Here is a 144,179-nt window from a genome sequence, read left to right as displayed (position 1 = left end):
TCATCGTGCCCCGAAGATGGTGATCAAAGGAGCAAGATGATATTGGCCATATCATGTAACTATATGATTGCATGTGATGTTTATCATGTTTTACATTTTATTGTTTTGAATGACGGTAGCATAGATAAGATGATCCCTCATTAAAATTTCGAAATTTATGTATTCCCCTAAGTGAGCACTATTGCGAATGTTCGTTGTTTCGAAGCACCACGTGTTGATTGGGTGTGGTAGATTCTAACGTTCGCATACAACGGTTGTAAGCGAATTTACACACGTAGAACACTTAGGTTGACTCGACGAGCCTAGCATGTATAGACATGGCCGCGAATACGGGAGACCACAAGGTCGAACATGAGTCGTATGGTTGATACGATCACCATAGAGATGCTCACCATTGATGATTAGTCCGTCTCTCGTGATGATCGGACACGGGCTAGTCGACGTTGATCATGTGTCACTTGGATGACTAGAGGGATGTCGATATAAGTGGGAGTTCATTAGTAATTTGATTAGATGAACTTAATTATCATGAACTTAGTCTGAAAGTGTCTTAACAAATATTGTAGATCCAATGTCCAACGCAAATGTCTCGTTCAACTTCAACGCGTTCCTAGAGAAAACCAAGCTGAAGGACGATGGGAGCAACTATGCAGATCGGGCTCGTAACTTAAAGCTCATCCTCAATGCTACCAAGAAGGCATACATCCTTACTGCACCGCTAGGTGATCCTCCCGTTCCTGCAGCAGAGCAGGACGCTAGGAATGCCTGGCAGTCGCAGAGTGATGACTACTCTCTCAATAAGTGCGGCATGCTTTACAGTTTAGAACCGGGGCTCCAAAGGCGTTTTGAGCAACACGGAGCATATGAGATGTTCGAGGAGCTGAAACTTGTTTTTCAAGCTCATGCCCAGGTCAAGATATATGAAGTCTCCGACAAGTTCTTTAGCTGTAAGATAGAGGGGAATAGTTCTGTTAGTGAGCACATACTCAGAATGTCTGGGTTGCACAACCGCTAGACTCAGCTGGGAGTTGAACTTCCGGATGATGCGGTCATTGACAGAATCCTCCAGTCGCTTCCACCTAGCTATAAAGTCTTTGTGATGAATTACAACATGCAAGGGATGGAAAAGACTATTCCTGAGTTGTGTTCAGTGATAAAATCTGTGGAGGTAGAAATCAAGAAATAGCATCAAGTGTTGATGGTCAATAAGACCACCAGTTTCAAGAAGGGCAAGGGTAAGAAAACCTTCAAGAAAGAGGCAAAGAAGTTGCCACGCCCGGTAAGCCAGTTGCTAGGAAGAAGCCAAAGAAAGGACCTAAGCCTGAGACTGAGTGCTATTACAACAAGGGAACCGATCACTTCAAGCGGAATTACCCCAAGTACTTAGCGGACAAGAAGGCCGGCAATGTCAAAGTTATATGTGATATAGTTGTTATTGATGTGTATCTTACTAGCGCTCGTAGTAGCTCCTGGGTATTTGATACCGGTGTTGTTGCTCACATTTGCAACTCTAAGCAGGAACTGTGGAACAAGCGTAGGTTGGCTAGGGATGAGGTCATGATGCCCATCGGGAATGGTTCCAAGGTCAATGTGATCGTCTTTGGCACGCTACCTCTAAATATACCTTCGTTATTAGTTACAAACCTTAATAATTGTTATTTTGTACTAGTTTTAAGCATGAAAATTGTATCGGGATCTCGCTTGATGCAAGATGGCTACTCATTTAAATCTGAGAATAATGGTTGTTCTATTTATATGACTGGTATGTTTTATGGCCATGCCCCGCTGGTAAATGGTTTATTCCTAATGAATCTAGATCATGATTATACACATATACATAGTGTGAGTGCTAAAAGATGCAAGGTTGATAATGATAGTCCCGCATACTTGTGGCACTGCCGCCTAGGTCATATCGGCGTAAAGCGCATGCGAGCCGTACTGATGGACTTTTGGAGTCTCTTGATTTATAATCATTTGACACATGCGAGCCGTGCCTCATGGTCAAGATGACCAAGACACCATTATCCGAAATAATGGAGCGAGCGACCAACTTATTGGAAATAATACATACCGATATATGTGGTCCAATGAGCGTCGAAGCTCGCAGAGGCTATCGTTATGTTCTCACCCTCACTGATGATTTGAGTATATATGGGTATGTCTAGTTAATGAAGCACAAGTCTGAAACCTTTGAAAAGTTCAAGAAATTTTAGAATATGGTGGAGAATCAACGTGACAAGAAAATATAGTTCTTACGATCCGATCATGGAGGAGAATATTTGAGTCACAAATTTGGCACGCACCTAAGAAAATGTGGAATTGTTTCACAACTCACGCCGCCTGGCACACCACAGCGTAACGGTTTGTCTGAACGTCGTTATCGCACTCTATTGGATATGGTACGATCTATGATGACTCTTACCGATTTACCACTATCATTTTGGGGCCATGCATTGGAAACTGCCGAATTCACTTTAAATATGGCACCGTCCAAATCCGTTGAGACGATGGTTTGGCAAGAAACCTAACCTGTCGTTTCTAAAAGTTTGGGGCTGCGATGCAGAAGTGAAGAAACTTCAAAAAGAGAAGCTCGAACCCAAAGCGAAAAAATGTGTCTTCGTAGGATACCCGAAGGAAACTATTGGGTACACCTTCTATCTTAGATCCAAAGGCAAGATCTTTGTTGCTAGGAACGGATCCTTTCTAGAGAAAGAGTTTCTCTCGAAAGAAGTAAGTGGGAGGAAAATAGAACTTGATGAGGTAATTGTACCTCCCCTCGAATCGGAGAGTGGCGCAGCGAAAGAAATTGTTTCTGAGGCGCCTGCACTGGTACGAGAAGAAGTTAATGATGATGATCAGGACACTTCGTGTCACGCCCAAGATGCGACCCTATCCTCAATTTGGCACGAGGGCCTCGTCAGGGATAGAAGCGCATCTCGTCGTGTCGCAAGAATGGATATCGTTACAAGTACATGTACTGAAAAGAAGAGATATATATATATAGAATTGGCTTACACTCGCCACAAGTTATATGAGAGTCACAACAGTACATTACATATTCATCAACAGTAAGAGCAGGGTCCGACTACGGACGAAAACAAAAGACAAAAGAAGAACGACGTCCATCCTTGCTATCCCAGGCTATCGGCCTGGAACCCATCCTAGATCGATGAAGAAGAAGAAGAAGAAGCAACTCCAAATGAACAATAAACGCGCTCGCGTCAAGTAATCTTTACCTATACCTGCAACTGGTGTTGTAGTAATCTGTGAACCACAGGGGACTCAGCAATCTCATTTCCAAAGGTATCAAGACTAGCAAAGCTTAATGGGTGAGGCAAGGTTAAGTGGTGAGGTTGCAGCAGCGACTAAGCATATATTTGGTGGCTAAACTTACGAGTACGAGAAACAAAGAGGGGGAAGATCTAAGCATAGCGGACGTGAACTATGGTTGATCAAATGAATGATCCTGAACACCTACCTATGTCAGACATAACCCCACCGTGTCCTCGATCGGAGAAGGAACTCACGAAGGAGACAGTCACGGTTACGCACACAGTTGGCATATTTTAATTAAGTTAACTTCAAGTTATCTAGAACCAGTGTTAAACAATGTTTCCACGTTGCCACATAACCGCGGGCACGGCTTTTCGAAAAGATTTAACCCTGCACGGGTGCTCCAACTAGTACATCACAAATTACCACAAGCCGCATAGAAATCCTCAATTACGAAGCTCGCGATCTCGTCGGATTCCCTAGTGGAAAACCTCAACTCTGAGATTACCCAAAGCATCACCGGAATCCCGATGCACAAGATATTCCATCAAAGGTAAAACTAATCCAGCAAGGCCACCCGTTGTGTCGACGATCCCGATAGGAGCCGCGTATCTCGTTCTCACGACATACCGTCTATGCAAAGTGGACGGGAACCAAACCTCGAGTTGCCCCGTGGTAGCACCGCCGACTACTAGGTGGGTGGACCAACACTCATGAGGAGCACTGGCCCGGGGGTTGATTAAATTATCCTCGGGTTAATTACTCCCTATGCAGTTCATTAGTTATTAGGGAAATGTAGTACCAAAGTTGGGCCTTGCCAGACCAGCTTTAATCTAAAACGAATTATCAAGGGGGTCCCCATAACAACCACGATCGTGTTAGGAGCGCTCATTTATGGAACATAACACCGGTAGCCGAAAACTAAGGGGGCAAAGGTGGAACAAAACACCACGCTAGAAAGGCCGAACCTTCCCCCTTTTACCAAGTATATAGGTGCATTAAATTAAATAGCATTAAATATGGTGATAAGACAAGGAACCCATGTTATCACATGGAAGCATGTGCACCTGCAACTAGCAACGCTAACAACATGGATAAGCCAGCGGTAACATAGCCAATCAGTGGTTTGCTAGGTCGAACAGGTTGAAGGTTATCATGGCATTGTTGAGAGGCTGATATGTAAACATGTGGTAGGCAACGAGACATAAACGATGGAAGCGGTAAAACTAGCATGGCAATGATAGTAATGGTAGCTGGGGAAATGGTCATCTTGCCTGAGATCCCGCTCGGAAGAAGAATAACTCCGTGAAGTAGTCAAACCGATGTAGTCGAATGGGTCCTCACATTCCGACACGCTTGCCGAACTCTATCGAGACGGAGCAAACCGGAAACAAACATCAACACAGATATTCACCACACGATGCACAACAAGATGCACAACCTAATATGATGCATGATCAGTTCAATGATGCAAGAGATGGCATGGCAATTCACCTCACGCAAACACTACACATTAAGTGAAGCTTGATATGCAACGAGTTGCATATCGACGAAACTCCACGTTTAATTATTTAATTCACTCCCGTTTATTTACACGCAATATTAAATTGTTGTTAATATGGCAAGGGGTGAAGCAAAGATCCTGTTGGGGAACGTCGCATGGGAAACAAAAATTTTCCTACGCGCACGAAGACCTATCATGGTGATGTCCATCTACGAGAGGGGATATTCGATCTACGTACCCTTGTAGATCTCACAGCAGAAGCGTTAAGTAACGCGGTTGATGTAGTGGAAAGTCCTCACGTCCCTCGATCCGCCCCGCGAACCGTCCCGCGATCCGTCCCACGATCTAGTGTCGAACGGACGGCACCTCCGCGTTCAACACACGTACAACTCGACGATGATCTCGGCCTTCTTGATACAGCAAGAGAGACGGAGAGGTAGATGAGTTCTCCGGCAGCGTGACGGCGCTCCGGAGGTTGGTGGTGATCTAATCTCAGCAGGGCTCCGCCCGAGCTCCGCAGAAACGCGATCTAGAGGTAAAACCGTGGAGATATGTGGTCGGGCTGCCGTGGCAAAGTCGTCGCAAATGAGCCCTAAAACCTCCGTATATGTAGGTGGGAGAGGGGGAGCCTTTCCTTGGGGCTCAAGGAGCCCCAAGGGGGTCGGCCGACCCAAGGGGGGGAGTCCTCCCCTTCCAAACCGAATCCAACTAGGTTTGGAAGGAGGAGTCCTTCCCCCTTTTCCCACCTCCTCTTTTTTTTTCTCTTTGATTTTCTTCCTATGGCGCATAGGGCCTTCTTGGGCTATCCCACCAGCCCACTAAGGGCTGGTGCGCCACCCCCAAGGCCTATGGGCTTCCCCGGGGTGGGTTGCCACCTCCCGGTGAACACCCGGAACCCATTCGTCATTCCCGGTACATTCCCGGTAACTCCGAAAACCTTCCGGTAATCAAATGAGGTCATCCTATATATCAATCTTCGTTTCAGGACCATTCCGGAAACCCTCGTGACGTCCGTGATCTCATCCGGGACTCCGAACAACATTCGGTAACCAACCATATAACTCAAATGCGCATAAAACAACGTCGAACCTTAAGTGTGCAGACCCTGCGGGTTCGAGAACTATGCAGACATGACCCGAGTGAGTCCTCGGTCAATATCCAATAGTGGGACCTGGATGCCCATATTGGATCCCACATATTCTACGAAGATCTTATCATTTGAACCTCAGTTCCAAGGATTCATATAATCCCGTATGTCATTCCCTTTGTCCTTCGGTATGTTACTTGCCCGAGATTCGATCGTCAGTATCCGCATACCTATTTCAATCTCGTTTACCGGCAAGTCTCTTTACTCGTTCCGTAATACAAGATCCCGCAACTTACACTAAGTCACATTGCTTGCAAGGCTTGTGTGTGATGTTGTATTACCGAGTGGGCCCCGAGATACCTCTCCGTCACACGGAGTGACAAATCCCAGTCTCGATCCATACTAACTCAACGAACACCTTCAGAGATACCTGTAGAGCATATTTATAGTGACCCAGTTACGTTGCGACATTTGATACACACAAAGCATTCCTCCGGTGTCAGTGAGTTATATGATCTCATGGTCATAGGAACAAATACTTGACACGCAGAAAACAGTAGCAACAAAATGACACGATCAACATGCTACGTCTATTAGTTTGGGTCTAGTCCATCACGTGATTTTCCTAATGACGTGATCCAGTTATCAAGCAACAATACCTTGTTCATAATCAGAAGACCCAGACTATCTTTGATCAACTGGCTAGCCAACTAGACGCTTGCTAGGGACAGTGTTTTGTCTATGTATCCACACATGTATATAAGTCTTCATTCAATACAATTATAGCATGATAATAAACGATTATCTTGATACATGAATTATAATAATAACTATATTTATTATTTCCTCTAGGGCATAATTCGAACAGTCTCCCACTTGCACTAGAGTCAATAATCTAGCCCTCACATCATCATGCGAATTACATTGTAATAAATCTAACACCCATACAGTTTTCGTGTTGATCATGCTTTGCCCGTGGAAGAGGTTTAGTCAGCGGGTCTGCTACATTCAGATCCATGTGCACTTTGCATATATTTACGTCCTCCCCTTCGACGTAGTCGCGGATGAGGTTGAAGCGTCGTTTGATGTGTCTCGTCTTCTTGTGAAATCGTGGTTCCTTTGCTAAGGCAATGGCACCCGTGTTGTCACAGAATAAGGTTATTGGATTGAGTGCGCTTGGCACTACTCCAAGATCCGTCATGAACTGCTTCATCCAGACACCCTCCTTAGCCGCCTCCGAGGCAGCCATGTACTCCGCTTCACATGTAGAATCTTAGAGTCGTCCGGATTTGTGTCAAAGCTTGCATCGACGTAACCCTTTACGGCGAGCTCTTCGTCACCTCCATACACGAGAAACATCTCCTTAGTCCTTTTCAGGTACTTCAGGATATTCTTGACCGCCGTCCAGTGATCCACTCCTGGATTACTCTAGAACTTGCCTGCCATACTTATGGCCAGGCTAACGTCCGGTCTAGTGCACAGCACTGCATACATGATAGAACCTATGGCTGAAGCATAGGGGACGGTGCTCATATGCTCTCTATCCTCATCAGTTGCTGGGCACTGAGTCTTACTCAATCTCGTACCTTGTAAAACTAGCAAGAACCCTTTCTTGGACTGTTCCATTTTGAACCTCTTCAAAACTTTATCAAGGTATGTGCTTTGTGAAAGTCCTATCAGGCGTTTTGATCTATCCCTGTAGATCTTAATGCCTAGAATGTAAGCAGCTTCTCCTAGGTCCTTCATAGAGAAACTTTTATTCAAGTAATCCTTTATGCTCTCCAAAAACTCTACGTTCTTTCCAATCAGCAATATGTCATCCACATATAATATTAGAAACGCCACAGAGCTGCCACTCACTTTCTTGTAAATACAAGATTCTCCAACCACTTGTATAAACCCAAATGCTTTGATCACCTCATCAAAGCATTTGTTCCAACTCCGAGATGCTTGCACCAGTCCATAAATGGATCGCTGGAGCTTGCACACCTTGTTAGCATTCTTAGGATCGACAAAACCTTCGGGTTGCATCATATACAACTCTTCCTTAAGGAAACCGTTAAGGAACGCCGTTTTGACATCCATCTGCCAGATTTCATAATCGAAAAATGCAGCTATTGCTAACATGATTCTGACGGACTTAAGCATCGCTACGGGTGAGAATGTCTCATCGTAGTCAACTCCTTGAACTTGTGAAAAACCCTTTGCCACAAGTCGAGCTTTATAAACGGTCACATTGCCGTTAGCGTCCGTCTTCTTCTTAAAGATCCATTTGTTCTGAATAGCCTTGCGGCCCTCAGGTAGTACTTCCAAAGTCCACACTTTGTTCTCATACATGGATCCTATCTCGGATTTCATGGCCTCTAGCCATTTGTTGGAATCTGGGCCCACCATTGGTTCTTCATAATTTGCAGTTTCATTGTTGTCTAACAACATGATTGACAAAAGGGGTTTACCGTACCACTCTGGAGCAGCACGTGGTCTCGTCGACCTACGTGGTTCGACAGGAACTTGAACCGGAGTTTCATGATCATCATCATTAACTTCCTCCTCAACCGGCGTCGCAACGACAGAGGTTTCCCCTTGCCCTGCGCCACCATCTAGAGGGATGAGAGGTTCGACAACCTCATCAAGTTCTATCTTCCTCCCACTCAATTCTCTCAAGAGAAACTCCTTCTCGAGAAAAGCTCCGTTTTTAGCAACAAACACTTTGTGCTCGGATTTGAGATAGAAGGTGTACCCAACTGTCTCTTTTGGGTAACCTATGAAGATGCACTTTCCCCTTTGGGTTCCAGCTTTTCAGGCTGAAGCTTTTTGACATAAGCATCACATCCCCAAACTTTAAGAAACGACAACTTTGGCCTTTTGCCATACCACAGTTCGTATGGTGTCGTCTCAATGGATTTTGATGGTGCCCTATTTAAAGTGAATGCAGCTGTGTCTAATGCATAACCCCAAAACGATAACGGCAAATCGGTAAGAGACATCATAGATCGCACCATCTCTAATAAAGTACGATTACGACGTTCGGACACACCATTACGCTATGGTGTTCCAGGCGGTGTCAACTGTGAAACAATTCCACATTGTCTTAAGTGAGCACCAAACTCGAAACTCAGATATTCACCCCCACGATCAGACCATAGGAACTTGATCTTCTTGTTACGATGATTTTCAACTTCACTCTGAAATTGCTTGAACTTTTCAAATGTTTCAGACTTGTGCTTCATTAAGTAGACATAACCATATCTACTCAAATCGTCCATGAAGGTGAGAAAATAACGATATCCGCCGCATGCCTCTACGCTCATCGGACCGCACACATCGGTATGTATGATTTCCAACAAGTCACTGGCACGCTCCATTGTTCCCGAGAACGGAGTTTTAGTCATCTTGCCCATGAGGCATGGTTCGCACGTGTCAAGCGAATCAAAGTCAAGTGACTCCAAAAGTCCATCAGCATGGAGTTTCTTCATTCGTTTTACACCAATATGACCTAAGCAGCAGTGCCACAAAAATATGGCACTATCATTGTTAACTCTAACTCTTTTGGTCTCAGTGTTATGTATATGTGTATCACTATCAAGATTCAATATGAACAATCCTCTCACATTGGGTGCATGACCATAAAAGATGTTACTCATAGAAATAGAACAACCATTATTCTCTGACTTAAAAGAGTAACCGTCTCGCAATAAACAAGATCCACAAATAATGTTCATGCTCAACGCAGGCACTAAATAACAATTATTCAAGTTCATAACTAATCCTGATGGTAACTGAAGTGAAACTGTGCCTACGGCGATTGCATCAACCTTGGAACCATTTCCTACGCGCATCGTCACTTCATCTTTCGCCAGCCTTCTTCTATTCTGCAGTTCCTGTTTCGAGTTGCAAATATTAGCAACAGAACCGGTATCGAATACCCTGGCACTACTACGAGAGCCGGTTAAGTATACATCAATAGCATGTATATCAAATATACCTGATTTTTCTTTGGCCGCCTTCTTATCAGCCAGATACTTGGGGCAGTTGCGCTTCCAGTGACCCATACCCTTGCAATAGTAGCACTCTATTTCAGGCTTAGGTCCAGCTTTGGGTTTCTTCGTTGGATTGGCAACAGGTTTGCCGCTCTTCTTTGAATTACCCTTCTTGCCTTTGCCGTTTCTCTTGAAACTAGTGGTCTTATTCACCATCAACACTTGATGCTCTTTACGGAGTTCAGACTCTGCGACTTTCAGCATCGCAAACAACTCGCCGGGTGACTTGTTCATCCCTTGCATGTTGTAGTTCAACACAAAGCCCTTATAGCTTGGCGGCAGTGATTGAAGGATTCTGTCAGTTTTTAGCCTCTTGCGGGAGTTCAATCCCCAGCTCAGCTAGACGGGTTGAGTACCTAGACATTTTGAGCACATGTTCACTGACAGACGAATTCTCCTCCATCTTGCAAGCATAGAATTTATCGGAGGTCTCATACCTCTCGATCCGGGCATTCTTCTGAAAGATAAACTTCAACTCCTAGAACATCTCATATGCTCCATGACGCTCAAAGCAACGTTGAAGTCCAAGTTCTAAGCCATACAAGACTGCACATTGAACTACTGAGTAGTCCTCCTTACGTGTTAACCAAGCGTTCTTAACATCCTGGTCAGCCGTAGCGGGTGGTTCATCTCCTAGCGCAGCATTAAGGACATAATCCTTCTTCCCAGCTTGTAAGATTAGCTTAAGATTACGAGCCCAGTCTACAAAGTTGCTTCCATCATCTTTCAACTTAGCTTTCTCTAGGAACGTATTAAAATTCAGGGTGACTGTCGCGTGAGCCATGACCTACAACACAAATATATTCAAAGTGGACTTAGACTATGTTCAAGATAATTAGAGTTTAACTTAATCAATTTACTTGCTAAACTCCCACTCAAAAAGTACATCTCTCTAGTCATTTGAGTGGTTCATAACCCACTTACACTAGCTCAAGTCCGATCATCACGTGAGTTGAGTATAGTTTCAGTGGTAAGCATCCCTATGCTAATCATATCATCTATATGATTCATGATCGACCTTTTGGTCTCATGTGTTCCGAGGCCATGTCTGCACATGCTAGGCTCGCCAAGCTTAACCTGAGTGTTCCGCATGTGCAACCGTTTTGCACCCGTTGTATGTGAACGTTGAGTCTATCACACCCGATCATCACGTGGTGTCTCGAAACGACGAACTGTAGCAACGGTGCACAGTCGGGGAGAACACAATTTCGTCTTGAAATTTTAGTGAGAGATCACCTCATAATGCTACCGTCGTTCTAAGCAAAATAAGGTGCATAAAAGGATTAACATCACATGCAATTCATAAGTGACATGATATGGCCATCATCACGTGCTCCTTGATCTCCATCACCAAAGCACCGGCATGATCTTCTTGTCACCGGCGCCACACCATGATCTCCATCAACGTGTCGCCATCGTGGTTGTCGTGCTACTCATGCTATTACTACTAAAGCTACATCCTAGCAAAATAGTAAACGCATCTGCAAGCACAAACGTTAGTTTAAAGACAACCCTATGGCTCCTGCCGGTTGCCGTACCATCGACGTGCAAGTCGATATTATCTATTACAACATGATCATCTCATACATCCAATATATCACATCACATCGTTGGCCATATCACACTACAAGCATACCCTGCAAAAACAAGTTAGACGTCCTCTAATTTTGTTGTTGCATGTTTTACGTGGTGACCATGGGTATCTAGTAGGACCGCATCTTACTTACGCAAACACCACAACGGAGATATATGAATTGCTATTTAACCTTATACAAGGACCTCCTCGATCAAATCCGATTCAACTAAAGTTGGAGAAACTGACACTTGCCAGTCATCTTTGAGCAATGGGGTTACTCGTAGCGATGAAACTAATCTCTCGTAAGCGTACGAGTAATGTCGGTCCAAGCCACTTCAATTCAACAATACCACGGAATCAAGAAAAGACTAAGGAGGGCAGCAAAATGCACATCACCGCCCACAAAAACTTTTGTGTTCTACTCGAGAAGACATCTACGCATGAACCTCGCTCTGATACCACTGTTGGGGAACGTCGCATGGGAAACAAAAATTTTCCTACGCGCACGAAGACCTATCATGGTGATGTCCATCTACGAGAGGGGATATTCGATCTACGTACCCTTGTAGATCGCACAGAAGAAGCGTTAAGAAACGCGGTTGATGTAGTGGAACATCCTCATGTCCCTCGATCCGTCCCACGATCTAGTGCCGAACGGACGACACCTCCGCGTTCAGCACACGTACAGCTCGACGATGATCTCGGGCTTCTTGATCCAGCAAGAGAGACGGAGAGGTAGATGAGTTCTCTGGCAGCGTGAGAGCGCTCCGGAGGTTGGTGGTGATCTAATCTCAGCAGGGCTCCGCCCGAGCTCCACAGAAACACGATCTAGAGGTAAAACCATGGAGATATGTGGTCGGTCTGCCGTGGGAAAGTTGTCGCAAATCAGCCCTAAAACCTCCGTATATATAGGTGGGAGAGGGGGGCCTTGCCTTGGGGCTCAAGGAGCCCCAAGGGGGTCGGCCGAGCCAAGGGGGGTGTCCTCCCCTTCCAAACCGAATCCAACTAGATTTGGAAGGAGGAGTCCTTCCCCTTTTTCCCACCTCCTCTTTTTTTTTCTTTTTCTCTTTGATTTTCTTCCTATGGCACATAGGGCCTTCTTGGGCTGTCCCACCAGCCCACTAAGGGCTGGTGCGCCACCCCCAAGGCCTATGGGCTTCCCCAGGGTGGGTTGCCCCCTCCTGGTGAACACCCGGAACCCATTCGTCATTCCCGGTACATTCCCGATAACTCTGAAAACCTTCCGGTAATCAAATGAGGTCATCCTATATATCAATCTTCATTTCCGGACCATTCCGGAAACCCTCATGACGTCCGCGATCTCATCCGGGACTCCGAACAACATTCGGTAACCAACCATATAACTCAAATGCGCAAAAAACAACGTCGAACCTTAAGTGTGCAGACCCTGCGGGTTCGAGAACTATGCAGACATGACCCGAGTGACTCCTCGGTCAATATCCAATAGTGGGACCTGGATGCCCATATTGGATCCCACATATTCTACGAAGATCTTATCGTTTGAACCTCAGTGCCAAGGATTCATATAATCTCGTATGTCATTCCCTTTGTCCTTCGGTATGTTACTTGCCCGAGATTCGATCGTCAGTATCCGCATACCTATTTCAATCTCGTTTACCGGCAAGTCTCTTTACTCGTTCCGTCATACAAGATCCCGCAACTTACACTAAGTCACATTGCTTGCAAGGCTTGTGTGTGATGTTGTATTACCGAGTGGGCCCCGAGATAGCTCTCAGTCACACGGAGTGACAAATCCCAGTCTCGATCCATACTAACTCAACGAACACCTTCGGAGATACCTGTAGAGCATCTTTATAGTCACCCAGTTACGTTGCGACGTTTGATACACACAACGCATTCCTCCGGTGTCAGTGAGTTATATGATCTCATGGTCATAGGAACAAATACTTGACACGCAAAAAACAGTAGCAACAAAATGACACGATCAACATGCTACGTCTATTAGTTTGGGTCTAGTCCATCACGTGATTTTCCTAATGACGTGATCCAGTTATCAAGCATCAACACCTTGTTCATAATCAGAAGACCCTGACTATCTTTGATCAACTGGCTAGCCAACTAGAGGCTTGCTAGGGACAGTGTGTTGTCTATGTATCCACACATGTATATAAGTCTTCATTCAATACAATTATAGCATGGATAATAAACACTTATCTTGATACAGGAATTATAATAATAACTATATTTATTATTGCCTCTAGGGCATATTTCCAACAGATCCTTGGCCGCAGCCGATGCCTGTTGCTGTGCCGCCATCGGTGCGTGCTCGCGAGGAGGACGACCCCTAGAGGACGCGCCACCAACTGCTCGGCTGGGTCCCGTGGGCTTCTGCAGCCGACCCACCAGCTTGGCCCCCCACGCGGCCCAGCACCGCGCGCCCCCACGTGGCCAGCGCCCAGGACTCCTTCCCCGTCCGGGCCGGCCCAAGGTGACCAGCCCCCCTAGCATCTCTGTTTTATGCCTAGGGCGTTTTCTAGTCATTGCGCCCCCTTGTTAGACCCATTAATTAATTTAGGTATTTTTTGGAATTAATAAATTCCAGAAAATAGCTATTTTAAAATGTCCGTATCTTTTTAACCGTTAGTCGGATCGCGATGTATTACATAGGTTTTTCATGTAGTTTTGCGCGTAGAATCCGTTTATAAAACTTGCATATATATTTGACGTTGTTGGACGTTTTGTATGCATAGGTTAGCGTGCTGTCTAGATAGGATAGACGCCGTATTTATTTTTCGCGCAAGACCGGATTACTCGTATGCCGTATTAGAAATGCCCATGTTTTAGGAACCATTTTTCCAAGTATTTTAGAGCGGTCATTGGTATTTTTGCGTGTAGGGATTGCTGCTAGTTTATTTTCCCGTGTATAGGTTATTTTCTCGCATTTATGTGTGGTATTATTTCTGTTGTGCAACCCCACATATTTTGTATGTTTCCGGGGTAGGAAAATCCATGGGATTTTTCTGTGCAATTAGTTTTAGCTTTTGAGCAAAATTAGTTCGCACGATATTTGGCCATGTTGCCCTTTTGTTTAATTCGTAGGATTTATTCCGTGCTTCATTTGAAGGAGTTGTCAACTAGGGAGTTGTTCTTGGGTGTTTAGACTAGCCCCTAGTATTTTTGGTTGCAATAGAAATGCATGTTTAGGTGTGGTTTGCTTGGTCTCAAGTTGCTAGAAATAGTGCTGATTTGGAGGTGCTGAAATATTTGTAAGTCTGGAATCTGTTATATTTTGTTGTTGTCTTGTCTTGCTTGTATCTTGTGATCTGTAGCACTTTTCAGGTTGGTGCAATGGAGTTAGTTGTAGCCCTTGTGTTTCTCTAGCATGCTGTGAATTTTCATGCCATTTGGAGTCCTGTAGCTATAGGTTTTGATGCTGTCAATATGGCTTCAGACCGAAAACTGCACTTTCATGAAGTGTAATTTTCACTAAGTCTGAAATAGTGTGTGAGATGCCATTTTGTGACTTATTTTCCTAGTGTTCCATGATGCCTTGCTAGTTGTTGTTAGTTGTTTGTTGTAGTGATTCTTGCCCTCTTTCATGTCATGTCTTGGTTGATTAAATTGGAGTTGTGTAGCTCGTAGTTGTGGGGTGTACAAAATGTTATGTGGCTGATTTTGGCAGATTGTAGTGATATCTTGTTTTGCGCGTAGTTTTTGATCCGCAGCTCCCATTTGATCGTGTCCTACATGAAACTTTCTTAGAATCTCGTGTAGTTTCATTTTCTCTTGTTGGTTGTATGTTTTGAAGTGCTCGTGCCGTCGTTGCACACATATTGCATTCATGCCATCATATGTTGCGGTGTCCGTATCTTTTGAACCGTAGCTCCGTTGGATATGATCTCTATGTGTAGATTGCTTGAAATGACGCGTAGAATCACGTGAACCTATTTTTTTTGCTGTTTAATAACTAATTCAATGTGTTAGCTCAGATCTGGACAGAATTGTAAATTAACATACGAGGTCGTCTTGGAGGTGCTATAAGTCATTTCCGACCTCATTTAAAATGCCTAGATAGGTAGTTTAATTATGCTTCACCCCTTACCATGTTAACAACGATTTAATAATGTCGTGTATCTAATCAGGATAGAACTAAATAATTAAACGTGGAGTTTCGTCAATATGCAACTCGTTGCATATTGAACTTCACTTAATGTGTAGTGTTTGATTGTGTGAATTGTCATGCCATGCCTTGCATGTTTGAACTGTTCATGCATCATACTAGGTTGTGCATCATGTTGTGCATTTGCCGTGGTGAATATCTGTGTTCATGCTTGTTTCCGGTTTCTTTCGTCTCGATACAGTTCCGCGAGCGTGTCGAAAAGTGAGGACCCGTTCGACTACGTCGGTTCGTCAGCTTCACGGAGGCTTTCTTCTTCCAAGCGGGATCTCAGGCAAGATGACCAATTCCCCAGATACCATTACTATCATTGCCATGCTAGTTTTATCGCTTCTATCGATTATGTCTCGTTGCCTACCACATGTTAAATATCAGCCTCTTAACAATGCCATGAAACCTTCAACCTGTTCAACCTAGCAAACCACTGATTCGCTATGTTACCGCTTGCTTAACCCTGTTGTTAGCGTTGCTAGTTGCAGGTGCAGATGCTTCCACGTGATAACATGGGTTCCTTGTTATATCACCATATTAAATGCTATTTAATTTAATGCACCTATATACTTGGTAAAAGGTGGAAGGATCGGCCTTTCTAGCCCGGTGTTTTGTTCCACCTTTGCCCCCTTAGTTTCGGCTACTGGTGTTATGTTCCATAATTGAGCGCTCCTAACACGATCGGGGTTGTTATGGGGACCCCCTTGATAATTCGTTTTAGATTAAAGCTGGGTCCGGCAAGGCCCAACATTGGTTTTACATTTGCCCAACATAATAATTTTGATAACACTGAAATGCATAGGGAGTTAGCGCTACCCAGGAGTAATTCTACATAATATAGGAGGGGCCAGTCCTGATGGTGTTGGTCCCAAACGGTCTTCCTGCGGGGACATCGCAAGGAAACTCGAGGTTTGGCAGCCGTAGCTAGTTCCATCCATCGTGACCTGAGAACGAGATACGCGGCTCCTATCGGGTACGTCGACACGTCGGGCGGCCTTGCTGGATTAGTTTTTCCTTTGACGAAATATCTTGTGCATCGGGATTCCGGTGACGCTTTGGGTAATCTCAGAGTTGAGGTTTTCCACTAGGGAATCCGATGAGATCACGAGCTTCGTGATTGAGGATTTCTATGCGGCCTGTGGTAATTTGTGATGGACTAGTTGGAGCACCCCTGCAGGGTTAAATCTTTCGGAAAGCCGTGCCCGTGGTTATGTGGCAACATGGAAACTTTGTTTAACACTGGTTCTATATAACTTGAAGTAACTTAATTAAAACATGCCAACTGTGTGCGTAACCATGACTGTCTCTTTCGTGAGTTCCTTCTCCGATCAAGGACACGGTGGGATTATGTCTGACGTACGTAGGTGTTCAGGATCATTCGTTTGATCATCAGTAGTCACGTCTGTTATGCGTAGATCTTCCCCCTCTTATTTCTTGTACTCGTAAGTTAGCCACTAAATATATGCTTAGCCGCTGCTGCAAGCTCACCACTTAACCATGTCTCACCCATTAAGCTTTGCTAGTCTTGATACCTTTGGAAATAAGATTGCCGAGTCCCCTATGGCTCATAGATTACTATAACACCAGTTGCTGGTACAGGTAAAGGTTACTTGACGGGAGCGCGTTGATTGTTCATTTGGAGTTGCTTCTTCTTTTTCTTCTTCATCGATCTAGGATGGGTTCCAGGCCGACAGCCTGGGATAGCAAGGATGGACATCGTTCTTTTTTTGTCATTTGTTTCGTCCGTAGTCGGACCCTGCTCTTACTGTTGATGAATATGTACTGTACTGCTGTGACTCTGATGTAGCGTGTGGCGAGTGTAAGCCAATTCTATATATATCTCATCTTTTGAGTACATGTATACGTAACGTTATCCATTCTTGCGACACGACGAGATGCGCTTCTATCCCTGACGAGGCCTTCGTGCCAAATTGAGGATAGGGTCGCATCTTGGGCGTGACAAGTTGGTATCAAAGCAGTACCGACCTAGGAGCCCCCTTGATTGATCGAACTTGGCCGAGTCGAGTCTAGTGAAAAACTATTTGAGTCTTAGTTATATATCGGGGAGTAGGATTCTTTTTTCTCCTCTTCTATGCTGTGGTGAGGAATCTTGACGTAATAATTTATTCTACTCCTGTTCTCACTCAAATTTTTTTTAGGATCACGCAGATATTTTTGGAATCTATATGATGCCGATGTGACGGAGTTCTGTCTTGGTGCCTCCTAGTTGCTTTGAGTTTCAGGGGAGTTGAGCTCCAAGGGATTATCGAGCACATCGTTATCATTCAGATTTCTTAGTATCTCAGAACGAAGGATGTTCGAAATTGCTTCAATACTGGTAGTGGCGAGATAACCCCGATGTCCCCAGTACTGGTGCAGATTGTTCGGGAGTACTGCCATACTTTGTATTGTTGTGATCACGAGGGTCTGTAGTGGATGAAGGTCCGAGATTCTGGTCGTGTGTTGACGGATGAGATACAAGTGACGGGTTAGTATAGGAGTTGTGTGATATTACTCCTTGTATCCGTGTACCAGATTGCATGACCAGATATTTCGGGAATTCATAGGTGGGAATTCAAGTAGTTGCTTATATGACAATCTTCCGACAAATGCATGATGCTAGGTTGGGGTTCGACATCTAGTGGATTCATGTCCATGAAAATATCGGAATAAATCCTTCTCATGAGTTTCTTCTGGCTAATTGTAAGCCGCATCCTTTGTTTTGTTGAATATGGTAATTCGTGTTGCTTCGATGTCAAGTGATGATTTTAGATCTTTTCTAAGTAGTGTTCTCATATTTTTATGACAGTATTAATTCTTTTGCTCTATCAATTGTCTTATCAATTCCTTTCAACCAGAGTCATCATATCAATTCCATTCAACCGGTGTGCTTCTCTTCAATTCAATCCTCTCTAATTTTGCAGATCATTCTCTCAATTCTTTCTGGAGTTATCTCATTTGTCTCAAGTCGTCTTTGTTTTTCCCCGCCCTCCCACCCTTTTCTTCAGTGATTCAATTTTTGTCCAAGAGTTTTCTTTTCATTGTTCTTCCGCTGTCTGTTCTTTTCTATCTTTTCCGCTGACTCATTGTTAAGATTCTCAGGAGCTTCGTGTTCATCTTTATTCATTCTTGTGGTATTTTCAGGTGAATTCAATGCAGTTATCCATGTCGTCATATCATTTTTATCCTTGTAATTCTTTCCTGTGTTGCAAATTCTTATCAGCCTATCTTGCTTTTCTTTCTGGAGTGTTGAAGACAGCCCACTAGTTTCTTGTTTTCAATTCTTTCAATTATTTCGAGGTGGTAACCTCATCTAGTTCTCTTCATACCGGTGCAATATCTCTCTTCTAAGCAATCTTTTCAACGGTGGTTTTTTTGAGTGGGCCCATAATCCACATGTTTTCCCAGGATCTTTCCTGGCTCTTTTAATCTTTTCCCGGAGTTCTCTAATTATTTCAACTATGATGTAAGTATGATTTCCATCAGTCATATTACTTCTTCAAGTTCTATTCGAATTAATTCTCATATCGGCTGAACATTTCATTCTTCTTTATTCCGGAGTGTCTCATTAATTCTTGGTGGTGTTCTTCTCATCATTATCTTCTTTCAAGACCGAAGGAGTGTTTCTCTCGGATCTTGGTCCATTCTCTTGGAGATTCATCATTTCAGCTTGGTGTCGTCATCTTATTTGTTTAAATCATGAGTATTCCCTTTCTGGCTATCCGGTGCATTTCTGAGTTGTTTTTATTCTCGATCCTCGGAAGGCCATCATGTTAGAAGATTCTTCGTTCTCAGCTTTCAGCTTTCATCCTCAATTCTTCTCCATTGTTGTCTCTTGTTCGTCTCTCGGATGTCCGGTGCCTTGTTCAAGTTTTCTCTCAGGTGGCTCATGATCTCTTCACTCTCATGTATCTCCATTAATTCGTGGTGTTCCCATTTATTTGTGAATTCTTGTCGGTGCGTCCTCCAATCATGCCTCAAGTGATGCTTGTCTCTCTCTTTAGATCATTTCAAGAAGAATAAGTGGTATGCTAAATCCGCTGCTTGTCATCAATTAAACTTGATGAAGGATAAGCATGACATAATTCTTATTCTTGTTCATAGTGATATCAATTCTTCTTTCAGAGCGGCTCAAGATATCAATTCTTTCTCAAGTGTTCTTCAAGATTCTTGTTGGAGAACCTCAAGTATTCTTTCTCTTGCATCTCTAGTGCATTGTTCTTCCTTCATCCTTTGAGGTGGTATTATAGCCTTCTTGTTAGTGTTGGAGCCTCGAAGATTTATTCCTTTCAAGAATGAGATATTTAAACCCACCAATTCTATGATCATGAGATATTTCAACCCATGATTTCTTCATTGAGCTATCTTGGTTTGGATTTCACCTAAGCTTCCGATGGATTGCCGCTATCATGGTGCTTGTCATTAATCCAAGTTCTCAATGTATCCTCTTGGTGTAAGAATTGTTCATATCTTGTTTCTCCCAAACAATCTTTGTTCTGTTAGTGGCTGGTAGTCACTTCGTTAGTTTGAAAAGATTTCCATAAGCCCACTTCTATCTTCTTCTTTTCGTTCTTGTTTGCCCAACAACTCCGTCCAATTCTTCTTGCAAGGATGCTTGCCAAGTTCATTTGAGATAGTAGTTGTCATTCTTTCTTCATTCTCTTCTTCCGTATGAGCTAGTTCATATTCTCTTCTTCTGGAAGCCTTGTGATATTGCTCTTTTGGGTCAATCATGTTGTTCTATCAAGATCATGGTGTTCCCTTGCTCTATTTAGTTGTTTGTTATGGATATTGTCTATTTCTTCTACCTTTCGAATTTTTTGTCCCATTTTCCTACCGAAGTGCTGCCAAATTTTTTCGTGAATTCTTGCTTCTTTCTCATTTCATTCCTCATCGCCTTGCAACCTTCAAGGATCGTTGGTTTCACTCGTTTGTCAAAGAAGCGACCAAGTTTTTACCTCTTGTTCTTTCTCATCCTCTTCCCCCTTTCATTCTTGGATCTCGGGGCGAGATCCTCTTGTAGTGTAGGAGAGTTGTGACAGCCCGATGCCGACGTTCCAGAAGATTCCCCTTCTATTCCGTTTTCGTCGTGTGACTATTTTCTTTTGTCACATCATGATCGCATCATTCGCATCATCTACATTGCATCGGCATCTCCGTTGCCGCCAGTTTTCAAAACTTGCATCTGTTGTTAGTTGCCGGTTTGCGTCGTTGTCCGTTCTGAGCCCGACCGCACACGCACGCGCCCACGGCATCGTCAAATCTTGTTTTCAAAAGTGTGCGCAAAACTTTCTCTGATCGAGGTGAAACTTGGCGTGCGGTCGTAAATAGTTACAGCTAAGCCACATGTCGAATTTCGTCGCGATCGGAGTTCGTCTGGTACCCGAACGGTCGACCGTAGCGGCACCGTATTTGGTCTACCGTCGGACGTTTGTCGGTGTTTTAAAATTCGTTGCCGCGCCGCCCGTTCTCCCTCTCGTCCCCGGATATCCCCTCTACACGGCCTCGTAACCGTTCCCGCGTTCGGAATTAGCCGAATCCGGCCGCGCGGTTGAAACCGGGGCGGCATTTCGCTAAACCTAGCCCCCCCCCCATTTATCTATAAATAGCCCCCGGGTAATGTTAGACAACAACCCTAGCTCGTGCCTCGATTTCCGCGCCGCCCACCTAACCCTAGCTCTCTCTCCTGCAGCCTCACTCTCCCCAGCTGCCGTGGGCTCACCGAGCCCATCGGAGGCCCGCCCGGGCCCGAGCCGCCGCCGCAAATGATCTCCCTCCCGGAGCTTTCGTTCATGCCCTCCCCTGGCCGAGACATACCCCCGCAGCCCTGTCGGCCCCGCCGCCTTGCGCGCTCCCCGCCGGCCGGAGCCTCGTCCGCCCCGCAGCCGCTGCCCCGCAGCAGCCGCCTCGCAGGTCGCCGGAGTCGCGCGCGCCCTCTGCCACAACTCCATGTGCCGCCGGCCGGCTCCGCGCCTTGGCCCCGTAACTCTGGTGCTCTGCTGTCCCTCTCGCCGGGAACGGATCCCCGAAATCTGGATAAGCCCTGCCCCGCCGGGATCCGGCCTTCCCCTTGCCCCGCCGCCGGGATCTGGCCTCCCCTTGGCCACAGCAGGTGCATGTTCCTGTGCCGCCATCGGTGCCTGCTCGCGAGGAGGACGACGCCCAGAGGACGCGCCACCAACCGCTCGGCTGGGTCCCGTGGGCTGCTGCAGCCGGCCCAGGCCAGGGCGCCCAGCGGCGCACCAGCTCGGCCTCCCCACGTGGCCCAGCACCATGCGCCCCCACGTGGCCAGCGCCCAGGACTCCTTCCCCGGCTGGGCCGGCCCAAGGTGACCAGCCCCCCCCCAGCATCTCTATTTTACGCCTAGGGCGTTTTCTAGTTATTGCGCCACCTTGTTAGACCCTTTAATTAATTTAGGTATTTTTTTGGAATTAATAAATTCTAGAAAATAACTATTTTAAAACGTCCGTATCTTTTTAACCGTTAGTCGGATCGCGATGTATTAGATAGGTTTTTCATGTAGTTTTGCGCGTAGAATCCGTTTATAAAACTTGCATATTTATTTGACGTTGTTTGACGTGTCGTATGCATAGGTTAGCGTGCTGTCTAGATAGGATAGACGCCGTATTTATTTTTCGCGCAAGACCGGATTGCTCGTATGCCGTATTAGAAATGTCCATGTTTTAGGAACCATTTTTCCATGTATTTTAGAGCGGTCATTGGTATTTTTGCGTGTAGGGATTGCCGCTAGTTTATTTTCCCGTGTATAGGTTATTTTCTCGCATTTACGTGTGGTATTATTTTTGTTGTGCAACCCCACATATTTTATATGTTTCCGGGGTAGAAAAATCCATGGGATTTTTCTGTGCAATTAGTTTTAGCTTTTGAGAAAATTAGTTCGCGCTATATTTGGCCATGTTGCGCTTTTGTTTAATTCGTAGGATTTATTCCATGCTTCGTTTGAAGGAGTTGTCAACTAGGGAGTTGTTCTTGGGTGTTTAGACTAGCCCCTGGTATTTTCGGTTGCAATAGAAATGCATGTTTAGGTGTGGTTTGCTTGCTCTCAAGTTGCTAGAAATAGTGCTGATTTGGAGGTGCTGAAATATTTCAAAGTCTGGATTCTGTTATATTTTGTTGCTGTCTTGTCTGGCTTGTATCTTGTGATATGTAGCTCTTTTGAGGTTGGTGCAATGGAGTTAGTTGTATCCCTTGTGTTTCTCTAGCATGCTGTGAATTTTCATGCCATTTGGAATCCTGTAGCTATAGGTTTTGCTGCTGTCAATATGGCTTCAGACCGAAAACTGCACTTTCATGAAGTGTAATTTCACTAAGTCTGAAATAGTGTGTGAGTTGCCATTTTGTGACTTCTTTTCGTAGTGTTCCATGATGCCTTGCTAGTTGTTGTTAGTTGTTTGTTGTATTGATTCTTTCCCTCTTTCGTGTCATGTCTTGGTTGATTAAATTGGAGTTGTGTAGCTCGTAGTTGTGGGGTGTAGAGAATGATATGTGGCTGATTTTGGCAGATTGTAGTGATATCTTGTTTTGCTCGTAGTTTTTGATCCGTAGCTCCGATTTGATTGTGTCCTACATGAAACTTGCTTAGAATCTCGTGTAGTTTCATTTTATCTTTTTGGTTGTATGTTTTGAAGTTGTCGTGCCTTCATTGCACACATATTGCATTCATGCCATCATATCTTGCGGTGTTCGTATCTTTTGAACCGTAGCTCCGTTGGAGATGATCTCTATGTGTAAATTGCGTGAAATGACGCGTAGAATCAAGTGAACCTATTTGTTTTGCTGTTTAACAACTAATTAAATATGTTAGTTCAGATCTGGACAGAATTTTAAATTAACATACGAGGTCGTCTCGGAGGTGCTATAAGTCATTTCCGACCTCATTTAAAATGCCTAGATAGGTAGTTTAATTACGCTTCACCCCTTTCCATGTTAACAATGATTTAATAATGTCGTGTATCTAATCGGGATAGAACTAAATAATTAAACGTGGAGTTTCGTCAGTATGCAACTCGTTGCATATTGAACTTCACTTAATGTGTAGTGTTTGATTGTGTGAATTATCATGCCATGCCTTGCATGTTTGAACTGTTCATCCATCATACTAGGTTGTGCATCATGTTGTGCTTTTGCCGTGGTGAATATCTGTGTTGATGCTTGTTTCCGGTTTCCTCCGTCTCGATAGAGTTCCGCAAGCGTGTCGGAAAGTGAGGACCTATTCGACTACGTCGGTTCGTCTGCTTTACGGTGGCTTTCTTCTTCCAAGCGGGATCTCACGCAAGATGACTATTTCCCCAGATACCATTACTATCATTGCCATGCTAGTTTTATCGCTTCTTTCGATTATGTCTTGTTGCCTACCACATGTTAAATATCAGCCTCTCAACAATGCCATGAAACCTTCAACCTGTTCAACCTAGCAAAACCACTGATTGGCTATGTTACTGCTTGCTTAACCCTGTTGTTAGCGTTGCTAGTTGCAGGTGCAGATGCTTCCATGTGCTAACATGGGTTCCTTGTTATATCACCATATTAAATGCTATTTAATTTAATGCACCTATATACTTGGTAAAAGGTGGTAGGCTCGGCCTTTCTAGCCTGGTGTTTTGTTCCACCTTTGCCCCCTTAGTTTCGGCTACCGGTGTTATGTTCCATAATTGAGCGCGCCTAACACGATCAGGGTTGTTATGGGGACCCCCTTGATAATTCGTTTTAGATTAAAGCTGGGTCCGGCAAGGCCCAACATTGGTTTTACATTTTCCCAACATAATAATTTTGATAACACTGCAATGCATAGGGAGTTAGCGCTACCCGAGGAGTAATTCTACATAATACAGGAGGGGCCAGTGCTGATGGTGTTGGTCCCAAACGATCTGCCTGCGGGGCCACCACGAGGAAACTCGAGGTTTGGCACTCGTAGCTAGTTCCATCCGTTGTGACCTGAGAACGAGATACGCGGCTCCTTTCGGGTACGTCGACACGTCGGGCGGCCTTGCTGGATTAGTTTTACCTTTGACGAGATATCTTGTGCATCGGGATTCCGGTGATGCTTTGGGTAATCTCAGAGTTGAGGTTTTCCACTAGGGAATCCGACGAGATCGCGAGCTTCGTGATTGAGGATTTCTATGCGGCTTGTGGTAATTTGTGATGGACTAGTTGGAGCACCCCTGCAGGGTTAAGTCTTTTGTAAAGCCGTGCCCGCGATTATGTGGCAACGTTGAAACTTTGTTTAACACTGGTTCTAGATAACTTGAAGTAACTTAATTAAAACATGCCAAATGTGTGCGTAACCGTGACTGTCTCTTTCGTGAGTTCCTTCTCCGATCGAGGACACGGTGGGGTTATGTCTGACGTACGTAGGTGTTCAGGATCATTCACTTGATCATAAGTAGTCACATCCATTATGCGTAGATCTTCCCCCTCTTATTTCTTGTACTCGTAAGTTATCCAATAAATATATGCTTAGCCGCTGCTGCAACCTCACCATTTAACCATGCCTCACCCATTAAGCTTTGCTAGTCTTGATACCTTCGGAAATGAGATTGCTGAGTCCCCTGTGGCTCACAGATTACTATAACACCAGTTGCAGGTACAGGTAAAGGTTACTTGACGCGAGCGCGTTGATTGTTCATTTGGAGTTGCTTCTTCTTCTTCTTCATCGATCTAGGATGGGTTCCAGGCCGACAGCCTGGGATAGCAAGGATGGACGTCGTTCTTTTTTTGTCGTTTGTTTCGTCCGTAGTCGGACCCTGCTCTTATTCTTGATGAATATGTATTGTACTGTTGTGACTCTGATGAAGCGTGTGGCGAGTGTAAGCCAATTCTATATATATCTCATCTTTTCAGTACATGTATATGTAACGATATCCATTCTTGCGACACGACGAGATGTGCTTCTATCCCTGACGAGGCCTGCGTGCCAAATTGAGGATAGGGTCGCATCTTGGGCGTGACAGCAGGCAAGCAGCAGTACTAGCAACAGCGCAGCATGCATGAGGCTCTGTCGGCGCTGTGGCACAGGGCAGCGGAAGGAGCGAGCACGACGGGGCGGTGCCGCGGAGGGACTCGGGAGGCACGCACAAGCTCAGGAGACGGCTAGGACGAGGGCAAGCGGCGGGGAGACGAGCGGTGGCGCGCAGGGCCAGGGCGACTTGAGGCGGCGCGGCGCGGGAGCGAGGCCGAGGCCATGGAGGCGACACCGAGGGGCGAGGCAGCCGGCGGCGACGGCCAAGAGGGGCGGGCACGACGGCGGCGAAGGCTCGAAGGGTACGCGGCCTGCAGACGACGCTGATGGGAGAAGGCTGCGCGAGGGGGGGCTCTGTGGGGGGAAGAGGGGAATCGGGAGGGAGAGAAGGGGATCGCAGGGGCGATGGGGGAACGAGACGGCGCTGCGAGCAGTAGGGGGATTGGGAACGAGGAGCGACCCTGTCGCTAGGGTTGGGGGTTGCTGGGCCTTGGCCCAACCTGGCCACACGTTGGGCCACCCCTCTCTCTTTACCTTTTATTTTATTTTATTTCTTTTACAGCAACTACCAAAGAAATAAAACAAAGCATATAGTTGGAATTCCAACAAGAGATATATTTTCCCGGAGCCAGAAAAATATGGAGGATTTAACAAAATTGGTTTGGGGATTTTTACCAAATATACAATCGGACAAGTTTTGAATTAAATCAAACCTGCCTAAATTCAATCCATAACCAAACCAACCCCAATTGGACTGAGATTTTTGATGGTGACCCTATACTATAGATATAATTTATGGGCTCAACAGAAACATATATTTAAGAATCTACATCTGCAGCTCAAATAAATGAAGGCAAAGGGAAATCAGAGAGGATCAAGGAGTGGCTAGGAGAAGAGGGAAAAACAAATGAACACAACACGGGAAGCAATCACACTAGAGAAGATGGAGATCATGCATGATGCGATGATGCAAACTAAATGATGATGCAACCAACAAAATAAAATAGCCACAGGACAAATACGGAATAATGGGGGGAATCTTCTGGAGCGTCAGTCTCGGGCTGTCACACTTCGGATCAAGTTGCTATTGAACCTCGAAGGTCGACAAGGGTACATTCCGCACGAGAGTGGTACGACAACCCTGTCATGGAAATCATGTTGTTCGACAACAGTGAACCTTCAAACTATTAAGAAGCGACGGCGGGCCCGAGATAGAATGCGGCCAGAAGGTTTTGTCGATCCTAGCAATGCTAACAAGGTATGCAAGCTCCAGTGCTCCATCTATGGGCTGGTGCAAGCATGTCCGAGTTGGAAAATTCGCTTTGATGAGGTGATCAAAGCGTTTTGGTTTATACAGACTTATGGAGAATCTTGTATTTACAAGAAAGTGAGTGGGATCTATGTAGGATTTGTTATATTATATGTGGATGACATATTGTTGATGAGAAATGATATAGAACAACTGGAAAGCATAAATGCCTATTTGAATAAGAGTTTTTCAATGAAGGACCTTGGAGAAGTTGCTTACATATAAGGCATCAAGATCTATACAGATAGATCGAGACGCCTCATAGGTCTTTCACAAAGCACATACCTTGACAAGATATTGAAGAAGTTCAATATGGAGAAGGCTAAGAAGGGGTTCTTGCCTGTATTACAAGGTGTGAGGTTGAGTGCGACTCAACGAACGACCACGACGAAAGATAGAGAAAATATGAGTACAGTCCCATATGCTTCAGCCATAGGCTCTATCATACATGCCATGCTGTGAACCAGACCTGATGTGAACCTTGCCATAAGTTTGGTAGGGAGGTACCAGAGTGATCCAGGAGTGGATCACTGGACAGTGGTCAAGAACATCATTAAGTACCTGAAAAGGACTAAAGATATGTTTCTCGGTTATGGAGGTGCGGAAGATCTCGTCCTAAAGGGTTACGTCGATGCTAGCTTCGACACAGATCCGGATGACTCCAAGTCACAAACCGGATACGTGTACATTTTGAATAATGGGGCAGTTAGCTGGTGAAGTTGCAATCAAAGAGTTGTGGCGGCATCTACATGTGAAGTGGAGTACATAGCTGCTTCGGAAGCAGCACGAGAAGGAGTCCGGATGAAGGAGTTCATTACCAACCTAGGAGTGATTCCAAGTGCGTCGGGACCGATGAATTTGTTCTGTGACAACACTAGAGCTATTGCCATTGCAAAGGAGCCCAGGTTTCACAAGAAGACCAAGCACATCAAGCGCCGCTTCAACTCCATACGTGGATACATCCAAGATGGAGATATACATATTTGTGAAGTACACACGGATCTGAATGTCGCAGACTCGTTGACTAAACCTCTTCCACGAGCAAAACATGATCAGCACCAGAACTCTATGGGTGTTCGATTCATCTCAATGTAACTAGATTATTGACTCTAGTGCAAGTGGGAGACTGTTGGAAATATGCCCTAGAGGCAATAATAAATTGGTTCTTATTATATTTCCTAGTTGTGATAATTGTCTATTATTCATGCTATAATTGTATTAACCGGAAACCGTAATACATGTATGAATATATATATCACAATGTGTCCCTAGTGAGCCTCTAGTTGGCTAGCTCGTTGATCAATAGATGATCATGGTTTCCTGATCATGGAAATTAGATGTCATTGATAACGGGATCACATCATTGGGGAATGATGTGATGGACAAGACCCAATCCTAAGCATAGCACTAGATCATGTTGTTCGTCTGCTAAAGCTTTTCTAATGTCAAGTATCATTTCCTTAGACCATGAGATTGTGCAACTCCCGGATACCATAGGAGTGCTTTGGGTGTATCAAATGTCACAACGTAACTGGGTGATTATAAAGGTGCACTACAGGTATCTCCGAAATTGTCTGTTGGGTTGTACGAATCAAGACCGGGATTTGTCACTCCGTGTGACGAAGAGGTATCTCTAGGCCCACTCGGTAATCCATCATCATATTGAGCTCAGTGTGACTAAAGAGTTAGCCACGGGATGATGTGTTATGGAACGAGTAAAGAAACTTGCGGGTAACGAGATTGAACAAGGTATGGGAATAGTGACGATCGAATCTCGGGCAAGTATCATACCGGTAGACAAAGGGAATTGCATATGGGGTTGATTGAATCCTTGACATCCTGGTTCACCCGATGAGATCATCGTTGAACATGTGGGAACCAACATGGATATCCAGACCCCCGCTGTTGATTATTGGCCAGAGAGATATCTCGGTCATGTCTGCATGTCTCCCGAACTTGTAGGGTCTACACCCTTAAGGTTCAATGATGCTAGGGTTATAGGAAAATAGTGTACGTGGTTACCGAAGTTGTTTGGAGTCCCGAATGAGATCCCGGACATCACGAGGAGCTCCGGAATGCTCCAGAGGTAAAGATTCATATATATGAAGTGAGGATTTGGACGCCGAAAGTGTTTCGGGCCTCACCGACAATGTACAGGGACCACCGGAAGGGTTCCGGGGGTCCACCGGCAAGGGCCACCAGCCCCAAAAGGTTGCATGGGAAAAAAGGTGGAAGTGAATCAGCCCAAAGTGGGCTGGTGCGCCTCCCTTTCTCAGCCCAAGGCGCACAAGGGTGGGGGAGGGCAAACCCTAGGCGTGGGAGGGTACCCTTGGGCCCAAAGGCCCAGCCTAGGGCGCCTCCACCCCTTGGTCGCCGCCCCTTGCCTTAGATGGGTTTGCCACACCCCTTAGGGTGGGAAAGCCTAAGGGTGGGCACCTCCTCCCTCTCCTCCTATATATAGTGGAGGGTTTTGGCCTTTTGGAGACACGCAATTGATCTCTCCATGGCGCAGCCATACTCCTCCTCCTCGTCCTCCGTAGTGCTTAGCGAAGCCCTGCCGGAGTACCACGTAGCTCCACCGTCACCACGCCATCGTGCTGCCGGAGCTCTCCCTCAACCTCTCCTCCGTCCTTGCTGGATCAAGGCGTTGGAGACGTCAACGGGCTGCACGTGTGTTGAACACGGAGGCGCCAATGTTTGGTGCATAGATCGGAATCCACCGCGACCTGAATCGCTGCGAGTACGACTCCATCAACCCCCTTCTAGCAACGCTTCCGCTTAGCGATCTTAAAAGGTATGAAGATGCTCTACAACCTCTCTCGTTGTTGGTTTCTCCATAGATAGATCCTTGCATGACGTAGGATTTTTTTTGAAATTACTACGATCCCCAAAAAATACGCCATTCCACCCAGCATCGGATTAAGTCAACCCCGGTCAAGCCATTGGCATTCAGAGCTCTCAGTTTTGCCCAAACGAAGGTGTGGGCAACTTGTTCCTCTAGAGTCAGTGCGCCGGGGAGCTGGAAATCCATCAGAAGACGCTCTTCTCTGGAACCCGGCAGAGGACTTTCTTGAGCTAGCACGGTATTTTTGCAATAACACCAGGTTTTTCCCTAGCCTTTGGGGTGAGTGGGTAGGGTGGCAGCAGGAAACCCGATCTCATGCCGCCTCTGGATTGTGACTCCACCAAGTTCGAAGCTGGGGCCGTCGGCCCATTCTGTCTGGCAGTTTAAGTAGAAGAACTCTCTAAACAAGGGAATGATAGGTTCTATCCCAAGGTATGCCACACAAAAGTCTTGAAACTGACATAGGTTACTAACTGAATTGGGACCTAGATCTTGGGGTGAAGGTTTTAAAAGTTGAGAGCATCCCAAAAGAATTTTGAGCCAGGAGGAGAAAAGCCTCGTTCTAAATGATCAGCGAAAACCACGACCTCTCCTTCGGCAGGTTGAGGTCGCACTTCTACACGAGCGGCTCTCCATCCAATTATCTCTTTGTGAGACAAGGTCCCCACCGACACAAATCGTTGTAAGGCGGCATCACTAATTTCAGAGGGTAACAAGTCGCATTTTGACGATCTCCACATGACTCACAGATTCAGGAAGGAGCGAGCTACATAAGTGTGATTCAGGAAGGAGAGAAATGAGGCGTTCAAGAAATAGGCAATAAAGAAGTCCATGATCCGTAAGTCGCCCAAATACAAGGTGGTTCACGAAGTTGGTGGGTTACAAAATGTCTAAACCGGCTTGTGAGAGAATATCACTGATTCACAAGGGAACTGCGATAGTGGATTCTGCAAAGTGTTGGATAAATTGTTTTCTACTGAAACTTATAGAAAGATGGATCTATCAACGGTATGAAAAAATAAAATTTAATGGCTCTACACAGCATTGAAATATGGGGGCAACACAGCTAATGTACCCGAGGTTCGTGCAAAAATACCTATGAAGTTTACGCGAGTTTAGATTTATCTCCATCCCGCAGCCTATCGATGGAGGATGTTGTTGCTAAGAAGGTCGGACAAATCTGTGCCATTAATGTTGGCGGGACGAACCCTAAGAAATTCGGTGATCTAGGGAAGGTAGCCTAAAGCATATCTATTGCGGGAAGTAAAACCTTACCTGATGGCATCGATGGAGGTGGAAGGAAGTCGTGACTCAAAGCCGAATATGTACGACGACGAAACCCTCATACCGGAATGCTCGTCGGTGGGAGGTACAGCAGCGGCGCGTCGCAGGCTGAAGGCTCGAGGTAGAAGACGAGGAGAGGCTAGGGTAAAAGTAAAAGGGGATCCCCCTCTCGGTATTTAAAGGTAGAGGGGGAAATGGAAACAGCAGGCGGGAATCTAGGAAATGCCGGAAATCTTGGAATTGATGGTGCCTTGATTGTCGGGCTAGACAGATAGGCCAAAGGAGCCGTTGGGATGACGTCATGAAGATTCCTAAAATTTCGAAATAGCTGACGTCATTAACTGCCAAAGTGGAAAATCAGGAGAAGTTTATAAGCCGGAAGTGTCTCCGTTGAAGACAAGCTGAGATTGTGTTTTGACCGCCAAGAATGTGAGAGGTTTATTTACGCGAACAAGTTCAAGCAAATCTGGGGCCTAATGTTGGGGATATTATCCCGCCGTGAGACCCACCCTAGGTGTCCGGGTCAAGACGATGGAGGCTCAACATTTCATACTCAACGGGCCCTAAGTTAGGAAGTAGAAGGCACAAGGCGTTTACAACAAGAGCCGGTTGTGGCCCAAAACAAGAAGAGGGCGACTCATGGCCCATGCAGGAGAAGGGTTGCCGGGAGTTTCCTTGCTTGAGGGGCAACGCGAGTTAGAAACACACCGAGTCACGAATCATAGTGCGACCCAGACTCTTGTAAAACCTAGAGCCTCGACCTGTATATGAAGGCGAGTCTCTAGGGCTGGTAGGACTAAGTTAACATCAATCGAGAGCTAGGTCAGGCGAGTCTCTAGGGCTGGTAGGACGTAGGATTTTACCTCAACCTGAGGGGCCGAACCTGGGTAAACTCGTCTCCCGTTATCGATCAACCCCTTTGAGTCGCCACATAGTTGCGATGGCTTCACCACTAAGTCCTTCCACAAGGACATCTGCCGTGAAAAAACCAAGACAGTAGTCGTGTTGCGTCACGTAGGACCAGGAGAAATGCACTAGTTTAAATAACATGTCAGGCATACGAGAGTATGACCTGAGTGATATGTATAATTATGCGCGAGGAAAGATGTACCGCAGTCTTTCTCCAAATGCGATGGTTATTTAATGAAAAAGATTTTCGCGGTGTTTCCTTGGATAGAATTTTATTTTTATGTTCCCTGAACTTGGATTTCTCATTTGGTTTTTACGGCATTAACCCAGCTTTGAGAAAATGAGCCGTCCCTGGACACGCTCCATGCCAAGAATGCAGGGAGAAAATCAGTCTGCTGAGACAGGAAATGACTTCAACCAACGACAACCAAGCCAACACGAGAATGACCCAGCATTTTTGAAAGTCTATCGTCTTTATGAGCAGAGCCAGCAACAGCACCACGAGATGATGAACCAGCTAATGAATATGTGAAGTCAGCATGGGCCACACCCACAACACTCCACGTTGGCCCAATTACACAATACTCGTCTGCCAACTTTTTCGCACACCGACAAACCTATGGAAGCAGACGATTGGCTACATGACATTGGAAGGAAGCTTAGTATTACGCAATGTCCCGACCATGAGAAGGTACTCTACGCACCTCACTATCTGACTAGAGCCGCAGCCTCGTGGTGGGAAAATATCCTCCGCGTACACCCTGACGAGAACAACATCACGTGGGCCGAAGTCAAGTAGAGTTTCCGTGGGGCGCACATCCAAACAGCGTCAAGAAAATCAGGAAGAGGGAATTTGAACACCTCAAACAAAGGAGTTCCACTGTAATGGAATACTTGGACCAGTATAAGCAATTATCTCGTTATGCGAGTGAAGACCATAAGACAGAAGAGAAGAGAATGGAGAAGTTACTGGATGGACTCGCTCCGGCATTAAAATGCCAGTTGGTCGTTCACGCCTTTCCAGACTTCAAAACACTTGTGGACAAGGCCAACATGCTTGAGGACGAACGTCGCAGTCTGGATGACATCCATAAGCGACGTCATAACAACTCGGCACCAACTCACAACGTCAAGCACAAGACTGAGGACGCAAAGAATCAAACTCCTCATGCCCCAACTTCAACCAATAGAGTCAACACCCACTTTTATGCGAGGAACAAGGATTTTACTCCCCGCCCCGGTGTCACATGTTTTGCCTGCGAAGAGGCTGGACAGTTTGCTCGACAGTGCCCAAAGGCCGGGAATGGTACGACTAAAACAAACCCTCCCAACTATGACTCAGCACCAAAGCGCAACAACTTTAATCCCAACAACAATCACAGGAAGGGTCACGTAAATCTTGTCGCCAAAGAAGATGTTATGAACGCACCAGAGATAGTACTCGGTAAGTTTCCTGTCAACGAAATTCCTGTCATGGTTTTGTTTTATTCTGGAGCTTCCCATTCGTTCATTTCATAAAAATTTGCCTTGAAACATAACTTTTCAACCCTTCCCTTGGAAAATTCGATGACCATCAAGTCCCCGGGAGTACAACATATTACACAAAAATATTGCAAGGGTGTTACCATTCAGATCAAAGGTTTGACGTTTTGGGAAAATCTCATTGTGATCGAAAGCAACAATTTGGATGTTATTCTAGGAATGGATTGGCTAAATACCAAGAAGGGATTTATTGACAGCTTCAACCGAACGGTCACACTCACCCACCATCAGGGTAAAAGAGTAAAAGTTGCAGCATTAGAAAGGAAGAAGTCAACTCAAGCTTGACTAAATAAAATGGAAGCTATTTGACTAAAGGACGTTCCAGTTATCTATGAATTTCTGGATGTATTTCATGACGAACTACCAGGTATGCCACCAGACAAAGAAATAGAATTCGTTGTTGAGCTTGCACCAGGTACAACCCCAATATACAAGAAACCATACCACATGGCACCTACTGAATTTATCAAACTCAAGAAATGAATAAAAGAGTTGTTGGACAAAGGATACATCAAACCCAGCTCTTCGCCTTGGGGATCCCCAAAAAGAGAGATGGGACACTAAGACTTTGTGTCGATTATCAAGCCCTCAACATGGCCACCATCAAGAACAAGTATCCACTACCCAGGATAAATGATTTGTTTGACCAATTAGCACAAGCAAAAGTATTCTCAAAAATTAATTTGTGGTCAGCATACCATCAACTTAAGATACGTTCAGAAGACATTCTGAAGATAGCATTTACGTCACGATACAGATTGTATGAGTTTACTGCAATGCCTTTCGGACTAAAAAATGTGCCAGCTTACTTCGTGCATTTAATCAATAAGGTATTCATGAAGTACATGGATAAGTTTGTCGTAGTCTTCATCATCGACATACTTGTCTACTCCAAGAACCCCTAAGTACATGCAGAACACCTAAGGATTGTGTTGGGAGAACTGCGTAAGCACCAGTTGTATGCCAATTTCAGCAAATGTGAGTTTTGGCTGAAACAAGTCGGATTTTTGGGACACGTAATGACCCAAGAAGGCATAGTCGTGGATCCTGAGAAGGTCAAGGTTGTAAGTGAATGGCCGCAACCAACTAGCGTGAGAGATATACGTATTTTTCTCGGAATGGCAGGATATTACCGAAGATTAATTGAAAGTTTTTCCACTATCGCCAAATCCATGACCCAGCTACTCAAAAAGAACTCAAGTTTGAATGGACTCAAGCCTGTGAGAATAGCTTCCAAGAACTCAAGACCATGACACCAGTACTAATTGTTCCAGACTTAAACAAAGATCTTGAGGTATATTGTGACGCCTCAAGGAAAGGCCTCGGATGCGTACTTATGCAGGAAGGGAAAGTCGTGCCTTACGCCTCAAGACAATTACGGTGACGCGAAGAAAATTACCCCACTCATGATTTGGAATTGGCCGCAGTGATACACACTCTCAAGGAATGGAGGCACTTCCTAGTTGGAAGTCGCTATGAGATATATATAGATCAGAAGAGTCTCAAGTATATTTTCACATAGCCTGATCTCAACCTACGACAATGCCATTGGTGGAATTAATCAAGGATTACGACGTGGGTATTCATTACCATCCTGGTAAGGCTAACGTGGTAGCCGATGCTCTTAGCAGGAACCCCACCTCAGACATAAACCAGGTACCAAAGCTAAGACCCGAAATTGCCAGAGAGTTCGCTCTGGTGAACCTGCTTCTCGTCCCAAGAGGCACTGTGGCACAACTAGAAGTACAACCCACTCTGGATGAGAATATCAAGAAGGCTCAGAAGGAGCACACCAGCATTGAAGGCATAAAGAGAAAGGTGGACCTTGGTAAGGCACCAGAATTTATTATTGATGAACAGGGAATATTATGGTACGGAGACCGACTATGCGTACCTAACCAAGAGGACCTCAAAGTTCAAATTTTGGAAGAAGCTCACGATGCGCCATACTCAATCCATCCTGGAGGTACAACAATGTTCAAGGATCTACATGCAAAATATTGGTGGCACGGTATGAAAAGGGATATTGCTTCTTTCATTGCCCGTTGTGGTTCATGCCAACGAATCAAGGCAGAACACCAGAAGCCAGCAGGATTGCTGCAGCCTCTGAAGGTACCCGAGTGGAAGTGGGATAAAGTAGGCACGGACTTTATTGTCGGACTATCCGACTCACGACACGGACACAAAGCTATATGGGTTATCACATATCGACTCGCCAAGGTGGCTCACTTCATTCCGGTAAAGACAACTTACTCCACTCAGAAGCTGGCCAAATTATACCTCGCCCGCATCGTATGCTTACATGGGATACCTAAAATTATTGTATCCGATAGACGCACCCAATTTACATCAAGGTTTTGGTATTATTTGCAACAAGCATTAGGAACCCGGTTAGTGTTCAACACAACCTATCACCCTCAAACTGGAGGACAGACTGAGTGTGTAAATCAGATTCTCGAAGACATGCTCAGGGCTTGTGTACTCACATATGGAAACAGTTGGGAGGATAGGTTGCCTTACGCCGAATTCTCGTACAACAACAGCTATCCTGCAAGCCTACAAATGTCACCTTTTGAAGCCTTATATGGAAGAAGATGTCGTACGCCTCTAAATTGGTCAGAAACCGGGGATAGTCGTATCTTCGGCCCACAACTGCTTCAAGAGGCCGAGGACAAGGTAAAGCTCATAAGGGACAGACTCAAGACAGCCTAAAGTCGTCAGAAGAGCTATTACGATCAAAACATCGTGACGTTGGTTTCAATCCAAATGATTATGTGTATCTCAAGGTATCACCAATGAGAGGATTACAAAGGTTCAAGGTCAAAGGCAAGCTTGCGCCTCGCTTCATCGAACCATTTCGGATAATTGCTCGAAGGGGTCAAGTTTCCTATCAACTCGAATTACCCGCGGAACTGTCAGATGTGCACAATGTATTCCATATTTCTCAACTAAGGAAGTGTGTAAGGAACCCCGATCAACAGGTAGCCCATGACAGTTTAGAATTGCAACCAGACCTATCCTATTGGGAACACCCCGTGAGAATATTAGTGGAGGCAGAAAGGAGGAAACGTCAGAAAGTCACCAAGCTATTCAGAGTATAGTGGAGCAATCATTTAGAGGATGAGGCCACTTGGAAAGAGAAGATTTTATACAGAAAGAACAACCATAGCTTCTTGAGGACTCGCTGAAATCTGAGGGACGAGATTTTTCTTAAGGGGGTAGGTGTTGTAACACCCACAATTTTTAAGTTGGAATTCTTTGACTTTGAGTTGATTTTAAAAGGGGTCTAAAAATGGGCTTGATGAAAACTCTTGAGTTTCCTTGAAAACCTTTTTAAGAAAATCTTTTGAGCTTTCTTTCCCCAACATGTCTGGTTTAAGAAGGACTTTTCTTTGCCTCTCTTCAAAATGAATTGGTTTGAAACTCCTTTGTTTTCTTTTGACAAAACTTTGGAATAAATTACCATAGGTCCCCTTGTCCCTCTTCTTCAATATTTCTCCTTCCTCCATTCCTTCTGAATTCTATCACATGACCCCTCTCCATAGTCTAGGTTTTCATCATAGGCGAGTTCTCAAAGTTTTAGAAGGGTTTAACCACCTTTCATATTTTATTTCAATTAAAAGGGTTTTCTGTAATCAGTTTTGACCCTAGCAAATTTTCAAAGCAACTCATAGTTTCCTTTGAGCTTTGAGACCCAAACTCCTATACTTCGAAGGCCTCAGTAGCTTAAACCCATTCCACCAAAAACCTTGTGCTCATAAGTTTGAAAATTTCAAATTTGATTTGACTCAAGTTTAACCAAAATATTTTGTTTTTCTAAAACCTATCTTAAACATTTTCAAAAAATCTGAAAATTTACACGCTATCTTTGCACCCAACAAGAGGCCATCTCATAAATTTTTCAACTCCAATAACCTTCTCCACGTGCCATTTTCAATTGATCAAGCACCTGGTGTGCATGGGCCACAATCTGTGAACCAGATTCAGTCAAAGTTTCAGAGATTCAGTGTTTGCCGCTTCAGTCTGTTGCCTCGTCAATCTCAACGGTATCAACAAGGATGGCTCTCCACTGTGCTTGAGCCTATCTACCCACCGCACGCTCGTTTGGACGCATGCTGGCGTCGGTGGTGAGCTGGCCTGAGCGAGCCAGCTCCGGCAACACCTCCATCAGCGACTGCCGCGGCCACCAGAGCCCCCCTGTTGCAGCCCATGTTATTTTGGCACCGTCCCTCTCCCATGTGATCTTCGCGTGTCCCTTTACTGCAGTGGGCACCGCGCTTGCCATCGCCACGCCCCGGGCACTGCAGAGCTCACCCTGTGTTGCCGCTGTGCACAGAGAGAACCACAACATTGAGCCGCGTCCTGCGCCAATGATTGTTCAAGCTTTGATTAGAAAAAATGGAGTACATGCACTGAGTAGGTACTGACCCAACCACCTAACCGGATGATTAAGCCCCTGGATCACCAGAATTGATCGCTGGAGTTAAGCCCCGCGACACCACCTCTCGAGCTTCTATAAATAGAGCCCCTTCATTGCTGGCGAACCCCTCGTCAGCTTCACTTCCTCCTCTCCTCACTCCGAAGCCTTGCCCAAGCCAGAGAAGGGCCTTGGAGAGGCCTTATTCTCTAACTCTAACCACTTCGATCCACTTCTATTCTCGATGGTGCTCGAGCAAGGTAAGCGGAGAGGTGATCCCCCGAGCCTCTCAGTGTTCCCTAGTGACCCCTCTTACTAAGCCGCTCTCCAATTTGGTGACAGACCATTCCTTCGGTGAGCTTCCTTGGTGACTGACGTCATCGTCCGCCGGAGCTAGGTCGCCATCGACAGGGAGCACCCTCTTCAGTCCAATCCACCTCTCATCGACTCGCAGGAACTCGGTGAGTGTGTAGGTGACCTTAGTTTGTATTTCCCCTCCTTTTATTGTTGCTGGCGACCACCGCACTCCTCTGGCGCTGGTGAGATTCGAACATGACAGGTTGGGACCCCCTTGTCAGAGTTCTATTCTTTTCTAAATTATTTTCGTCTAAGGCGCCTTCTCGAGAAGCTGTTTTTGCTGCGGGCTGGCGCATAACCCTTCCGGCGTTTTGAGTTTTCTCAAACTAGCCCCTCGACAGATTCTGTTTTATTATAGAATGGTCCCTCATCTTGTTTTGCTTATAACTATTAATCCATAACATCTTTTGAATTGATTCATTTTGGCTCTGAGGGTCTAGTTTATTTTCGGATTTATTTGAAAGTTATTTGGAGAGAGTAGCTAGGCCTCAACTCTTACAATGGTATGTGACTCTGATGAAGGAAACGCCGACGTTAACTTCACCGAGCTTGATCCCGATTACGTGGAACCACACAAGCATGTTTGAACTTTTGATGTGTTGTTTGCTCACTAACAAAAACTTAACATTCATCCATTTCATTAATAAAGCATATTGCATCTCTCGTAAACAAAGTTAAAAACATGACTATTGCAAGTGATGGTTGTGAGAGGTCGTGGATAACCTAGTCACACAGAACGTGATAGGTTATGGTCTGGTCAGGACAAGTGCATGATAGTGATGGAACAAAACTAATAACTCCAGTATCAACCTAGGTCGAGTCTTGTTAGTGTCTTACTTTCAATATCGTGCTGCCATAGTTTCCTGAATGAGAATGCGGTATAGTTGGCCGTAGGCCTATTATGAGTTACACACCAAGTAGAGGGGTCGGGATGAAGGTATCCATGGCCGTGGACTAAATCCAATCATCCGGTCAGAGCGCATGGGTGTTTCCCATGTGGGACCAAGAGGGAGGGCACTCCCTTGTAGCGCGCGGTATAAATTTGATCTCATGCTAGTCGAGGTTGGAGCCTCCCCGTCTTATGGTTTTTCCCTGGCAGCGTAGTTCGGGTGAAGCCGGGCTTCGCGGGGTAAAATGGGTGTGTGCTTATTTTGAGTGTCTGCTTCTAAAATACCGTACGCGGGATTAGTCATATGGGCTATTGGAACCTGTGAGCTATGGGTAAAGAGTACATCCTGTGCAGAGTCAAAACTATTCGAGTAGCCATGTCCACGGTTAAGGATGGTTGTTTGACAAGTCAAGTGTCGGTCTTAGAGTCAGTCCTTGGAGCACAAGTTGGTTGTATGATAATGGTTGTGGATATCTAACGGTATTGTGGAAAAAATATTATTAACATCTTGGTTCTAAAATTATCCTGAAGGTTGGTTGTACCACCCGAATAATTCTTATTTACTTTATAACCTTTCTATGGTGTCGCTAACACGCCCGACTGCGGTTTGTAATTTATTTTATGCCCTATTTGTGGTGTCGCTAAGATGCTCGACTGCGGCTTGTTATTTATTTTATACCCTTTCTGTGGTGTCGCTATGATGCTCTACTATGGCTTGTTATTTATTTTATGACCTGTAGGAGGTGTCGCTTAGACGCCCGATGGTGGTAAATTAATACATGTTAACCTTTCGAGACATCGCTCGAGACACCCGATCGGTGCATTTTTTTTGTTGGGATATCTCGGGAGTATTACCGCCTGATTTATCTACTAACTTAATTTATTTCTAACATCTCTATTTGATAAATTATGGTCTAAACCATGCATATTAACAATTAACTTCATGCATCTCATCTTTTGTGCAAATTGTTTGCGAGTACTTTTCAAAGTGCTCACTAGCTTGTTGATGTGGCCAGATATGGATGAAGGAAACCTCATGGATAAAGAGTTAGATAGTGAGTCTGATGTCTAGAGGAGTCCGAGACAGTCTTGTAATCCTGGAGTGTGCCGTTGTATTATTTCACCGCTTCCGCCCCCGCAAATAAATCATCAAGCCTCACTTTGATGCTTGACGCGTTGTAGTACTTGTCATGTCATATTACTCTGATGTGGTGTGCCCTCTTTATTATGAGCAGTAGAGGTATCCCATTACCACTGTAACATATACGTCTATGGGAGACATGGACATGTTGTAATAATTAGTAGAGCAACCTCTGCTCTACTCTATTTAATATCAAGTACTACTGGTTTTTGTATCAAGATGAGTCTATTAGTGGGTAATGTTTTTTCTACATTGGTGATGTGGCCAGAAATGACAGTTACTCAACTTTATACCTTGTAACACAGGCAAGAACCCTTCTTGGATTGTTCCATTTTGAACTTCTTCAAATCTTATCAAGGTATATGCTTTGTGAAAGTCCTGTCAGGCGCCTTGATCTATCTCTATAGATCTTAATGTCCGATATGTAAGCCGCTTCTCCCGAGTCCTTCATTGAAAAACTTTTATTCAAGTAATCCTTTACGCTTTCTAACAGTTCTACGTTGTTTCCAATCAGCAATATGTAATCCACATATAATATTAGAAACGATATATAGCTCGCACTAACTTTCCTATAAATACAAGCTTCTCCAAAAACTTGTACGAACCCGAACGCCTTGATCACCTCATCAAAGCGCTGATTCCAACTCCGAGATGCTTGCACCAGTCCATAAATGGATCGCTACATCTTGCACATTTTGTTAGCATTCTCTGGATATACAAAACCTTCCGGTTGTATCATATACAACTCTTCCTTAAGAAACTCGTTAAGCAACGCAGTTTTGACATCCATCTGCCAAATTTCGTAGTCGAAAAATGCAACTATTGCTAACATCATTCTGACAGACTTAAGCATCGCTACGGGTGAGAAAGTCTCATCGTAGTCAACTCCTTGAACTTGTGAAAAACCCTTTCACACAAGTCGAGCTTTATAGACGGTCACATTACCTTCGGCGTTCGTCTCCTTCTTAAAGATCCATTTTTTTTGAATGGCCTTTCGGCCTTCAGGTAATACTTCCAACGTCCATACTTTGTTTTCATACATAGATCCTATCTCAGACTTCATGGCCTTTGACCATTTGTCGGAATTCAGGCCCACCGTTGATTCTCCATAGCTCGTAGGCTCATTGTTGTCTAACAAAAAAATCGATAATACATGATTCCCGTACCACTCTGGAGTAGTATGTGCCCTTAACGACCTACGAGGTCTGATAGCAACTTGATCTGAAGTTTCATGATCATTATCATCAGCTTCCTCTTCAACCGGTGTAGCTTTGATAGAAACTTCTTTCTATCTTGCGCCACCATCTATTTGAAGCGAAGGTTCTACACGCTCATCAAGTTCTATCTTCCTCCCACTCAAACCTTTCGAGAGAAACTATTTCTCAAGAAAAACTCTGTTTTAGCGACAAACACATTGCCCTCGGATCGGAGATAGAAGGTATACCCAACTATCTCTTTTGGGTAACCTATGAAGACACACTTTTTCGCTTTGGGTTCCAACTTTTCACGTTGAAGATTTTTGACATAAGCATCACATCCCCAAACTTTAAGAAACGACAACTTTGGCTTCTTGCCATACCACAGTTCATATGGTGTCATCTCAATGGAATTTAATGGTGCCCTATTTGAAGTGAATGCATCTGTCTCCAATGCATAGCCCCAAATCGATAACGGCAAATCGGTAAGAGACATCATAGAAGCACCATATCTAATAAAGTATGATTACGACATTCTGACACACCATTGCGGTGTGATGTTCCAGGCGGTGTCAACTGTGAAACAATTCCACATTGTCTTAAGTGAGAACCAAACTTGTAACTCACATACTCACCTCCTCGATCAGATCGTAGGAATTTGATCTTCTTGTTACGATGATTTTGAACTTCACTCTAAAATTGCTTAAACTTTTCAAACGTTTCAGACTTGTGCTTCATTAAGTAAATATAACCATACCTACTCAAATCATCAGTGAAGGTGAGAAAATAATGATATCCACCACGCGCCTCTATGCTCATTGGTCCGCACACATCAGTATGTATGATCTCCAACAAGTCACTTGCACGCTCCATTGTTCCAGAGAACGGAGTCTTAGTCATTTTGCCCATGAGACATGGTTTGCATGTGTCAAGTGATTCAAAATCAAGTGACTCCAAAAGTCCATCAGCATGGAGTTTCTTCATGCGTTTTACACCAATGTGACCTAAGCGACAGTGCCACAAGAAAGTAGCGCTATCTTTATTAACTCTACATCTTTTGGTCTTAATGTTATGGACATGAGTGTCATCACTATCGGGATTCAATATGAAAAAACCCCTCATGTTGGGTGCATGACCATAAAAGATATTACTCATATAAATAGAACAAAAATTATTCTCTGATTTAAATGAGTAATTGTCTCGCAATAAACAAGATCCAAATATAATGTCAATGCTCAACACAGGCACTAAATAACAATTATCTAAGTTCATCACTAATCTCGATGGTAACTGAAGTGAGATCGTGCCAACAGCGATCGCATCAACCTTGGAACCATTTCCCACGCGCATCGTCACTTCATCCTTCACCAACCTTCGCTTATTCCGCAGTTCCTGTTTCGAGTTGAAAATGTGAGCAACAGAACCGGTATAAAATACCCACGCACTACTACGAGAGCTGGTGAGGGATACATCAATAACATGTATATCAAATATACCTTGTTTGGCGTTAGCCGCCTTCTTATCGGCCACATACTTGGGGCAGTTTCGCTTCCAGTTACCAGTTCCCTTGCAATAATAACACTAAGTTTTCGGCTTAGGTTCAGCCTTAGGTTTCTTCGTCGTAGGGGCAACATATTTTCCACTCTTCTTGGTGTTACCCTTCTTTCCTTTGCCGGTTTTCTTGAAATTGATGGTCTTATTGACCATCAACACTGGATGCTCTTTCTGTATTTTTGACTCTGTGACTTTCAGCATTGCAAACAGCTCGGCGAGTGACTTATTCATCCCTTGCGTGTTATAGTTCAACACGAAGCTCTTATAGATAGGTGGAAGTGACTGAAGAACTCTGTCAGTGATAGCCTCTTGAGGGAGATTAATCCCCAGATCAGCTAGACGGTTAGAATACCTAGACGTTCTGAGTATGTGTTCACTTACATACCCATTCTCCTCCATTTTGCAAGCATAGAACTTATCAAAGGTTTCATACCTCTCGATCCGGGCATTTTTCTCAAAGATAAACTTCAACTCCTAGAACATCTCATATGGTCCATGATGTTCAAAACGTCTTTGAAGTCCCGGTTCTAAGCCATACAAAACTACGCACTGAACTAATGAGTAGTCATCCTTACGTGACTGCCAAGAGTTCAAAACGTCTTGGGTCGTCGTATCGGGTGGTACATCACCTAGCGCTGCATCAAGGACATATTGCTTTTGGCCAGCCGTGAGTATAAACCTTAGATTACGAGCCCAGATAACAAAGTTGCTTCCATCATCTTTCAGCTTAGCTTTCTCTAGGAACGTACTAAAATTCAGGGTTGCTACTGCGCGAGCCATTGATCTACAACATAAAATTTTGCAAAGATTACTTAGACTATGTTCAAGATAATTGAGTTTAGCTAATCATATTACTAATGAACTCCCACTCAAATTGACATCCCTCTAGTCATTCGAGTGTCGCATGATCCAAATTCACTAACTAAAGTCGGATCATTACGTGAGTTGAGTATAGTTTCAATGGTGAACATCTCCATGATGATCATAACAACTATATAATTCATGCTCGACCTTTAGGTCTCTTGTGTTCCGAGGCCATGTATGTACATGCTAGGCTCGTCAAGTTTATCTTGAGTGTTCCGTGTGTGCAACTGTTTTCACCCGTTGTATGTGAACGTTGAGTCTATCACACCCGATCATCACGTGGTGTCTCAAAATGACAAACTCTCGCAACGGTGCATAGTCGGGGAGAACACAATTTTATCTTGAAATTTTAGGGAGAGAACACCTTATAATGCTACCATCATTCTAAGCAAAATAAGGTGCATAAAAGGATTAACATCACATGCAAATCATAAGTGACATGATATGGCCATGAACTTGTGCTTCTTGATCTCCATCACAAAAGCACCGCCATGATCTCCATCGTCACCGACGCCACACCATGATCTCCATCATCATGATCTCCATCATCGTGCTGCCATCAAGGTTGTCACGCTTACTATGATGTTACTACTAACGCTACTACTAGTGATAAAGCAAAGCATCACCAAGAGAAAAAATAATTAAAGACAGCCCTATGGCTCATGCCGGTTGTCGTAGCATCGACGTGCAAGTCAATATTTAACTATTACAACATCATCATCTCATACATCCAATATATCATATCATGTCTTTGGCCATATCAAGTTAGACGTCCTCTAATTTGTTGTTGCAAATTTTATGTGGCAACTATGGGTATCGAGTATGATCGTATCTTACTTTTGCATAGGCACAACGGTGATATGCAAATTACTATTTAACCTTCTCTAAGGAACGCTTCGGTCAAATCCGATTCAACTAAAGTTGAAGAAATAGACACCCGTCAGTCATGTTTATGCAACAAGTTGCATGTTAGTCGATCAAACCGGTCTCTTGTAAGCATACGAGTAATGTTCGTCCTAACCGCTTCAGTCCAACAATACCACTGAATCAAGAAAGGACTAAGGAGGGTAGAAAATTGAACATCAATGCCCACAAACTCTTTTGTGCTCTACTCAAGATATCATCCATGCCTGAACCTGGCTCTGATACCACTATTGGGGAACGTTGCATGGGAAACAAAAAAATTCCTACGCACATGAAAGACCTATCATGGTGATGATCATCTATGAGAGGAGAGTTCAGATCCACATACCCTTGTAGATCGCTAAGCTGGAAGCAATAAGAAACATGATTGATGCAGTCGAACATCTTCACGATCGAATCGCAAGTGTCCCACGAACTCCGTCCCGATCTAGCACCGAACGGACGACACCTCCACGTTCAGCACACGTACAGCTTGATGACAATCTCCACCTTCTTGAACCAGCAAGAGAGACGAAGAGGTAGCTGAATTCTCCGGTAGCACGATGGTGTGGTTGTGATGGTGGTGGAGCAACGCCGGCACGGCTTCACTTTGTCGTAACGAACTAGCTACGGGGTGTCACGAAGTGGTAGAGGGAGAGAGGGCTGCACAATGGCTTGGGGTGCAAAAAGCCTCTCAAACCTCCACTATATATAGGAGGAACAAGAGGGATGGTTGGCTTGGCTCCTACTCCAAGGAGGAGCTTCTGCCGAGCCCAAGAGGGAGGAATCCTCCTCCAATTCGGTTCGGTGGAGGATCCCTTCCCAACTTGTCCACCTCTTTCCTTTTTATCCTTTTCCTTTTATTTTTGCTTTTAGCCGATATAGGTTTATTGGGATGGCCTCACCAGCCCACTAAGGGCTGGTGCGCCACCCATTCGCCTATTAGGTCCTCTCCCGGGTGGGTGGCCCCTCCCGGTAAAACCCCGGAACCCATTCATGACTCTCGATACTTTACCAGTAATGCCCGAAATCTTTCCGAAAGCCAAATGCAACATTCCTATATATCAATCTTCATTTCTGGACCATTCCACCCTCGTGGCATGCGGGATCTCATCCGGGACTCCGAACAACATTTGGTTACCAACATCAATAATTCAACTATACCAAAATGTCACCGAACCTTAAGTGTGCAGACCCTGCGGGTTCAAGAACTATGTAGATATGACCGAGACACTCTTCGGTCAATATTCAATAGTGAGACCTGGATGCCCATATTGGATCCTACATATTCTACGAATATCTTATCGGTTGAACCTCTATGTCAAGGATTCAGTTAATCACGTATAATGTTCCCTTTGTCCTTCGGTATGTTACTTGCCCGAGATTCGATCGTCGGTATCTCTATACCTATTTCAATCTCGTTACCGGCAAGTCTCTTTACTCGTTCCGTAATACAAGATCCCGTGACTAACTCTTTAGCCACATTGCTTGCAAGGCTTGTTTGTGATGTTGTATTACCGAGTGGGCCTCGAGATACCTCTCCGTCATAAGGAGTGACAAATCCCAGTCTTGATCCATGCTAACTCAAAGGACACCATTCGAGATACTTGTAGAGCACCTTTATAGTCACCCAGTAACGTCACAATATTTGATACACACAAGGCATTCCTCCGGTGTCACTGAGTTACATGATCTCATGTTCATAGGAACGTATACTTGATATGCAGAAAACAATAGAAACAAAATGACACAATCACATGCTACGTTTAGAGTTTGGGTCTTGTCCATCACATCATTCCCCTAATGATTTGATACCTTATCAACTCACAACACTTGTCTATGGCTACTAAACGTTAACCATCTTTCATCAACGAGCTAGTCAACTAGAGGCTCAATATCCACACATGCATTTGTGTTTCCATTCAATACAATTATAGCATGGATAATAAGCGATTATATTGAAACAGGAAATATAATAATAACTATTTTATTATTGCATGTAGGGCATATTTCCAACATCCGGGTGGATCCATTACTTGAGCACTATATGCCTAGCTTAATGGCTTTAAAGAAAGCGCTGTCAGGGAGACAACCCAGAAGTTTTAGAGAGTTATTTATTAGTGTTGTGTGATTTTTGAAATATTTTTAAAAAAAGTGTGGAACCTAAAACTTTTTCAAAAGAAAAGTGAAAGTGAGAAGGACGAGCACCGTTGAAGTGGGGGCTAGCCTTGAACTTTGTTCATGCCCATGGAAACTTTGTGAATCTTGATTACAGAAAGTTTTCAACAAAAATAATTATACCCTTATGAAAATCCATTGTATTATAAAAATAATGTGCCAAGGTTTACCTTTAGGATGTTTGATATGTGTTGTGCGAAAACAAAAACTTTGGTTGTAGTGTTTGATTCTTCATATTTTACTGGAACGTCTAAAAACTCTAAAAAAAATATAGAGTACTTTTATACAAATAGTTTATCACGTCCTATAGTTTCATAATTTTAGGAGTTACAAAAGTATATGTTTAATCTACATCTTTCAAGATTGTCCTCTTTTTCATAGATTGTTGTTGTAGGTTCTTTGCGTGTTTATGTTTTGAATACTTGCTGAGCCCCATTGACTTGGGTACCATAGAATTGTGATAGCATATAGTGGGTATTGTTGGATTATAATTATGCAATAATGTTATGGCAGGACATGATGAGATTTGATGTTATATGAACTAACCTCTCTAGTAAAAGTTTTGTCAAGTTTTGTGTGGATGAAGTGTTCAAAAATCGAGGAGGTATTGATATGAGAAGAATAACGAGAGGCAAGAGCTCAAGATTGGGGATGCCCAAGGCTCCCCTAGTATTTATTCAAGGATACTCAAGCGTCTAAGCTTGCGGATGCCCTGGAAGGCATCCCATCTTTCTTCTTCAACAACTATCGGTATGTTTCAGTTTTTGTTTTGTTCACATGATATGCGTAAATTCTTGGAGTGTTGTGTGCCTTTTATTTTCCTTTTAGCAATGACCATGCTGATATGGGAAAGACCATTGTTGATTTATAGAATGCTCTTTGCACTTCACTTATATCTTTTGAGTATGGATTTATAGAATGCTTCATGTGCTTCTCTTATATCATTTGAAGTTTGATGCGTGTTTCTCTACATATAGAAAATTATTATTTGTAGAATGCTCTTTTGCTTCACTTGATTTTTTATAGCATGTCCAGGTATTTTGTAGAAAAAAAATTAACTCTCATGCTTCACTTATACCTATTTAGGGAGTCAACGGGAATTGGTCATTTACATGGTTAGTCATAAAATCCTACGTAAAACTTGTCGATCACTGAATATGATATATTTGATTCCCTGTAATAGTTTTACGACATTAAGATAGTAATATGTGAATGAACTAGTTGATGATTGTGGATTAGTAAGACTACTAATGTTAGGGTTTGTGATTCCCGAATCATGCACATATAGTCTCTAGTTATGCGATGAAGATTGGAGCATAATTTATCCTTGATTGAAATCCTCTGAGCTGTTATATCGGAGTTGCGTGATGGTTAACTCCTCCCAACCTTCTCCCTAGGAGCATGTGAGTAGTGCTTGGCTTCGAGAGAGATAATAAAACCTTGCAATAAGTATGTGAGATTTTTATGCCTAATGTTAAACCATGGATATACGCACTGTGACCACCTCAAATTTCTAGCCTCTTCGGTACCGTGCATTGCCCGTTCTCACTTCGAGAATCGATGCAACTTTATTTGATGCATCCAAACCCCGTGACATGAGATGCTCTGTTGCACATAAGCCACCTTATATCTTCCTCAAAACACCCACCATACCGACCTATCATAGCATTTCCATAGCCACTCCAAGATATATTACCATGCAACTTCCACCGTCACTTCATATGACTTGTACTTCCATTGTCATATTGCTTTGCATGATCGTAAGATAGCTAGCATGATATTTACATGTCTTGTCCATTTTTTGATATCTTTTGCTACGCTAGATCATTGCACATCCTAGTACACTGCCACACGCAACCATATAGAATCATATCTTCCTATCAGTTCTTCATACAGAGTTGTAACTAAATAAAAGTGTGATGATCATCATTATTAGAGCATTGTCCCAGTGATGAAATAAAAATGAGGGAGGCCAAATGATCCCACCATAATGAAAAAAATGAGGGAGGCGAAAAAACCACCATGAAAAAAATATAACAAATAAACAAATAAATGAGAGAAAAATAGAAAAGGGACTTTGCTACTATCCTTTACCACACTTGTGCCTCAAAGTGACACCATGTTCTTCATATAGAGAGTCTTTTGCTTTGTCACTTCCATATGCTAGTGGGGATTCTTCATTATAGAATTTGGCTTGTATATTCCGATAACGGGCGTCCTCAAATGCTCGAGGTTTTCATGAGCAAGCAAGTCAGATGCACACCCACTTAGCTTCAGTCGAGCTTTCATACACATATATCTCTAGTGCATCCGTTGCATGGCAATCCCTACTCCTCACATTAATATCTATTGATGGGCATCCCCATAGCCCGTTGATATGCTGAGTTGATGCAAGGCTTTCTTCTCCACTTTTACCCTTTTGAAACCTACCACCATATTCTATTCCAACTTTATGCTATATCCATGGTTCATGCTCATGTATTGCGTGAGTAATAAAAAGTTGAAGCACATTAAAAGGTACGATCCAATTGCTTGGTTTGACACCGGTGTGCTCATGATTTATATTTTATGCTAGAAAGACCAAGCATAACAGGCTATATGATTTTGTAGGGATAGCATTCTTCAAGTACTGTTATTTTGAAAGGACATGATTGTTTGCTAGTAAACCTGAGTATGGATGACTTTTTGTCAAATAATAAAATATGGCCTTGAATCACTTGTATCTTAATATTCATGCCACAATTAGACATTTAGGATAGGTAGCATTCCACATCCAAAATTATCTTTTTATCATTTACGTGCTCGAGGACGAGCAAGAATTAAGCTTGGGGATGCTAATATGTCTTCGTTGTATCTAGAATTTTTGATTGTCTCATGCCAATATTCTACAACTTTAATATACTTTTGGCACCATTTTATATTATTTTTGGTACTAACTTACTTATCATGTGCGCGGTGCAGTTCCTATTTTTTGTTGGTATTTTGTTTCGCAGAAATTCCATATCAAACTTACTCCAATCATGTTAAAAACTTACGGAGTTTTTTTTGGAATATATGTGAATTTTGGGAGTCGAAATCAAAGCAACAAGGTCCCCGAGGGAGGAACAAGCCATAAGTTTCTAATAAAAATCCGCTCAAAATTTCAGAATGATCGGAGTTACGAATCTCCGGATATTTAAGAAAAGGTGAAGGGCTAGAAAACAGGTCACAAAAAAGGATAGAAACACAGAGAGAGAGATCCAATCTAAGAGGGGCTGCCATGCTCCGGGAGCCATGGCGTCCATGGACCAGAGCAGAAACCCTCCTCGCACCTAGAGAGGAGTCCAAGGAAAAAAGAAATAGGAGGGGACTCTCTCCCCCTCTCTCCTGGTGGCACCGGAGCACCACCGGGGCAACCATCGTGACCACGATCTACACCAACAACTTCGCCGCCGTCACCACCAACTCTCTCCTCCTCTATGCAGCTATGTAAAACGTCTCTTCCCTGTTGTAATCTCTACATGAACATGGTGATTAATGCTATATCTTATTACCCAATGATGTGTGTCTATCATATGATGCTTGAGTAGATTTATTTTGTCCTACGGGTTAATTGTGATACGATGTTATTGATATGAGTTGTGTGTTGATATGGGTCTGTCCTAAGGTGCCTTTCGTGAGGCACACAAGTGAAGGATTCATGCTGGAAGGTTTGCGATATGTTCATGATTCGCTTATAGTGGGTAGCTAGAGTGGTTGGGTTTACCTTAATGATTTCTAGTAGTTGCGGATGCTTGCTAGAGTCCAATCATAAGTGCATATGATACAAGTACGGAAAGTGTGTTAGCATATACCTCCCTCATTGCATATGATAAGTATCTATCATGTTATATTCAATTGCCTATGGACAATCTATATCTTTGTTACACAAAAAAGTTTTCTACTAAAAAGCACCTAACTTTTATTTACTTGCTCCTTATTTTCTTGCAAACCTATCTATTACACCTACTACGTACTTCTAGTTTCTTTTCCGCAAAATAGTTTCGTACTTGTTCTAGGTAAAGCAAGCGTTAGCCTGCGTAGAGTTGTCTTGGTGGATGATAGAACTTGAGAGATTATTAATTCGACCTTTAGCTCCTCATTGGGTTCAACACTCTTACTTATCGAAAGAAGCTACAAACGATTTGCTACACTTGTGGCTTATCAGGGTCATCTTCAACGGTTGAACCAAATCTCCAGGGACTTCTATCTATGTTATCCTATGAACTCTCACAAACACATTAGTCCCTCAGCCACGTTTGTCTTCAATAGTCCAAAACCAACAAAGGGAGGCACTAGATGCACTCACAGTTTGTGCATTCACTAGGTTTCCTTGTGTTTGGTGGTCTGAACATTGTAGAATACATCATGGCAATATTTGTGCTACTTGGGCTGCTTTGAAAACTACTATGCATAATCATTTGATACCACCATATTATCAATGTAAATTGCTTCAAAGTTTGTAGCGTTTAAGACAAGGAAAAAATTTCTATGGACGAATATTATGAGGAATTACAATCTGGCATGATTAGATGTCGTATTGTTAAGGAGAATGAAGATATGCTTGCATGTTTTATGGGTGAATTAAATAGAGAGTTTCAGACTATTTTAGAGTATAAAGAGTATAACACTATCACTTGTTTATTCCATCTTGCTTGGAAAGTTGAACGTGAAGTGCAGGATCGACATCCATTGGTGAGAACTAACTTTTCTGCACGTTGATCTTCCTCATGGACATCACATACATCATCTACTTCCACAAGTCCTACTGCAGAATCGCCTACTTCAGCCGCCAACTCCAACATAGATACAAGAAAATTGGCAGCTCCACCACCGCCCACCACTAAGGGCACACCTTCAGGGCTTGCATAAAGCTCTTCTTTGTCCATGTAATCAAAAGGGCAAACATGTGATGTTATTTGCCGTCGTTTCAAGGGTGGAGGTCACTATGCGTGGGAAAGCCCATCCAAGCATGTGATGATTGTTACTGAGGATGGTGGATATGAGTCTGCTAGTGATTATGATGAGGATACTTTGGTTCTTATTGCAAGTGAAGAACAGGGTGTCGCGGATAAATAAGAGACACAATACATGGATGTTGAAGACGCTCACATCTATCAAAGTTGAGTTGCTCAACGTGTTTTGTGTGCAGGTGACACATGCTGGGCAAAATCTGAGGCACAACTCGTTCCATACAAAGGTAGTTGTGAATGAATGTTTTGTCTCTGTTATCATCAATGGAGGGAGTTGAACCAACTTGGCTGGCATGGAGATGGTGGAGAATTTTTCTCTCACCATCATACCACATCTTCATCCTTATTACATCCAATGGTTCAACAACAGTGGCAAGGTTAAGCAAAAACGTACTGTTCGTGTGCATTTTAACATTGATACATATTCTGATTATGCATGCAAGCATATTCCATTTTACTTTGTATACCATGGCAATTTGATAAAAAAATGTACACCATGGTAGGACAAATAAATATACTCTTGTTCATAAGGATAAAAATATAACCTTGCTTCCTATGACTCCTAAACATATTGTGAAAGATGACATTGCTAGAGCTAGTAAAGCAAAAGAGGAGCAAAGTAAGAGTAAAAATCAGATTGTGGCAAAGGAACTTGAGCAACACAATAAGCCTAATAAACCATCATCTAGTGTTGGATCTCAAATAAAAATGAAGAGTGGATGATTACTTTCAAATAAATCAGATATTACTAATCCGGATTTTACTACATTTGTTTGCTATTCCTTTGCATGCAAAGAGCTCTTACTTTCATTCATGGACGTGCCTCCCTCTTTGCCTCCCGTTGTCACAAACATTTTGTAGGAGTTCGCTGACGTCTTTCCGCATAACGTGCCAATGGGATTACCACCTATTAGAGGGATTGAGCATCAGATTAACTTAATTCCTGGTGCATCGCTACAAAATTGTGCGCCTTACCATACCAATTCAAAGGAGACGAAGGAGATTATGCATCAAGTACACCAGCTACTCGACAAAGATTATATATGTGAATCCCTTAGTCCTTGTGTCATTCCTATTATTCAAGTGTTGGAAAAGGATGGTACATCGCGTATGTGTGTTGGTTGTAGAGGCATTAATAATATTACTATTCTTTATCATCATCCTATTTCTAAGCTAGATGATATGCTCTCCAAAGTTGATTTGCATAGTGGATACCATCAGATTCGTATGAAATTAGGAGATGAATGGAAAACTGCATTTAAAACTAAGTTTGGATTATATGAGTGGTTAGTCATGATTTTTGGGTTAACTAATGCACCTAGCACATCCATGAGATTAGTGAATGAGGTTTTACGGGCTTTCATTGGACGATTTGTGGTAGTTTATTTTGATGATATACTGATTTATATTAGATCTTTGGAGGAACACTTGGAACATTTACACGCTATTTTTATTGATCTATGTGATGCACGTCTCTTTGGAAACCTTGGGAAGTGCACCTTTTGCACCGATCGAGTATCTTTTCTTGGCTATGTTGTTACTCCACAGGGAATTTAAGTTGATAAATCCAAGATTGAATCTATTGAGAGTTGGCCACAACCCAAAACGATCACACAAGTGATGAGTTTTCTTGGACTCGCTGGTTTCAATAGGCGTTTTGTGAGTGATTTCAGCACCATTGTTGCACCTCTCAATGAGCATACAAAGAAGGATGTTATTTTTTTTGGGGTGCCACATGTGAAGAAGCCTTCATAGTATTGAAAGATAAGTTAACAGATGCTTCCTTACTCCAACTTCCTAATTTTAATAAGACTTCGAGCTTCAGTGTGATACTAGTGCAATTGGATTGGGAGGTGTGTTATTACAAGATGGTAAACCTGTTGCATACTTTTCTGGAAAATTGAGTGGGCCTAGTCTGAATTATTCTATGATAAGGAATTATATGCTCTTGTTCAGACTTTGGAAATACGGCAATATTATTTATGGCCCAAATAATTTGTTATACATTTTAATCATGAATATTTGAAACATATTAAAAGTCAAGCAAAACTGAACCGTAGACATGTTAAATGGGTTGAATTCATTTATATTTTCCCTTATGTCATTAAACACAAGAAGGGTAAAGAAAATGTTATTGTTGATGCATCGTCTCGTCGTTATACTTTTTTCACAACTTGACTTTATAATATTTGGTTTGGAGACTATCAAAGACCAATATGTGCATGGTGCTGAACTTAAAGATGTGTTCGAGAATTGTAAAGAAGGGAGAACATGGAACAAGTTCATCATTAATGACGGATTTGTGTTCCGTGCTAACAAGTTATGCATTCTAGCTAGGCCCATTGTTTTTTGTTGTTGCCTGAGGCGTGTGGAGGAGGAATAATTGAACACTTTTGCGTGAAAAAGACAGAGGACATACTTGCTACACATTTCTTGTGGCCAAAGATGAGACGAGATGTTGAGCGTTTTGTTGCTCGCTGCACTACATGTCAAAAAAGCTAAGTCACGGCTCAATCCTCATGGTTTATATATGCCTTTCCCTATACCTAGTGTTCCATGGTAGGATATATTTATGGACTTTATTTTAGGTTTACCTCGAACAAATAAGGGGAAGGATAGCATATTTGTTGTCATGGATAAATTTTCGAAAATGGCACACTTTATACCATGTCATAAAAGTGATGATGTTGCTAATGTTGCTGATTTGTTATTTCATGAAATTATTCACTTGCATGGTGTGCCAAATACAATTGTTTCATATCATGATACTAAATTTCTAAGCCATTTTTGGAGATGTTTATGGGCTAAGTTCGGGACTAAACTGCTTTTCACTACTACTTGTCACCCCGAAACTGATGGACAACCCGAAGTAGTCAATAGAACATTGTCTAGTATGCTTAGGGTTGTTTTCAAGAATAACCAGAAAATGTGGGAAGAATGCTTGCCTCATATTGAATTTGTTTATAATCATTCAAGATATTCTACTACTAAGATGTGCCCTTTTGTAATGTGTATGGTTTCCTACCTCGTGCACCTATTGATTTGTTGCCTCTTACATATTCGAAGAAGGTTAATTTTGATGCTAAAAACATGTTGAATTGATCTTAAAAATGCATGAGTTAACTAAGGAAAACATTGAACGTATGTATGCTAAATATAAACTTGCTGGAAGGGTAGAAAACATGTAATCTTTGCACCTAGAGATCTTGTTTGGTTATATTTGCGTAAGGATAGGTTTTCTGATTTGCACAAATCAGAGCTAATGCCACTTGTTGATGGTCCTTTTATGGTGTTAGACAAAATAAATAATAGTGCATATAAACTTGAGCTGCCTGCAGATTTTGGGTTAGTCCCACTTTTAACATTACAGATCTGAAGCCTTATTTGGGCTAGGAAGATGATCTTTATTGAGGATGACTTGCTTTCAAGAAGGGGAGCATGATGAGGACATCAATACCAATGTTACACCAACAACCCTTGTCGATATACATGTTGGACCAATTACAAGAGCTTGCGCACGCAATTGAATTACTATGTACTTTTGTTTATTGGAAATCCTTCTAATGTTCATGAACATATGATGCTGCTAAGTTATATACTTTTGTTTTACTTATGAATGAAGGACCTAGCATAGACAAGAAGGATGGCCATGAGAGCGGGAACAAGCATGGACAAGAAGTTGCGCGCGAGCGAAATAACAATGGAGCTTCTAGTGGTGATTTTCGCACTTTGAAGCCACCATAATGAGAGCATGAAGGCTTGGACGAAATATATAAGATGTCACTTCATAAATTTCGTCCATAGGCTATTATAGGTGTTGCGTCACCTTATTATTGGTCCAGGCCCATGTAATTTCAAAATACCATGTTATAGGCTATTTTAGAGTCCGTGCGTGTGGGGAAAGGGAATTAGGGTTGGTTTCGGACCTCTCTTCCGGGGGGTCACGAGATCCCCCTCTATTCCCCCATATATACAACCCTTAGGGCGCCTTTTACACTTGGGTTTTCTTTAGATTAGAAGTTCACCATAGCTGCAACTTCACGTCCTTCGTTTGTGTTCCACGGCCAAACCAAGACGTCATAGAACCCCACTTTCATCAATAAATATTTCCTCTTATATTCACAATATTCAGATTGCAGTTTTAGTTTCTTGCTTCTTCGTTTGGGTGCAGGAAATAGACTCTCGTGGTGAGGTTGATCGTACTCCAGCATGATCAATAACCTCTTAGAGTTGGTTTGGCGATTCCTAAGGCGCGATGTCCACACATGATCCTAGTTGGATCGTCAAAGTCTACTCCACCAAAAATGATAGCCACCATCTCATGGAAAGACGGGAGACCTTTGCCTTCATCAACCATCGTCGTCCATCTCTTGGAAAGATGGGAGACCCTTGCCTCTATCAACCATCGTGATGGTGATCTACATCAACAACTTCGCAGCTGTTACCACCAACTCTCTCCCCCTCTATGCAGTGATGTAACCCTTCTTGTCCCGTTGTAATCTCTACTTAAACATGGTGCTTTATGCATCATATTATTATCCAATGATATGATGCCACCTAGGATGTTTGAGTAGATTCATTTTGTTCTATGGGTTGATTGATGATCGTGATTGGTTTTAGTTGTATGTTTTATGATGGTGCTATCTATCGTGCATTCTATGTCGCACACACGTGTGGGTTTACTGTTGTAGGGTGTTGCAATATGTTCATGATTCGCTTATAGTGGGTTGCGAGAGTGACAAAAACTTAAGCCCGGGTAAGGGAATTGTTGCATATGGGATAAATGAGACTTTATACTTAAAACTATGGTTGGGTTCTACCTTAATGAGCTTTAGTAATAGCGGATACTTGATAGAGTTCCAATCATAAGTTCATGTGATCCATGTACGAAAAGTGTGTTAGCTTATGTGTCGCCCTCATGTAAAACAAACTAACTTAATTGTTTTTATTTATTAAAACAACCCTAACTTATATTTGCGTGTTCTTTATTATCTTGCAAACCTATCCAATTACTCCTACAACCTAATTTTATTCTTTTTCTAGGTAAATTAAGCATTATCATGCATAGAGTTGTATCATTGGACGGTAGAACTTGAGACAATATTAATTCTACCTTAGCTCCCCATTGGGTTCCACACTATTATTTATCAAAAAGGCTACAAATGATCCCCTACACTTGGGGGTTATCAAAGGTGAACTCAGACTAGATACATATATGTCGTGGTTCTAGTGGGCTCGGATTGGGGTGGATGTGTACTCATATTGGATGCATATATTTGTTGGTGATGAACTAGGATTGGATTGACTGTATGATTATATATATGTGGTACCTAAATTTTATGGAGACAAAACACATGGTGGTTTAACGACATGGTAGATGATATGTGGTGGTTTCATGGTATGGTAGCGAAACATATGGTGTTTTTATGGCGTGAAGGTGGATACATGGTGGTTTGATGGTATCTCGATGGAATATGTAGTGGTGGGAATCGTGGGGTGGTATCATGGCGGCTATGAACAGAACTCAAAACTCTAAGGGACTAGACACCAAGATCACAAACTCAATGATGCAAAGCACTTCAAATAAGATTGCACATGCTCAGATTGGTTCAGATATAATGATCTAACCCTATATTTTTTTGGCCTTTTCTTGGACTCTAGGTATGAGGAAAAGATGTAGTCTAAACTATGAAAAACTGATAAAATCTCATCGTGTAACCAAGAAATTTGATATCATTTGTTGGAGGCAATGGTGTAACGGTCTTTCGACAAGGGGTAATTATCAATTTGGGTGGAGTTGACTCTGGTGATCCGACTATGACTGTATGAAGATGTTGTGCCTTAACAATCAATAAACATACTCACTAAGGTTAATGACCACATTGGAGCATGATCAACTAGATCACAAAGGCCTAATTCGTGCAAGCAATCTAAGAACAAACAATGACTAAGATTTCGAATCCGCATATTGCGAACAAAGATGATAGTTCATTGATGAAAGTGGGGTTCCAAAAAGCAATTTTGGCATAGTCGTTGCACAAAAATGATGTAAGAAAAGTTGCACCTATGGCTAAGTTTTAACTAAACAAATTACAAATTTAAACGATTCCCTAGGGTTATATTTATAGTGACCGGAGGAGGAAATACATCCACCCCTAGAAAGGTGTAACTAAAATCCATCCTAAGTTATTTGCCCTACAAATACAGACTAAAAACATACTATGATATGCTATTTAAATCAACATGGGCTTCGCCCAACAACAAGTTGTTGCACCACCTATACGAAGCTATGAACGAAATGTATGAAGTGACAATTTTTTTTATTCCGTGCAAGTCCTCTTATGTCACTATGGAAGCTTCAAAGTCTTGTAAGCTCCACTACAGGCTCGAGTCATATTCCCTATTCACACCTTCATCTCCATTTTGATCATACTCCAATGTTCATCCGTGTTGCTCATGTTAGGTTATTTGTTTCCAATCAATACAAAAGTATCTAATTTAGGAGAATCATGTCTTGATGAACATTAGGAGTAGTTCCAACAAATGAAAGTTCCTGATAGTTTAAGTGGCATGCACGAGCTCTAGTAATTTTGGTCCACCTTGTGTATCATTAGGCATTATGGGTGGAATTGTGGTACAGATTTCCTCATATTTGACAAATGTTATTGAAATCCTAAATGATTGTGTTTTGCATGCAATGATTGCGCTTTCGAACTTCTGCACATGAATGTTGTCTGGTTTTCTATCAGTCACACTTCTCAAATAGCAAACAAGTTCTGGTCTTTCAATTGAGGGATAAGTAGAACATGATAATTGTACATATCAATTTTCATAACATTTAAGCTTAATGATTAATTCAATGATGAAACACATGCCATGCATGCACTATATGCGTCGTTATACCATTTCTCGTTTTCTTGCAAGAGGAAGTCATAAGATTTACCCACCGCTTATCATACGCTACAATTATAGGTAGATTGTTATGCCTCCTTGGTACAACAACTACTTGATTATCAATATAGAAAATCTACATATATAATTTGAACTATTATTGAACCACCTCATTTTTAATACTAGTTGACATTGACATTATAACTTATTTGTAGAATAAAATGACATCCATATAAGTATATGTTAGGCCTATTTGACTCAATCTGTTGCCGTGGCTTGCTAACAGCATCAATAAGATAATCCATTGCATAGTCATACCAATTATATTCACCTATACATCAATCCTCCAAAGGTATCTTAATAATCAATGACAATCTAGTCATTTTATAAGAAGATATAATCAAATCTCTCACTATAAATATGCAATATGCTTTAAATGCATGCTTTCCCAGCTTCACTTGATACTTGTGTTATATGCATGGCTATTTTTCTGCTAGCTTCAAACTATGAGAATCATTCTCAATATTACTCTTCAAGAAATCGGTAGAAACAACAGTTGTGTGACCATCAAACCCACTAATGTCTCATGGTTGAGAAGGAATATCAAACTTTGTACATATCTCCACCATAGAATTTCAATTTCATTCACATATCTTGGTTCTTGCACTTACAAGAAATGCACTCCTTCCATTTTTCGTATACCAGGTCATTATAAAAAAATACATTTTGCAACTATACAAGGACACCGAAAGTAATGATACAAAAATTGATGACATTGTCTCGTACTTGCAACATCATGAATATTATATTGTAACATGTCTAGGATCTTGGCTATTGTACTTGTCAGGTACTTTGTTGATATATGACCCACCTCACTCTCTCACGACATGTATAAGAGCGTGTGCTACATCCGACTATTAATCAGTAGCACGCTTCTCTTCCCTCTCGTCCCTTCTCTCTCCTCCAACTCATCACAAATATAATATTTAAAGACTTTCAATGTAACACCCAAGATGCAATCCTATCCTTATTCTGGCACGAGGGCCTCGACAGGAATAGAAGCGCATCTCCTCGTTTCGCAAGAATGGATATCGTTACAAGTACTTGTAAAGAAAAGATGACTATATGGAGTTGGATTACACTCGCCACATGCGACCACATGAACATCTCAATACAACAATAGATTCAATCACCATATAGAAGAGCAGGGTCCGACTACAGACAAAATCAAATGATAAAACGACATGCATCCTTGCTATCCCAGGCTGCCGGCCTGGAACCCACCCTAGATCGATGAATAAGAAGACGGAACTCCAAATAAAAAAATCATCGCGCTCACGTCAAAATATCTCTTTACCTGTACCTGCAACTGTTGTTGTAGTAATTTGTGAGCCACAAGGACTCAACAATCTCATTTCCAAAGGTATCAAGACTAGAAAGCTTAATGGGTGAGTAATTGTTAAGTGGTGAGGCTGCAACAAGCACTAAGCATATATTTGAGTGCCTAACTTACGAGTACAAGAGTAAGAGGGGGTGATCTACGCATAAACGATCGGGAACTAGCAATGATCAAGAAGTGATCCTCAACACCTACTTACGAGTCAAACATAACCCTGCCATGTTCCATCTCAGATCAGAAGTCACGACTAGAGACAAACACGTTTACACACACAGTTGGTGTATTTTATTCGAGTTTACTTCAAGTTTGCCATGACCGGGTGTTCAACAAAGTTTCCAAGTTGCCACATAACTGCGGGCATGGCTCTCAGAAAATTTAACCTTGCATGGGTGCTCCAACTCATCCATCACAAACTAGCCATAACCAGCATGGAAAACTCGTAGTCTCCTTGGAATCCCGGTGGAACACCTCAACCTCGAAATAGCCCAAAGTAAACTCTGAATCCTGTTGCACAAGATATTTCCTAAAAGGTAAAACAAATCCATCAAGGCCACCCGATGAGTCAGCGAACCGATTGGAGCCGCATATCTTGTTCTTAGGACACAATCGGATAAGTTAGTTACAGTGGCCTGATAGAAATCACCTGAGTTACCCCGGGGTGGCCCCGCACAATGCTCTAGTTTGGATGAACACTCATGAGGAGCACTAGCCCTGGTTGTTGATTAATTAGCCACGGGGGTCGACGGGTCACTATGCAATTTTATTAGTTATTAGGCAAATGTACTACCAAATTTGGGTCTTGTCTTAAGATTTTTAATCTAAGATAAATTATCAAGGGTTCCCCTTAACAACCTCGAGCATGTAAGGAGCGCTCAGTATGGAGCATAACACCGGTACACAAGCAACTAGGGCCGCAAAGGTGGAACAAAATACCAAGCCAAAAGGCCAAGCCTTCCACATTTTACCAAGTATATATGTGCAGTAAAATAAATAGCAATAATATTATGATATCTCAAGAAAACCATGTTTTCACATGGAAGCACCTGCACCTGCAACTAGCAACGCTATAAGAAGGTTGAGCAAGCGGTAACATAGCCAATCAAAGATTTGCTCGGATGTGGAGGGGGTTAGGGGCATTTCACGACAATATTGGGAGGCTTGACATTCAGGTGGTAGGTACCGAGACATAACGATAGAAGCGAGATAACTAGCATAGCAATGATAGTAGTGGTATCGAGGGAAATAGTCATCTTGCCTCAGATCTCGCTTGGAAGAAGAACAAATCCATGAAGTAGACGAACCAACGTAGTCGAATGAATCCTCATACTTCAAGTTGGTTTTGGAACTCTATAAAGAAGAAACAATCCGGAAACAAGAATCAACACATGATAAACACCACAACATGTACATGGCATGATGCACACTCAAATATGATGCATGTCCATTTAATTATGCATGACATGGCAAAGCACGACAATCAACCTCTACACATTAAGTGAAGATCAATATGCAACGAGTTGCATACTGATGAAACTCCATATTTTAATTACTTATTTCACTCCCGTTTAGGTACACGACAATATTAAATGTTATTAAACATGGAAAGAGGTGAAACATAAATAAACTATCTGTCTAGGCATTTTAAATGAGGTCGGAAACAACATATAACATTTCCAAAATGACCCCATATGTTAATTTTTAAATTGGTCCAAATCTAAACTAATCATACTTTATATTTACTAATCCCAAAATGAAGTGCACCATGTGATTCTACATGTCATTCTAGTCGATTTACATATATGGATCATCTAAAACGGAGCTATGGTCTAAAAGATAAGACCAACACAAGATGAATATGCCATGTATGCAAAATGTATGCAATGACAACCACAAACATACCAAATCATGGATACGGCAAAAATATTATGAAACTACGGGAAATTCTAGTCAAGTTTCATATATTACATGTTCAAAACGGAGAAACGGTTCAACAATTACAACCAACACAAGTTATAGTCATAATCTATCTCAAACAACAACATAGCATTTTGCACACATCAAATCAACAAGCTACAAGAATCTAAATTGCACAAAGAAGACATGGGGCAATAGTTTACATGATGCACAACAATTCATCTCATAATAGAAAATTGAATAGAAGCATGGATCACTAGAAAATGAGCTCACGAGATTGCTACTTGAACACAGTTTTAGACTTAGTGAAAATAACAGCTTTTAACATAGCAGTTTTATTATGAAGGCGTATTGGCAGCAAGAAAAGACACATGCTACATGGCATACAATGGCAAGAAAATTTACAACATGGTAGTAGGCATGATGCACTTTATTTCATTCCATTGCACCAACCTCACAGGGGCGGGAGATCGATAGCAAAAGGCATGGAAACATAGCAACAAAATATGGCAGATTACAGACTTACAATTATTTTGACCTACAAACAGCAATATTTCATGGCATGTTGGCATCAAGAAGATAACATCTAAACATGCATTTTCATGGCAAACAAAAATACCAGGGGCTAGTACACATCACAAAGGGCACATCTCATGTTCAACAAAAAATCATATTATGCATGGATTAAATCACACAAAAATCACAAAACTAAATGCACAGATGGATTCTCTGAATTTTCCTACCCCAAAATCATATATAACATGTGGGTATTTGCTTTGGAAAAATTGACACAACAATTATGCAAGATTATGGCATTTACGCAAATTACATGAAAACAACAAGTTAAACATTTTTATCATGCATGAAAGTTATATATTATGAATCTACACAAAATTCTAGTCATTTTACATATTTATAACATCTTAATCCGATGCATGGTTATTTAATTATTAGCATTTTAAGAACATCTTTTTTCCCAATTATGCAAAACATTGGGTAATAGAAAAATTCATACGACGGGAAAAAACATACATGGGACGAATATACTACTATTGGTTCAACTGATGCAGGCGTTGCTTACCAAAACAACACACACGGGCGCGGGGATAGCACGCGACGCTCACCTTGCGTTGGGTTGGGCCAGGCCGAAACTGGGCTGGGGGTGGGGGTTGAAGGTGGATCGACGATCTTATGTGAATAGGTGCCGAGCGGCGGCAAGCGGACGGACGCCAACGAGTAGGGTGATCGGCGGCGGTCGAGCAAGGGCAGACCAGGGCGGAGCGATGGGGCTCGGGTTGGGGTCACGCGTGTAGAGGCGGCGGCATTGCGCGGAGGCTGGGCGGTGCACGCGGTGATGGGTAGAGGGGGTCATCGAGGCAGCGACACACGCCGGTGACGCAGAGGGGGCGACACGCAGCTCCGGTGGCTGGCGAGGGTGGTGGGGGCCGTAGTCGACGTCGGATCTCCAACGGTGGGTCACGCGGGGAAGATCGGGGCTGGAGCTCGGGGACGAATGCTCTGTGGTCACCAGGACATATCCGGGTTGCCCATAGAGAATGTCCGGCTTGGAGTTTCCTGCGATTTGGGACCCTTAGATCAAGATCTACAGGATAAATTTGGGCAGATGGCTAGGGTTACAGGATCTAGAGGGTTTGGGTGACTAGGGGGGAGGTTTTGGAGGGGGTGGCTGCAAATTTGGCAAGGGAACCCTAGACAGTGAGAGAACTCTCTCCATGGATGGTTTATATATATGGAATGGACTATGGTGGGTAGGATCTCGTCTGTCCCATCGTGATCCGATGGCCACGAACGGAGGGATAGGCTAGGTGGGTTAGTGGGTTGTGTAGGAGGGGTTAGTCCAAGAAGAGAGGGAGGTTGGTGGCCCGTGACAACGTTTTTATACCCGCAAAAACATCTGATAATGAAACCCACGACGATGTCGTTATAGTTGTTTGTTGGGGTATCAAACGATCTGCGAACGCAACGAAAATTGGTACACGATCTACCTACAATAAAACAAGATCGCATGCCAACTTTTGACCCATTTCGAGAAAGTTTTATACACACTTTTAAAAACAATATTTTAATGATGTCGTGGGCGCATCCGTGTGTGGTTGGTTCTGAAACGGTCGACGACAAGCGTGGGAAGAATAGACACTAATAACAGACGCAAGTTTTAGAAAAAATGTCAACAACAAAGTGTCGACGCAATGCAGATGATGTGAATGATGCGATGATGAATGCGACAACTAAATAATTCACACGGTGATAACAGAATAAAAAAGAAATCTTCTAAAGCGTTAGTTTTCGGACTGTCACATACAACCTGCATATGTCATTCTATTATACTTGCTCTTAGAGCATGTTCAACACCCGCGCTATATAAGTGCCGCACTACAAATGTTTTTTTGCACGCGCAACCGCTTCGAGCGCTCCAGCGGAAGCGCAAAAACCATACGCGTGGTATAAGTGGTTCAGCACGCGGGACAAAATGGCATCGCGCGCCTTTTATTTCGTGCACCCGCTCCTGCGTGCTGCACACTCGAGCACCCACGCTGCACCCTCTCCGACCGCTCCGCGCCCCCGCCAGTGGATTCGCCTGATGGACGGCCGTGTCGACATCCCCTTCACCCCTCCCTATGCCCGCGACCCCGCTGCCGCCTCCACCGGCGCAAACTCTAGCATGGGGAGCTCTAGCTTCGCCTCCACCGGAGCTCCTCCAACTACCAATCTCGCGCGCGGACTTTTCATGGCACCACAGACGACCTCGGCGGCGGGTGGCGGCGCGCCAATGGCCGCCATAAATCCACGGGCCCTTTTCTCGAAGCTCCCAGATGCGGTGGTGGCGAAGAAGGGCAAGGTGCCCTGGATGAAGAACAAGGTGGCGGATGGCTCCTATAGATGGTCGAAGAAGAGACTTGCAGGGCATGCGAAGGATGCGGAAGTGACTGAAGCGCTGGCGAGCTCGCTTTCTGCATCCGCGGCCAATGCGTACAAGGTGCTCGATGAAATTCCCCAAGGTAAAATTTTGCCCACTTTTTTCGTTATTGTTTTTTGCATGGATACATATGGATAGCTTATTTCTTTTTTGTATATACTTTGTAGTTTTAATGATGAGACATATATGTCAACTATGGGTGTTGGCTCCAACAATTCTCATTGGTCTCAAACCAATGAGGTGCATTTTGATGATTATGAGTTTCAGGTGGACGAGGATGGTGCGGGTATCGTCGGTGCATGATGACCCACGAGTATAGGGGATCTATCGTAGTCCTTTCGATAAGTAAGAGTGTCGAACCCAACGAGGAGCAGAAGGATCTGACAAGTGGTTTTCAGCAAGGTAATATCTGCAAGCACTGAAATTATCGGTAACAAGTAGTTGTGTGGTGAGATGATTCGTAGCAAGTAGCAAGGAAAAAAAGTAGCAACGGTGCAGCAAAGTGGCCCAATCCCTTTTGTAGCCTGGGACAATCCTGAACAAAGTCTTTTAGGAGGAAAAACGCTCTCGAGGACACACGGGAATTTTTGTCATGCTAGTTTTCATCATGTTCATATGATTCGCGTTCGTTACTTTGATAGTTTGATATGTTAGTGGACTGACGCTTGGGTACTGCCCTTACTTGGACAAGCATCCCACTTATTTTTAACCCCTCTCGCAAGCATCCGCAACTACGAAAGAGGAATTAAAACAAAGTCTAACCATAGCATTAAACTATTGGATCCAAATCAGCCCCTTACGAAGCAACGCATAAACTAGGGTTTAAGCTTCTGTCACTATAGCAACCCATCATCTACTTACTACTTCCTAATGCCTTCCTCTAGGCCCATATAATGGTGAAGTGTTATGTAGTCGATGTTCACATAACACCACTAGAGGAAAAACAACATACAACACATCAAATTACCGAACGAATACCAAATTCACATGACTACTATTAGCATGACTTATCCCATGTCCTCAGGAACAAAGGTAACTACTCACAAAGCATAATCATATTCATGACCAGAGAGGTAACGAGTAGCATCAAGGATCTAAACATAAACTCTTCCACCAAGTAATCCAACTAGCATCAACTACAAAGAGTAATTAACACTACTAGCAACCTTACAAGTACCAATCGGAGTTGCGAGACGGAGATTGGTTACAAGTGATGAATTAGGGTTTGGAGATGAGATGGTGTTGATGAAGATATTGATGGTGATGAGTCCCCGACGATGAGAGGACTGTTGGTGATGACGATGGCAACGATTTCCCCCTCCGGGAGGGAAGTTTCCCCGGCAGGATCGTCCTGCCGGAGCTCTAGATTGGTTCTGCTCAAGTTCTGCCTCGTGGCGGCGGCGAATCCTCCGAAAAGCCTCCTCCTGATTTTTTCGTAACGAAACCCTTCATATAGAAGAAGAGGGGTTAGTGGGCCAGCAGGGAGCCCACAAGCCCCCTAGGAGCGGCCAGGGGGTTGGCCGCGCCTACCAGGCTTGTGGCCCCCTAGTTGCGCTCCTCTAGCACTTCTTCGGCCCAGTATTTTTTTATATATTCCCAAAAAAAAATCCACGTTGATTTTCACGGCTTTTGGAGTTGCGCAGAATAGGCATCTCAAACTTGCTCCTTTTTCAGGCTAGAATTCCAGCTGCCGGCATTCTCCCTCTTCATGTAAACCTTGCAAAATAAGAGAGAAAAGGCATAAGTATTGTACCGTGAAGTGAAATAACATCCCAAGAAGCGATAAATAACAACATGAAAGCATGATGCAAAATGGACGTATCAACTCACCCAAGCTTAGATCTCGCTTGTCCTCAAGCAAAAGCCTAGCTCAATAAATATGTCCACATGTTTAGGCAGAGAGGTGTCGACAAAACAAGATACGAACATGCAGGCATCATGATCATGCTCAGAACAGCAATACCATCATATCATCTCTCATGCTAAAGTGATAATTCCTTCACAAAGTAAAGCATGGATCAAGAACCTTACCGAGAAGTAACAACCGATAGCCTATAGTCATTGAAGCAATTGCAATTTATCACAACATCATAAAGAGTCAAATAAGAGCTTGTAAAGCAAATCCACATACTCAATCATCTTTTCGTTCTCTACAATTGCTACAACTCACGTGGTACTCATGAGATCAAAGTTTCAGCTGGACACAGAGAAAGATAGGGGCTTATAGTTTCGCCTCCCAACTGCTTACCTCAAGGGTAATGTCACCAACAATAATTCATGAATACTTACTTCCAAGTTGACATATGAATATAGATCTCTCCCAAGCATATGACGTTAGCCAAGATAAAGGCGAAATAAAGAATTGGTGAAGATCACCATGACTCTTTCAAGGGAAAAAAGTAAAGGTACGAGATAGGCCCTTCGCAGAGGAAGCAGAGGTTGTCATGCGCTTTTGAGGTTTGGATGTGTGTCCTCTTAGTGCGGAGGAACGTCACTTTATATTGCCTCCTGTGATAAAGAACTTTATTATGCAGTCTGTCGCTTTTATGTCTTCCTCATCACAGGTTCGTACAAAGCTTATTTTCCACACACTAATAGATCATACATATTAGGGAGCAATTTATTGCTTGCACCGATGACAACTTACTTGAGGGATCTTATTCAATCCATAGGTAGGTATGGTGGACTCTCATGGCAAAACCGTGTTGAAGGTTTATGGATGCACAAGTAGTATCTCTACTTGGTGCGGGAGTTTTGGCTAATATGAGGTGGAAGCAATCATCACATGCTAAGGGATCTCTAATTATATAACATTGTTCGGAACCAAGCAAACACAATTCATTATGTTGTCTTCCTTGTCCAACATCTACTTCTAGGCATGCAATAGTTTAGTGAGTGTTCACAATCATAGATGGTGTCAAAGATGATATATTTGTATGTGAACTTCTCCTTCTTTATCACTTCCTATTAACTGCAACAATGACCAAGGTCTACGTTTGTCTACCCTCAACAAGTTTCAATCATCATTATTTTTATATGTGAAGCCATCACTTTCCATAAGATCATTACATGATCTTTCGTGCTTTTGTTCTTTCCCCAATCTTTTGATCATGGCATGAGGCAAAGCCCTTCAACTAAGACACTCTTTATTATATGGCTCACGAGCTCGAATACATCGGGGGTGACACAAGGCAAAACTCAAGACTAAAACACTAAGACTTTTATTCTACTAGATAATTTGAAAACTGAAAAGGAACAAACTAAAACAAAGGTAAAGGCAAAAGATGTGATGGTGATACGATACCGGGGAAACTCCGCCAAGCTTGGCACAAGACAAGGGGATTGCCCATACCCATGTTTAGTTGTCTTCCTTTGGTGGTGATGGTGGTGGAGATGTTGCAACGGTCTTGAGCTTGTTTAATTTCCACTTGAGCATAAAATCCTGCTCCCTCAAATCATCATTTTCCTCTTCAAGCTTCAACACCCTTTGGCATAATTCCTGCTTACTCTCCTACAAGAAACGAGAAGAGATAAACAAAGTTTTAGGCTTCTTCCTTGAGTCAGGGAGGCTCGACTTCTTGAACTGAGGTAGAGGAGCCTCCTCTTCATCGGAACTTGTTCCTTCCTTCCCCTTGGGATCATAATCTTCTTCCTCATCAGTTGTCCAACCATAACGATCCAAGTCCCCATAGACCTTGGGGTCAGCAAGGTAATCTGCCACATAGCTCTCCCCCTCTAAATCTTGAGAAGACATCTTGCCCTAAATCTGCGGCAGAAAACAGGCTCGAAATAAAAATAGAGGAAATCTGCGTGATACAAGGGTCAAACCTTTCGGAAGAATATATAATGATTTTTTTCCGACCAGAAGGAGTACTCTGCATGAAAATGGAGTCCGGGAGGCACACAAGGTGTCCACAAGCCCCCCAGGCATGACCAGGGGGTGGGCCCACGCCTGGCAGGCTTGTCCCCTCCTCGCGCGCTTTTCGGAGTACTTCCAATTTTTCTATTTTTTCAAATATTCCAAAACGGAGAAAAATTCCTAATGGAAAAGTTTTGGAGTTTGTTTTCTTACCAAAACACATACCTCTTCGTTTTCGGAGTTTGAAACAGGCTGATAAATATCCCTTAGGTATTCTTCTCGGAGTTATGGTATTGATAATATTGCTTTCAACATTTATGGGAGTACATGAGATATAATGCTTAATTCTCTGCCCATTTACCACTCTCGGACAATTACCTTCCGTGTTGTTGATCTTGATAGCACCGGAGCGATATACTTCCTCAACAATATAGGGACCTTCCCATTTAGAGAGAAGCTTGCCTGCAAAAAATCTTAAACGAGAATTATATAGCAAGACATAATCACCTACATTGAACTCATGCTTTTTTATCCTCTTATCATGCCACCTCTTAACCTTTTCTTTGAACAACTTGGCATTTTCATATGCCTGAGTTCTCCATTCATCAAGCGAGCTAATGTCAAATAACCTCTTCTCACCAGCAAGTTTGAAATCAAAGTTGAGCTCTTTGATTGCCCAATAAGTTGTATGCTCTAGCTCAAGAGGTAGATGACATGCTTTACCATACACCATTTTGTACGAAGACATGCCCATGGGGTTCTTATAGGCAGTTCTATAAGCCCACAGTGCATCATCGAGCTTCTTAGACCAATTCTTTCTAGACCTGTTGACAGTCTTTTGCAGAATCAGTTTAATCTCTCTATTGCTTAGCTCTACTTGACCACTGGACTGAGGGTGATAGGGAGACACAATTCTATGTTTGACATCGTACTTAGCAAGTGTTTTACGGAAAGCGCCATGAATGAAATGTGAACCACCGTCGGTCATTAGATATCTAGGGACTCCAAATCTAGGGAAAGTAACTTCTTTAAGCATCCTGATAGAGGTGTTGTGATCAACACTACTAGTGGGGATAGCTTCTACCCACTTAGTGACGTAATCAACAGCAACCAGGATATGAGTATACCCGTTGGATTTTGGAAAAGGTCCCATATAATCAAAGCCCCAGACATCAAATGGTTCAATGACAAGTGAATAGTTCATAGGCATTTCCTGACGTTTGCTAATATTACCTATTCTTTCACATTCATCACAGGACAAGACAAACTTATGGGCATCCTTGAAGAGAGTGGGCCAATAAAAACCTGATTGCAATACCTTGTGTGCAGTTCTATCTCCCGCATGGTGTCCTCCGTAGGCCTCGGAGTGACACTTCTATAGAATCTGTCCCTGTTCATGTTTAGGTACACAACATCTAATAACACCATCTACTCCTTCCTTATAAAGGTTAGGGTCATACCAAAAGTAATGTCTCAAGTCAAAGAATAATTTCTTCTTTTGCTGGTATGTGAAACTAGGTGGTATATATTTGGCAACAATATAGTTTGCATAATCAGCATACCACGGTGCACTACGTGAAGCGTTGATGACATCCAATTGCTCATCAGGAAATCTATCATCAATAGGTTGTGGGTCATCAAGAACGTTCTCCAACCTAGACAAGTTATCTGCTACTGGGTTATCAACACCCTTTCTGTCAACAACGTGCAAATCAAATTCTTGTAGCAAGAGAACCCATCTGATAAGTCTAGGTTTAGCGTCTTTCTTCTCCATGAGGTACTTAATAGCAGTGTGATCAGTGTGAATAGTGACTTTGGAATCAACTATGTAAGACCTGAACTTTTCACATGCGAACACAACTGCTAAAAATTCCTTTTCCGTAGTATCATAGTTTCTTTGGGCATTGTCTAGAGTTTTACTAGCATAGTGAATAACATTCAACTTCTTATCAACTCTTTGCCCTAGAACAACACCAACAGCATAATCACTAGCATCACACATGATTTCAAAAGGTAAGTTCCAATCGGGTGGTTGAACAATAGGTGCAGTTATCAAAGCCTTCTTAAGTATTTTGAAGGCTTCCTCACAATCATCATCAAAAACAAAAGGAATATCCTTCTGCAAGAGATTGGTAAGAGGCCTAGAAATCTTCGAGAAGTCTTTAATGAACCTCCTATAGAAACCAGCATGACCAAGGAAACTTCTTATACCTTCGATATCTGTGGGGTATGGCATTTTCTCGATTGCATCAACCTTAGCCTTATCAACTTCAATACCTCTTTCAGAAATTTTATGTCCCAAGACGATGCCTTCATTAACTATAAAGTGGCACTTCTCCCAATTCAAGACAAGATTGGTGTCTTTACATCTCTATAAGACTCGACCAAGGTTGCTAAGGCAATCATCAAAGGAAGACCCGTAAACGGAGAAGTCATCCATGAAAACCTCAACAATCTTTTCACAAAAGTCAGAGAATATATCCATCATACATCTTTGAAAGGTGGCAGGTGCATTACATAAGCCAAAAGGCATAGGTCTATAAGCAAAGGTACCGAAAGGGCAGGTGAAACTTGTTTTCTCCTTATCAGCTTGTGCAACTGGTATTTGGGAGAAACCAGAATAACCGTCTAGAAAGCAGAAGTGTGTGTGTTTAGATAGTATTTCTAGCATTTGGTTGATAAAAGGTAAAGGGTAATGATCTTTCCTAATGTCTTTATTCAATTTACTAAAATCGATCACCATCCTATAGCCAGTAATAATACTCTGTGGGATCAATTCATCCTTATCATTAGGGACAACAGTAATGCCTCCCTTCTTAGGGACGCAATGCACCGGACTCACCCAGTCACTATGAGCAACACGATAGATAATACCCGCTTCCAGGAGCTTTAGTATTTCTTTTCTTACTACCTCTTTCATCTTAGGATTCAATCTCCGTTGATGATCAGCAACTGGTTTGGAATCAGGATCGGTTTTAATCTTGTGCTGGCATAGAGTGGGACTAATGCCCTTAAGATCATCAAGAGTGTATCCAATAGCAGCACGGTGCTTCCTCAGAGTTTTTAGTAACTTCTTTTCTTCATGCTCTGAGAGGCTAGCACTAATAATAACAGGATATATCTCTTTTTCTTCAAGATAAGCATAGTTAAGTGTATGAGGCAACTGTTTAAGCTCGAACATAGGATCACCCTTTGGTGGGGTGGATCCCCAAGCAGTTCAACTGGCAGATTATTCTTAAGGATAGGATATTGTTCTAAGACAACTCTATCTATCTCATCCCTTTCATTCATATGCATATCATTTTCATGCTCAAGCAAGTATTGCTCTAAAGGATCAGTAGGAGGCACGACAATAGAAGCTAAGGCAATAGTCTCATCCTTACTAGGCAACTCCTTTTCATGAGGTTGTCTACCAAACTTGGAGAAATTGAACTCATATGACACGCCTTCAAAGCCAACAGTGACAGTTTGCTTCTCACAATCAATATGAGCATTGACGGTATTGAGAAAAGGTCTGCCAAATATGATGGGACAAAAGATATCTTGGGTGGTAGCAAGAACAAGGAAATCAGCAGGATACTTCCTTTTACCACACAAGACATCAACATCCCTAACAATTCCCAAAGGGCAGATAGTATCTCTATTGGCAAGCTAAATAGTGACATCAATAGGTTCTATCTCAATAGGTGCAATCTCATGTTTGATTTCATCATATAAGGATTGAGGTATTGCACTAACACTAGCACCCACGTCACATAAACCATGATAACAGTGATCTCCTATCTTAACAGAAACAACAGGCGTGCCAAAAACAGGCCTATGTTTGTCTCTAGCGTGAGGTTTAGCAATTCTAGCAGCATCTTCACAGAAGTGAATATTATGTCCCTCAACATCGTCGGACAGAAGATCTTTGATAATAGCAATGCTAGGTTCAACTCTAATTTTCTCAGGGGGTGTAGATGTTCTAATGTAGCTTCTATGTATCACAGTTCAAGCTTTAGAATGATCCTTTATCCTAACAGGGAAAGGTGGTTTCTCAATGTAAGCACTGGGAAGAACAGGATCAGTATAGGCAATGACTCTCTCTTCAACTGGATTGGGTTGAACTACATTGACTTCTAAAGGAGGAGGATATTTAAACCATTTCTCTTTGGGGAGATCAATGTGAGAAGAAAATGATTCACACAGTGAAGCTACTATCTCAGAGTCAAGTCCATACTTAGCGCTAAAGTCGCAAAAAGTATTTGTTTCAACAAAGGATTTAACGCAATCAAACTTGAAATTCATACCTGACTCCTTACCTTCTTCAACTTCCCAATCTTCAGAGTTGCATTTAATTCTCTCCAATAAATTCCATTTGAAGTCAATATCTCTCTTCATAAAAGAACCGATACAAGAAGTGTCAAGCATGGTGCGATCATCATGAGAAAGCCAAGCATAGAAGTTTTGAATGATAATTTCTCTCGAGAGCTCATGATTGGGTCATGAATATAACATTGATTTAAGCATCCCCCAAGCTTGAGCGATCCTTTCTCTGTCACGAGCGCAAAAATTATAAATATAATTCCGATCACGATGTACTAAATGCATAGGATGAAACTTTTGATGAAACTCCAATTTCAACCGATTGTAGTCCCATGATCTAGTATCATCATATATCCTATACCATGTTAACGCCTTATCCTTCAAAGTTAAAGGAAAGACCTTCTTATTGACCTCATCCTCGGGCGAACCTGCAAGCTTAAATAAACCATAAACTTCATCTACATAGATTAGATGCAAGTCTGGATGTGATGCTCCATCTCCTATAAAAGGATTAGCCAGCAGTTTCTCAAGCATACCCGAAGCAAATTCAAAGCAAATATTTTCAGTAGGTGCAGTAGGTTGAGGAGCAACTCTTTGTGCTTCCGTTTGAGGTGAAGATACCCCGAACAATCCCCTCAAAGGATTAGTTTCCATATTGACAAGTGAAAATAAATTTCAGCACACTAAATGAATGTTTCCTTACCAAGTTCCACTTACCAAAGGCGCTTCACTCCATGGCAATGGCGCCAGAAAAGAGTCTTGATGACCCACAAGTATAGGGTATCTATCGTAGTCCTTTTGATAAGTAAGAGTGTCAAACCCGACGAGGAGCAGAAGGATCTCACAAGTGGTTTTCAGCAAGGTAATATCTGCAAGCACTGAAATTATCGGTAACAAGTAGTTGTGTGGTGAGATGATTCGTAGCAAGTAGCAAGTAACAAAAGTAGCAACAGTGTAGCAAAGTGGCCCAATCCCTTTTGTAGCAAGGGACAAGCCTGAACAAAGTCTTATAGGAGGAAAAACGCTCCCGAGGACACACGGGAATTTCTGTCATGCTATTTTTCATCATGTTCATATGATTCGCGTGCGTTACTTTGATAGTTTGATGTGTGGGTGGACCAGCGCTTGGGTACTGCCCTTACTTGTACAAGCATCCCACTTATGATTAACCCCTCTTGCAAGCATCCGCACCTACGAAAGAAGAATTAAGACAAAGTCTAACCATAGCATTAAACTAGTGGATCCAAATCAGCCCCTTACGAAGCAATGCATAGACTAGGGTTTAAGCTTCTGTCACTCTAGCAACCCATCGTCCAGTTAATACTTCCCAATGCCTTCCTCTAGGCCCAAATAATGGTGCAGTGTTATGTAGTCGATGTTCACATAACAACACTAGAGGAAAAAAACATACAACACATCAAATTACCGAACGAATACCAAATTCACATGACTACTATTAGCATGACTTATCCCATGTCCTCGGGAACAAAAGTAACTACTCACAAAGCATAATCATATTCATGACCAGAGAGGTAATGAGTAGCTTCAAGGATCTGAACATAAATTCTTCCACCAAGTAATCCAATTAGCATGAACTACAAAGAGTAATTAACACTACTAGCAACCTTACAAGTACCAATCGGAGTCGCGAGACAGAGATTGGTTACAAGTGATGAACTAGGGTTTGGAGATGAGATGGTTCTGATGAAAATGTTGATGGTGACGAGTCCCCTCCGATGAGAGGATTGTTGGTGATGACGATGGCAACGATTTCCAACTCCGGGAGGGTAGTTTCCCCGGCAGGATTGTCCTGCCGAAGCTCTAGATTGGTTTTGTCAAGTTTTGCCTCGTGGCGCCGGCGAATCCTCTGAAAAGCCTCCTCCTGATTTTTTTTGGAACGAAACCCTTCATATAGCAGAAGAGGGGGGCCAGTAGGCCAGCAGGGAGCCCACAAGCCCCCTAGGCGCGGCCAGGGGGGTGGTCGCGCCTACTAGGCTTGTAGCCCCCTGGTTGCGCTCCTCTCGCACTTCTTCGGCCCTGTATTTTTTGTATATTCCCAAAAAATTCCACATTTATTTTCACGGTTTTGCTTCGGCCCTGTATTTTTTGTATATTCCCAAAAAAATCCACATTTATTTTCACGGGTTTTGGAGTTGCGCAGAATAGGCATCTCAAACTTGCTCCTTTTTCAGGCCAAAATTCCAGCTGCCGGCATTCTCCCTCTTCATGTAAACCTTGCAAAAAAGAGAGAAAAGGCATAAGTATTGTACCGTGAAGTGAAATAACAGCCCAAGAAGCGATAAATAACAACATGAAAGCATAATGCAAAATGGACGTATCAGTGCACCGAAAGGAAGAGTTGGCAACTACACCATGGAAAAAGACATATTGTTATGCAATACATGGTTGCAAGTGTCTAGAGATGCCACTATTTGAGAGGACCAAAGTAGAGATGCATATTGGATCCGGATGAAGGAGCACTTTGATTTGCACAACAAAAGTGGGATTGACCGAACGAAAAGATCTATTCGTTCCCGGTGGTTGACAACCAACATAGATTGTCAAAGGTTGGTGACCGCACTTAAGGCGGTTGACACGTTAAACCCAAGTGGCACTAATGATAGAGATAGGGTAAGTGCCATTTATTTCATGATTCTTTCATGTTCATGCTTCTTCTTTTTCATGCTTCTTCTTTGGTGTTTCAAGTGCTAACTTGTTCTTTTGTTTGTAGCTCACTATTGCACACAACTTATTTCAAGGAGAGGAGAAGAAGACCAAGAAAGGGAAGATGAAGATAGGGAGGTCATTTACCTTGCCCCATTGCTATGAGGAGTTGAAGCAGGATGAGAAATGGAAGCCCCGTGAAGGTGTCAATGAGGAGACCAACAAACACAAGTCAACTATTGATTTGGATGAGGAGGAGGAGGCATCAAGTGATGATGGGAATAGAAGCCCTACACCAAACTTGGTTGCCTACTCCAAGCCAAAAAGACCAAATGGAGGCAAGAAAGACGCAGAAGAAAAGAAGAAGAGGAAAGGAGATGATGAGCAAACAATTGCTATGGAAGCTATTGTGAATGCAATGGAGGAAGCTAACGAGGTGAGGAAGATGGCAAGGAACCAAGTTGCGGTGGTTGAGGAGAGGAGGTTGGCGGCCGAGGAGAGGAGGGTGGCGATCGAGGAGATGAAGGTGGCATTGGAGGAGAAGAAATTGGCCATGGAAGTGTTGGAAATATGCCCTAGAGGCAATAATAAAATAGTTATTATTATATTTCCTGTTTCAAGATAACCGTTTATTATCCATCCTATAATTGTATTGAATGGAAACATAAATGCATGTGTGAATATATAGACAAAAAAATGTCCCTAGTGAGCCTCTAGTTGACTAGCCTGTTGGTCAAGGATGGTTCAGGTTTCCTAGCCATAGACAAGTGTTGTCACTTGATGACGGGATCACATATTTAGGAGAATCATGTGATGGACAAGACCCAAACTATAAACGTAGCATATGATCGTGTCATTTTGTTGTTATTACTTTCTGCATGTCAAGTATGCATTCCTATGACCATGAGATCATGTAACTCACTGACACTGGAGGAATGTCTTGTGTGTATCAAACGTCGCAACGTTACTGGGTGACTATAAATGTAGAGGCATCTCCTAAGGTGTCCGTTGAGTTACCATGGATCAAGACTGGGATTTATCACTTCATGTGACGGAGAGGTATCTCTGGGCCCACTCGGTAATACAACATCACAAACAAGCCTTGCAAGCAATGTGACTAAAGAGTTAGCCATGGGATCTCGTATTATGGAACAATTAAAGAGACTTGCCAGTAACGAGATTGAAATAGGTATGGCGATACCGACGATCGAATATCGGGAAAGTAACATACCGAAGGACTAAGGGAATGATATACGGGATTGTGTGAATCCTTGACATAGAGGTTCAACCGATAAGATCTTCGTAGAATATGTAGGATCCAATATGGATGTCCAGGTGCCGCTATTGGATATTGACTAGAGGGTGTCTCGGTCATGTCTACATAGTTCTCGAACCCGCAGGGTCTGCACACTTAAGGTTCGGTGACGTTTTCGGTATAGTTGAATTATTGATGTTGATAACCGAATGTTGTTTGCAGTCCCGGATGAGATCCCAGACGCCACGAGTGTCTCCAGAATGGCCCGGAGACAAAGATTGATATATAGGATTGTTGCATTTGGCTTCCCGAAAGATTTCGGGCGTTACGGGTAAAGTACCAAGAGTGATGAATGGGTTCCACGGTTTTACCGGGAGGGGCCACCCTCCCGGGAGAGAACCAAATAGGCCCAAGGGTGGCGCACCAGCCCTTAGTGGGCTGGTGAGGCCAGCCCAATAAGGCTATTTCGGCTAAGGAAATAATAAAGAAGGAAAATAAAAAAGGAAGGAGGTGGACAAGATAGGAAGGAGTCCTCCACCAAACCGAATTGGAGGACTCCTCCCTCCTTGCCTCGGACGAAGGCTCCTCCTTGGAGTAGGAGGCAAGCCACCCACCCCTTGGTTCCTCCTATATATATGTAACGGCCAAGATGCGGTCCTATCCTTATTTAGGCACGAGGGCCTCGATAGGGATAGAAGCGCATCTCGTCGTTTCGCAATAATGGATATCATTACAAGTACATGTACTGAAGAGAAGAATATATGGAATTGGCTTACACTCGACACAAGCTACATCAGAGTCACATCAGTACAGTACATACATATCATGAAGAAGAGCAGGGTCCGACTACGGACGAAAACAAACGAGAAAAGAAAACGATGTCCATCCTTGCTATCCCAGGCTGCCGGCGTGGAACCCATCCTAGATCGATGAAGAAGAAGAATAAGCAACTCCAAATGAACATTCAACACGCTCGCGTCAAGTAACCTTTACCTATACCTGCAACTGGTGTTGTACTAATCTGTGAGCCACACAAGACTCAGCAATCTCATTTCCAAAGGTATCAAGACTAGCAAAGCTTAATGGGTGAGGTATGGTTAAGTGGTGAGGCTGCAGCAAGCGACTAAGCATATATGAGGTGGCTAACTTACGAGTACAAGAATAAAGAGGGGGATGATCTACGCATAGCGGACGTGAACTACTGATGATCAAAGGAATGATCCTGAACACCTACATACGTCAAACATAACCCCACCGTGTCCTCGATCGGAGAAGGAGCTCACTAAAGAGACAGACATGGTTACACACTCAGTTGGCATATTTTAATTAAGTTAACTTCAAGGTATCTAGAACCAGTGTTCAACAAAGTTTCCATGTTGCCACATAACTGCGGGCATGGCTTTTCGAAAGATCTAACCCAGGAGGGGTGCTCCAACTAATCCATCAAAAATTACCACAAGCCTCATAGAAATCCTCGATCACGAAGCTCGCGATCTCGTCGGATTCCTTAGTGGAAGACCTCAACTCTGAGATTACCAAAGCATCACTGGAATCCCGATGCACAAGATATCTCGTAAAAGGTAAAACTAATCCAGCAAGGCCGCCTGACGTGTCGATGATCCCGATAGGAGCCGCGTATCTCATTCTCAGGACACGACGGATTGTCCGAACGTTTGGTAGGCCAATCACACAGTTGCCCCTGGTAGCCACTGCAGGTTGACAGGTTGGACCAACACTCATGCGGAGCACTGGCCCGGGGGGTTGATTAATTATCCTCGGGGTCCGAAAAGTCCCTATGCAATTTTTATTAGGTTAAAGGCGAATGAAAACCAAAGTTGGGCCTTGCGAGACCAGCTTTAATCTAAAATGAATTATCAAGGGGGTCCCCAGAACAACCCCGATCGTGTTAGGAGCGCTCAATTATGGAACATAACACAGGTAGCCGAAACTAAGGGGGCAAAGGTGTAACAAAACACCAGGCTAGAAAGGTTGAGCCTTCCACCTTTTACCAAGTATATAGGTGCATTAAATTAATAGCATTTAATAGGGTGATATAACAAGGAACCCATGTAATCACATGGAAGAAACTACACCTGCAACTAGCAATGCTAACACATGGTTAAGCAAGCGGTAACATAGCCAATCAGTGGTTTGCTAGGTTGTGAACAGGTTGAAGGTTTCATGGCAATGTCGAGAGGCTGACATTTAACAGGTGGCACGCAACGAGACATAGCGACAGAAACGATAATACTAGCATGGCGATGATAGTAATGGTATCTGGGGAAATGGTCATCTTGCCTGAGATCCCGCTTGGAAGAAGAACGACTCCGTGAAGCAGACGAACCGACGTAGTCGAACGGGTCCTCACTTTCCGACACGCTTGCGGAACTCTATCGATACGAAGGAAACCAAAAACAAGCATCAACACAGATATTCACCACGGCACATGAACGTCAAAATGCAAACCACATATGATGCATGATCAGTTGATTATATGCAAGACATGGCATGGCAATTCACAACAATCAAACACTACACATTAAGTGAAGTTCAATAGGCAACGAGTTGCATATTGACGAAACTCCACATACGAATTATTTAGTTCTATCCCGATTAGGTACACGGCAATATTAAATGTTGTTGAACATGGCAAGAGGTGAAGCGTAATTAAACTACGTATGTAGGCATTTTAAATGAGGTCCGAAATGACATATAGCATCACCGGGATGACCCCACATGTTAATTTATAGTTCTATCCAGATCTAAACTAACACTTTTAAATAATTGTTACACATCAAAATAAATAGTTTCACGTGATTCTACACGTCGTTAAAATCAATTTACACCTAGAGAACATCTCCAACGGAGCTACGGATCAAAAGATACGAGCATCGCAAGATATGATGGCATGAACGCAATATGTGTGCAACGACAGTCACAACCATTTCAAAACACATTACCAGCAAGATAATATGAAGCTACACGAGATTCTAAGAAAGTTTCATGTAGGACACGATCAAAACGGAGCAACGGTTCAAAAACTACAAGCCAAACAAGATATAGACATAATCTGCCAAAATCAGCCACATAGCATTTTCTACACCCTCGAACAACTAGCTACACAAATCCAATATGCTCAACCAAGGCATGAGGCTATAGAGGGAAAGATGCACTACAACATACTACTAACAACATCTAGCATGGAAGCATGGATCACTACGAAAAGAACTCACAAAATGGTTGCTCACACGCAGTTTCAGACTTACTGAAAATAACAGTTTATGACAGTGCAGTTTTCGATCTAAAGGAATACTGAAAGCAACAAAACTATATGCTATAGGTCTCCAAATGGCATGAAAATTGATAGCATGCTAGAGAATCTTAATGACTACAACTAACTCCATTGTACCAACCTCAAAAGAGCAACAGATCACCAGATAAAACCATGACAAGATAGCAACAAAATATAACAGATTTCAGACTTAGAAATATTTCAGCATCTCCAAAACAACACTATTTTCTAGCAAGTTGAGAGCAAGCAAACCACACCTAAACATGGATTTCTATTGCAATCAAAACTACCGGAGGCTAGCCTACACATCCAAGGGCATATCTCTAGTTCAAATCTAATTCATATCATGCACGGATTAAATCCTACAAAATAAAAAAAGGGCAACATGTCAAAATATCGCGCACACTAACTTGCTCAAAAGCTAAAACTAAATGCACAGTTAAATTCTATGGATTTTGCTACCCCGAAAACATATATAACATGAGGGGTTGCAAAATAAAAAATAACGCCACACGTATATGCGAAAATATGTCCTAAACATGATATGGCAAACTAGCGATGGAATCCTACATGCAAAAATACCAACAACTATTCTAAAATACATGGCAAAAGGTTCCTAAAGACATGAGCATTTTATATACAGGGTTTGAGCAATCCGGACACGCACGCAAATAAATACGGGTGACTAACATATTATGACAGCACGCAAAACTAGGCATATGGCAATTCAAACTACGTCAAACATGCATGCAAGTTGCAAAATGTTAATCTACATGGAAAACTACACAAGTTTCATATATAATTCGTTCCGATCCGACACACGGTTAATTAACTATGGGCGTTTTAATATCTAACATTTTCCTGAAATTAATATATCGCGGGAAAAACCTAAAATGTAATTGGGCCAAAACTAGCTGGCCCAATAGTGCTCACCGGGCGACACTTTACTAAACTGCGCCAAGAGCAGAAATTAGAGGCTCGGGGGGGACTCACCGAAGTGGGCTCGGCCCAGGGAGACCGAGGGGCCACCGGGGCCACCATCGTGACAACGATCTACACCAACAACTACGCCTCCGTCACCACCAAGTCTCTCCTCCTCTTTGTAGCGATGTAAAACCTCTCTTCCCCATTGTAATCTCTACTTGAACATGGTCCTTAATGCTATATATTATTATCCAATGATGTGTGTCTATCCTATGATGTTTGAGTAGATTTATTTTGTCCTACGGGTTAATTGTGATATGATGTTATTGATATGAGTTGTGTGTTGATATGGGGCTGTCCTAAGGTGCCTTCCGTGAGGCACACACGTGAAGGATTCACGCTGGAAGGTTTGCGATATGTTCATGATTCGCTTATAGTGGGTGGCTAGAGTGACAAAAGCTTACACCCGAGTAAGAGAGTTGTGTGCGTATGGGAGTAAAGAGGACTTGATGTTTAATGCTATGGTTGGGTTTACCTTAATGATTTCTAGTAGCTGCGGATGCTTGCTAGAGTCCAATCATTAGTGCATATGATCCAAGTACGGAAAGTGTGTTAGCATATACCTCCCTCGTTGCATATGATAAGTATTTATCATGTTATATTCAATTGCCTATGGACAATCTTTATCTTGTGTTACACAAAAAAGTTTTCTACTAAACAGCCCCTAACTTTTATTTACTTGCTCCTTATTTTCTTGGAAACCTATCTATTACACCTACTAAGTACTTCTAGTTTCTTTTCCGCAAAATAGTTTCGTACTTGTTCTAGGTAAAGTAAGTGTTAGACTGTGTAGAGTTGTATCGGTGGTTGATAGAACTTGAGAGATTATTATTTCGACCTTTAGCTCCTCATTGGGTTCAACACTCTTACTTATCGAAAAAGGCTACAAACGATCTTCTACACTTGTGGCTTATCACGGTCGTCTTCAACGATTGAACTGAATCTCCAAGGACTTCTATCTCTGTTATCCTATGAACTCCCACAAACACATTAGTCCCTTAGCCGGGTTTGTCTTCAATAGTCCAAAACCAACAAAGGGTGGCACTAGATGCACTTACAGTTTGTGCATTCACTAGTTTTGCTTGTGTGCTTGTGTTTGATGGTCTGAACATTGTAGAATACATCATGGTAATATATGTGATACTTGGGCTTCTTTGAAAACTGCTATGCATAATCATTTGGTGCCACCATATTATCAATGTAAATTGCTTCAAAGTTTGCAGCGTTTAAGACAAGGAAAAAATTTCTATGGAGGAATATTACGGGGAATTACAATCTGGCATGATTAGATGTCGTATTGTTAAGGAGAATGAAGCTATGCTTGCCTGTTTTATGGGTGGTGGTAGAGGCTAGGGTTCTACCAGGTCTGAGACGTAGGTTGTAGGGGTGGAAGTGCGGGCTGCGAGGTTGGGGACGCCGGCGCCTGCGGTTGGGCGCCGTCGCGGCGTGAGAGAGAGAGAGAGGCGGCTAGGGTTTGGGGCTCTCGTCTCGTGAGGGAGACGACAACAGAATATACTGTTTATTGTCTGCTTAATAATGAAGGGGTACATGTGTTTATATAGGAGGACAGCCTCCACTAAACCCTAGATAACTTGGACTCTAATATAACTTGGACTCTAATATAACTTGGACTCTAAGATAGGTAAGATAACTTGGGCTAAGCCCGTAATTAACCCTGCCCATTGGGCCTCCTCCGTTGGTACGTTGTACCGGTCATAACATCTCTCCCCGCCTTCTCAAACAGCTCGTCCTCGAACTGAACATCTGGAAACTGCTGGCGGAAATCGGCGAGCTTCTCCCAAGTCGCTTCCTCCTCTCGCAGGCCGGTCCACTGTACCAAGACATGCCAGACGCCGCGACGCTGCTGCGCCTGCAGCACCTTCGCCACCTGTGCGGAAGCTGGAAGGAGGCGGCCATCCGAAGTAGGAGGAAGGGCCGGCGTCGCTGCAGGAGGGTCCCCGCGGTAGGCCTTCAGTAAGCCGACATGGAAGACGTCGTGGAGGCGAGAACCAGCTGGCAGCTCCAAGCGGTATGCGAGTGTGCCGACACGCTCCAGCACACGAAAGGGACCGGCGTAGCGAGGTCCCAATTTGCGCTTGGAGCGTGGGTCCAGAGACTGCGTGGTCCTGTGGAGGAGGCGCAGCCACACCCAATCGCCCATCGCGAACTCCGCCTCGCGATGATGAGCATCGTAGTACTTCCGAGCCAGCTGCTGTGCTTGGAGAAGACGCTGGCGTGCCTCAGCCAGAATGTCGTCGCGGGTGCGGAGTAAGTCGCCTGCCGCCTCGGACCGAGCCGTCCCAGGCTCGTAAGGGAGCATCGCCGGAGGTGGGCGCCGGTAGACCACCTTGAAAGGCGTGGTGCGCAGGGCGGAATGATAGGAGGTGTTGTAGCAGTACTCCGCCCACGCCAACCAGTCCACCCAAGCTCGTGGACGATCACTAGTAGCACAACACAGGTACATGGCGATCACCTTGTTGACCACCTCGGATTGGCCGTTTGTCTGAGGGTGCAACGCCGTGCTCATGCGGAGCTTCACGCCCGCCAGTCGAAAGAGATCCCGCCAGACATGTCCCATGAACACGGGATCACGATCGCTGACGATGGACGACGAAAAACTGTGGAGGCGGACGATGCCGTCGAAGAAGGCCCGCGCCACGGAGGCGGCTGTATATGGATGACCCAGGGCGATGAAGTGCGCGTACTTGGAGAAGCGGTCAACCACCGTGAGGATGACGGACTTGCCGCCCACCTTGGGAAGGCCCTCGATGAAGTTCATGGAAATATCCGCCCACACCTAGGAGGGTACGTCCAGCGGCTGCAGTAGACCCGCGGGTCGTAGTGTCTCTGTCTTGTTCCGCTGGCACGTCACGCACGACCGCACCTAGTCGCGGACCATCGCGCCATCACCGGGGATGTAAAAATCAGCACACAGACGATAGAGAGTCTTCAGCACGCCCTCGTGCCCTGCAGAGTGTGCCAAGGTCGGTACCTGGTGGCACAGGTCGCCATGGTCGGGCACGAAGATGCGGCGGCCATGTAGGAGCAGCCCCTCGTCCAAGCGCCAAGGCGCGTCCATATCGCCGGCGTCAAGGCGCTGGCGCAGGCCCTGGGCGTCCACGGCCATCGAAGTTGCCCGGCGAATGTCGTCGATGAAGGCGAAAGATGGCCCGGAGCGAATGCACATGATAGTGCCAGCCATGGCGACGTCGTCCGCGACATCCTCAGTGTCGCGGCGGGACAAGGCGTCGGCGACCGTGTTGAGATGGTCGGGGCGGTACTCAACGGTGAAGTCGAAGCTAAAGAGCTTGCTGATCCACTGGTGTTGCGGAACTGTGGAGAGGCGCTGGTCCAGCAAGAACTTGAGGCTGTAGTGGTCCGTGCGCACACGGAATGACCGGCCCCAAAGATAAGGCCGCCAGTGGCGCACCGCCTGAACCAGCCCAATAAGCTCGCGCTCGTAGGCCGCGAGCTTGTGATGGCGAGCGGCGAAGGGGCGGCTAAAGAAGGCGAGCGGTCCCTCGCCCTAGTGGAGGACGGCGCCGAAGCCGATGCCAGAGGCGTCGCAGTCCACCGTGAACGGCATATCAAAGTCCGACATCTGGAGGACGGGTCCCTTCGTGAGCGCCCGCTGGAGAGCCTCGAATGCCGTAGTCGCCTCCTCGTCCCAGGAGAAGGCGTATCGTCGAAGGAGACGCGTCAGTGGCGCGGCGATGAGGCCGAAGTCCCGAATGTACTTCCGGTAGTAGCCGGCGAGGCCCAAGAAGCCGCGGAGCACCCGCAGTGACCGCGGGATCGGCCACGCGGCGACGGCGGTGACCTTGTCCACGTCCATCGCTACCCCGTCCACCGACATGACGTGCCCCAGGTACGCGACGGAGGTCATGCCGAACGAGCACTTCGAGCGCTTGAGGTGAAGACGATGTGCTCAAAGCTCATTGAAGATGATGGCCACGTGTTGTAGGTGCTCCGCCCAAGATGCACTATAGATGAGAATGTCATCAAAGAAAACAAGCACAAATCGGCGCAAGTATGGGCTGAGCACGTAATTCATCAGGGCCTGGAAGGTCGCCGGCGCGTTGGAGAGGCCGAACAGCATCACCAGGAACTCAAAGTGGCCATGGTGAGTACGGAACGCCGTCTTCTCGATGTCGTCAGGTGCATGCGCACCTGATGGTAGCCCGAGCGAAGGTTGAGCTTGGTGAAGAAGAGAGCTCCGTGTAGCTCGTCCAAGAGCTCATCCACGACGGGGATGGGGAACTTGTACTTGGACGTCAGGGCGTTGAGGGCGCGGTACTCGATGCAGAAGCGCCATGTGCCGTCGGGCTTGCGCACAAGGAGCACCGGGGCGGAGAACGGCGATGTCGAAATCCGGATGATGCCCTGCGCGAGCATGACCGCCACCTGACGCTCGAGCTCGTCTTTCTGCAGCTGAGGGTACCGGTACGGACGCACGGCTACAGGTGCCAAGTCCGGCAGCAGGTGGATGCGGTGGTCACAGGGCCGCGCGGGAGGGAGGCCCTGTGGCTCGTCGAAGATGTCGTTGTGCTGCTGCAGGAGGTCGGCTAGGAGGGGATGCGCCTCGTCCAGTGTGTCCACCATCAACTGGAGCTGTGGAGTCACGGCGCCGGAGCCGCCGATGCCTGTCTACTGAACGCGACGGCCGCCCTCGCACCACAAGATGAGGGACAGCACATCGAGGTCCCAAAGGATGGGGCCGAGAGTGGACAGGAATTTGATGCCGAGGATGAAGTCGTAGTAGCCCAGGTCGATGCCGATGCACTCGATGGAGAACGGCTCGTTGCCGATGAGGACGGGAACCTGCCGCGCCACCCCCAGGCAAGCAAGGCGGTCCCCGTTGGCGACGGTGACGCTGAACTTCTCTGAGCCCGCCGTTTGGAGTGCGAGGCGGCGCATGGCGTCCCCGGACAGGAAGTTGTGCGTCAAACCCGTGTCCACGAGCGCGGTGAGACGCTCCCCGTTGATCGTCACCGGAAGCAGCATCGTCTTTGCCGTCTTGATGCCAGCCATGGCATGAAGGGAGACGACGAAGACGGTCGCGTCGACCGGCCCGTAGGTCATGACGCCGGCCTCGGAGAGTGTTGTGGCGTCGAGCTCTGCGGTGAGGGCCTCCACCTTCGCGTCGTCGACGGTCTCCAAGTAGAACACGCGGGCGCACGTAAGACCTGGCGCATACGGCTCGTCGCAGTTGAAGCACAGGCCCTTGCGGCGCCGCTCGAGCTGCTCGGCCGACGTCAAGTGCCGGAAGGAGCGTGTCGGCGCGGGGGCAGCCGCAGTAGCGGCCGGCAGGGCGGGGCGTGTCGGGGTGGCGGCCGCCGGGGCGGGGCAGGTTGGGGGACGCGTGCCGCGGCCCGGGAACGCCTGTTGCAGGGCGTTGACGCGCTTCTCGTACGCGTGTGCATAATACATGGTCGTCTGCAGGTCCTGGGGGTCGCGCATCTCGACGTTGATGCAGATGTGGTTAGGAAGGCCGCCGACGAAGAGCTCGGCGCGTTGGCGAGCCGTGACGTCAGGCGCATGGCAGGCCAACGTCTGGAAGCGGTCGGCGAAGTCCTGCATCGAGGTGGTGAAGGGAAGGCGGCCGAGCTCGGCCAAGCGGCTCCCACGTATGGGGGGGCGAACCGGAGGAGACACAGGTCGCGAAAGCGCTCCCACGGAGGCATCCCGCTCTCGTCCTGCTCGAGGGCATAGTACCAAGTCTGGGCGGTGCCACGGAGGTGGTAGGAGGCGATCCACGTGCGGTCGGACGCCATGGTCCGCTGCCCCCTAAAAAACTGGTCACACTGATTGAGCCAGTTCAGGGGGTCGACGGTGCCGTCGTAGGTGGTGAACTCCATCTTGGTGAAGCGGGGTGGCTGCTGCACATGTGGCGAGGCCGCCTAGGTGCCCTCGTGACGACCCAGCGCGGCGGAAGAAGAGTGTTGCGGCACCACAGAGCTCCCGGCGTACGGATCAGTGTACACGCCGAACCCCCCGAAGGTGGGGGCGGGTGGCTGCAACACCGTCGGCTGTAGTGGCGCCGTCATGTAGGTCGGCGTGTCAATCCTCGTCGGTAGCGGGGACGGCGACGGCGGCCACCGGACCTGGGTGATCTGCAGGCCCTGGGGCGCAACAGTGGCCGGGGGCGGTGGCGCGAATGGCGCTGCCGGCGGAGGCGGTGGTGACGGGGTTGCGTACGGAGCCTGGAGGAAAGTCCGGAGGTTCGAGACCTCCAGGTTGAGGTCGCGGATCACCGAGGACATCTCCGCCGGGGAGAGGACGGGGGCGGGTTTGGCCTCCAGGGCCGCAGGACCGAAGGCGGCCGGACCTGAGGTGGCCGACGGCGGCGAGTGGTGCGACGGCGGCGGCTGCTGCGAGGTGGCGGGGAAGGCGGTGGTGGCGGCGGCGGTGGTGGTGGGAAGGTCCGACAAACTCATCGAACCCAAGCTACCAGATACCAAATTGGTAGAGGGTAGGGTTGTACCAGGTCTCGGACGTAGGTTGTAGGGGTGGAAGTGCGGGCTGCGAGGTTGGGGACGTCGGCGCCGGCGGTTGGGCGTCGTTGCGGCATGAGAGGGAGAGAGAGAGAGAGAAAGAGGCGGCTAGGGTTTGGGGCTCTCGTCTCCTGAGGGAGACGACAACAGAATATACTGTTTATTGTCTGCTTAATATCGAAGGGGTACATGTGTTTATATAGGAGGACAACCTCCACTAAACCCTAGATAACTTGGACTCTAATATAACTTGGACTCTAAGATAGGTAAGATAACTTGGGCTAAGCCCGTAATTAACCCTGCCCATTTGGCCTCCTCCGTTGGTACGTTGTACCGGTCATAACAGGCGGATTAAATAGAGAGTTTCAGACTATTTTAGAGTATAAAGAGTATAACACTTTCACTTGTTTATTCCATCTTGCTTGCAAAGTTGAACGTGAAGTGCAGGATCGACATGCATTGGTGAGAACTAACTTTTTTGCATGTTGATCTTCCTCATGGACATCACATACATCATCTACTTCCATAAGTACTGCTACAGAATCGCCTACGTCAACCGCCAACTCCAACACAAATACAAGAAAACCGGCAGCTCCACCACCACCCTCCACTAAGGGCACACCTTCAGGGCTTGCACAAAGCTCTTCTTTGTCCATGCCATCAAAAGGGCAAACATGTGATGTTATTTGCCTTTGTTTCAAGGGTGGAGGTCACTATGCGTGGGAAAGCCCATCCAAGCATGTGGTGATTGTTACTGAGTCCGCTAGTGATTATGATGAGGATACTTTGGTTCTTATTGCAAGTGAAGAACAGGGTGTCGCGGATACTAAACAAGAGACGCAATACATGGCTGTTGAACACGTTCACATGTATCAAAGTTGAGTTGCTCAACGTGTTTTGAGTGTGCAGGTGACACATGCTGGGCAAAATCAGAGGCACAACTTGTTCCATACAAAGGTAGTTGTGAATGAACGTTCTGTCTCTATTATCATCAATGGAGGGAGTTGCAACAACTTGGCTGGCATGGAGATGGTGGAGAATTTGTCTCTCACCACCATACCACATGCTCATCCTTATTACATCCAATGGTTCAACAACAGTGGCAACGTTAAGCAAACACGTACTATTCTTATGCATTTTAACATTGCTACATATTCTGACTATGTTGATTATGATCTAGTATGCATGCAAGCATGTTCCATTTTACTTGGTAGACCATGGAAATTTGATAAAAAATATGTACACCATGGTAGGACAAATAAATATACTCTTGTTCATAAGGATATAAACATAACGTTGCTTCCTATGTCTCCTAAACATATTATGAAAGATGACATTGCTATAGCTAGTAAAGCAAAAGAGGAGCAAAGTAAAAGTAAAAAATCAGATTGTGGAAAAGGAATTTGAGCAACACAATAAGCCTAATAAACCATCATCTAGTGTTGCATCTCAAATAAAAATGAAGAGTGGATGTTTGATTTCCACTAAATATGATATTACTAATCCGGATTTGACTACATCTATTTGCTATGCCTTTTCATGCAAAAAGGTCTTACTTTCATTCATGGACGTGCCTCCCTCTTTGCCTCCCGGTGTCACAAACATTTTGCAGGATTTCGCTGACGTCTTTCCGCACAATGCGCCACTGGGATTACCAGCTATTAGAGGGATTGAGCATCCGATTAACTTAATTCCTGGTGTATCGCTACAAAACCGTGCGCCTTACCATACCAATTCAAAGAAGAAGAAGAAGAAGGAGATTATGCGTCAAGTACACCAGCTACTCGACAAAGATTATATACGCGAATCCCTTAGTCCTTGTGTCATTCCTATTATTCAAGTGTTGGAAAAGGATGGTACATCGCGTATGTGTGTTGATTGTAGAGGCATTAATAATATTACTTTTCTTTATCGTCATCCTATTTCTAAGCTAGATGATATGCTTGATGAATTAAGTAGCTCTACAATTTTCTCCAAAGTTGATTTGCATAGTGGATACCATCAAATTCCTATGAAACTGGGAGATGAATGGAAAACTGCATTTAAAACTAAGTTTGGATTATATGAGTGGTTAGTCATGCTTTTTGGGTTAACTAATGCACCTAGCACTTCCATGAGATTAGTAAATGAGGTTTTACGGGCTTTCATTAGAAGATTTGTGGTAGTTTATTCTGATGATATACTGATTTATATTAGATCTTTGAAGGAACGCTTGGAACATTTACACGCTATTTTTATTGCTCTATGCGATGCACGTCTGTTTGTTAACCTTGGGAAATGCACCTTTTGCACCGATCGAGTATCTTTTCTTGGCTATGTTGTTACCCCACAAGGAATTGAAGTTGATAAATCCAAGATTGAATCTATTGAGAGTTGGCCACAACCCAAAACGATCACACAAGTGAGGAGTTTTCTTGGACTCGCTGGTTTCAATGGGCGTTTTGTGAGTAATTTCAGGACCATTGTTGCACCTCTCAATAAGCTTACAAAGAAGGATGTAACTTTTGTTTGGGGTACCACACGTGAAGAAGCCTTCACACTATTGAAAGATAAGTCAACACATGCTCCCTTACTCCAACCTCCTAATTTTAATAAGACTTCGAGCTTCAGTGTGATGCTAGTGGAATAGGATTGGGAGGTGTGTTATTACAAGATGGTAAACCTGCTGCATACTTTTTTGAAAAATTGAGTGGGCCTAGTCTGAATTATTCTACTTATGATAAGGAATTATATGCTCTTGTTCAGACTTTGGAAACACAGCAATACTGTTTATGGCCCAAAGAATTTGATAGACATTTTAATCATGAATCTTTGAAACATATTAAAAGTCAAGCAAAACTGAACCGTAGACATGTTAAATGGGTTGAATTCATTTATATTTTCCCTTATGTCATTAAACACAAGAAGGGTAAAGAAAATGTTATTGTTGATGCATTGTCTCGTCGTTATACTTTTTTCACAACTTGACTTTATAATATTTGGTTTGGAGACTATCAAAGACCAATATGTGCATGATTATTAACTTAAAGATGTGTTGGAGAATTGTAAAGAAGGGAGAACATGGAACAAGTTCATCATTAATGATGGATTTGTGTTCCGTGCTAACAAGTTATGCATTCCAGCTAGCCCCGTTGTATTTTGTTGTTGCCTGAGGCATGTGGAGGAGGATTATTGAATGCTTTGGCGTGAAGAAGACAGAGGACGTACTTGCTACACATTTCTTTTGGCCAAATATGAGACGGGATGTTGAGCGTTTTGTTGCTCGCTGCACTACATGTCAAAAAAGCTAAGTCACGGCTCAATCCTCGTGGCTTATATATGCCTTTCCCTATACCTAGTGTTCCATGGGAGGATATATTGATGGACTTTCTTTTAGGTTTACCTCTAAGAAATAAGGGGATGGATAGCATATTTGTTGTCGTGGATAATTTTTTGAAAATGGCACTTTATACCATGTCATAAAAGTGATGATGTTGCTAATGTTGTTGATTTGTTATTTCATGAAAATAATCAATTGCATGGTGTGCCAAATACAATTGTTTCATATCATGATACTAAATTTCTTAGCCATTTTTGTAGATGTTTATGGGCTAAGTTGGGGACTAAACTGTTTATTAGTACTACTTGTCACCCCGAGACTGATGGAAAAACCGAAGTAGTCAATAGAACATTGTCTACTATGCTTAGGGTTGTTTTCAAGAATAACCAGAAAATATGGGAAGAATGCTTGCCTCATATTGAATTTGTTTATAATCATTCAAGACATTCTACTACTAAGATGTGCCCTTTTGTAATGTGTATGGTTTCCTACCTCGTGCACCTATTGATTTGTTGCCTCTTCCATCTTCGAAGAAGGTTAATTTTGATGCTAAAAACGTGTTGAATTGATCTTAAAAATACATGAGTTAACTAAGGAAAACATGGCCATTAGAGCAGGAATAAGCATGGACAAGAAGTTGCGCGCGAGCGAAATAACAATGGAGCTTCTAGTGGTGATTTTTGCACTTTGAAGCCACCATAATGAGAGCATGAAGGCTTGGACGAAATATATAAGATGCCACTACATAAATTTCGTCCATAGGCTATTATAGGTGTTGCGTCACCTTATTATTGGTCCAGGCCCATGTAATTTCAAAATACCACGTTATAGGCTATTTTAGAGTCCGTATGTGTGGGGAAAGGGAGTTAGGGTTGGTTTCGGACCCCTCTTTCGGGGGGGTCATGAAATCCCCCTCTATTCCCCCATATATACAACCCTTATGGCGCCTTTTAGACTTGGGTTTTGTTTAGATTAAAAGTTCACCATAGCTGCAACTTCATGTCCTTCATTTGTGTTCCACGGCCAGATCAAGATGTCATAGAACCCCACTTTCTACAATAAAGATTTCCTCTTATATTCGCAATAATCAAATTGCAGTTTCAATTTGTTGATTCTTCGTTTGCGTGCAGGAAATAGACTTTCGTGGTGAGGTTGATCGTACTCCAGCATGGTCAATAACCTCTCAGAGTTGGTTTAGCGATTGCTAAGGCGTGATGTCCACACATGATCGTATTCGGATCGTCAAAGTCTACTCCACCAAAGATGATAGCCACCATCTCATGGAAAGACGGGAGACCTTTGCCTCCATCAACCATCATGGTCCATCTCATGGAAAGATGGGAGACCTTTGCCTCTATCAACCATAGTGATGGTGATCTACATCAACAACTTCGGCGCCGTTACCACCAACTCTCTCCCCCTCTATCCAGTGATGTAACCCTTCTTTCCCGTTGTAATCTCTACTTAAACATGGTGCTTTATGCATCATATTATTATCCAATGATATGATGCCACCTAGGATGTTTGAGTAGATTCATTTTGTTCTATGGGTTGATTGATGATCTTGATTGGTTTGAGTTGTATGTTTTATTATGGTGTTGTCTATCGTGCATTCTGTGTCGCCCACACGTGTGGGTTTATTGTTGTAGGCTGTTGCAATATGTTCATGATTCGCTTATAGTGGGTTGCGAGAGTGACAAAAACTTAAGCCCGAGTAAGCGAATTGTTGCATATGGGATAAATGAGACTTTATACTTAAAACTATGGTTGGGTTTTTACCTTAATGACCTTTAGTTATAGCGGATACTTGCTAGAGTTCCAATCATAAGTTCATGTGATCCAATTACGAAAAGTGTGTTAGCTTATGTGTCCCCCTCATGTAAAAAAAACTAACTTATATTTGTGTGTTCTTTATTATCTTGCAAACATATCCAATTACTCCTACAAACTAATTTTATTGTTTTTCTAGGTAAATTAAGCATTAGCATGCATAGAGTTGTATCATTGGACGGTAGAACTTGGGATAATATTGATTCTACCTTTTGCTCCCCATTGGGTTCCACACTCTTATTTATCGAAAAGGCTACAAATGATCCCCTACACTTGGGGGTTATCAAAGGTGAACTCAAACTAGACACATATATGTGGTGGTTCTAGTGGGCTCAGATTGGGGTGGATGTGTACTCATATTGGATGCATAAATTTGTTGGTGGTGAACTAGGATTGGATTGACTGTATGATTATAGATATGTGGTACCTTAATTGTATGGAGACAAAACACATGGTGGTTTAATGACATGGTAGATGATATGTGGTGGTTTCATGGTATGGTAGCGAAACATATGGTGTTTTTATGGCTTGAAGGTGGATACATGGTGGTTTGATGGTATCTCGATGGAATATGTAGTGGTGGGAATCGTGGGGTGGTGTCATGGCGGCTATGAACAAAACTCAAAACTCTAAGGGACTAGACACGAAGACCAAGAACTCAACATGGCAATGCAATCACAAACTCAATGATGCAAAGCACTTCAAATAAGATTGCACATGCTCAGATTGGTTCAGATAGGATGATCTAACCGTATATTTGTTTGGCCTTTTCTTGGACTCTAGGTATGAGGAAAATATTTAGTCTAAACAATGAAAAACTGATAGAATCTCATCGAGTAACCAAGAAATTTGATATCATTTCTTACAGGTAATGGTGTAACGGTCTTTCGAGGAGGGGTAATTCTCAATTTGGGTGGAGTTGACTTTGGTGATCCGACTATAACCGTATGAAGATGTTGTGCCTTAAAAATCAGTAAACAAACTCAGTGAGGTTAATGACCACATTGGAGCATGATCAACTAGATCACAAAGGCCTAATTCGTGCAAGTAATCTAAGAACAAACAATGACTAAGATTTCCAGTCCGGATATTGCGAACAAAGATGATAGTTTATTGATGAAAGTGGGGTTCCGAAAAGCAATTTTGGCATAGTCGTTGCACAAAAACGATGTAAGCAAATTTGCAGCTATGGCTAACTTTTAACTAAACAAATTACAAGTCTAAACGAAGCCCTAGGGTTATAGTTATAGTGCCAGAGGGGGAAATTCATCCACCCCTAGAAAGGTGTAACTAAAATCCATCCTAAGTTATTTCCCTACCAACGCAGACTAAAAACATACTATGATATGGTATTTAAATCATCATGGACCTGGCCCAACAACAAGGTGTAGCAACGCCTATACCAAGCTATGAATGAAATGTATGAAGTAACATTTTTTTATTCCCTCCAAGTCCTCTTATGTCACTATGGAAGCTTCGAAGTCTTGTAAGCACCACTACATGCTCGAGTCATATTCCATGTGCACACCTTCATCTCCATTTTGATCATACTCCAATGTTCATCCGTCCATTTTGATCAGCTCCAATGTACGTTAGTTCATTTGTTTCCAACCAATACAAAAGTATCTAATTTAGAAGAGTCATGTCTTGATGAACATTAGGAGTAGTTCCAACAAATGAAAGTTCCTAATAGTTTAAGTGGCATGCAAGAGCTCTAGTAATTTTGGTCCACCTTGTGTACGTTATGCGTTATGGGTGGAATTGTGGTACGGATTTCCTCATCTTTGACAAATGTTATTGAAATCCTAAATGATTGTGTTTTGCATGGAATGATTGCGCTTTCAAACTTTTGCACATGAATGTTGTCTGGTTTTCTATCAGTCACACTTCTCAAATAGCAAACAAGTTCTGGTCTTTCAATCGAGGGATAAGTAGAACATGATAATTGTATATATCAATTTTCATAACGTTTAAGCTAAATGATTATTTCAATGATGAAACACATGCCATGCATGCACCATATGTGTCGGTATACCATTTCTTGTTTTCTTGCAAGAGGAAGTCATAAGATTTACCCACCGCTTATCATACGCAAAAATTCTAGATAGATTGTTATGCCTCCTTGGTACAACAGCTACTTGATTATCAATATAGAAAATCTACATATATAATTTGAACTATTATTGAACCACCTCATTTTTAATACTAGTTGACATTGACATTATAACTTATTGGTAGAATAAAATGACATCCATATAAGTATATGTTAGGACTATTTGACTCAATCAGTTGTCGTGGCTTGCTAATAGCATCAATAAGATAATACATTGCATAGTCATACCAATTATATCCACCTATACATCAATCCTCCAAAGGTATATTAATAATCAATGACAGTCTAGTCATTTTATTAGAAGATATAATCAAATATCTCACATAAATAAGCAATATGCTTTAAATGCATGCTTTCCCAGCTTCACTTGATACTTGTGTTATATGCATGGCTATTTTTCTGCTAGCTTCAAACTATGAGAATCATTCTCAATATTACTCTTCAAGAAATCGGTAGAAACAACAGTTGTGTGACCATCAAACCCACTAATGTCTCATGGTTTAGAAGGAATATCAAACTTTGTACATATCTCATTTCATTCACATCTCTTAGTTCTTGCACTAACAAGAAATGCACTCCTTCCATTTTTTATACAAGGTCATTATAAAAAATACATTTTGCAACTATACAAGGACACCGAAAGTAATGATACAAAAATTGATGACATTGTCTCGTACTTGCAACATCATGAATATAATATTATAACATGTCTAGGAGCTTGGCTATTTTACTTGTGAGGTACTTTGTTGATATATGACCCACCTCACTCTCTCACAACATGTCTAAGAGCGTGTGCTACATCCGACTATTAATCAATAGCATGCTTCTCTTCCCTCTCGCCCCTTCTCTCTCCTCCAACTCATCATAAATATAATATTTAAAGACTTTCGGTGTAACACCCAAGATGCGATCCTATCCTTATTTTGGCACGAGGGCCTCGACAGGGATAGAAGCGCATCTCCTCGTTTCGCAAGAATGGATATCGTTACAAGTACATGTAAAGAAAATATGGGTATATGGAATTGGCTTACACTCGCCACATGAACATCTTAATACAACAATAGATTCAATCACCAAATAGAAGAGCAGGGTCCGACTACGGACAAAATCAAATGATAAAACGACATGCATCCTTGCTATCCCAGGCTGCCGGCCTGGAACCCACCCTAGATCGATGAAGAAGAAGACGAAACTCCAAATAGAACAATCATTGCGCTCACGTCAAAATATTGCTTTACATGTACCCGCAACTGTTGTTGTAGTAATTTGTGAGCCACAAGGACTCAACAATCTCATTTCCAAAGGTATCAATAATAGCAAAGCTTAATGGGTGAGGTATTGTTAAGTGGCGAGGCTGCAACAAGCACTAAGCATATATTTGAGTGCCTAACTTACGAGTACAAGAATAAGAAGGGGTGATCTACACATAAACGATCGTGAAATAGCAATGATGAAGAAGTGATCCTCAACACCTACTTACGAGTCAAACATAACCCGACCATGTTCCCTCTCGGATCAGAAGTCACGAGTAGAGACAGACACGTTTACACACACAGTTGGTGTATTTTATTCGAGTTTACTTCAAGTTTGCTATGACCGGGTGTTCAACAAAGTTTCCAAGTTGCCACATAACTGCGGGCACGACTCACAGAAAGATTAAACTTGCAAGGGTGCTCCAACTCATCCATCACAAACTAGCCAAAAGCTACATGGAAAACCTCAAGCATGGAAAACCCGTAGTCTCCTTGGAATCCCGGTGGAAAACCTCAACCTCGAAATAGCCCAAAGTACCCTCAGAATCCTGGTGCACAAGATATTTCATAAAAGGTAAAACAAATCCATCAAGGCCACCCGATGTGTCGACGAACCGATTGGAGCCGCATATCTTGTTCTTAGGACACAACCGGATAAGCTAGTTACAGTGTCCTGATATAAATCACCCGAGTTACCCCGGGATGGCCCCACACAATGCTCTAGTTTGGATCAACACTCATGAGGAGCACTAGCCCTGGTTGTTGATTAATTAGCCACGGGGGTCGACGGGTCACTATGCAATTTTATTAGTTATTAGGCAAATGTACTACCAAATTCGGGTCTTGTCTAAAGATTTTTAATCTAAGATAAATTATCAAGGGGTCCCCATAACAACCCCGAGCATGTAAGGAGCGCTCAGTATGGAGCATAACACCGGTAAACAAGCAACTAGGGCCGCAGACGTGGAACAAAATACCAAGCCAAAAGGCCAAGCCTTCCACCTTTTACCAAGTATATATGTGCATTAAAATAAATAGCAATAATACTGTGATATCTCAAGAAAACCATGTTTTCACATGGAAGCACCTGCACCTGCAACTAGCAACGCTATAAGAAGGATGAGCAAGCGGTAACATAGCCAATCAAAGATTTGCTCGGATGTGGAGGGGGTTAGGGGGTTTTCACGACAATGTTGGGAGGCTTGTCATTCAGGTGGTAGGTAACGAGACATAACAATAGAAACGAGCTAACTAGCATAGCAATGATAGTAGTGGTATCCAGGGAAATAGTCATCTTGCCTCAGATCTTGCTTGGAAGAAGAACAAATCCGTGAAGTAGACTAACTAACATAGTCGAATGAATCCTCATACTTCAAGTTGGTTTTGGAACTCTATCAAGAAGAAACAATCCGGAAATAAGAATCAACACATGATAAACACCACAACATGTACATGGCATGATGCACACTCAAATATGATGAATCTCCATTTAATTATGCATGACATGGCAAAGCACGGCAATAAACCTCCACACATTAAGTGAAGCTCAGTATACAACGAGTTGCATATTGATGAAACTCCATATTTGAATTACTTAGTTCACTCCTGTTTAGGTACACGGCAATATTAAATGTTATGAAACATGGCAAGAGGTGAAACATAAATAAACTATCTGTCTAGGCATTTTAAATGAGGTTGGAAACAGCATATAGCTTTTCCAAAACGACCCCATATGTTAATTTTGAAATTGGTCCAGTTCTAAACTAAACATATTTTATATTTACTAATCCCCAAAATTAAGTGCACCATGTGATTCTACACATCATTCTAGTCGATTTACATATATAGATCATGTAAAACGGAACTACGGTCTAAAAGATAAGCCCAACACAAGATGAATTTGCCATGTATGCAAAATGTATGCAACGACAACCACAAACATACCAAATCCTGGATGCGGCAAGATCTTATGAAACCACAGGAAATTCTAGTCAATTTTCATATATGACACGTTCAAAACGGAGCAACGATTCAAGAATTACAACCAACACAAGCTATAGTCATAATTTGTCTGAAACAACAACATAGCATTTTGCACACATCAAATCAACAAGCTACAGGAATCGAAATTGCACAAACAAGACAAGGGGCAATAGTTTACATGATGCACAACAATTCATCTCGTAATAGAAACTGAGCTCAGGAGATCGCTACTTGAACACAGTTTTAGACTTAGTCAAAATAACAGCTTTTAACATAGCAGTTTTATTATGAAGGCATATTGGCAGAAAAAAAACACATGCTACATGGCATACAATGGCATGAAAAGTTACACCATGATAGTAGGCATGATGCACTTCATTTCATTCCATTGCACCAACCTCAGAGGGGCGGGAGATCAATAGCAAAAGGCATGGAAACATAGCAACAAAATATGGCAGATTCAAGACTTACAATTATTTTGACCCTACAAACAGCAATATTTCATGGCATGTTGGCATCAAGAAAATAACATCTAAACATGCATTTTCATGGCAAACAAAAATACCAGGGGCTAGTACACATCACAAAGGGCACATCTCATGTTCAACAAAAAATCATATTATGCATTTATCACACAAAAATAACAAAAGGGCATCACAACAAAAATAGCATGCACACAAACTTTTCAAATCACAAAACTAAATGCACAGATGGAATCTATGAATTTTCCTACCCCAAAATCATATATAACATGTGGGTATTTACTTTGGAAAAAATAACACAACAATTATGCAAGATTATGGCATTTACGCAAATTACATGAAAACAATAAGTTAAACATTTTTATCATGCATGAAAGCTATATATTATGAATCTACACAAAATGCTAGTCATTTTACATATTTATAACATTTTAATCCGATGCATGGTTATTTAATTATTAGCATTTTAAAAACATGTTTTTTTTAATTATGCAAAACATTCGGTAATAGACAAATTCGCACGACGGGAAAAAACATACATGGGCCGAATCTACTACTATTGGTTCAACTAATGCAGGCGTTGCTTAGCAAAACAACACACACGAGCGCAGGGGTAGCATGCGACGCTCACCTCGCGCTGGGTTGGGCCAGGCCGAAACTTGGCCGGGGGTGGCGGTTGAAGGTGGATCGACGATCTGATGTGAATCGGTGCCGAGCGGCGGCACGCGGACGGACGCCGACGTACAGGGCGATCGGCGGCGGTGGAGCAAGGGTAGACCAGGGCGGAGCGACGGGGCTCGGGTCGGGGTCACGCGTGTAGAGGCGGCGGCATTGCGTGGAGGCGGGGCGGTGCAGACGGTGATGGGTAGAGGGGGTCGTTGAGGCAGCCACGCACTCTGGTGACGTAGAGGGGGCGACACGCTGCTCCGGTGGCTAGCGAGGGTGGTCGAGGCCGCAGTCGACGTCGGATCTCCAATGGTGGGTCACGCGGGGAAGATCGGGGCTGGAGCTCGGGGACGAATGTTGTGTGGTCACCAGGACATGTCCTGGTTGCCCATAGAGAATGTCCGACTTGGGGTTTCCTACGATTTGGGACCCTTAGATCTAAAATTGGGCAGATGGCTAGGGTTAGACGATCTAGAGGGTTTGGGTGACTATGGGGGTTTGGAGGGGGTGGCTGCAAATTTGGTAAGGGAACCCTAGACAGTGAGAGAACTCTCTCTCCATGGATGGTTTATATATATGAAATGGACTATGGTGGGTTGGATGTCGTCCGTCCCATCGCGATCCGATGACCACGAATGGAGGGAGAGACTAGGTGGGTTAATGGGTTGTGTAGGAGGGGTTAGTCCAAGAAGAGAGGGAGGTTGGTGGCGTGTGACAAAGTTTTTATACCCGCAAAAATGTTCGATAATTAAACCGATGACGATGTCGTTATAGTTGTCTGTTGGGGTATCAAACGATTTGCAAACGCAACAAAAAATGGCAAACGATCTACCTACAATAAGACAAGATCGCATGCCAACTTTGACCCATTTCGAGAAATTTTTATAAACAATTTAAAAACAATATTTTAATGATGTCGTCGGCGCATGCGTGTGTGGTTGGTTCTGAAACGGTCGACGACAAGCGTGGGAAGAACCGACACTAATAACGGACGCAAGTTTTAGAAAAAATGACAACGACAAAGTGTCGACGCAATGCAGATGATGTGAATGATGCGATGATGAATGCGACAACCAAATAATTCACACGGTGATAACAGAATAAAAAAGAAACCTTCTGAAGCGTTAGTTTTCGGACTGTCACATACAACCTGCATATGTCATTCTATTATACTTGCTCTTAGAGCATCTTCAACACCCGCGCTATATAGGCGCCGCACTACAAAAGTTTTTTTTTGCACACGCAACCGCTTCGAGCGCTCCAGCGAAGGCGCAAAAACCCTGCGTGTGGCATATGTGGTTCAGCACGCGGGACAAAACAGCATCACACGCCTTTTATTTCGTGCAACGCTCCTGCGCGCTGCACACTCGAGCACCCACGCTGCACCCTCTTCGACCGCTCTGCGCCCCCACTAGTGGATTCGCCCGATGGGCGGCCATGTCGACATCCCCTTCACCCATCCCTATGCCCGCAACCCCGTCACCGCCTCCGCCGTCGCAAACCCTGGCATGGGGAGCTCTGGCTTTGCCTCCGTCGGTGCTCCTCCAACTACCAGTCTCGCGTGTGGCCTTTTCATGGCGCCACGGACAACCTCGGCAGCGTGCGGCCTTTTCTCGAAGCTCCCAGATGCGGTGGTGGCGAAGAAGAGCAAGGTGCCCGGGATGAAGAACAAGGAGGCGGATGGATCCTCTAGATAGCCGAAGAAGAGACTTGCACGGCGTGCGAAGGATGCGGCAGCGACTGAAGTGCTGGCGAGCTCACTTGCTACGTCCGCGGCCAATGCGTACAAGGTGGTCCATGAAATGCCCCAAGGTAAAATTTGCCCACTTTTTTCGTTATTGCTTTTTGCATGGATACATATGGAGAGCTTATTTGCTTTTTGTATATACTTTGTAGTTTTAATGATGAGACATATATGTCAACTATAGGTGTTGGCTCCAACAATTCTCATTGGTCTCAAACCAATGAGGTGCATTTCGATGATTATGAGTTTGAGGTGGAAGAGGATGGTGAGGGTATCGTCGGTGCACCAAAAGGAAGAGCTGGCAACTACACCATGGACGAAGAAGTCTTGCTATGCAATACATGGTTACAAGTGTCTAGAGATGCCACTATTGGAGGGGACCAAAGTAGAGATGCATATTGGATCCGGATGAAGGAGCACTTTGATTTGCACAACAAAAGTGGAATTGACCGAACAGAAAGATCTATTCGTTCCCGGTGGTCGACAACCAACATAGATTGTCAAAGTTTGGCGATCGCACTTAAGGCGGTTGACACGTTAAACCCAAGTGGCACTAATGATAGAGATAGGGTAAGTGACATTTCTTTCATGATTCTTTCATGTTCATGCTTCTTCTTTGTTCATGCTTCTTATTTGGTGTTTCAAGTTCTAACTTGTTCTTTTGTTTGTAGCTCACTATTGCACAACAATTATTTCAAGGAGAGGAGAAGAAGACCAAGAAAGGGAATATGAAGAAAGGGAGGCCATTTTCCTTGCCCCGTTGCTATGAGGAGTTGAAGCATGATGGGAAATGGAAGCCCCGTGAAGGTGTCAATGAGGAGACCAACAAAGACAAGTGAACTATTGATTTGGATGAGGAGGAGGATGCATCAAGTGATGACGGGAATAGAAGCCCTACACCAAATGGAGGCAAGAAAGACGCAGAAGAAAAGAAGAAGAGGAAAGGAGATGATGAGCTAACAATTGCTATGGAAGCTATTGTGAATGCAACGGAGGAAGCTAACGAGGTGAGGAAGATGTGAAGGAATCAGAATGCGGTGGTTGAGGAGAGGAGGTTGGCGGCCGAGGAGAGGAGGGAGGCTGTAACAACCCAGATGTAATCCTTTCCATATTTGGATCCTTTCCTATTTTGTGGAACCATGCCTTGGATATTATATAAGTTATGATTTCATGTGGCTTCATTTCATGTCATCATCTTGCATCATGGCATCCTTTTCAATTGCATTGTGTGCCTTCTTCTATTGCTAGGAGTTGGTCCATCATGGTAGTGATAGCTTGGTTTGGGTGGTGTGATGTTGTGGTGTTTTCAAACAAGGTTACCAAGCAATGCTTTCAAACTACAATGATTTTCAAACAATGCAAATCCCTTCCCCTTTTGTTATTTTTAACTTGTGTGTTAAACTTTGTGGGAACATGTTTTAAAAATGTTAAACATTCACATATTTCACTTGTGGTTGAGGGGGTAGTTGTCTTGTTGTTTTAAGCTTTAAGTCATTTGAGTTTTTTATAAAAACAGCCTTATAAATCCATGTTTCATGTGTAATTTAGTTTGTCTAAAAATATGGTTTATATTTTATTTAAATAGGGCATAAATCCCTCAGCCCCGAGCTATTTTTATTTTTCTAAAAAAACTCTACTTGGATCTGTGAGTTTTGTCTCGGTTTTATTTATTTAAAAAGGAAAACCCCTTTTTATTTCTTTCACCCAGGCTCCACAGAAGCCTAGGTGGGCCGGCTTACTCCTTCTCTACCTGGGCCTCGCCTCGTTGCTTCGCCCGCGCGGCCTTCTCCCCGTCCCTCTTCTTCCTCCCCTGACGTCGTTTCCCCTTTTCCCCTTCTTTCCGTGAGAGAGGTCGCGTGTGAGAGAGAGAGATCGCCTCCGTGGCTCACAGACGTCGAGGCCGTCAGCCCATCGCCTACTTAACCCCCTCGACATGCGTGATCCCTCTAGGGTTTCCTCTCCCCACCGCCACCACCTCCTCCCTCCTTCTTCCCCCTCTTCAGGTAAGACTCCAGAGAGAAATTCAGAGAGAGAGAGGATTCAAAGAGAGCGTCGCCGACGTCCCTCCCCTCGTCGTCGGTGCGTCCCCGTCAAATCCAAGCGCGCGGGGAGGATGCTGGATCCTCTCTCAATCCATTCCCGGCGCTAGGATGGTGTGTCCCCTCCTCTGTCGGCCCCTCCTCGCCGTCGTCGTCTCGGGTGGAATGGAGCAGAGCGTCACCGTCGCATCGCCTCTTCTTCCTCTTCGTCGGGCCGATCCTCCTCCTCGTCGCGTAGGGTGAGCGCCAACGCCTCCTCCTTCTTCTTGCCCTCTCCGTAGAGCCTCTCATCGCATGTAGCCTTGCCGTAGGCCTCTGCTGTCACCCGCCATTGCCGTAGGTAGCGCGCCGTCGAGCCGTTGCAGTGGGGCTCCTACCAAGAAGCTAGCCCCGAGAATGGAACCCCTAGGGTTCCCTCTTCCCCCGCGTGGTAGGAGTCGTAGGGATTAGTCGCCGGAGTGTTGCCGGAGGGAGTCCCCTATTCCGGACGTGTTAGTTGCGGATAGAGCAGAGGGGGCTGCTCAAAAGATCACCAACCCCCTCTCTGTTAAGATCACTCAACGTAGCGCAGTGGCAACCGAGCCGCGCGTCGTCGCCAGCATCATGGGTTCGAATCCCCTCGGGCGCCCTTTCTTTTTCTTTTATTTTCGCCAGTTGCAGGGCAAGTGCTAGAGAGGGCTTACCTAGCCTGAAGCCCTCTCTATGTCAAGCGTCGATGCATAACCCAGTGGTGTGTGCATGTGGTTGCACCAGAGGGGTTGTGGGTTTGATCCCCAAGCCCTCCCCTTTTGTTTTTTTCTGATTTCATTTTTCCTTTTGCTTTCATTTATTTAGTGTTGTTTCTTTTTCTACCAGGGACTTGTGTTGATGCTTTCTTTTATTTTCCATGTTGCCCTAGAGTGTAGTGCTTGTGTGTGTGTGTAGATTATATGTAGGTGGAGGTGTGTGTGCATGTGTGCATGTGTTTGCACACACACACACTTGTGCAAGTGAGCACAACATATGTATGTGTGCACCTCCACATATATTTGTTGGGTGAATCTTCTATGTGTGTATGTGGGTGAGTAACCTCCTTGTGTGTGTGCGTAGGTGTGGGTGGTGTGAGTCCACATATACATGTGCATGTGTATGTGTTGCACATGTGTGTGTGTGTGTGGATGACCACATTTCTATATGTTAGTGAGTCCATGATATGCCTAGATAGGTTGCTCTTGTCCTAGTGTATGTGCATGTGTAGGCGATGCAATATGTGATAGCTTCCACATGTGATGATAGTTATTTGTAGCTTATAGGATTATATGTGACATTTTTTGAGCTAGCTTTGTGCATTGTTGTTACATGCAAGTACCCCATGTATGATATATGATTTTGGGGTAGAATCATCCAAGGAATCCAATGGTGCAGTCAGATTTCACTTTGGAGCAACTTCATAAACCTGTTATTTTCTGATATGATGCCATGTTAGGGCTTTACATTAGGTGGTGCTTTGGCCCTTTGTGGATGATTCCTTGATGGAATGGTAGTGGTTAAACCCCTCTACAGCATGGGGCCTTTGTTTTGTTCTTAGGGATTTGTATGCACCTATTATGCCCTGTCAAAGTGGACACTTGGCTAAAACTGACAGATTTGTGAAACCTTGTGATTTTCACTAAGTTCGGGAAACTGGAGTTATTTTCTTCCCCTATTGTCTTGTGTGAATTAGCTCATGTATTGGTAATTATCCCATGCAACAAACTAATGTTTGTGAGCTTTTATGTTTATTTAGCTCCCTGTTAAATTTCATGCTTATACACTTCCTGTAGATATCATTTTGGAGGCTGCCAAAATGCTTCAGAGCATAAGCAACTGGTGAAAATCTGTGATTTTCACCAAGTCCCAAAAACTATAATATTTTGTCCAAGTTAGTGTCTATAGATCTGCTCATGGGTGATTCCTTTGCATTAGCTTCTTGTACAGGGTGGTGGAGCTTTTGGATGGCTTCTGTCTCATATCTTGTTTGATTCATTTAGATGGTTGTAGCTACTTTAAATCTTGTAGGCAAAATGATATGTTGCTATTGAAAACAGATTGTATGTTTGTATTGTTTTGAAGCTTGTGTGGGCATTGTTGATGGTGTGTTGTGTTCCCATTAACCACCCCACTTATAATTTGTCGCTTGATCATGTGGCAACCTGGTTTCACCAGGGAGTGCCCATTAGAGTGTGTTTGTGGCTGATTTGAACCGTAGGTCTCCATAACTTGTTATGTAGTTTTTGGTTGAACCGTGACTCCGTTCTCTACGTTCTTTATATGTTTTTGCATCGTTTTCTCGCGATGCACATGTTCATGCCATATTCATGCATGTCAATATAACTTAATATGTGGTTCTGTCCAGAATTCAAATAACTCAACTAATGCATGTGAAAGTGACGAGAATAGTGATGCATGCTTCCTTCTTCACACATGCATCATATTGATTGTCGCATTATGTCTTGCCGGTGTTCATTGGCTGTTATTTTATCTTGGGTAGCATCGCGAACGGAGAGCGAGTACGTGGATTCTGGAGAGTACGTGCAGGAAGATCAAGAGCAGTTCCAAGCTGAAGACATCATAGACAAGATGACCGTGACCTTGACACCATATCTATCTTTGTTATGCTTAGAATAACATTTCCATCGTTACATGCTCGCTGCCTACCACTTGATATAACTGCCACCTACCTTTGCCATGAACCTCAAACACCTTCCTGTCCTAGCAAATGTTGTTTGATGAAGTAGGCTTGCTCAACCTCTTATGAGTAGCTTTGCTAGTTGCAGGTGCCAGTTGTTCCATGTGATAACCTGGGTATTTTGATATCATTATGTTTCAACTTCTATTTAATTAATGCACCTATATACTTGGTAAATAACGGAAGGCCTAGCCATTTGTCAGGTGATTTGTTCCGTTGTTGCCGTCTTAGTTTCGGTTACCGGTGTTTGATTCCATAAATGATCGCTCCTAACACGTTCGGGGTTGTTATGGGGACCCCCTTTATAAATCCTGTAGTGTTAAGGCTTTTCTGGCAGAACCCAACATTGGTTTTAATCTGCTAATAACCTAATAATAATTTGCATAGGGAATAGCTACCCCGAAGAATTAATCAACCTCCGGGCCAGTGCTCCTCATGAGTGTTGGTCCACCCACCTAGCAGTCGACGATGCCACCTCGGGGCAACTCGAGTCGTTTGGTTATCGTCCACTATGCATAGACGGCGTTATCTTGAGAACGAGATATGCGGCTCCTATCGAGTCGTGGACACACCGGGAGGTCCTCCTAGAATTGTCTTAACTTAGCGATATATCTTGCGTATAGGGACTACGGTGAAACTTTGGGTCTCCTCAAAGTTGAGGTTTTCCTCTATGGAATCCGACGAGATCACGAGTTTCGTGATAGAGGATTATTTTGCGGCCCATGGCAGTTTGTGATGGACTAGTTGGAGCACCCCTGCAGGGTTTAATCTTTCGGAAAGCCGTGCTCGCGGTTATGTGGCAAATGTGGATATTTTGTTAATATCCAGTTCTAGACAACTTGAAGTAACTCTAATAAAACTGCCAACTGTGTGCGTAACCGTGACTGCTCCTTTGGAGATCGCTCTTCGAGCGAGAACACGGTGGGGTTATGTTTGACGTTAGTAGGTGTTCAGGATCACTTAGTGATCAATCTAGTCCTCGATCGCTCGCATAGACCATCATATGATTACTCTGGTCATCGTAAGATAGCCACCATATAAGCTTAGGTTGCTGCAAACCCATACACTAAACCTTCCTCACCCAATAACTTGGCTAGATTCATTACCAAGGTCATTAGATTGCTGAGTCCCCGTGGCTCACGGATTCTACAAACACCAACAGGTACAGGTACGCCCGACGCAGGAGATCCTGATGACAACCAGCTGAAGTGGGAGTTCGATGAGGACTCTGGCCGACTGTACGTGAACTGTACGGGGGACTGAGGTCGTGGTCGTGATCGTGGGCCAACATGCGGGATGTCATAGTTTTACTTGTTTCATGTTGTCCGTAGTGGGACTAAACTATGCTCTGAATAATGTGTGTTTGTAAGCTTAATGCTATACTCTTATCAGATGGCAAGTGTATGCCCTACTTGTCACTCTTTCAGTTATGTAATGTCATGATTATCTCGCTTGCGAAACGTTTAGATGCGCCCCTTTCCCTTTTGGGGCATCGCCCCCAAAATAGGAAAGGGCCGCATCTTAGTCATAACAAGTTGGTAATCAGAGCCTTACGACCATAGGAGCCTTTGTGTGATCGAACTTGGCCGAGTCGAGTCTAGTAAAACTATTTGAGTCTTAGTTGTATTGGAGAGTAGGTTTCTTTTTTCTCCTCTTCCATACTCTGGTGAGGTTCTCGACTTGGGAAATCTTAATTCTACTCCTCTTCTCGCTCAAAAAAAAAAATTAGGATCACGCGGATATTTTGGAAATCTATATGATATGATGTAACGGCATTCTGTCTTGGTGCCTCCTGCCAGGCTTGATTTCTTCCGGGGAGTTGAGCCCCACGGGATTCTTGTGCACGTCGCCATCATTCAGATTTCTTAGTATCTCAGGACGGAGGATGTTCATAATTTCTTCAATACTAGTTGTGACGAGAGGAGTCCGGCTTCCCCAGTACTGGTGCAAAGAGTTGCGGATGTATCGCCACACTTTGTATCATTGTGATTATGAGGGTATGTGTTAGATGAAGGTCTGAGATTCTGGTTATGTGTTGACGGATGTGATACACTGAACGGGTTAGTATAGGAGTTGTGTGACATATTACTCCTTGTATCCGTGTACCAGATTGCATGACCAGATATTTCGGGAATTCATAGGTGGGATGTAAGGTAGTGACTTATAGGACAATCTTCCTACACATGCATGATGTGAGGTCTGGATTCGACATTCAGTGGGTACGTTTGTTCACGATCGTCTTACAGCGGTTCTCGTTGTGTCTTAAAGAGTCCTTGTAGCTTGCTACAACTCGGGGATGCTTCGTAAGTCGTGTGCACTACCTTGCATAGGATGTCTATTGTAAATTCGAGCCCGTACGATCGTATCCACGAAGATATCGGATGGAATCTCTGTCATACGTTTGTTCCGAGCAGTTCTAGCTCATTCTTGGTTTGCAAGTGGTCTTTAATTAGATATTGTCGACAGTCACTTTGAGGAAGCATTCTTACTATTTTGTTCGAGTGCAATTGCTAAATATTCTTGTTCAGATATTTCTGCCTATTGATTCAGCTTTACCTTGAATGTTATTCTTTGGGCTAATGTGTTGTCCGTCTTCAGGATCGCTCCACCAACTCGCCAGAATCCGGGTCGCGAGGGTGCTGATGCTCCACCACCACCTCCTCCGCCTCCTCCTCCTCCGCCGCCTCCTCCTGCAGAGGCTTGGCAAGCGGTGATGGCTACAACAAATGCTAACACCCAGATGTTAATCCAGCTGTTGCAAGAGAGGACCAATCAGCAGCAGGGCAATTTCAACCATGATGGTAATCAGTTTGCACCTCTGAATAAATTCCTGGCGAACCAGTCGAAATCCTTCACGTCTTGTGACCAGCCGTTCGACGCTGAGGGCTGGATTCGGGACATGATCAAACACTTTGAGTGCAGCAATGTCCATCCAAAGGACTTCGTCAAGTTTGCAACGTTTCAGCTCAAAGGGCATGCAGCAGTTTGGCGACAGCAGTTGAAGGACTCCAGGGGAGGCAGAATGATCCATTGGGACAGTTTCTACAGAGATTTCAGGTCTCACTATATCCCGTCTAGCTTTGTGGAAGAGATGCGTGAGAAGTTCAGACGCTTTAAGAAAGGTGGTACTTCTGTGTACAAGTACAACGTCGAGTTCCATGAGCTGACTCATTATGCTTTGCAGGAGATTCCAGATCAGAAGAGAAAGATATATCAGTTCAGAGGTGGTCTGAGAGAGGACTTATAGCTGGCCCTTGCCTTGCACGATCCCGATGAGTTTGATAAGTTCTATAACTTGGCTCTCAGGGCTTAGGCAACTTTGCTCAGAGTGGAGAGTTCGAGGAAGCGTTTCAGAGATTCCAGCTCGTCGCCCTCAACTCACGTGGTCCAGAAGCAACAGAAATACTGGGTGTCTCCTCCTCCTCCTCGGCAGACTCAGCAGTTCAAGCAATCAGGTGGTCGTGGTTCTTCCCACCCACCCAACCCAGCTTTCGAGCAGAGGTTTCAGCAGCACAAGCAAGGGAATCCTCAGGTGCAGTTCCGTCCTTTGTTGGATGTTATTTGTCACAAGTGTGGGCAGAAGGGTCACTACGCCAACAAGTGCACCTCTTAGTTGCGTCTTCCGCCCCCTCCTCCAGGGAAGCCTCCAAATAATTCTATGGTAAAGTTCAACCCCAGGTCTACTAGAGTCAGTATGGTGAATGCAGCTGAAGCAGACAACTCCTCAGACATGATTACGGGTAATCTCTTGGTTAATGATATTCATGCAAAGGTTTTATTTGATTCTGGTGCATCGCATTCATTCATTTCAAGGCCTTTCTCATTTAAGCATGGGTTCCCAACTCGTGATTTGCCTAAGCCTCTGTCAATTGTGTCTCCCGGCAAGATCATGAATTCCCACATGGTAGTTCCGGATGTTTCTGTCAAGATGGGTAATTATGCCTTTATGGCTTCTCCTATTGTCCTTGGCAACTCTGATGATCCTTGGAATGGATTGGTTGGCTATGAACAAGGCGTCTATTGATTGTGAAGCTAAAGAAGTGAAGCTAACTCATTCTTCGGTGGACATGATTATATTCGCAGCGCGTGATGACACGGTCCGTTAGTTTTCCTTGAATGAGAAGGGTGAGATCTCTCAAATTTTGCAAGTCCCAGTGGTCTGCGAGTATGAAGATGTTTTTATGGAAGAACTGCCAGGAATGCCTCTGCACCGAGCAGTTCAGTTCGTAATTGAGCTTGAACCGGGTACTGAGGCAGTGTGCAAGCTGTCGTACAAACTGGGTCCAGAAGAGCTGAAGGAGCTGAAGAAACAACTTGATGAGCAAGAGCGTCTGGTCTGATCAGACAAAGCTCATCTCCTTGGGCTGTGGAGTTCTTTTCGTCAAGAAGAAGGATGGTATGGAACGACTCTGTGTCGATTGCCATCCATTGAATAAGAAGACGATCAAAAATAAGTATTCACTTCCTAACATCAATGTGTTGTTTGAGCAATTGAAAGGGGCTAAGATCTTCTCGAAGCTTGATCTCAGGATGGGTTATCATCAGATTCGCATTCGCGAAGAGGACATTCCAAAGACTGCTTTCAGAACAAGCTTTGGCTCGTATGAGTACACGGTGATGTCTTTCGGTCTGGCCAATCCTCCACCGACCTTCTATCGAATGATGAATTATATATTCTCCCCATTCAAGAATGAATTCGTCTTGTTGTATCTTGATGATATTCTGGTGTTTTCGGAAACTGAGGAAGAGCATGAAGAGCATCTCACGCTCGTGCTTGATAAGCTAAGAGATCATAAGTTCTATGCTAAGTTTTCCAAATGTGAGTTATGGTTGAAGGAAGTTGCCTACCTTGGGCACATCATCTCTGCCGAGGGCATCAAAGTTGATCCATCGAAGGTGCAGGCCATTGTTCAGTGGGAACCTCTGCAGAATGTGAAGTAGCTTCGAAGCTTTCTCGGGCTTGCAAGCTATTGCAGAAGATTCGTTGAGAATTTCTCCAAGATTGCTAAGCCTCTCTCAAGTCTTCTTCATAAGGGTGTGAAGTATGTCTGGTCTCGAGAGTGTCAATTGGCTTTCAACACACTCAAAGAGAAGCTCACTTCTACTCCAGTCTTGGTTCCTCCTGATGACTCCAAACCTTATCAAGTGTTCTGCGATGCCTCTCTTCAAGGTCTTGGTGCAGTTGTGATGCAAGACAAGAAAGTGGTAGCTTATACCTCGAGGCAGTTGAAGCCAAGTGAGAAGAATTACCCCACTCATGATCTTGAGTTGGCGGCAGTGTTACATGCTCTGATGACTTGGAGACACCTCTTGTTGGAAAGAAAGGTTGAAGTATTCACCAATCACAAGAGTCTCAAATACATCTTCACCCAGCCTAACCTCAATCTTCGGCAAACTCTTTGGGTGGAAATGCTCCAAGATTTTAATCCGAGCGTTGAGTACACTCCAGGCAAAGCTAATGTCGTTGCAGATGCTTTGAGCAGGAAGGCTTACCGCAATAGTCTCATTTTGAAGCCTCTCCAACCTGATGTTTGTGATTCTTTCAAAAAGCTCAACCTTAAGTTAGTACATCAAGGATTTCTTGCTAATCTTCAGATTTCTCCTACCTTGGAAGACCAAGTCCGACAATCTCAACTTCTTGATGCAATGGTGAAGAAAGTTAAGATTGGCTTGGCAAAGGGAGTTCCCAAATATAAGTGCTTCAGTGTTTATGCCACAGATACATTGTTCTTTGAGGATCGCCTTGTCGTTCCGAAAAGGGATCTCTGAAAGGTTATCATGGAAGAATCTCATAACTCTCTTCTCTCGATACATCCAGTAAGTTCCAAGATGTATCAGGATCTGAAACTGACCATCTGGTGGACTCGCATGAAGCATGAAATTTCTCAGTTCGTAAATGAATGTGATGTATGTCGAAGGGTGAAAGCACAGCATCAACGTCCAACAGGTCTTTTGCATCCCTTGCCCATTCCCGAGTGGAAGTTCAACCTTGTTGAGATGGATTTCGTCACCGGGTTTGCGAAGTCCAACAAAGGTAACGATGCCATCTTTGTCGTCATCGACAAGTTGAGCAAAGTCGCTCATTTCCTTCCAGTCAAGGAGTCTATCTCGGCAGCTTAGCTTGCAGAGCTGTATACGTCAAGGGTAGTCTCATTGCATGGTGTTCCAATTCTGATTTCTTCGGATCGAGGAAGCATCTTTACTTCCAAGTTCTGGGATTCATTTCAGTCTGTGATGGGTACTGATATTCAATTCAGTACAGCCTTCCATCCTCAGACTAGTGGGCAAGTTGAGAGGGTCAATCAGGTCCTTGAGGATATGCTAAGAGCATGTGTCATTTCCTTTGGCATGAAGTGGGAAGACTGGCTACCTTTTGCTGAGTTTTCATATAACAACACCTATCAGGCAAGTTCAAGTAAAGCTCCGTTCGAGATTCTCTATGGCAGGAAGTGTCGTACCCCGCTCAATTGGTCAGAGACTGGTGAGCGTCAGATTCTTGGGAATGACATGATTGCTGAAGTAGAAGAAATGTGTCGTGTCATTCGGGATAATCTCAAAGCAGCACAGTCCCGTGAGAAGAGCTACTATGATAGCAAGCATCATGACATGGCTTATCAGCTCGATGACTTTGTCTATCTCAAAGTGTCTCCTATGAAGGGCACTCAGCGTTTTGGCATCAAAGGAAAGCTTGCACCTCGTTCCGTTGGGTCTTTCAGAATTGTTGGCAAGAGAGGCGACCTTGCATATCAATTAGAGCTCCCTTCAAACTTCTCAAATGTGCATGACATGTTTCATGTCTCTCAGCTCCGGAGATGCTTCAAGACTCCCGAGCACACAGTTGATCTTCGGGATATCGACCTTTAACCCGACCTATCCTACCGTGAGCATCCAGTTGCAGTTCTTGAGGCGACTGAGCGCAAGACCCGCAATAAGTCAGTTAAGTTTCTCAAGGTGCAATGGTCACATCATTCTGATAAAGAGGCCACTTGGGAGCGCGAGGATCACCTCCGTTCTGAATTTCTAGAGTTCTTTCAGTCCTAGATCTCGAGTCGAGATCTTCTTGTAGTGCGGCGGAGTTTGTAACAGCCTAGATGTAATCCTTTCCATATTTGGATCCTTTCCTATTTTGTGGAACCATGCCTTGGAGATTATATAAGTTATCATTTCATGTCATCATCTTGCATCAGGGCATCCTTTTCAATTGCATTGTGTGCCTTCTTGTGTTGCTAGGAGTTGGTCCATCATGGTAGTGATAGCTTGCTTTGGGTGGTGTGATGTTGTGGTGTTTTCAAACAAGATTACCAAACAATGCCTTCAAACTACAATGCTTTTCAAACAATGCAAATCCCTTCCCCTTTTGTTATTTTTAACTTGTGTGATAAACTTTGTGGGAACCTATTTTAAAAATGTTAAACATTCACAGATTTCACTTGTGGTTGAGGGGGTAGTTGTCTTGTCGTTTTAAGCTTTAAGTCATTTGGGGTTTTTATAAAAACAGCCTTATAAATTCATGTTTCATGTGTAATTTAGTTTGTCTAAAAATATGGTTTATATTTTATTTAAATCATGCATAAATCCCTCAGCCCCTAGCTATTTTTATTTTTCTAAAAAAAACCTCTACTTGGCTCTGTGAGTTTTGTCTGGGTTTTATTTATTTAAAAAGGAAAACCCCCTTTTTATTTCTTTCACCGAGGATCCAGAGAAGCCCAGGTCGGCCGGCTTACTCCTTCTCCACCTGGGCCTCGCCTTGTTGCTTCGCCCGCGCGGCCTTCTCCCCGTCCCTCTTCTTCCTCCCCTGATGTCGTTTCCCCTTTTCCCCTTATTTTCGTCAGAGAGGTCGTGTGTGAGAGAGAGAGTTCGCCTCCGTGGCTCACGGAAGTCGAGGTCGTCAGCCCGTCGCCTACTTAACCCCCTCGACATGTGTGTTCCCTCTAGGGTTTCCTCTCCCTGCCGCCACCTCCTTCTTCCCCCTCTGCAGGTAAGACTCTAGAGAGAAATTCAGAGAGAGAGAGGATTCAGAGAGAGCACCGCCGCGTCGCCGTCGTCCCTCCCCTCGTCGCCGGTGCGTCCCCGTCAAATCCAAGCGCGCAGGGAGGATGCTGGATCCTCCCTCGATCCATTCCCGACGCTAGGAGGGTGGATCCCCTCCTCTGTCGGCCCCTCCTCGCTGTCGTCGTCTCGGGCGAAACGGAGCAGAGCTTCACGTGGGTATCACTTCTTGATAACAAGTCGTAGGTACAAAACATCTTCAAGAACTTCGCTCGGAAAGCCCGAAATCGGTTTGAAGTGAATATCAAGAAAGTTCGAAGCAACAATCGATCAGAGTTCAAGAACACAAATGTGGATAATTTTGTTGACAAAGAGGGTATATCACATGAGTTCTCGGCAACGTACACACCTCGACAAATTGGAGTTGTTGAGAGGAAAAACTGAACTATCATAGAGATGGCTAGAATGATGATCAACGAATACAAGACGCCAAGACACTTTTGGGTCGAAGCCGTGGAAACAACTTGTCAGCCAAAAACCAAAAATACTTACACAAGCTACTTGTTAAAACGGCATACGAGCTACTCACCGGTAACAAAACCCAAGTTGTATACTTTCGGGTATTCGGCTCAAAGTGCTACGTTCTTGATAAGCATTGTTGTTCTGAATTTGCTCCTTAATCCCATGAAGGTTTCCTACTTGGTTACGGATTAAACTCTCACACTTACCATGTCTACAACAACTTCACTCGAAAAGTTGAAGAGATGGTAGATGTGAAGTTTGATGAATCTAATGGTTCACAAGTGAACCAATTGCCAAATGATGTAGGAGATAAGGAACATTCACATGATATTCAAGACTTGTCCATCGGTAAGATTTGTCCCAGGAAGGTGAAGGAAAGTACTTCATCAACACAAGTGGATGCTCCTACATCCCGTCAAGGTGAAGCACAAAATGACACGGAGGCATCCACAAGTGGTACATGACATGATGAAGAGGAGGAAGAAGTACATTGTGATGATCCACATCAACCTTCTTCACCACCACCACAAGGAGATAATAGCTTCAATGACAACGAAGAAGAATATGATGATGAGGAAGCTCCACCATCCAACAAGAAAAGATGTCACAAGTTCGAGCACACGTGGACAAGAAACATCCGCTAAATCAAATCTTCACTGACATACAGACCAAAGGAATCACTCGCTCTAAAACTCCTTTAGCTAACTTTTGTGAGCATTACTCTTTCATCTCTAGCATTGAGCCTATGAAGGTTGAAGAAGCACTTCAAGACCCGTATTGGGCGAATGTCACGTGAAAGAGCTACACAACTTCGAGAGGAATGAAGTTTGGACACTCGTGGAGAAACCCAAGGACGAGCACAACATCATTGGTAGGTGTTTCAGAACAAGCAAGATGAAGATGGCCAAGTGGTATGCAATAAGGCACCTCTCATAGCTCAAGGTTACACACAAGTTTAAGCTATGGACTGTGATGATACATATGCCCCCATTGCTAGACTTGAATCCATTCAAATTCTTCTCGCTTATGCCAATCACCATGGTATTACTCTTTACCAAATGGACATCAAAAGTTCTTTCCTAAACGATGAAATTGAGGAGGAACTTTATGTCAAACAACCTCTCGGCTTTGTGAATGCTAAGAAATCTAATCATGTTTATAAACTTCATAAAGAATTATATGGTCTTAAGCAAGCCCCTCAGGCATGGTACAAATGCCTAACAGATTTTCTCATTGAAAATGGTTTTGAGATTGGTAAAATTGATGCAACTTTATTCACTATAAGAGTTAATGGAGAACTATTCTTGTGCAAAATTTATGTGGATGATATTATCTTTGGGTCTACTAACCCACATTTTAGTGAGAAGTTTGGAAGGTTGATGTCCGATGAGTATGAGATGTCCATGGTGTGTGAGCTGAAATTCTTACTTTCTTTGCAAATGAAACAAACGATAGAAGGTACATTTATCTCTCAAACCAAGTACACCAAGGACTTGATCAAGAAGTTCAACATGCAAGAGTGCAAAGGTATGAAAACTCCCATGCCTACTAGTGGACATGCTGACCTCACCAAGGAGGATAAACCGATTGATCAAAAGGTTTATCGATCAATGATCATTTCATTGTTATATCTATGTGCCTCCCGTCCTGATATCTAGTTGAGTGTTTGCATGTGTGCCTGATATCAAGTGACACCTAAGGCGTGTCATCTAAAGGTTGTGAAACAAATTGTGAGATACTTTATACATACACCAAACTTTGGCATATGGTATCCCAAGGGATCTTATTTTAATCTTGTTGGCTATTCCAATTCGGACTATGCCAAAGACAAGGTTGATAGAAAATCCACCTCGGTTACATGTCAATTTCTTGGGAGATCTATTATGTCTTGGTCATCCAAGAAACAAAACTCGATATCTCTATCTACCATCAAAGCAGAATACATTATCGTCGGATCATGTTGTGCGCAATTGCTATGGATGACACAAACTCTTAAGGATTATGGCATTCATGTGAAACATATTCCATTGTTGTGTGAGAATGAAAGTTCTGTTAAAATTACCCATGATCCCATGCAACATTCTTGAACTAAACATATTTAAGTTTGGCATCATTTCATTCGTGATCATGTTGGTAAAGGAGATATTAATCTCAAGCATGTTCGTAACGACGACAATTGGTTGATATCCTTACAAAGCCAATTGATGAGAAAGTATTTTGTCACTTGAGGAGTGAGTTGAACATCGGTGATGCTACAAACTTGAGCTAGACTCACTGGGATGCATGCAAGGGCATGAGATTACTTGATTATTCCATGATGCTATTGATATGAAACTATCTTATATCATGGAAAATTATGCTCCCGTGTATTGCATCTAACCTTTTGTAGGTACTTGGAAGAACTACACTTCACAAATTTACCAACAACTCACATCGAAAGCAATCTTGTCATGGCTAAGTATCAACACCCCTTTCTTCGAAAATGAAGGAAGAAGATGAAAAAATCATATCCTTGACAATTATTTGATGAATAAATTCACTCTTCTCATCTGGGTATATTGTGTTCTTCCTTGCATGACTAAGCAACGTAGGTGAAAAGGGAACCAAAACGACAAGGATAGCTTGAAACTCAAGATGATCTTCATCAACACTGCATCCACAACAAGTTTGCCTACATGCCACGGCATCACCATCATTCGAAAGTATGTACTCATATCCTTGATAAAGCTATACACTAAGTCATGAGGTAAATCAAGTCAAGTGATATGAAGACATTAAAATGCTTAACTAAAATGGCAACCCCATTTTGTGCTTAACGATGAGTATGACCTATGATCAAGCATTTTTGCTTGGCTCCTCACGTCAACATACTCTAATATAGGTGACCTAGTCACCGCCCAACACTACAAGAAATATGTCAACAAACGACATTCTGGCAGTGACGCTGGCAGAAATGGTCGTAAGCTGTCCGAAGGGGTCCTAACCCCAAAAACTAACGACCATTTTCGTCGGAAAAGTAGTAACTTCATTACTAGAAATGGTCGTCAAGTGGACTGACACACAGGACCCACAACCACAGCCTGCTTAATTCGCTACCACTAGGAGCAAAAAGATGTGCATGGGGGACTCTAACCCACAACCTGTTGGTTAGCGCACTTGTTCGCTACCACTACGCTAGAGACGTACTGTTGGTTGTGTACCAGAACTATTCTCTATATTATATAAAACAATGGTTGTCTAGTATCAAACATAACTCATTGACAAGTGGGACCTATTGGCAGCACTGAACAGAGCCAACACTTAGCAAAATTTTAGGTCTTGCAAAATGGGCGATGGTAGAGGAAACCGGCGGGGGCGGGGGTGGCGATAGAGGAAATCGGCAAGGACGGGGGCGGGGCCGGCAGCGGAAGCCCCGAGCAGGGCCGGGGCGGGGCCGGCAGCGGAAGCCCCCAACAGGGGCGTGGGCGGCAGCGGTGGTGCGAGCGGGGGCAGGAACGACGACCTCGACAATGACAGGAACGACAACCTCGCCGAGCATGGGGGACTCGCCGTCGCCGCAAGCACACCTCCCGGTATCCACCCCTCTCCTCTTCCCCCTCTCCTCTCCTGCTGATTTTCCCCAGTTGCCTCTAGTGCACCTCCTGCTCGTGTGGCTTCCAGGTTTGAATTTGTGTGGAGAACTTGTTTGTGATCACCTCTAGTTCACCTTCAGTCTATTTCTAGATCTTGTTTCTACGAAATGTTTTTGTGGAGAACTTATAGGGCTTAATAAGAGTGTAGAGGACGTTGAAGTGTCCAGAACTTTGAACTTTGCTCCTAAACTGAATTTGCCTAATCTGAATTTGTGAGCATTGGGATGTCATGTGTGTGTGTGTGTTTGTATGAAATTCCATCCTGAAATCTGTTAAAGAACATCAATATTGATGTAGATTTGATGTAAACTAGGAAAAATCTCATTGATGTAGATTTGATGCACTCTTGGAAATGTCATTCATGTAAATTTGTAGTGTTGTTATTGTTGGTGGTTTAACCACAGTAGTTGTTTGTAAACCACCTACGTTTTTTGTGAAGCACCATGTTTTTGTTAGCTCTTATTTTCTCCCATGTGGAATCTGTATTTCTATTTGAACTGCTTTTTATTGCTCCCATGTGAAATCGGTAAACCATGTGAACTGGACTAAAGTAGTGAGAAATTGGAAATAGCTCAATGTTGTGGTTAGGCAGATAGCATATAAAGTTTGGTGCCTACCTTATTTTTTGGATTTTTAACTGCCATTACTGTCATCCATTTTCATTAATTAATGTTGATGCGCTTCGATAGATTTCCTAACTTGAAACCATTGTTGTCTTTGGCAGATGGACAGAAGCTGGATTAGAAAAGGAGTTAGAAGGTTTTCGAAAGAACATATGAAAGGAGTTGATGAATTCATGCAATTTGTTCGGGAAAAAAATTCAAGGATGATGTCATTGTTTGCTCATGCTGTAATTGCCTCAACTGTTCGAGAAAAGCTCAAGGAGTAGTGGAAGATCATCTGCTTCTTAATGGGATGGCCAGCACGTATAATAGATGGATATATCATGGAGAACCTTTAGACGGAAAACCTCAACATATTGAAGCTAATACACAGGCCCCTCATATGATGGGTGGTGGTGATGCTGGCATTGATTTTATGGAAAAGATTTTGCGAGAGAATGCTGGTTTGGATGAAGAGGATGGGCATGAAGATGATAGGATTCCTGACCTATTGAAGGATCTGTACGATGCTGAAGATCATGCTGATGGGCAGAAGTTGATGTTTGATGAGGTGTTGGAGGAGGCTAAGCGCGCAGCTCATGAAGGGGGTAATTTTTCAAGATTTACCTTCACCGTGAAGTTACTCCATATCGAGTCTTTCTACCGGATTAGCAATGCTGCATTCAACGCAATACTTCGCCTTTTGACCTTGCAATTCCCTGATAGTTATGTTCCCAGGTCTTATGATGAAGCATTGAGCATAATCCACATGTTGGGGCTAGGTTATGTTTCAATACATGTGTGCCCAAATAACCGTGTCTTGTTTCGGAAGGATTTAGCGAAGCATGACAACTGTCCAAAATGCAATGCCTCTAGGTGGAAGATGATGATGGGAAGAGGTCAATACTAGAGAATGTATTGAGGCACTTTCCGTTGATACCAAGGTTGCAGCGGATGTTTATCTCGAAGAAATCATTGTTGGAGGTACAATGGCACAAGCTTTAGCGGCAACCTATGGACAATGAGTTGAGCCATCTAGCGAACAGAGAGGCATGGAAAGAATTTGACAGTGACCATGGAGATTTTGCTGTAGATCCAAGGAATATAAAACTCCGCATTGCCACAGATGGCTTTAATCCATTTTGGGAACATGAACACGTCTTATAGCATGTGGCCCGTTTTTGTGGTGCCATACAACCTGCCACCATGGGCATGCATGGATCGGTGCAACTTCGTGATGTCATTGCTTATCCCGGGTCCAAAGTCTCCAAGAAAGGATTTTGATGTCTTTATGGAGCCCCTCGTAGAAGAACTGCTCCAGCTTTGGACTAGTGTACCTACATATGATGCCTCTAGTCCGAAAGAAAAGTTCAATTTACGTGCTGCAATCATATGGTCCATCCATGATTTACCAGCATTGCACACTTTGTCTGGGAGGATCACAGCGGGTTATCAGGTGTGTGTCCATTGTGACAAGACCCTTGCTCAAAGAGAATAAGGAGCAATATCTGCTATATTGGGCACCGCCGCTTTCTTCCCCAAAACCAGTGCTGGCGAAGAAGCAAAGATTTTAATGGTGAGAGTGAAACCCGTGACAAGCTAGCTAAATTCACTAAGGAAGAGCTGGAGCAACAACTTGAAAAGGTGAAGGATGTGAGACCAGGAAATCTTGCAAAGAAAAGAAAGTGTGCGGAAGGTCAATGTTGGGACCGGAGGTCTTGTTTGTGGGACCTGCCATACTGGGCTGGTTTGAAATTAAGACATAATCTCGATGTAATTCACATTGAGAAAAACATATGTGAGAATCTGCTAGGGACGTTTCTGAACATTGAAGGGAAGACAAAGGACACTATTAGTTCTAGGCTTGATTTGGAGGACATGGACATAAGAGAAGATTTGCATCTACAACATGATGAAGATGAAAATTCATTTGAAATGCCACGAGCATGGTATACAATGAGTAAAGAACAAAAGCTAGCATTCTATGAATTCATAAGAGCGGTGAGATTTCCAGATGGTTATGCTTCTAACCTAGCAAAGTGTGTTACTTCTGATGGATTCAAGCTTTCAGTATTGAAAACCCATGATTATCACATCCTCATCCAAAGGATTTTACCGGCTGGCCTCCGTGGAATCATGGGCAATGATATATATGAAGCGGTTGTTGAGCTTGGAAATTTCTTTAGAAAACTGTGCTGCAAAACACTCAAGTTAACTGTTCTGGAAAGACTTGAAAAAGAAATCCCAATTATTCTTTGCAAGCTTGAGAAGACTTTCCCTCCAACTTTCTTCACCGTGATGGTCCATTTGGCGGTGCACTTACCAAAAGAGGCAATGCTTAGAGGCCCTTCGCAATACGGTTGGATGTACCCAATCGAAAGAAGGTTGCTTACTTGTAAGCATTATGTGCGAAACACAACAAGACCTGAAGGTTCAATTGCTGAAGCACATGTCATTGACGAGTGATTGGCTTTTTGCTCTAGATACTTTGGCAATGTGGAAACAAGATGGAACCGACCGGGCAAAAATAGAGAGCGGTCTGATTCACAAAGTGGTGATGTCTGGGTTTTCAACCATGGTGTGGACTTTCTTGGAGACTCGCGATACTTGGAGGCTGGTGATGAGTATGACAAGATGCTTTGGTATGTGCTCAACAATTGCGTCGAGGTTCTACCATATATCGAGTATGCTATATCTTGTGCACTCGTTATTTATTTATTTTTGCTTGGGTTGGCACCAGCCTAATGTTTTAATTCACATGTTTTGTTGGCATTGCAGGAAATGCAAGGAAGAGTTAAATCAGGAAAAAAGCCAGATCAATGTTGATACAAGGGTTGCCAAGGGATTTGCTAAATGGTTTAAGAATCATGTGAGATCTTTAGCCACATGTTTTATAGTTTCTGTGTTATTCGACAATTGTTTAATACCATTGCTGCTAAATGATTTATTTGTGCATATTGGAAAGTTGCATGAGGAGAAGAAGGTCAGTGATGATCTATTTGCTTTGGCATGCTTACCGGATAAGCGAGTGAGAGTGTATTCAGCATGCATTACTGACGGTGTCCGGTGCCACACCGTTGATCGCGAGGAAAAAAGGAAGACATGGAATAGTGGCATCGTTACTGAGGGGTCATATAATCGTGAGAACATTGACTTCTATGGTCAGCTGAGAAGCATCGTAGAGTTGCAATACAACTCTAGTGGAGGCATCCATCGCTCGGTTGTCTTATTTCGCCGTGACTGGTTTGATCTTGGTAGCAAGAAGAAGAGAAGCTCTTGTGTAAAATATGATGGCCACTTCAAAAGCATCAACACTTCAAGGTGTTGGTATAAGAGTGATCCCTTTATTCTAACAGCACAAGAAACAATGGTGTTTTACCTGCCAGACACTCTTTTGCACGGAAAATGGTGAGTTGTGCAAAACTTTGAGCACAGACACTTGTGGAGTGTGACTGAAACTGAAACTAAAGTGGAAAAGGGCCCCGGTGGTAGTGGCATAACATATGAGGATGATGACTGTACGAAAGTTCCGGTGCAAGCTGGTGATGACTCTATGGAAGTTCTGTTGGGGAACGTCGCAAGGGAAACAAAAAAAATTCCTACGCGCACGAAGACCTATCATGGTGATGTCCATCTACGAGAGGGGATGAGTGATCTACGTACCCTTGTAGATCGTACAGCAGAAGCGTTAGTGAACGCGGTTGATGTAGTGGAACGTCCTCACGTCCCTCGATCCGCCCCGCGAACAATCCCGCGATCAGTCCCACGATCTAGTACCGAACGGACGGCACCTCCGCGTTCAGCACACGTACAACTCGACGATGATCTCGGCCTTCTTGATCCAGTAAGAGAGACGGAGAGGTAGAAGAGTTCTCCGGCAGCGTGACGGCGCTCCGGAGGTTGGTGATGATCTTGTCTCAGCAGGGCTCCGCCCGACCTCCGCAGAAACGCGATCTAGAGGAAAAACTATGGAGGTATGTGGTCGGGCAGCCGTGAGAAAGTCGTCTCAAATCAGCCCTAAAACCTCCGTATATATAGGTGGGAGGGAGGGGAGGAGGCAGCCTCAAAACCTAAAGGTTTGGCCGAAATTGGAGGTGGAGGAGTCCTACTCCAATCCTACTTGGAGTAGGATTCCACCTTCCCACTTGGAAACTCTTTCCACCTTGTGTTTTTTTCCTTCTCAAACCTTATGGGCCTTAGTGGGAACTTATTCCAGCCCACTAGGGGCTGGTTTATCTCTTCCCATAGCCCATGAGACCCCTTGGGGCGTGACACCCCTCCCGATGGTCCCCGGCACCCCTCCCGGCACTCCCGGTACACTACCGATGAGCCCGAAACTTTTCCGGTAATGCACGAAAACCTTCCGGTAACCAAATGAGGTCATCCTATATATCAATCTTCGTTTCCGGACCATTCCGGAAACCCTCGTGACGTCCGTGATCTCATCCGGGACTCCGAACAACATTCGGTAACCAACCATATAACTCAAATACGCATAAAACAACGTCGAACCTTAAGTGTGCAGACCCTGTGGGTTCGAGAACTATGTAGACATGACCCGAGAGACTCCTCGGTCAATATCCAATAGCGGGACCTGGATGCCCATATTGGATCCTACATATTCTACGAAGATCTTATCGTTTGAACCTCAGTGCCAAGGATTCATATAATCCCGTATGTCATTCCCTTTGTCCTTCGGTATGTTACTTGCCCGAGATTCGATCGTCAGTATCCGTATACCTATTTCAATCTCGTTTACTGGCAAGTCTCTTTACTCGTTCCGTAATACAAGATCCCGCAACTTACACTAAGTTACATTGCTTGCAAGGCTTGTGTGTGATGTTGTATTACCGAGTGGGCCCCGAGATACCTCTCCGTTCACACGGAGTGACAAATCCCAGTCTTGATCCATACTAACTCAACTAACACCTTCGGAGATACCTGTAGAGCATCTTTATAGTCACCCAGTTACGTTGCGACGTTTGATACACACAAAGCATTCCTCCGGTGTCAGTGAGTTATATGATCTCATGGTCATAGGAATAAATACTTGACACGCAGAAAACAGTAGCAACAAAATGACACGATCAACATGCTACGTCTATTAGTTTGGGTCTAGTCCATCACATGATTCTCCTAATGATGTGATCCCGTTATCAAGTGACAACACTTGCCTATGGCCAGGAAACCTTGACCATCTTTGATTAACGAGCTAGTCAACTAGAGGCTTACTAGGGACAGTGTTTTGTCTATGTATCCACACAAGTATTGTGTTTCCAATCAATACAATTATAGCATGGATAATAAACGATTATCATGAACTAAGAAATATAATAATAATAACTAATTTATTATTGCCTCTAGGGCATATTTCCAACAGTCTCCCACTTGCACTAGAGTCAATAATCTAGTTCACATCACCATGTGATTCCAACGAATCCAACACCCATATAGTTATGGGGTCTGATCATGTCTTGCTTGTGAGAGAGGTTTTAGTCAACGGTTCTGAAACTTTCAGATCCGTGCGTTCTTTACAAATCTTTATGTCATCTTATAGATGCTGCTACTACGTGCTATTCGGAAATGCTCCAAATATCCACTCTACTATATGAATCCGTTTCACTACTCATAGTTATTCAGATTAGTGTCAAAGCTTGCATCGACGTTACCCTTTACGACGAACTCTTTAACCACCTCCATAATCGAGAAAAATTCCTTAGTCCATTTGTTACTAAGGATAAATTTTGACCGCTGCTAGTGATTCAAACATGGATCACTCTCTGTACCTCTCAACATACTTTGAGTCAAGGCACACTTCAGGTGCGATACACAGCATGGCATACTTTAGATTCTACGGCTAAGGCATAGAAGACGACCTTCATCTATTCTCTTTATTCTGCCGTGGTCGGGTTTTGAGTCTTACTCAAATTCACACCTCACAACGCAACCAAGAACTCCTTCTTTGCTGGTCTATTTTGAACTCTTTCAAAAACTTGTCAAGGCATGCATCTTGTTGAAACTTCTATTAAGCGCTTTCGATCTATCTCCATAGATCTTTGATGCTCAACCTTCAAGTAGCATAATCCAGGTACTCCTTTGAAAACTTCTTTCAAACAACCTTGTATGCTTTACAGAAATTCTACATTACTTCTGATCCACAATATGTCAACCACATATACCTATCAGAAATTCTATAGTACTCCCACTCACTTCTTTGGAAATACAAGTTTCTTATAAACCTTGTACACACCCAAAATCTTTGATCATCTCATCAAAGTGCTTATTCCAACTCCGAGATGCTTGCACCAGTCCATTGAAGGATCACTGGAGCTTGCATACTTGCTAGTATCTTTAGGATCAACAAAACCTTCTGGTTGTATCACATACAATGTTTGCTCAAGGAAACCGTCGAGGAAACAATGTTTTGACATCCTACGTGCAATATTTCATAAATAATGCAGCAACTACTAACATAATTCTAACAGACCTTTAGCATCGCTACGAGTGAGAAAGACTCATCATAGTCAACTGTTTGATCTTGTCGAAAACATCTTTGCGACAAGTCGAGATTTTCTTAATAGTGACTTATCACCATCATCGTCTGTCTTCTTTTAAAGATCCATTTTACCCAATAGTCCCATGACCATCAAGTAGTTCTACCAAAGTCTACACTTTGTTTTCACACATGGATCCTCTCTCGGATTTTATGGCTTCCAGCCATTTGTCGGAATCTGGGCCCACCATCGCTTTCTCCATAACTCGTAGGTTCACTGTTGCTCAACAACATGACCTCCAAGACAGGGTTACCGTACTACTCTGCAGCAGTACGCGACCTTGTCGACCTACGAGGTTTGTAGTAACTTGATTCGAAGCTTAATGATCACCATCATCAGCTTCCACTTCAATTGGTGTAGGCGCCACAGGAACAACTTCCTACGCCCTGCTACACACTGGTTGAAGTGATGGTTCAATAACCTCATCAAGTTCTACTACCCTCCCACTCAATTCTTTCGAGAGAAACCTTTTCTCGAGAAAGGATCCGTTTCTAGAAACAAACACTTTGCTTTCGGATCTGAGATAGGAGATGTACCCAACTGTTTTGGATATCCTGTGAAGATGCATTTATCCGCTTTGGGTTCGAGCTTATCAGACTGAAACTTTTTCACATAAGTTTCGAAGCCCCAAACTTTCAAGAAACGACAGTTTAGATTTCTCTAAACCTCAGTCTATACTGTGTCATCTCAACGGAAATACGCGGTGCCCCATTTAAAGTGAATGTGGTTGTCTCTAATGCATAACCCATAAACGATAGTGGTAATTCGATAAGAGACATCCCAGCATGCACCATACTAAATAGTGCGTGGCTATGACGTTCAGACACATCATCACACCATGATGTTCCAGGTGGCATGAACTGTGAAACAATTTCCACATTGTCTTAACTGTGTACCAAAAATTCGTAACTCAGATATTCATTTCTATGATCATATCGTAGACAGTTCATCCTCTTGTTACGACGAACTTCACTCTGAAACAGAATTGAACTTTTCAATATTTTAGACTTGTGATTCATTAAGTAAATACTCCTGTATCTACTCAAGTCGTCAGTGAAGTAAGAACATAATGATATGCGCTGCGTGCCTCAACACTCACTGGACTGCATACATCAAAATGTATCACTTCCAACAAGTTACTATCTTGTTTCATCTCAATGAAAACAAGGCCTTGCTCATGTGGTATGATTTGCATGTCACTAGTGATTCGAAATCAGGTGAGTAAAGATCCATCAGCATGGAGCCTCTTCATGCAATTTATACTAACATGACTCAAGCGGCAGTGCCACAAGTAAGTGGTACTATCATCATTTAACTCGTATCTTTTGGCACCAATGTGTAACACTACAATCGAGATTCAATAAACCATTGAAGGTGATTATTCAAGCAAATAGAGTAACCATTATTCCTTTTGAATGAATAATCGTATTGCAATAAACACGATCCAATCATGTTCATGCTTAACGCAAGCACCAAATAACAATTATTTAGGTTCAACACCAATCCCGATGGTAAAGGGGGCGTGTGACGTTTGATCATATCAACCTTGGAAACACTTCCAACACGTATCGTCACCTCGCCTTTAGCTAGTCTCCGTTTATGCCGTAGCTTTCATTTCGCGTTACTAATCACTTAGCAACCGAACCAGTATCCAATACCCTCGTGCTACTAGGAGTACTAGTAAAGTACACATCAACATTATGTATATCAAATATACTTCTCTCGACTTTTGCCAGCCTTCTTATCTACCAAGTATCTAGAGTTGCTCCGCCTCAGTGACTGTTCCCCTTATTACAGAAGCACTTAGTCTCGGGTTTGGGTTTAATCTTGGGTCTCTTCATTAGTGCAGCAACTGTTTTGCCGTTTCACGAAGTATCCCTTCTAGCCCTCGCCTTTCTTGAAACTTAGTGGTTTTTCAAACCATCAACTATTGATGCTCCTTCTTGATTTCTACTTTCGCAGTGTCAAACGTCGCGAATCTCTCAAAGATCATTGTATCTATCCTTGATATGTTATAGTTCATCACGAAGCTCTCAAAGCTTGGTGGCAGTGACTTTTGGAGAACCATCACTATCTCATCTGGAAGATTAGCTCCCACTTGATTCAAGTGATTGTCGTACTCAGACAATCTGAGCACACGCTCAACGATTGAGCTTTTCTCCTTTACTTTGTGGTCAAAGAATTTTGTTGGAGGTCTCGTACCTCTTAACAAGGGCACAAGCATGAAATCACAATTTCATCTCTTTAGAACATCACTTATGTTCCGTGACGTTTAAAACGTTTTCGGTGCCTTGCTTCTAAGCCATTAAGTACTTTGCACTGAACTATCGTGTAGTCATCAGAAACGTGTATGTCGGATGTTCACAGCATCCACAGACGACGCTCGAGGTGCAGCACACCGAGTGGTGCATTAAGGACATAAGCCTTCTGCGCAGCAACGAGGACAATCCTCGGTTTTACAGACTCAGTCTGCAAAGTTTGCTACTATCAATTTTCAACTAAATTTTCTCTAGGAACATAAAAAACAGTAGAGCTATAGCGCAAGCTACATCATAATTCGCAAAGACCATTAGACTATGTTCATGACAATTAGTTCAATTAATCATATTACTTAAGAACTCCCACTCAAAAAGTACATCTCTCTAGTCATTTGAGTGGTACATGATCCAAATCCACTATCTCAAGTCCGATCATCACGTGAGTCGAGAATAGTTTCAGTGGTAAGCATCCCTATGCTAATCATATCAACTATACGATTCATGCTCGACCTTTCGGTCTCATGTGTTCCGAGGCCATGTCTGCACATGCTAGGCTCGTCAAGCTTAACCCGAGTGTTCTGCGTGTGCAACTGTTTTGCACCCGTTGTATGTGAACGTTGAGTCTATCACACCCGATCATCACGTGGTGTCTCGAAACGAAGAACTGTCGCAACGGTGCACAGTCGGGGAGAACACAACTTCGTCTTGAAATTTTAGTGAGAGATCACCTCATAATGCTACCGTCGTTCTAAGCAAAATAAGGTGCATAAAAGGATTAACATCACATGCAATTCATAAGTGACATGATATGGCCATCATCACGTGCTTCTTGATCTCCATCACCAAAGCACCGGCACGATCTTCTTGTCACCGGCGCCACACCATGATCATCCATCAACGTGTTGCCATCGGGGTTGTCGTGCTACTTATGCTATTACTACTAAAGCTACATCCTAGCAAAATAGTAAACGCATCTGCAAGCACAAACGTTAGTATAAAGACAACCCTATGGCTCCTGCCGGTTGCTGTACCATCGACGTGCAAGTCGATATTTCTATTACAACATGATCATCTCATACATCCAATATATCACATCACATCGTTGGCCATATCACATCACAATCATACCCTGCAAAAACAAGTTAGACGTCCTCTAATTTTGTTGTTGCATGTTTTACGTGGTGACCGAGGGTATCTAGTAGGATCGCATCTTACTTACGCAAACACCACAACGGAGATATATGAGTTGCTATTTAACCTCATCCAAGGACCTCCTCGGTCAAATCCGATTCAACTAAAGTTGGAGAAACAGTCACTTGCCAGTCATCTTTGAGCAAAGGGGGTTACTCGTAACGATGAAACCAGTCTCTCGTAAGCGTACGAGTAATGTAGGTCCAAGCCGCTTCAATCCAACAATACCGCGGAATCAAGAAAAGACTAAGGAGGGCAGCAAAACGCACATCACCGCCCACAAAAACTTTTGTGTTCTACTCGAGAAGACATCTACGCATGAACCTAGCTCATGATGCCACTGTTGGGGAACGTCGCAAGGGAAACAAAAAAATTTCCTACGCGCACGAAGACCTATCATGGTGATGTCCATCTACGAGAGGGGATGAGTGATCTACGTACCCTTGTAGATCGTACAGCAGAAGCGTTAGTGAACGCGGTTGATGTAGTGGAACGTCCTCACGTCCTCGATCCGCCCCGCGAACAATCCCGCGATCAGTCCCACGATCTAGTACCGAACGGACGGCACCTCCGCGTTCAGCACACGTACAACTCGACGATGATCTCGGCCTTCTTGATCCAGCAAGAGAGACGGAGAGGTAGAAGAGTTCTCCGGCAGCGTGACGGCGCTCCGGAGGTTGGTGATGATCTTGTCTCAGCAGGGCTCCGCCCGAGCTCCGCAGAAACGCGATCTAGAGGAAAAACTATGGAGGTATGTGGTCGGGCAGCCGTGAGAAAGTCGTCTCAAATCAGCCCTAAAACCTCCGTATATATAGGTGGGAGGGAGGGGAGGAGGCAGCCTCAAAACCTAAAGGTTTGGCCGAAATTGGAGGTGGAGGAGTCCTACTCCAATCCTACTTGGAGTAGGATTCCACCTTCCCACTTGGAAACTCTTTCCACCTTGTGTTTTTTTCCTTCTCAAACCTTATGGGCCTTAGTGGGAACTTATTCCAGCCCACTAGGGGCTGGTTTATCTCTTCCCATAGCCCATGAGACCCCTTGGGGCGTGACACCCCTCCCGATGGTCCCCGGCACCCCACCCGGCACTCCCGGTACACTACCGATGAGCCCGAAACTTTTCCGGTAATGCACGAAAACCTTCCGGTAACCAAATGAGGTCATCCTATATATCAATCTTCGTTTCCGGACCATTCCGGAAACCCTCGTGACGTCCGTGATCTCATCCGGGACTCCGAACAACATTCGGTAACCAACCATATAACTCAAATACGCATAAAACAACGTCGAACCTTAAGTGTGCAGACCCTGCAGGTTCGAGAACTATGTAGACATGACCCGAGAGACTCCTCGGTCAATATCCAATAGCGGGACCTGGATGCCCATATTGGATCCTACATATTCTACGAAGATCTTATCGTTTGAACCTCAGTGCCAAGGATTCATATAATCCCGTATGTCATTCCCTTTGTCCTTCGGTATGTTATTTGCCCGAGATTCGATCGTGAGTATCCGTATACCTATTTCAATCTCGTTTACTGGCAAGTCTCTTTACTCGTTCCGTAATACAAGATCCCGCAACTTACACTAAGTTACATTGCTTGCAAGGCTTGTGTGTGATGTTGTATTACCGAGTGGGCCCCGAGATACCTCTCCGTTCACACGGAGTGACAAATCCCAGTCTTGATCCATACTAACTCAACTAACACCTTCGGAGATACCTGTAGAGCATCTTTATAGTCATCCAGTTACGTTGCGACGTTTGATACACACAAAGCATTCCTCCGGTGTCAGTGAGTTATATGATCTCATGGTCATAGGAATAAATACTTGACACGCAGAAAACAGTAGCAACAAAATGACACGATCAACATGCTACGTCTATTAGTTTGGGTCTAGTCCATCACATGATTCTCCTAATGATGTGATCCCGTTATCAAGTGACAACACTTGCCTATGGCCAGGAAACCTTGACCATCTTTGATTAACGAGCTAGTCAACTAGAGGCTTACTAGGGACAGTGTTTTTTCTATGTATCCACACAAGTATTGTGTTTCCAATCAATACAATTATAGCATGGATAATAAACGATTATCATGAACTAAGAAATATAATAATAACTAATTTATTATTGCCTCTAGGGCATATTTCCAACAAGTTCCGGTGCAAAGCAGAGTGCGAAGGGACCGGGAACGTGTGCTCATTGATGCTGCAACAGTTGAAGGCATCAAGAAAATAAGAAAGGTGGTAGCGGATGGACATGAGAGAGAGGATGAGGAAAACATGATTGATCATACTATGCTGCAATATTGTAGTGTCGATGAGGAAAACAGGAGTGGGCATAGAGTTACTTGTTTTGGTATCGACGACGATGAGCAGCGAATGGACATGAAGGTAAATTTTGTCTCCTTGGTGATCTAATAATATTACTACATGTTCCGTGTTTTGATTGGTGATCAACCTTCTCTATAGTTTTTGTTGTTGTGGTCCTGATGTAGTTTTTGTACTACAATTCTCTCCAGGTAGCAAAATGCTTGAGACTGATGGTTCTAGTGTTGGAGAGGTAGATGGTGAAGGTTCGATGCAAAATGATGTAGTTTTGGTGATCATGATGGCTGGAGAGGCAAAATGCATAGTGTTGGTGTAGTTTTGGTGATGGCTCTAGTAGTTTTGGTGCCATTTTCTTAGTTTTGGTCAGAATTGTTGGTTGTGATGTGATCATGATTCAAAATGTTGTCTAGTAATGCAAAAGATTGCAAAATGATGTTCCTGAAGTTTTCTTGAACTGAATTGAGATGTTGTTTTCAGAACTGAATTGAGATGTTGTTTTCAAAGCTGTTTTCCATACTATTTTCAGAGATGTTGTTTTCAGAGTTGTTTTCACACATGTGCTTGTCAAAAATATGCGCGAGCGGGGACTCGAACCCACGACCTGGCGCTCATTTCACTTCGTTTCTACCACTGGGCTAGGACGAGGCTACTGATCTTACACTGATGGACACACATGTTGATTATGCGTTTGATCCCACGCGCGGCTCAAAGGACCAAACCCACGCTGACAAGTGGACCAACTCTTTTCCCCACTCCACCTCTCCGCTCGACCTGCCCCTCCTCTCCCTCAACCCACTCCTCCTCTCCGCCGCCGCCGACTCCTTCCTCTCTCTCCGTCGGCGACTCCTTCCTCTCTCCTGAGGTATGAATCCATCGACTCCTTCCTCTTTCTATAACGTAGTTTTCTGCTACTGTTTAGATTAGGGTTATTGCCGCCTAGATTGGATTAGGTTAGAGGGACTGGCGTTAGCGAAGGGTGAGATGTTGCGCCTAAGGAGGCAGATTAGCGCATGCAAATCCCAGAAAATAAGTGCGTCCACAGAAATTTTTCTTTCATTTTGTTTATTCATCACTTACTTTTGAAACTAGAACAAGTGCATACGAAATCTGTGTGGTAGTCCCATAGATAAGAGCCATCTTCCTTTCATTTTGCTTAGTCATCAGTTATTTTTGATGGAGATTTCTCCTATCTGTAGCTACACTGAATTGTTAACAGATATTATCCGCTCGTTTTATCTACTTGGTAGAATCAATTTTCTGCTATTCACTGTTAATATAGTAGCATTTCTTATTTTCAAATGCAGTAGCACTGCCTATACTTTGTGCATCACATGTTTTCAGTTAACCAACATGCTCCTGCTTAATCACCCCAATTCACACATTTTCACATGCTGGAGGTAGCAAAATATGGAATGAGTAGAAGAAGAAAGCAGAGTGTTGATGATGTTTTTGGCAGTAGCAAAATATGGAATGAGTAGAAGAAGAAACCAAGTGTTTTTGATGTTTTTTCCATCAGAAATGTCCTTGTTTTCATACTATAGAGTGGTCTCCATCAGTTAAAAGATGTCATGAAGTTTAGTCATGTTGTATTGCCCTCCATTTTTACTATCAATACTGCATTGCTTGTTGTGTCAAAAAGGTTCAGGCTCAATGCTCCATTGCTGAAAATTGACAATAAATTTTAACTGTTTGGAGTACAAATTAATTGAATCCTTAATTTGATAATACAGGTTCATAATTAATGGCACATACTGATCTGCATATAAATTGGATTGTTGTTGTTGTGCATAAAACCTAACATGATGGCACGGTGTAAACATGCAAACCTTCTAAGGAGATGGCTTTTTAGCACACATAATCACTTTATGAACATGTGAGGTTGAAATATTTAGTTTGATAGTACATACAGTGGCTGCATATGTTTCCAGCCATTTGATATTTTTAGGACAGTTTCAGTATTTTTAGGACACTTTCGGTATTTTTTTTCTCAGTCTTGCCATCATAAACTTGGCTCTGTTCCAACTTTGTCCAGTCTTGTTTATGGTAACTTGTTGTTTAATTACAATAATGCTTTTGTTACTATGGATGGGGGAGGCCGACGCCGCCGGCTGCGCTCTGCCACGCCAAGTGTTTAATTACAACTTTGAAGGTTTTGAGTTCTTCACGATTATACTTGAGAAATCCTCCAGCAGGCAGGCGCTGCCTGACAATTTTGTGAAGATGTTGGACGGCCATCGACCACAGAACATGAAGCTGCGGCAGGCTGTCAGCGGGCTTCGCAGGCTGTGGGAGGTGGAGGTGGTGTTCGACACCGACGGCCACATGTACCTAGATCGTGGCTGGAAGCAGTTCGTCCGTGCCTACGACCTGCGGCACATGTACTTCCTTGTCTCAGGTACGACGGCAATGCCATGTTCACCGTGAAGGTGTTCAACACGACTATGTGTCGCAGGTGCTACCAGGACGACGATCATGCCAGTACGCTCTGTCTCTTCTTCCTCTCCATTAGGCTATGTCTCACACCCATTGTTAAAAAACTTTTTTGCATTTGACCACGCAATGTGAGCAGGAGCAGCGACTCTGGCTATAACAAAAGCAGAAGCGACTCTGGCTACAACAAAAGCAGCAGCGACTCTGGCTATAGCAAAAGCAGTAGTGAGGATGAGGAGTAACAGAGTGGGGAAGAAGAGAAGAAGAGCAAGGATGATGAGCTGGTGGCTGACGATGGCCTTGCGATGGTGGTGGCTGACCATTGCCTCGCGATGGTAGTGCCTGAAGATGGCCACGCGATGGTGGTGCCTGACGATGACCTCGTGATGGTGGTGGTGCCTGACGATGACCTCGCGATGCTGGTGGTGCTTGACGATGACCTCGCAATGGTGGTGGTGCCTCATGATGGCCTCGCGATGGTGATCCCACCGCTGGGTGACGGGACCATGCCAATTGTGGTAGAGGAGTACATCCCACAGCCAGGCCCCAGGCCAATTCTAGGGCTTCGCTGCTCTAAGCGCATCGGGATGATGAAGGAGAAGGGGAAGAAGCACGAGTGAAGATCTTAAGAACTTTTAAGTATGATAGTGTTGAACCTCATGGAGCTTTAATCATTTTAGTGTGAACCTTTTAAGTATCATAGTGTTGAACTGCTAGTGCACTTTTAAGTATGATGGGGGTGCCTCATGAAATATTGTGCATGTTATGGATGCTCATGGATGAAAGATAAAATTATGTGTTTTTGTGCTTGCTCATGGATGCTCATTCGTTGAATAGTTTGTGATAATATGCCCACATTTAGCACATGCCTCCTCTTGTGATGGGAAACAATGTTGCAAAAGAGAGGTTCCAACTTGTTTCACAAAAAAAACATTTTTCATTTCCTGAATGCCAAAAACACATGTTCTTTTTGAAGCGACTACAAGGAGAGTCATCCTAAACGGCGCCATTCCATGGATATCTCAAATTACACCGTATTTTACGGACGATCTCCAAAACTCATGCGTTTCCGAGCCTCGTAGCTACCCCCAGCCATTGAAACAGCCATCGGTCAATTCAGCTAGAACCGGCTATAATTTGAACTGCGGGTGCTCCCTAGCTTGCCCGTTATTTTTACTAAAATCATTTTTAGGTTCATGGGTAGGCATTTCATTATAGAATCACCAACACATTTGCATGATTCAACCCCTAACCAGAGACGGTCGTCGCAACGAATTCGGCCGGATTTTGAAAAGACCGTAAAAAATTCAAAAAAACAAAAAATGAGAAACCTTCGCGTCGCATCATCACATGTGATCTGCCAACTAGAAAAAATATATAACTTGGAGTACCGACGTTTTCTTAAAAAAGTGTTCTCAAAAATGACCTACCACGAACGAAGATCCATGGCTTCAAGCCAAACGAGCAATGATATGGCCACATTCGTTGAATAGTTTGTGATAATATGCCCAAATTTGGCACATGACTCTGTCTTGTGATGTGAAACAATGTTGCAAAAGAGAGGTCCAACTTGTTTCACAAAAAACATTTTTCATTTTCTGAATGCCAAAAACACGCGTTCTTCGTGAAGCGGCTACAAGGAGAGTCATCCTAAACGACAACATTCCATGGCTATCGCAAAGTAGACCGTATTTTATGGACGGTCGCCAAAACTCACGCGTTTCCAAGCCTCGTAGCTACCCCCGGCCATTCGGACAGCCATCAACCGATTCAGGTGGAACCGGCTATAATTTGAACTACGGGTGCTCAATAGCTAGCCCGTTATTTTTACTAAAAAACATTTTTAGGTTCACGGGTAGGCATTTCATCATACAATCACCAACACATTTGCATGATTCAACCCCTAGCCATGGACGACCGTCGCGACGAATTCGGCCAGATTTTGAAAAGACCGTAAAAAATTCAAAAAAATCAAAAAAAGGGAAACCTTCGCATCGCATCATCACATGTGACCTACCAACTAGAAAAAATATATAACTTGGAGTACCGACGTTTTCTTGAAAAAGTATTCTAAAAAACGACCTACCACGAACGGAGATCCATGGCTTTCAAGCTAAACGAGCAATGATATGGCCACATTCGTTGAATAGTTTGTGATAATATGCCCAAATTTGGCACATGCCTCCGTCTTGTGATGGGAAACAATGTTGCAAAAGAGAGGTTCCAACTTGTTTCACAAAAAAACATTTTTCATTTTCTGAATGCCAAAACCATGTGTTCTTCGTGAAGCGGCTACAAGGAGAGTCATCCTAAACAGCGCCATTCCATGGCTATCTCAAAGTCGACCGTATTTTATGGACGGTCGCCAAAACTCATGCATTTCCGAGCCTCGTAGCTACCCCCGGCCGATTCAGCTAGAACCGACTATAATTTGAACTGCGGGTGCTCCATATAGCTTGCACGTTATTTTTACTAAAAATCACTTTTAGTTTCACGAGTAGGCATTTCATCATAGAATAACCAACACATTTGCATGGTTCAACCCCTAGCCACGAATGGCCGTCGTGACTAATTTGGCCGGAGTTTGAAAAGACCGTAAAAAATTCAAAAAAAAAATCAAAAAATGGGAAAATCTTCGCGTCGCATCATCACATGTGACCTGTCAACTAGCAAAAATATATAACTTGGAGTACCGACTTTTTCTTGAAAAAGTGTTCTAAAAAATGACTTACCACGAACGAAGATCCATGGCTTTCAAGCCAAACAAGCAATGATATGGCCACATTCTTTGAATAGTTTGTGATAATATGCCCAAATTTGGCACATGCCTCCATCTTGTGATGGGAAACAATGTTGCAAAAGAAAGGTTCCAACTTCTTTCACACAAAAAATCATTATTCATTTTCTGAATGCCAAATCCACATGTTCTTCGTGAAGCGCCTACAAGGAGAGTCATCCTAAACGGCGACATTCCATGGCTATCTCAAAATAGACCGTATTTTACGGACGGTCGCCAAAACTCATCGTTTCCGAGCCTCGTAGCTACCCCCGACCATTCAGACAGCCATCAGCCGATTCAGCTGGAACCGGCTATAATTTGAACTGCGGGTGCTCCATAGCTTGCCCGTTATTTTTACTAAAAATCACTTTTAGGTTCACGGGTAGGCATTTCATCATAGAATCACCAACACATTTGCATGATTCAACCCCTAGCCGCGGACGGCTGTCGCGATGATTTCGGCCAGATTTTGAAAAGACCGTAAAAAATTCAAAAAAAACAAAAAATGGGAAACCTTCGCGTCGCATCATCACATGTGACCTGCCAACTAGCAAAAATATATAACTTAGAGTACCGATGTCTTATTGAACTATTCGTTATGATTTTAACCATTATTACTACAATGTTTATAAAAAATAAAAATAAAAAGTCTTCCTCCAAACCCCAAAAAACTCATGAAAATTTCCCTCCCACCCCACCAAATTTTCCCTCTCACCCCACCAAAATTTCCCTCCACTCCCTCTCCCACTACCACGCGGGATCCCACTCCCTCTCCCACTCCCCACTCCTCCGCTTCTCCCCTGCTCCTAACCCTAGCTCCACACCGCCCCATCAACGATGACTCCCCACCCCACCACCCCAGCCCATCCCCTGCTCCGCGCCGCCCCGCCGCCCCTCTCCCCGATGAAGAATCCATCCTCTGTCACAGCTCCATCATCGATAATGGCGGGTACGTGCGACAACAACGACAGGCAGCTCCATCATCAGTAGGCGCGAGAGACGACTACGACATGAGCGACCACTCCATCATCTACAACACGACGGCAGGTACTTCCCTTGATGTCCATCTCCCCTTGATGTTCTAGGGTTAGGGTTAGGACTGGCCGATCTCCCCTTGATCTCCATGGTATATCCCTCTCTGGTTAGGATCTTTTGCTGGATCAGTGGATCTCATGGGTTAGCATATTCTAGGGTTAGGATGTCCTGATGGTTCGGGCTAGGATCTCCTGGTGGTTAGGGTTCTTCTTAATGGGGATGGGGATGGATTCATGGGGTTCACGTTGCTCATGGGGATATGGATGGGGTTTGGGTGCTTGATGTTTTGCGTGGCAGCTCACCTATGGCCTTGTTTGTCGTGCAACAGGTTATTGAGCGGCATTACGAGGAGGACCTCAAGCACGGCTACCACGACGCACCACCACAGAAGCAGGTAGCACGTCCATCTCCATGTACCTCTCCCTCTGTTGCGAATCCTATTATGTGTTCTTGATTATGGTCACCACTAAATGTCAAGCTCTGTTGTTGTTGTTCCCATGATATCTAGGGTTTGTAGGTTCCCATTCTTGTTTGGTTTCTATCTAGTGTTAGGGTTTCACAGGGTTCATGGGCTTAACAAAGTCACTTGCTTGCAATTGTTGTGGGTCTTAGCAGAATTCAATTTTTCTGTTCCATTCTAATGATAATGTGCTACTGAACATTGATATACTCTTTAGTTATTCAAATACTCTTTAGTTATTCAACATGATGGCTTGTGACAGTACAACATTTGCTATCTCATGTCACAGTAGTACTAGACGCAAAGAGGTCTTGGTGTCAGTATTTGTTACCACTGTCAGAAAGTTTTGTGCCTACTTGTTAGAGAAAAGCTACTATGTAGTATGAAGATTGCAGAGCTTTATGATAAACTATAGATTTGGGAAGGCTCAACTATTTTATTTCTATATAGAATGAACATCACTAAATGCTGAAAACAATTTACAACTCCATAGATGGCTTCTGACATGATATGTGTGTACATGGGTTGATATACCAAATCAAACCGGGTTTGGCTATGGGCTGAAAACAATTTACAACTCCATAATGGATTCTAACAGTTTACTATGTCAAAAGCCACCATCCATGATTAGGAACATACTAATACTCTTTAGTTATTCAACATGATATGTGTCTACATGGGTTGATATACCAAATCAAACCTGGTTTGGTTACCCTCTTGAAGCTCCCATAAAATTATTGTATAGATTGTAGAGGGACATGCATGGGGACATGCAGAGAGTAATAAAATTAGAAGAATGCTAGTCCAAGTGTTCCTAGTCTCTTCACTACATCATGGGGATGCTTGCTTGCTTGCTGCTAATCTTCAATTTAGTTTCTTGCTAGCGTATATAGGGTTAGGGTTTGCATCAGCAGTACTACTAGCACTTTGCTTGCTTGCTTGTGTAATTTATATGAGGCACTAGGCAGATTTCTTGATTTACATTGCTACCCCCTGCTTGATGTAGTCAAGATTTTAAGGGATGCTTCATATCTTTCATGTGTACCTGCATGCTTGTTTAGTGCACTTACATGTTTGCTTAATTAATTTAACTACATCACTATATTGTTGATCCAACAAGTTTGCTTCACACGTATTACATGTGTGTGCATGCTCGTCTAAATGCTTTCCTTTATTGATATAAGTGCATCATTTTACTTTATCCATGTTGTATCTGATTGTGGTTTATTCTATTTTGCCGGCACCACCTCAAGATCATCCATGGCAAGGATGGCAAGGTCAAACCCGAGGCCAACCATTGGTATGCAACTTGCTCCTTGTGGTTATACGGTCAGTTTTATAAAATATGTGTCTTAATATGCTAAGTGAAATGTATTGTTGTAATCTGAATAACCTGGCTTAGTTGTGCATGTGTGCTGTTACTCATCCTTAGCTGAATAACTAGGATTAAATGATAATAAAATATCATAAGATATGTTTGGTTGTCTGTCCATGCATTCCAACCATTAACCTAATAGTTATGTTTCCTTTGCCATGCAAAGATGAGCCTCCTCTCATCGAGTACGAGAAGGTTAGGGCTAGAAATATGATGAGGAACAATCGCATGTTCGAGTCCCTTGGCATTGGTGCAATAGCTTAAATGATTAGGAAAATGAATGATGTACAAGACGGTAGAACTAATGAGGTTCAAGAAGGTAGTGGAGTTATCAACGATGACCCAGAGTACAATCCTAAGGAGGATGAAGTTGTAGTGCACAAGATTGTTAAGGTGCAAACTCTGTCTTGCTTGGAGGGTTCGGGTTCTTGTATGCTTTGTGTTTCCTTGTGCTCACATATTTGTCTTGTGATCTATTTTTTTTATGTGCTATTTATACGAGGCACTGAAGGAATATAGGAAGAAGAGACTTCGTGTTAAGAAAACAGCCAGCAAGAAGAGGAAGAGCTCAAAAACATCTCATGCAATGCCTCCAGGAAGGGTGATGGCCCCACCTCCAGGACAAACAAAGAGGATCCTGGAACCTGATGAACCTGCCCCTGATAGAGTCACAAGGAAGAAAGCAAATATGGCGGCTGCGACGGACCATCAAGAAAGTCTGATGTGCATGGACTTTGAGAGCTTGGTGCAAATGCGTGATGAGTTTCCGCCCATGGATGAAGAAACCACTCTCTGCATGGATGACAGCGGCATTGTCTGCCTACGCCTCAGGCGTGGTGCACCTTCTATTGACATGAGTGTTGTCATCAGTGAAGAAGAACAATAGCTTGTGCTTCAACCAGGCAAGTTCACCTTTGCAATGCTCTCTTTTACTAGTGCATTTTGCAAATGGAAGTGATCGTGTATGCTTACCTGTTTAGCAGAACCATTCCTGCATTTGTCGATTTCTCTTCTAATTTACGAGTTCAATTTCATTTTCAGATGCAATGACTACCAATCATAGACTTAGAAAGGGGAAAGGGCTAGAGAGAATCACCAAGTCGCTTGGTACAAAGGTGCATATCCAAATTGCCGAAGGGATGAAGCGTCCAGAGAAGCCTCTGCGCGCAGCAAAGTTTGCTTCTGAGTGTGAACTCGTTGCAAGAATCCATCTGCCAGTTCTTCCTCACTTCAAGGAATACAAAAAAATGCTAGTCTATTAGAGGAATACATTGGAAAGTTGTTGTAAGCTACTTGTTTTGTAGTTAATGTGCTATCTATTTTCTGTTACACCTACGTATGATCACTAATGTTGTTCCTACCTTGTTTGATGTCTTGGTAGGCAAATTTTGAGATGCACATGGACTCGGAGACCATCAAGACCGCGTGCAAAGATATTCTGCAGAAAAATTCAAAGAACAGATGACATAAGATCAAGAAGAAGTATTTAGATACCGTAGCAGCAAACAAAGTCAGCACCAAGTCTTTGGTGCCAGATCTGATGGACGGTGAATGGCAAGCTCTGGTGGAGATGTGGTCTACCCCAAGACACAAGATTTGTCTCTGCTTTGTTTGTTGATTTATGTTCTGCACATCAGGATAGGAATGGGCCGGCATGGACCTGGCCATGGCCTTGGCCCTGTGGCCTCAAAGCTCAATATGTGAGGTCATGGGTCGGCCCATTTCAACAGAATTTTGTGACCTCACTGAACCGTTGGGTATATGAGGCCGACCCAAAATTTAGCAAATGTTTACAAAGTGCAGAAGATTGTAGATTTCTTAAGCAAATCTTATACATTGACTCTTATATAATACACTGACTCTTATATAGTACATCAACACCATATACCATATGTAATACACTGACTCTTATATAGTACTAGTTGTTCATGTACTTGTGCTAGTGCAAGATAACTGAAATATTTACAAATCAAATATGCTCAGACTCGTATTGTCCAACTATACTACTGCATATTCCCCTTTCTTTCAACTTGGTAAATAACTGAAACTACTCATCATTCATGAACATACATTTGTGAAACACTGAAATTACTGCAGAAAGAACTACTGTAACGAATCATTCATGAACATACATCTGTAATCTTAAACTTTTGATCTTGTGTTGGAATGAGAGAACTATTGCAGAACTAAAAATACTGCAAAACCAACACCAAGCATCTGCCAAGAACCAAAATAGTACGCTAATGCTAGATCATGCTCACATTATGTTTTTTTGTAGGAAACCTGTGTGTCGAACAAGATGAATCAAGAAAAGGTCGTGTACCAACAAAGAACTGGTTCCAGGCACTACACAACACACATTTTTGCCACTGTGAGTACTTTTGTCTAGAGACCTTACCGTTTGATCCTCGTTGAATAACATTTCTGATTCTTGCTGAATAACATTTTGATTTTTGTTGAAAAACTTTTTAGAAAGAATAGTGTAAGGGTGAGGAGTTGTCTGCAATTGACTTGTTCAAGGCCACCCACAACAGCAAGAAGCATGGGTTTTCAGAGCGAGTCAAGATTGCTATAGTAAGTTCCACGCAGTTCAAACTATTGTCTAGGGACCTCAGCCCTGTTTGATTCACAACCAACAAGAACACACGCTATGTTCCATGCTTTGATGTTGTTTGCTAGAGCATTTATTGTATAGTTCTCAACAAAGATATTAGAATTTGTTGTAGCTATTTGTTGCATTTTTATGATATGATGAAAATTGATCTGAATGTTAGTTTGATGATCGGCTCACTCGGGAAGCCATATTATAGAGAACCACCATATTTCTCCAATTGCATGTCTCCAGATAACATGCTTTGCGGCTGTGGTAATCTGATATGACTATCAATAGCTTTTCTCCAAACCACAATACACTTGTTGTCACAGTACTGTCAGAAAGTGGTGTGCCTACTTGTTAGAGAAAAGCTATTGACGGTCATATCAGAAAGTGTACTGTGGTTTTATGATATGATGAAAATCCATACGGTGAACACTTGTTGTAGCCAGATTCAAATAATGCTTTCAGGTTACTAGTCATCATCTTCTTCTGTTTGAGTTTGAGTAAAATATCTACGTATAGATTTTGTGTGATGGTTTGGTTACTTCAAATAATCCATTTTGTGGTCTGGTTTGGTAACTTCAAATACATCTGTCACTAATATATATCATTTTGCTCCATATGCTAGCTTGATATGGAAAAAGGGAAGGATGCGCCGGTACCAGAAGGTGAAGAGCCAAAGTCTGATGCTGAAATTGTTGAAGAAGTGCTCAAGACTAAAGTCAAGCAAAGCACATTCCTCAAGAATGTTGGGCTCCAGTCATCTGGTTACAACTTTGGCAAAGCAACTGCTGCTGTGACTGCTCATTTTCGTGATCTTGAGCAGAAGCTGGAGAGGTCGGAACTTCAAGGTGAAGTGATGCAAGAAGAAACGGCAGCAATCAAGATGAAGGCGGAAGAATATGAAGCTGCACGCGACAAGGAACTTGTGCTGCTGCGCAGGAGGTCTCAAGAACAGGAAGAGAAGTTAGCCCACTTGATGGCTCTCTTTGGAGCTAAAGCATCTGCAGGCGAAAGGATTGACACCTATGGGGGCCTCAACGGTCTCCTTTTGCTCGTTTGGTGGGGAGAGGGATCGCGGAAAGAGCAGAACCAACAGTCAGGGCCCGGCAAGGTCGTTTTTACCTAGGTTCGGACCGCATTGTGCGTAAAACCCTACTCTTGCATGTGTTTAGTTATTCATTTAGTTTACTATAGATTTGTCCCTATTACAGCCTTTCGATTGGTCAAAAAGCCAAAAGTCCCTTCTACTGAGCCTCGGACTTCCTTTTATAGGCGAAGGGGTCACCACAGTGGCTCATCGGGTGAACGGTGGGTTCACGAGTGGAACAGCGCCGACCGACAGCCATGGTGTTCTTGCGGTGCATTAAATGCTTCGACGGGCTTCCCTCACCTCGTCACGGGGGTTGGACACGTACCCACACATGGCAACTTCGGGGTGTTGCATTGGCATGTGGGCGTGATCCATGCATTGGCGGTGGTGTGTTCGTCGGTGGAGGCGTTCACATGACGCGAAGGCCCCTTGGGCCCGTGCCTCTCCTCGGGCCTTCTCTTCCTTCTCGGCAGGGTTACCTTGTCGGGGGCTCTTCTTGTTCCTCTCGACAGGGAGGTGATGGCCTGTCGAGGCCTTGTCAATCTTCCCGGCAAGGATGGCTTGCCGGGGCTCAGTCCTCCTTCCTTGGCGGGAGGGTCTCGCCTTGGCATCGTCTATCTCCCCGGCAGGGAGCTCCTGTCGGGGTCTCTTCTTCATTCCCAACAAGCAGGTGCTTGCCGGGGGCTTGCAATCTTCACTTGGCAGGCTTCTGAGTCTTGCTTCCGCCCTATGCTCCAGCGACGCGCCTTGCCGCTGTGGAGGGGGCTGCTGGTGTCCGCGCACTAGTCCGGGGCACTGGAGACCCCAGTTTTAGTGCACCGAAAGGATCCCCCGGGCCTGGGCCACCCACGCATGCGAGGCGTTGTTGGGCCAGGCCCAAAGTGGTGCGTGGACTCGCAGGTGCCGAGCTTATCGGAAACGAACCGTTATAGGCTTTCTTTCCCCCACATCGCGCATTGAACTTGCTAAGTGGGAGGGTGCACGGCATGCACGCAGTGGCCTCTTTATTCCCTGAAAATGTCTGTCCCACGCGTAGGACACGCGCAACGGCGGTCGAGCAAGTGGCGATCGTGGCCTCAAAAGCCGCGGGCGTGGGTGGGCCCGCCCCTGCATGCATTGACGCATAAGGGCGGTTCCATGTTCCGCTCGTGACTTGAGGGCGATTGGGCGAGAGGGGCGTTGGCTTCTGGAGCGAGGAGGGTGGCCTCCGAGCTT

This window comes from Hordeum vulgare, chromosome 6H (assembly GCF_904849725.1).
Source record: "Hordeum vulgare subsp. vulgare chromosome 6H, MorexV3_pseudomolecules_assembly, whole genome shotgun sequence".
NCBI lineage: Eukaryota > Viridiplantae > Streptophyta > Magnoliopsida > Poales > Poaceae > Hordeum > Hordeum vulgare.
The sequence above is the reverse complement of the archived record's forward strand: the minus strand, read 5'-3'. Positions refer to the sequence as shown.